We start from the raw sequence: 120,898 nt of genomic DNA on the forward strand, positions 1-120,898 counted from the left end.
TTTTTATTGCTGTATTATATTTTCTATGTTCTTATCTTATCTTACTTTTGTTACCTTCACTTTATACCTGACCGTAATATTCTGTGTTGTCATGTTGTTTACCCCCTTATTGTTGGATACCCTGCTGCTGTAACAACAGAATTTCCCTCTGTGGATTAATAAGGGCTGTCTAAGTTTAATTTTGTCATTTTGAAACTACAGACCAATTTATTTACCTACTACATATTTTTATATACGTATTGCCTACATTTATTAATTTTAGGACTAATTTCAAGGTAATATTTATTCATTTCACAGAAGTATTCGTGTATTTACGTATTAAATAAGGAATTAAGTTTCTCCACCACACTGGACTTTGTGAGTAGAGTTCAGCCATAGACTGTATGAGTTGCGCTTGATGACCTCTGGAGGGCAGCAGTCCATCTCTGCTGAGTGTTGTGTGCCTAAATCGTCCTCAGAAGAAGAAGCAAACGGAAGGTTCGCAATTTTCGCGCGAAATGTTGTGGCTGTGTCTCGATCTCTGACTGTTTGTGTCAACGTTCTTTCGAAGCTGATTGTCCGTTAAAGTAGATATAAGGCACAGGTCAACCCGGAATTGTGTTTTTGTTTATCGAGCTCGTAAAAGAGACAGGGAGATAAGATGAAATATTTTACCAGACCGAGAGTCAAACGAGAGTACCGGTGGCGTGGAAAGCCTCTCAGTTTCAATAGGAAGCTAAAAACCTACGATTATGGGTGAGTACCTTTGCTCCTCTCCAACGGGTGATATCAATGCTTCTTTTCGAGGTAAAATTGATGGGGGCTGTGTAGATAACAGATATAAATGTGTAGATAATGGACGGATGGAACTATTGTGAGAAGTAATTCTGTTGAGTTAGGTAAAGTTGGCAAGATATTCACAGATTCAGACTTCCGGCATCAATAACTCATGAGATATACGTTGTAATAATATAAACAATGCCTCTTCCCCATCGTTGTAAGCTAGACAATGTACTACAAGGCCAGTTTTATCAAAAGTCGCTGTCTTTCAAGCTGCAGAAATAACATTGATGTCTATGAGCAGCCGGCTGTGCAACGAGTGAACAGGGACCGTCTGCAAATAGCAAAACCGCTGCAACAGCGAAGAGAGACAAATATTCAATTACTTAACTTTTATACACTGTAGTGTCACCAAATTTACTGCAGCCATCAGTTGTCTCCTGCTGGTCATACTACAACTCTTGGTTTGATATTAAGTATAAAATTTGAATTTTAAATATTTTTTTCCTAATAAAATTCATTAAATTCACTTTTGTGTACTGTAGTGTCACCAAACTCGCTGATGCCATCAGTTGTCTCCTGACTGTCATAGTACAACCCTTGGTTTGATATTAAATACAAAATCTGAATTTTAAGGAATTTTTATTGCTAATAAAATTCAATAACTTCACTCTTATACATTGTAGTGTCACCAAAATCACTGGAGCCATCAATTGACTCCTACTGGTCATACTACAACTCTTGGTTTGATATAAAAAAAAAAAATTCATAATTTTAATGAACTTTATTATTTTATTATTATTTTATTAGTAATAGAATTCAATAACTTCACTCTTATGTACTGTAGTGTCATCAAATTTACTGGAGCCATCAGTTGGCTCCTGATTGTCATACTACAACCCTTGGTTTGATATTAAATAAAAAAATCTGAATTTTAAGGAATTTTTGTAGAAAATAAAATTCAATCACTTTACTCTTAAACACTGCAGAAAAAAATAAACCCCATCCAACCATCAAAAGGGTCCTACTGATCATACCTTCAGGTTTTTTCTTCCAAGTATTGTCCGTACAGTCCTTAACTTAGAAAATATTATTAGCAGTTTAACATTATGGTTTAATTGAATCAGTTAACGCTGCAGCCTTGTAAGAAGGCATCTTATTGTCTTTCTTCCCAATTGTCAGTACTTGAGGAGTCAGTCTAAACAGTTTAGTTTGGTATATTGGTGTTATCTGATCCTCTCTTTGGTGAGGATTCCAAGTTCCATTGCTATTCACTATCATGTATTTGGACAAACAGGTGCATTGTGGATCTAAAAATATAGCACCACATACATCAAGAAAAGAGCCTTCAAAGCTAATTTACTCATAATCCTTAAACTTCACACACAAGCATGCACACTAAATAGTGTGCACAACTTCACTTGGCAATAAACAACCCAAATAAAATAAAATTCAGTTACTTTTGGTTATTAATGTTGCACAATCTACCAAAAAAATGGATGAGCACTTTTATCTGTTATAACAAAAAATATTTGAGATATATAACAACAATTTCAATACTAATAAAAAAATCCTTAAAATCATGAAAAATAGTTAAATATCAAACCAAGAGTTGTAGTATGATCAACAGGAGCCAACTGATAGTTAGACAAAGTGTAATCTTTCTGCAGCACATAAGAGGGAAGATATTGAATTTTATTACTAATAAAATAATAAGAAAATAAGAAAAAAATCCTTAAAATTCAGATTTTGTATTTAGTATCAAACCAAGAGTTGTAGCATGACCAGCAGGAGCCAGTTGAAGGCTCCAATGATTGTGGTGATACTACAGTGCATAAGAGTGAAGTTATTGAATTTTATGACTAATAAAATAATAATAAAATAATAAAAATTCGTTAAAAAAAAAAGATTTTTTATGTAGTATCAAACCAAGACTTGTAGTATGACCAGCAGGAGCCAGTTGAAGGCTCCAATGATTGTGGTGACATTACAGTAAACAAGAGTGAAGTTATTGAATTTTATGACTAATAAAATAATAAAAATTCCTTAAAATTCAGATTTTACATTTAGTGTCAAACCAAGAGTTTTAGTATGACCAGCAGGAGGCAATTGAAGGCTCCAATGATTTTGGTGATACTACAGTACATAAGAGTGAAGTTATTGAATTTTATTGCTAATAAAATAATAATAAAGTAATAAAAAATTCCTTAAAATTCAGATTTTACATTTAGTGTCAAACCAAGAGTTGTAGTATGACCAGCAGGAGGGAATTAATGGCTGCAGTAAATTTGGTGACACTACAGTGTATAAATGTTAATTGAATATTTGTGTAGTGTGTCTCTTCGCTGTTGCAGCGGTTTTGCTATTTGCAGACGGTCCCTGTTCACTCGTTGCACAGCCAGCTGCTCATAGACAACAATGTTATTTCTGCAGCTTGAAAGACATGACTTTTGATAAAACTGGCCTTGTAGTACATTGTCTAGCTTACAACGATGGGGAAGAGGCATCGTTTATGTTATTACAATGTATATCTCATGAGTTATTGATGCCGGAAGTCTGAATCTGTGAATATCTTGCCAACTTTACCTAACTATTCTGTTGTCAGTTATCCAAATAACTGATTTACAGATGTTCATTGACAAATTGTAAACAAAAAAAAAGACAAAACGCTGAAAGAAAGAAAATACAATGATGAATGCCCGCTGAGCCTAGATTTACAGACACACCAAACATACTGTGGTTCGCTACAAGTCGAGCTGAAAAAACAAACTGCAGCTCAAGGCTGAAACAAGTATTGACTTAACGGCTTTTGTCACATCAAGCATTGTCTAGTAACACAGTCCACACAATAACTGAAGCAGTTATTTGGCAGATCAGTATACTGTATATACACATGGCTGCGCATTAACACTACCTTGGTGATTTGTCCTCAACCTGTAACTACAATTACAATCAAAAGTCCAAAGGGACAGATCCTTCACAGACAAAAGAAGACTGATGTCCACTTTCATGTGGTTCATTTTACTATACTAGCAGCAAGCAAACAAACAAAGGAATGATGGTGTCTGCCACCTGTCTAAACACTTACTGGTGCTTCATCCTATACCAGCCTTCCTGTATATGTAGATCCCCTGATTTGCCCACCCCCCTTCTTATTTGGCTATCAGCTATGCATCCTAGATTCCTTTCCTTTACTCCTCTCCTCAAGTGGTTGTCCTTACCAGAGATCAGAATCAGCTTTAATGGCCAAGTACACAACATACAAGGAATTTGGTTTTGGCTGTTGGTGTCACCCTAGGAATATGGAAGAGAATAACAAAAAAGAAAAAAAAGAAACTATAGAAAGAAGAACGGGGAAAAAAGACAGAGGTGCACAGGACAGATTGGAGCGATCAGAGATGCAAGCAGAGGAGGAGATAGAGGATTCAGGGCAGCAGACATTTAACAAAGTGAGACGTTGTTGCTTCAGAATAGAAGAGAATAGAATAACCACTTTATTGTCAACCAGAACATACACTAGCTGGTGCACATTATGACTGAAATTCCAATGCAACAAGCTCACCATCGGACTGATAAATACAAAAACAAACAAAAACATTTTTTTCTAAATAAAAAAACAATTCCAATATATACATGTAAACAACTATATAAATATATATATAAATACACACACATACATACATACATACATACATATGTGTGTGTGTGTGTATATATATGTATGTATATATATATACATATATAATATATATATACACACACACACACACACACACACACACACACACACACACACACACACACACACACACATCCACACATATTTCTTTTACAGTGAAGATGTAGCATCAATATTGCACGTGCATTGTAAAAAGTAGCAGCAGTTGTATTTCACAGTGACCATAGGTGCCTCTGCCCAGAAGGATTATTGTGAGTTCAAGAGTCTGATGGCTTGGGGGATGAAACTGTTACAGAACCTGGCTGTTCTCGTTCTGATGCTGCAGAAACTCCTCCCAGAGGGAAACAGGAGAACAGTCCATGATGGGGGTGTGTGGAGTCTATGATGATGTTGCAGGCTCTGCTGAGACATCACTTGTGCGCAACATCCTGGATGGATGGAAGAGAGGTCCCCATGATCTTCTCTGCCGTCCTCACCACCCTCTGCAGCGACCTCCTATCTGAGGGCCTGGAGCTGCCAAACCAGATGGAGATGCAGCTGGTCAGCAGCTCTCTATGGTGCTTCTGTAGAAGGTGGTCAGGATGGGAGGGGACAGCTGTGCTCTCTTCATCCGTCGCAGGAAGTGCAGACATTGCTGAGCCCGTTTGACCAGAGAAGATGTGTGTAATGACCAGTCCAGACTGTCTGTGATGTGCACCCCTAGAAATTTGGTGCTGCTGACCACCTCCACAGCTTTATTGTCAATGATGAGAGGTGAATGACTGGGCTGCTTCCTCCTGAAGTCGATGACTAACTCCTTGGTCTTCTCAACGTTCAGGAGCAGATTGTTCACGCTGCACCAGTCCATCTGCTGCTTCACCTCCTCTCTGTAGGTCAGATCATTGTTGTCCTGAATGAGACCCACTACTGTTGTGTCATCCACATACTTAATGATGTGGTTTTAAGGTGGATCCAGAGCAACATCATGTTTACATTTCATTCAGTTCTGCTTTTCTTAGTTCTTAGTTGTTACTCGACTCTAATTTTGCTTCCTTTGTTCTCTTTTTCCCTTTAATATCTTATTTTTCTAAGTGTTTATTTAATATCTACTGTTGCACGAAGAGAGAGTAACAGAATTTCGATTCTTGGTATGTCATGTACATATTGAAGAATTGACAATAAAGCTGACTTTGACTTTGAACAGTCATGCATCAGCAGCGTGAACAGTAGTGGGCTCAGAACACATCCCTGTGGGGATCCGATGGAGACAGAGATGGAGCTGGAGATGGTGTTTCTCACTCTCACTGACTGTGGTCTGTTGGTGAGGAAGTCTAGCAGCCAGTTGCACATGGGGGTGTTGATACCCAGTGGACTCAGTTTGCTTACCAGCTGCTGGGGGATGATTGTGTTAAATGCTGAACTGAAGTCAGCCAGCAGCATTCGCACGTAGGTGTTTTTGTCCTCCAGATGTGCCAGGCTCAGATGGAGAGCAGAGGAGATGGCATCCTCTGTGGAGTCGTTCGGCCGGTAAGCAAACTGATATGGGTCGAGTCCAGGGGGCAGTGTGGAGGTGATATGGTCCTTTACCAGCCTCTCCAAGCACTTCATCATTATGGGTGTAAGTGCCACAGGGCAGTAGTCATTGAGGCAGGTGATGGTGGATTTTTTGTGCACTGGTATGATGGTGGCGGATTTAAAACAGGATGGAACAACAGCCTGCTCCAGCGAGGTGTTAAAGATGTCCGTAAGGACTTGTGCCAGCTGGTCGGCACATTCCCTGAGTACTCGTCCTGGAATGTTGTTCAGAGCTGTTATTTCAGTGACTTCAATTAAATATGCTTCCTCTTGCTTCCACTTGTGTGTGTAACTGTTTTCTTCATAATGGGACACAACAACAACAACCTCGGTAACCTACCACACTGAAAAATGCTGAAGAGATTACAAATATGCCTGTTGTGACGTCTTTGCTCACCATGGTTTCATTGTCCAAGTCCAGTTTTTGCCTGCATGATTGACAGTGTTTGTTCATTGTGTGTCAGCTCCTTGGTCATCAGTGTGGAGGGTCTCCCAAGGCCTACCATCATTATTCCTGAGCAACACATTCTCATAGAGGGGGATGATGAAGACAACCCATATGTGGCTAAAGTCATCAGGCTGTTTGGTGACGGTGAGTTGTGATCAGTGATGGTGAATTCAGGAACTGACATGTTATTACCCCAAAATAAATACTTATTACCACTAAAATCCTGACAAGGATAACTAATATATGAATATTCTATTTATTTATTGGTAACACTAAAATGAGACTGCAGGGAGTTTTGCATGTGATTTTGTGGGGGTGTGGTGTATGGATGTTCACAACTCTATTCAATGTAGAGGTAAGTGTGTCTGTGTAAAAGAGAGAGAACATGTTTAAACTAATTAATTAAACGTAGAGCAATTAAATATACATATACATGGGTGACAAATCCAAAGACGTTAGTGGAAAAACAACAAGTACAAACAGTCCCACAGTGGTGCACTGCCTGATACATCTGACATCCAGTCAGGCTCAGGATCACTCGAGACATGTTTCAGATGACCTAAGATTTTTCAAACATCACATATGCCTTGTCTCCTGTTGTGTGTTTAGAGAGTGGGGAGCAGATGAAGGCAGTAGTTCAGTGGTTCGTCCGGGTGTCTGAAGTGCCTTTGAGCAAACTGAAGCTGCTGGGCAGGGAGCCGCATCCACAGGAGATCTTCCACTATCAAGGGCGCATCTGTGATGACGAGGTCAACGTTGAGTCGATCCTCAGACCTGTGCAGGTTACCGTCGCATGCGTACACCCCAAAGTTCTTGGACACAAAATGTGCACCAACATAACTACTGATGTTAAGAGTATAAAATTCAAAAATGTACATACCATAACCTTTTAAACTGACTTTTTATTCATTCTAGTGTGTGATGTAACGCAGAATCTGGGTGGGAAAGAAATAACTCTACACACAGAGATCGACCTTCTAAATGTCAGGCGTATCGGTGCAATCAATGAAAATGCTTAGTAACAGTTGACAGAAAAGACATTTTGATCAAAAGATCAACATGGTTGCATTCTGGAGCACTGATCTCATAATAACCTATGTAAGATGGAATTAGTTAATAAGATTAGAAGCAAAAGAAGACAGGCCCACAAAGAGGATGCCTACCTTCCTGTGAAATGTTTTTCGTTTTTTATCTGTTTTCTTTCAGTCAGAAAAAGTGATTGTCCAGCAGTCTCATCATTAAGCTGCCACTGGCAAACTTAATGATGAGACTGGAGCTGAATCTGTCATTGCAGTCGTGGATAAACAAAGTGAACAGCAAGGGGCTCAGAGTACAGCCCTGAGGTGAACCTGTGCTTGCTAAGATTGTTCTTGATGTATGGCTGCTGATCTTGACTGTCTGCCACCTCAGTGTTAGAAAGTTGAAGAGCTAGTTGCAGGTACCTGCATCCACATCCAGCCACTCCAGCATTCCACCAGCTGTTGTGACTTGCCAGTTATTCTTACATGTGCCTGATAAGGACCTCTTAAAAATAAAATTATTGAGTGAGATTGTTGGATTGAATCAAGTTTGAAAATCATTTTGGAAAAAACAAGATGCTTTAGAATGAATGACCCCCTGAGATTCCTCTCCTTTGCCCTCCCAGGTGAAACACCTGGATTCCGCTACTCCGTTCCCCAACTCCGATGACAAAGACACAATGTACGTCAAGCTGTCCTGGGACTCCAAGGCCTTCAGGGTGGTGGACTCTGCCCTGGTAGAGTCTGCTTGTGAACCTGCTTCGCCTTCCTCTCAGCTTCCCCATGCAGTCAGTGGTGTGGAGACAGAATCACTTCACTCGGCCACCAAACTGTCGGCTTCAAAATGCCTCAGTACCAAGAGGAGGAATTTGGCAACCAGGACACCTGGAGTCTGCAAGAAGCTGGAGCTCCACAGTAAGTGTTAGTGAAAGGCTTGTAAAACACAAAAAACGTTTTGTTTGTGTTCTTTGTATGGTTTGTTTTTGCATTTCTTACTATACATGTGTAAAAATGTTATTGTATACCAGTTGCTGAAATTGGAGAAAGGTGTTTCTGCTTATATACTGAATAAAAAAAAGCTGCTTTTTGTGTTTGCCAGCTCCAGAGAAAAAATCTATTATAGGGGAGGATGTCGTGAGCCAACTTCTGGACAAGGAGCTGGATTCAAAGGTGATGCTGGCTCACAGGCTGTCATCCTCTCCCCCTCAGCCTCACCCTGTCACCCACAGGCTCACCCCTATCAACAAGGCCCACAGAAGCCCTGTCACTCAGGGCACCATCCGCCTGAAGCCATCTACCATTGCCCTCAACAGACTGCCCCCCTCTAAGATGAACAGACCTCTGTTGTCTGCCAGGGAGAATTCCACCAGGTCAGTGCTCACACTCACCTCTTTTAAAACACTCGTAGCAGTCTATACAATACACCTCACTAAAGCACAGTCTCATCCAACATGTCCTCACAAGTCTAGAGATTCATTCAAAACAGCTTTCAAGATAAGATGCTCATTGACATCAACAGCCTCTTTTTTTTTTAACCTGTTTTAAACTTGAATTTGCTGTTTAATGTTTATGCAAGCTTTTCTTTTAACCAGGGTAAATACTGGTCAAATGGGCATTTAAAATGTTTCAATCTAAGATAAACTGATACATTTTGGTTACTAATGGCTTAATTCACAATTAAGGAGTAATTGTTTTCAGTAGGCTTCTACATTGTTTAAACCAAATATGAACCACTTTTGTTGATGGCTTCAGCTGTAAACAAAGATATTTAGAAAGGTTTTAAACTGGTTAAAACCAGAGCTTTAAGAAGTTGAAACCTGTGAAAAAATGTTTCAACTAGATACTAGGGCTGGACCTGAATATCCGAATATTCGGTCCTGACGGTGGTATCCAGATATTAATTCTGAGATCCGAATATCCCCCCCCCCCCTGTCGGACGTTACGAACCCAGCGGAAAATTCGGCTCCTTCCTCCGTTAGCTCACTGCCTGTGACCTTACAGACCGCACTGAATATTCGGAGAGGAGAAGAAACACCACTCAAAGGAGAAACTTTGCAACCATGAGTCAGACACTCAGTGCTTTGTTATGCTGTGTTTACATGGCCTGGTGAAACTGAGAAATGTTAGAGCTGTATTATAATCACTGGACAAATGAAGGAGTAGATTCTCAGGTTCATTACAGGAGCAGTGAATAAATGAATGTTTGGACCTTGAACAAGAATATAACACCTCATCCTCCATTTATATTCCACTCGCTACATTTTCCTGTTCAACTGCATTAAGACTACAGAAGTAAAGTTGTGTGTGTGTGTGTGTGTGTGTGTGTGTGTGTGTGTGTGTGTGTGTGTGTGTGTGTGTGTGTGTGTGTGTGTGTGTGTGTGTGTGTGTGTGTGTGTGTGTGTGTGTGTGTGTGTGTGTGTGTGTGTGTGTGTGTGTGTGTGTGTGTGTGTGTGTGTGTTTCCAGGGTTAATGTTGTTTGAGGTGTGAGGCTACAAAGCAGGGGGAAGCTTAGTGTTACAATTTTACCCCAGAAGTGAAAATATGCAGCCATACATCACAGATTACACTTTACGTGAGTTTTTTACATTTTGAAGGTGCACAAGGAAGTGAAACTGTAACAAATATGACATCTCACCCTGTATATCTCTAAACAGAGCTACCAACCCTTCCCAAAGAAAAGAACCACAGACCATAAAAGACGAGGACCCAGCCCTGGATGTGATGTGAGTACATACGCTCTTACATTTTCTGGGTTTCATTTCACTATCAGCACACTGAAAACCAAACTCATCAGTTTCAGTTCAAGGTCACTGAATTCAAACCTGTTTAGGCTGAGAGTTACTTCTTTCTTACTTCAAAGTAGTAACCATGATTTATTTTACATACAGTAAATCACAGCGGAGGTAGTGCTGGTAAAATGTTGTGTTGTTTTCAAACAGTTCAAAAGCCTATTCTCGTAAGCCAATTTGTGTTAAAACTGACTTACTGTACATAGGAGCATGATGGAGCTGGAATGTTTAGTTCAAAACAGCATATTCTTTGATATTGGAGGCTTTTGATGATGGCAGTTCTGGAGATGTAGATAAACCTTCATAAATCTGATCTTCTTAATGCAGAATAGGAGCAAAAAAAAGGACAAATGACAAGCATTATGTTCACTTAGCATATCAGGAGAAGTCAGGACTGAGGACAAATCTCAAATAGTTCCCTTTACTGCCTCAACCCTGCTGATGTACACAAGTAGTTTTCTAGGAAAAAATGTCCAGCTTGTCCTGGAAATCTTTAACCTTCATAGTAGGTTTGTGCAGGAAAAGAAGAAGGACTCACTAAACACTGCAGACGCCATATCTGTGTGCACCACAGTGGAGTGCTGCAGTAATCAGTAATCAAAGAACACAAACACCTGAAAGGGGCACTGAAAACTTGTGGCTATCCTGACTGGACCTTTGTGAAGGCTCACACAAGATCCAGAAAGGAGAACAACCCAGTGAGAACTGAAGAGAAGGAGAACAGGCGAAACAACATAGTGATCCTGTATGTGTCTGGACTGTCTGAAAAAAACTGAGGAGGATCTTCAACAAACACCAGATCCCTGTCTTTTTTAAGCCAAATAACACACTCAGACAAAGACTGGTCCACCCAAAAGACCCCACAACACACAGTCAGAAGAGCAACCTGGTGTATGCAGTTAAATGCAGCGAGGAATGCTCAGATCTCTACATAGGGGAAACCAAACAGCCACTTAACAAGCGAATGGCTCAACACAGAAGAGCCAGTTCCTCAGGACAGGATTCGGTGGTCTTCCTTCACCTCAAGGAAGAGGGACACTCATTTCAGGACACCAATGTTCAGATTTTGGACAGGGAGGACAGATGGTTTGAGAGAGGCGTGAAAGAAGCCATCCATGTCAAAGTGGAGAAGCCATCTCTGAACAGGGGGGGTGGTCTGCGACATCATCTTTCACCATTTTACAATCAGGTCCTTTCAAAACTCCCCAAAAGAACTACTCAGCAGAATGACTCAGGTGAGGTGGCTCATGCTAACGACCACCATTAGCATACGAGGGCTCGGTGAAACTCACATTTCAATGACCCCCTTTGTGTCACTCCCTGGCTCCCAACGACCATCGTTGAGGAGCCAGGTGGGCCTTGGCAATGGTTGTCGGAATGTGAATAACACTGACCACACCTCACAGGGGTTATAAGCCGAGGCAACATCAACCACCACCAGAACTGAAACGTCTTCAAGGAACTTTCTTGAAGTCCAGTTGGATTGATTTAAACGACTTTGGATAACCATGACCTGGATGAATGAGAAACTACACAGACATAATCACAAGCATGTGAATGTGATTAGTAATTACTGTGCTGACTGATACTAGGTGTCATTCTATGAGAAATTACAGCAGCTGTGTAAAAGGTAAGATAGCAGAAACATTCAATTTATCAGTCTAACTCAACTAATATTCATTGAGTTAGAACAAGCACATTTGTCTGACTTCAATAATTGACTAATGTTTCAAAAATAAAAATGGAATTCTGTCTGCTTTTCACTGTTAAACATGCAGTCTGACAAGCTTACAACAACATGATGCCGTATATAAAATATTGCAGGTTACTCCGTTAACACTTTTTACTCTTTGTATGTTTTGTGGGCAGAGCTGAGGAGGACAGTAAAAGTTCCCCAGTGTTGCTGGTGGCTGCCACACTGAGGAGCTCTCAGAGGAAATCGGCTCTGCTTGTGTCATCTCGCATCAGGAAGCAACTGTGAGTGCATCATGTCCTCTGACCACCTGCAGCAGTTTTAGTTTACGTGCTCTACCCATCATCTATGATTGGCTAGATTAGTGATCATTCTTGATGATGATACAGACTATTTACTCAGGTTCCTCCCAAAAATTTATTTATTGCACTAAAAATTAACTAGTTGACTTACAGTGAGTTATTTTAACAGCTGATTATTATTGATTGTCTTTTCTTATATTATTATTGTTGTAGTTCTATATTTCTAATTTTGGGCTGGTCAGGATTTACTACTTTTTCCAGTATTATATGAATGCAAATTGCAATTGTTTGGGTTTTAAACTGTTGAATGGACAAAAGAACCCTGATTTACGACTTTCTACTGTTTGCTTATTTATATTAGTATCCACCGATTAATCATTACTAAAAACAATCAACAGTTGCAGCTCTTGTGGAAAGGCATTTTCAGTTTGATAGCCTGTTAGTGTGCAGGTAAACGTGATGCACATAAATACTACTATAGACATTTTCTTACTTAGAAGTATTTAGTCCAGGGGATGTCAAGCAATGGTAATTATCAAAAGGTATAAGTAGCTTAGTTTTAACATTTTAAAATGTATCTAAACTACAACAATCATAAAACCAGACATTTTATGCCGCGTTTTGGTGGTTATTAGTGTTGAAGACAGAAAATGTGACATTTATATACTGAACTCTGCACATATTTTGAGCATCAAATGGAAGCAGAGAAAACGCAGCATCCACAAAATGTGTTCTTGTATTACACTAATTTAAATCTGTAGGTTGTAGTCATTTTGGCCCAGTACCAGAAAAAAAACACTGTCCATTGGGGGCCAATTGTCACCGATGTCAGAGTTCAACTAAACTTTGTCCTTTAGTAACTTAACAAGTGACATCTGGTATTTTTTGTTTTATTAATCTGCCATAAATTATCTCTCGGTTCTCCAGATGTATATAAGGATGCATAAACCGAAGCAAATCAAGTAAGGCCATGTAGAACCAGAAAATGTCTGAAGAAATTTTTAGTGTGCCCGTGCAGCTTCTGCCGGTTGATATGTCCTGCTATTATGCATTTTATTTGAACAGCCAACATATGCCACAAACCCTGATCCTTTCCCCCTAACATCTGAGATTTTACTTTCAAAGTGTAGCGTACTTAACAGAATTCTTGTGACTCATTTTAAACATCAATGTTTTTCTTGATGTTTACTATGTAATTGAGATTACAAATAATAAACAAAGAAAACTTTATCATCAAGGCGAGAATAAAGCTGCTCACTAGGCTCTGTAACTGGGTATGCACTCTTATTTTGAAAGTGAACCCAAACATACAGATGGCTTGTCCATCAATACGTGTGAGAAAGAGATAGAAAGAGGTATTTTTTGATGAGCTCCTTTGACATCAGGGAGATTTTGTTTTTTTCAGTCCATCACAAGAGGTAGCCATGAGGTGGTTTATTTATTTTGAAATGCTGTTAGCATTTTTTCAGCTAACTTGCTGCTTTTAATTTGAAATGCACACACAATTAAACTTAAAAAACCAACAACATGCAGCTGAGTAGATCCTCAAACCATTGTTAACTGGGAGAGACTCTTTTTTGTTTTTATTGAAAATTATGGCACATCAAAGACAGAATTGTCATTTCATAAAATGAAAAGTGGCAGATAAATGTCATAGTTGTTTTGTGCATCACACAAAAGAAATGAGAGTCATAGTTTTTTTTAACGTAGTTTATACAAGGTGAACAAACCTACATAAAAAAGAATACATAGAAAACAAATAAATGAATGAATAAAAGAAATATATTTAAAGAAAAAACACAAATATAAAATGAAAAAAAGGCGAGGGGGCAGGAGGGGGTGTCTATCAATCACATGAAATTTACTATAGAACTTAGAGGGGTCAGCTCTCAAAGAACATCTGATCTTTGCTGTTTTTAAGAAAGACGTAACATCCCTGAGCCATTGAGTACTGGAAGGAGCCTTTGTGGATTTCAAATGAAGGAGAAGGTGCCGTCTTGCCAATAATGAAGTGAAAACAACAACATCCAATTGGTTAGAACTGTATCTGTTGTAATCAAATAGGGCAATATGGGGAGAAGCATTTACAGTGACTGAAAGCACTTTGGAAATAATGTTGAAGTACTTCTGCCAAGATGAAAAGATCATTGGGCATGAATAGACCATGTGAATCAGGGTGCAGGGAGAAGTCTGACATTTATCACAGCTATCTTTCACGGTGGGATAGATTTGTATCAGGCGTGCCTTAGAAAAGTGAATTCTATACAACACCTTGAACTGAATAAGCATAAGACAAGCACAGATAGAGCTAATAGGAATTTTATTAAGGGTGACATCCCACCAATTGTCGTATAAAGTAAGCCCCAAGTCACCCATCCAGGCAGTCTTAACTTTAATGGTAGATGAGTTGTCACAAGACAAGAGTTTATTATAAATTTTTGAGATGAATGACTTTTTTAAGGGGTCAGAAGAGAGAAACTCATCCCATAATTGATCTGAACCAATAAATACTCTGTGGCTGATGGACATCGGTCTGGGACATGTTAGAACATATTAGAACATGTTAGAATATATTACAGCATGTTAGAACGTATTAGATCATATTAGAACATGTTGGAACATGTTGCAGCATGTTAGAACATATTACAACGTTTGAACATAATATAGCATGTTAGAACAGAGTAGAACATATTAAAACATATTAGAACATGTTAGAACACGTTAGAACACATATTGAAACTTTGTTCATATCATTAGCATCAGTTGCGTTGCTTGCCATAGAGTTGCTGTTGGTTATGTCCTGCTGAAAAGCACTCAATAATATTATACATTTGTGATGGAGGCAGTTATGGTTGTGTCAATCAACCAATCGCCTGTCAGTCAGTGGTTGCTATGGTGATTCCCACCTATTCAGTGGAGGAGGGCATGCAGAGCGAGGGGAAGACAGGGAGACTAAGGATTAGCCTCTTGAACAAACAGTCACAGCTCAAAAATTATAAGTAATAATGAAAAAATTCTTTCACTGTGTGAAGCACAATCTTGGTTTGAACAGGCTGATGTATTTTCATGTATGTACTGTGTATGATCCAGATTTGGTGGCAGGTTAGAGAGACTCACTATTTCTGATTCTCACTTAGCACTTAAGTGCTGAGCTGTTTTAGGAGTCATTGAGAGTTTTTGGTTGTTACACTCTGTGCATTGAAGTAAATAAGTCCTATCGGAACGAGAACACAATTAGGTAAAGAGGACAAAAATTCCTACATTTTGTGTATTAATTGTTCATTAAGGGTAAAAATTGTGAGACGAAAACAAAATTAACTGCACTTTTTATTTTTTAATTCTGAGAAGGAAAATTCAGAATTTTACAAAAATTCATAAAACTTAGACTGCCACTGTGTTAAAGCTGTAAAAGATATCAATACACAGATTTAGACAAGTAATATCCAAGACTTTGTGACCCTTTTAAACTTTGAATGATGTTTCTACTGTAAAGTATGCCAGAGCTACAGGATTGCAAAGATTGCTGGGTTTTGGCGGTTGGCTGGCAAACTCAACATTCATTTCAATGGGGATTTTTAATGCAATTTTTTACAAATTCTGAAAAGAAAGGAAAAAAAACCTAGGACTAAGTGCTACCAAAAGACATAGCACACCATTTCTGATCGAACCGCATGTTTTGATATATAATTTGTATAGGTTTTCTCAAAGCTGCAGTACGAGTCAGGTGCCGAAAATCGTGTCAGAAGAATCTATAATAACAACGAGCCCGAATAATAACAATGAGTGTGCTTCAATGCTGATAGAATAGAATAGAATAGAATAGAAATACTTTATTGATCCCCAGAGGAAATTCTCTTGTTCCAGTAGCAAGTGCAACATGTCAAGTAATGCAGCAAGGGAAAGAACAACAGATAACTGTAAAAACAAAGAAAGCAGAGAGAGCTGAGAGCCCTTTTATAGGGGCTTTTGACCGGGGTGGAGCCCGTTCGGAGTCGGAGCCGGTGCCCGACTTAGCGCCGGTTTTTTGTCTTTCCACCACCGGAGCTGCGGCTCCGGGCTCCAAAAACTGGGGCTTTTTCGGGCACCAACTCGTTGCTGGGCCAGACTTGGCCAGAGTTGAGAGCCGAGCATGTCACGGGCAGGGGGCAGGGTGACATCTAAAAACATCTAAAAAGATAAACATAGATATGATCATCAACTTATTGCGCGTGTTTAACCGCTAAGTAGTCAATGCAAGCATAGTCGAAGCTAAGTAGCTAAGCTAACGGTAGCACGTTTACTGTTAAGTATCCAAACGTCTTTGATAATTACCTTTCTTCTCAAACCTGATCGCCGGGCATTGGAACGGCGACGCCGATGGGTAACCCCTAACAGAAGGTTTTGCTGTTCAACGATGGCGAGACACACTAGCAAAGTCATGTACACCACTCCAATGAAGTCCTCCATTGTTGTTGTGTGGGTTTCCGTACGGCACAAACGCTGTTGAATGGCTACGTACGCAGGGACGTACACACGTTTTGTGGTGGCGCAATGACGCAGCTCAAACTTTGCTCCTTCCGAATGGAAACACAAACCGGTTCTGGGGCGGCACGAGATTTGAACCAAAAAAGCACTGGCTCTCAACTTTGAACCAACCTAGCACCTGGTGCTCTTTGGTCGAAAGCCCCTAATAGTGTCCTCACCTTGAAACCAGTGATTTCCTTCTTACCAGCCCACACCTCTTTTGAGTTGTTCTGCTGGAGCTTGGCCTCCAGCTTCTACTGTAGGAGTCCCTGCACTGCTTCAGCTTCACCTTAAGGTCGTGCAGTACCCTCTTCAACTCCTCTTTGTCTCCGACCCTGAGGGCTATCTTCTTGTGGGTCAGAAGTATCTTCAGTTCACTGCTAATCCAGGGTTTGTTGTACGGGAAGCAGCATATAGTCTGGGCTGGCAAGTTGGAGTGTTCACAGAATTTGATGTATTCTGTGACGCAGTCATTATTAGTTCTCCCGATGTTGTTGACAAATCACATCCCAGTCAGTAGAGTCAATGCAGCCCTGCAGTGCTACATCCACCCCCTCCTTCTGAGGGGATGGATGACATTGTATGCACTGACATTGTATGCATCGGTCTATTGTCTCTTGTGGGGCAGTCAACTTACTCGGGAAACTTTGGTAATGTTTTATCCAGCGTGACAAGATTGAAATCCCCAGTTATGAGTATTAAGGCATTTGACTGTTGATCCTGAAGTTTTGCCACAGTGGAGTGAATAGTGTCACATGCCACATCCACATCAGTTGATGGGGGAATGTATGCAGCAGCAGCAATAGCAGAGGTGAATAGCTTCTCCCTGAATTTCATGCCTTGGTGCCAGGTAGTGGCAGTGGTCATATCCCCAAGAGAACCAAAAGAAAACTTGTGTAAAACATAGTTGTTGTGACAGGGGTGACAAAAACGTAGAGACACAGCAAGTACAAGGATGTAAACAAAAATCGAAAAGACTGCACCTGGCTGTTGCTCAGCATGGCGCCTACCAACAACCAATGTTGTCGAATGAACTGAAGCACACTAATGATAAATCAAACTCGGAGGACATTTACTGGAAATTTGTGCTTTTACTGTGATTCTATGAATATATTTTATTAAATCTCTCTTTTTCATGTTTCTTTGAGTTGTTGTGTCTTGGCTTTGTTCGAATTAATCAAAAACATTAACTGTGAAAAATGACTCGTATATCGTCACAGTATTTCAGCTTTGCTGTCTGTTTGATCAGGAATCTTTTGGACAACCAGCAGGACTTGAACTCAGATGGAGAGGATGAGGATGAGTTTGTTCCATCCCAGAAAGAGCTAAACGGGTGCAGTGAGGAGGATGAAGATGATGGGGAAGAGGAGGCAGGGCTGGATAGTGAAGAAGAGATTTTAGTGAAAAAAGGCAGAGGCACTACAGCTGTGTTTCGCACTCCTCGTTCAAAACAGAAGACCCACTCTTTGACCAGAACGCCACGAAAGAATCCCAACAAAAAGGTTTGAATCCAAACAGAGATAGACAGCTGGATGTCTGGTCATCATTTACTCACCATGTTACTTCTGTTTCAGCAGATCATGCCTGGCACGCCACGAACCCCTCATCAAGCCACACCCAGCATCCCCTGCAGGTCACTACCGACTAGACAGCCTGCTAATATCCTGGAGGAGGCCAGAGCCAGGTGAGTCCATTTCGAACCCAACAGTCCCTGACCCCTTATTCTTATCTATGAAGGCCACATTAACATCAGAGCTGCTGAACTTACCACATGGTGCTGATGATGCTTTTAAATGAACTTGGCTATGTATGAAGTGTTTGCCACAATAACAGACTTAATTTGATTTCAGATATTTATGCATTTTCAAAGCTATTATCTCTTGTTGAAAATAAGTGGAAGACTAACACCAGTTTGTGGCCATATCATGCTTTCCAACAAGATAATTTGGCCCCCTGACCTAGGCCAAAATTTCGCATTCTTGTATATAAACAACTTGATTTTGGCTTTTTTATTAATGTCCTGTAGCATAAAATGTCAGTGCAAGGTGTGTGTTAAACCCAAACAACAAGACTTTGGTACAATTAATACTGCCTGCTCTCAGTGTTACAGAAAAACACAAAGAAATATTAGCATACTCTGCTCTAAATCTGTCAGCCTTACTTTCCACTGGTAAAGATTAGATTTGACATGTCATTTTACCATTAGCAAGTAAAGAAAAAACAAACAATGAGCAATGTGAAAAATAAAACATGCTAACAAATACTAAAAAAAAAACCAAAAAAACCCCACAATTTGTTGCTATTTTCTGGTTTGTGTCAGCTATCAGTTATTCAGTTTTAAATATTGCCAGATGAATTTTACCATTTAAAAAAATGTAACATTTTATAGTAAGCTTTTTTGAATTTGATACCAGCAACAATATACAAAAAAAACATTTAATCAATTGTCTAACTCTTCTTTGGGTTCAAAGAATAAAATGTATGAATGATGAATTTTGTGTGCTGTTAAAAAATAATAATGTGCCATTTATAATAGTTAAAAAAAATGTATCTAGCGCTTTTCTGAATAAAGTTATAAAGTACTTAATAGGAGGAACAAATAACTGAAAACGCCAATTAAAGACAAAATAAAAACATAGAGATCAAAAGACAGAGGTAGAAAAATACTGATATACCAAATAGAAACAATCAAAAGGGGATAACAAAGTACAACTTAGCCACTACCTTCGGAGTGTTGTGGGTCACTCTAGTTATGTTCCATTTGCATTCCAGTTTTCTGCACTCTTCTTTCAGTGATTGACTATTATCACTGTGTGTTGGAGCGTGGTAGACTTTAACTTTCTGATCTTCAGGAGGTGTCGTAATAGGAAAAGATCAACTAGGTAGCACACCACTGAATTTGGCTGGAGTCAGCAGTAAAACTGCCCTACCGTTTGATAGAATGGGTATTACAACGAAGAGGGAATAACTTTGCTGCCCAAAACGAAGACGCCCACCAACTCCTGGCAGACATGAGAAGCACGTACCAAATGAACATGACCTCTGAAAACTAACAAAGGACAATACATTTAACTTTGAACTTCTCAAGGTTTTATTGTGTTGTGCAGGTAGATAATCTGCAGAATTAACTGAACTTTAAACACTCATTAAAGTGCATATTTATCATTATGTTTTTCTTTAGGCTTCATGTGTCCTCGGTGCCAGAGTCTCTGCCATGCAGGGAGCAGGAATTTCAGGACATCTACAGCTTTGTGGAGAGCAAGATCATCGATGGCACAGGAGGGTGAGATTCAGATCAAAACTAAAGCTTTTAGCTGTCTACTGGCTCCCAACTGAATGGATAATTTAGGTTTCAGGTTCCATAGGTGTCAGGGCTCTAGGTTTTTAAAAATAGGTCTTGTTCAGGAGAAATGGTTTAGACCCGTGGTCCTCAACCACTGGGCCATGGACCGTTACTGGGCCATGGGTCATTTGGTACCAGGTCGCACAGAAAGAATATATATGTTGTATTTTTAAATTTTACTTCTAGGGCAGTCTGGAGGTCATTTTATTTTGAAAAATGACCTCCATCTGTGCTTGTTTTCCGCACTTGACTCTGTCAGCTCTCATGCCCTGCCGGTAAATGAAACAATCTAACCCCTGCCAGAATTAATAGAAAGCAAACATCTCTGGAGAGCTTCTTTTAATAGAGGGAGAGACTCAATGCTGAGAAAAAATAATCACACATTTAGCAATGAAAAGTAATTTTATTTGTTTAGGACACTTTTTTGGAACTAAAAATAAAAAAGATTATTATTTGTTATGTGCACGATGACTGGTCTGTAGAAAATTGTCTTCCTTGAAACCTGTCCATGGTGCAAAAAAAGTTGAAGACCACTAGTTTAGACCATCTTGTGTTTTATTGTTGTTGTGTTTCAGTTGCATGTATATCTCAGGTGTGCCTGGAACAGGAAAGACTGCCACAGTCCATGAGGTGATGCGCTGTCTGCAGCATGCAGCGGATGTGGATGAGATCCCAACTTTCCACTTCATTGAGATCAACGGGATGAAGATGACGGACCCTCACCAGGCCTACGTTCAGATCCTGCAGGTGGGAACAGTTCTTTAACAACTCAGCAGACGGTCAGTCAGAAATGTAATACAGAATCTGTTTTTTCACATTTTATTTTTAACACTCCACAGGAATCAAAATCTTTAGCTTTCAAGATATAGGAAATGACTGAGTTGGGTCTAGGGGGAGAACACAAAGGAAAACATTTACCCAGGCAGATAACTTGGATATGTATTTAAAAACAATCTCAGCTTGTTGCCTGAAAGTTATGACAGGAAACCTGCTTTACAAGTTTGGGTTGGGTGTTTAAGAGATGTAACTTTCTTAGGAGGCAGGATCTAATAAGCTGTACCTAGAAGTTCAACACTCATTTTCCTTCTATAACCTGTTGCCCCTTTTTTCAACGCATGTCTTTTATTTTGTGTAAGTACTTTGAGAGCAAGAAACAACTGAGTCAAATTTCTTGCATGTGTTCGCATACTGTGTCAATAACGCAGTTGCTGGAAGTCTTTCCAGTAGAATTAATGGAAATGTTGGAATCAGCGTGTTTGTGTTTGATCCACACCATGAATTAAACATCCAGATATTCTGCCACCTGCTCTATCTGTCCCTTGTGAGTCCACGGAATTAATAGAAATACAGTAGTAAAGTTTACCTTCTGTGGGATGTTGATTTTTTGTTTGTTTGATGGAGCTGCACTGCAGGGTTTTGTTTTGTTTTGTTTTTTGCTACGGTTTGCTGTACACATCCTGGAGGTGTGTCTGTGTAGTGGGCTCAGAGTCAACTGATGTCCATTTTCTCCTCTGACTTTAGAGAAAAAAACGCATCTGTAACTGTTTCTTTAAAATTACAGTAACGGATAATGTTCAAAGCTGTACTTGTTGGCAAGCAATTCTTTATTGTTGCATCCAACAATGCAATCGTTCATCTGAAGACGTTTTTATGAATCTTAGTCTGGTATTCTCTGTTTTTAAGCTGTTGTTTTTGTTCTCCACCTGCTTCTGATGGTCATATCTGCCGCTATTGCCACTAAATGTTCCACCGACTTCACAGCTGTGTCTTTCTTGTGTTTACTGGTGAGCAGGTATGTACAGTGGCTTTTTTGCTCTTTTCACTCAAAACAGCTGCTTACTGCAAATAAAAATGAGGCTAGGAGAGCACTGAGATGGAGTCAGATAGTGAGGTTATCGGTTGTAGCTGAACAGCAGTCCAAGTAGCTGAGAATCACTACAATTCTAGAATTTCAATTAGGAGACGCTTTTATCCAAAGCGTCGTACATCTGAGAGTAGATACAACACAAGCAAGGAAAGAAAACAACCTGGGTAAGTGCCATAAAACACGTTCAAGTGTGGCAATAGAACCATGGTGTCTACAGTATGTACAGACATGATAGGATTTTTTTTTTTTGCAATCTGTCAAGTGCAAAGGTGTTCAGTGAAGAGCTGAGTTTTTAGTCTTTTCTTAAAGACTGAGGGGTTCTGCAGCTCAAACAGAGTTTGGTAACTCGTTCCACCACAGAGGAGAAGAGTCCAACTATCAACCGCCCCTGTTGCGGTGGTTGTATCAGGCACCTTTTTTGGCTGAGTGTAGTGAGCAGGAGGAAGTGTAGACCTGAATGAGAGGGTTCAGATAGGGGGGAACTGTTTTCATTGTCATTTTGAATGCAAGCTTCAGAGTTTTGCATTTTATACAGGCAGCAACTGGAAGCCAATGAAGCAACTTGAACCAGTGGGGTGATGTGTTGATTTAGGCTGGTTGAAAACCAAACGTGCTGCTGCGTTCTGGATTACTTGCAGCGGTTAGACCGTACATGCGGAGAGGCCTGCCTGTAAGGAGTTGCAATAGTTGATCTTTGATATTATGAGAGCCTACACCAGGAGTTGTGCTGCATGTTCAGACAGGAAGGCTCTGACCTTCCTGATGTTGTAGAGGACGAATCGACATGGCCAAGCAACAGAGGCCACATGAGCCTTGAGGGTTATTTGCTCATCGATCATAACACCCAAGTGTGTGGCAGACTCTGTGGGTTTGACTTGATTCAAGCTGGATGTTGATTTGTTGTGGTATAGAGGGGCTGGCTGGGATTCAATTCAGTTTCATTTGTATAGCACCAATTACAATTCAAATCATTTCAAAGTGCTTTACAGAAACCATGTGCCTGAATCCCCAGAGCAAGCCCTAAAGCAACAGTGGCAAGAAAAAAATTCCCTTTTAACAGGAAGAAACCTTGAGCAGAACCCGACTCGTTGTATGGGGGGACCCATCTGCAGCTGGCCAGCAGGTTGAGAGGGACAGAAGAGGCTGAGGAGGGTGGGGGACAAGAAAACATAGAACACACACTGGGATACATGCATGATAAGAGTAACATTGATGATATATACAAAGTGCAAGCCATGACAAGGAGCTCAGTATTGGAGAGGTTGAGTTGAAGGTGTCATTTTTCATCCGTGACGAGATATCTGCAAGTCATGATGAGATCCAGACAGAGACAGTGTGGCTGTTTGGGGGGAACAACAGGAAGAGCTGGGTTTCATCAGCATTGCAATGGTATGAGAAGCCATGGGAGTGGATTATTGCACCAAGTGAGGTTGTGTATATTGAGAAGAGGAGGGGACTGAGCACCGAGGAACTTCTGCGGATATGCTGTGCAGTTCAGACACTTCTCCCCTCCAAATCATTCTGAGGTATCTCCCTGAGAGGTAGGACATGAACCAGTGGAGGGCTGATCAAGTTTGCTCAAGTATTTTAGACAGGAAGGACAGAAGTGAAACTGGTCTGTAGTTTTCAACCTGGGCTCACTATAAAGGTCAGTACAACCAGTCAGAGCTGCAGATTCAGCTTATCATTCCGCCACACTTTTTGCACAATGTCATTTCATACATTGTTAATTAAAAAAATGTATGAGTTACCCCCTTGTTCAATTGACATGTTAGCGGTTGCACTGACTGACTGCTCTCATCTTTGCAGAATCTGACAGGTCAGAAAGCCACTCCTGACCATGCAGCAGCACTGCTGGACAAAAGATTCAACAACCCAGCACCCAGGAAGCAGACCACTGTGCTGCTCGTGGACGAAGTGAGAGCTCCTATATATTTACCATAATGTCCTTTTATGGGAATTTACTAAAAACACTGAAATATTTCCCCTGACAGAAACAGAATGGGGGGAAAAAAGTATGTGTCTAGGAGTGATTGCATTCAACAGTTCACCAAACTGATCAGAAGGAAAGCGGCTGGCTAGCTAGCTGGCTGACTGGCTAGCTAGCGGGCTGGCTGACTGGCTAGCTAGCGGGCTGGCTGGCTGGCTAGCTGGCTGGCTGGCTGGCTGGCTGGCTGGCTGGCTGGCTGGCTGGCTGACTGGCTGGCTGACTGGCTGGCTGGCTGGCTGGCTGGCTGGCTGGCTGGCTGGCTGGCTGGCTGGCTGGCTGGCTGGCTGGCTGGCTAGCTGGCTGGCTGGCTGGCTGGCTGGCTAGCTGGCTGGCTGGCTGGCTGGCTGGCTAGCTAGCTGGCTGGCTGGCTGGCTGGCTAGCTGGCTGACCGACTGACACTTCACAGCCATGAACACACTGTAGTTTGTGGACTAGATCCCAAATACACCATCCAGAGCTCAAAACAAACATTAAAACAATTAAACTGAAAGTAAATGCGCTACTTCCTCCCCCTTTTTTTTTACATGTTCAAATAGATGGATGGCTAGCATTTTTCTCCCTGTGGATGAATAGAAAGCACAAGTAAAGGCTTAAAACGACTTATACAAGATACAGGGTTTACAGGGACCCTTTCAGGACTCAGGTGACAGACACAAAGGCATTGATTGACAGTTAACACACTGCTGGCTAGATTTCTTAGGACTTCAGAGGATGTTACTAACTTGTGCTTGGTATTGCTACTGGAACAGAGCTCTTGCTCCAAGTATTCCATTCTATGAAAGGCATTTATGATTAAAAAAAACTTTGAATGAGAACAGGTACTTACTTCTTTTAAATGATTCATCCAACTGTTGCCCTAAAATTGTTGGACCCTCAGGGGCCATTATTGGTTGCACAAACGTTTAACAGAAGTCCTACACTTATGATAATAGAATATGCGCTGCTGTCAGTTGTGGTTGTCACAGTGCACTGATAGTGGAGTCTGTCCCAACAATATGCAAAAAAACTGATGTAGCTAACCATTATGGATGCAGTATTCTGTAAATTTGTGATTTTCTTTTTTTTTTTTACAGTATTAAGCTTTTTTCTTTCATACTACACTTACTATGGCTAGTAGAGTCTTTTATGTCTGCGTATTTTGCAATCAGATAGACCTGACGCTAATCTTTCACTTTAAAACTGCAAAATATTTATTCATAAGCGTTTCTTTTAAATTTGTTATGTGGTGAGGGCCTGCATTGAAGAACGTTGGTGAAGTGATGTAAGGAGGTGAAAAAAAGCAGTAAGAGCTTTATAAATAAAGAAAACCCAGTGTCTGTTACACCTTACAGAGAGTGAGGGTTATCCAACTTGAACATACAGCTCACAGTCTTTATTAAGGCCTTTTGCAATTACGAGCCGTGACAGCACAGTAATGGCCCGGTTCTTTGTGTTTCTCATTCCTGCAGTTAGACCTGTTGTGGACGAGGAAGCAGAACGTGATGTACAACCTCTTTGACTGGCCAACACAGCGCCACGCTCGTCTGGTGGTACTGACTATTGCCAACACCATGGACCTGCCGGAGAGGATCATGATCAACAGAGTGGCTAGCAGACTGGTGAGAATTTTTATATCAACACTGTGTTCTGGCCCAGTAAAAAAAAAAAAAAAAAACATCTCAGTTTACGCTAACTGTTGTTCTGTCATTCATCCAAATCATTGTTTCTCACAGAGAAGTGCATGATTCATTCAGAAACTTCTTTTAATTATGGCACCATCCTGTAATGGTGCACACTTTTTTATGGATGGCTGTAGCTTGACTGATATCAAAACTCAAGGCCTGTAAAGAACAGAGTAATTGTAATTCTAAGTATCTGACTTAGAGTCTATAATGTCACTGCAGGCAGTTTTTAGTTGCTTTTTTTAAAGCTATGTGTTTGCTGTACACAGCTTTTGAAGAGTTTTTCTTTATTTTACACAGATTTAGATAGGTATTTTTTTAACCTTAATTCATAAATTACTTGAAAATCATCTATTTATGTGTACATAAATGTTACCCCTTTACATAGACCACCCTCCTCACCTCCCCAGCTCTTTCAGCTCTGTGCCAAAAATTCCTCTGTACCCAAAATGTGTGTACATATGCCAGCAAATAACTGAAAGTACATGAAAATGCATACTTATTTCAACCTGCTGTATTTCCTATTTGTATATATACAGTGTATTTGTGGTATTTTTTGGATAGTTGTGGTCACAGTTTTGCTTTGATATTAAATGAATTTCTTCCACGGAAGTGTAAACTCAATATGAGCCCGAGACGCATGAAAGACGCCTTAATGGGAAATACAATGAAAAAAAACTTGAATTAGTGCTTAGGGACCTATCACTCTGGCAAAGTATTAATTTCAGGTGTCTCGTATGTTTCATTTCCAGACCTCCAAAAGGTTTGTCAAGCCTGCTGTAGGGTTCAGTATTTGTTACAAAATGCTTGAGTGATATGAGCAAAAATTTCTGAGAATTTCCAAGTCAGTCCAGAAATACAATGTCACTGACAGTGATTATTTATCAGCTTGAGAAGCATAAGATTCAGACTTTACTAGAAGCTCTATTTTGTCAGCTTTGCCTTTTCTGTTGTCTGTCCTTACTGCTGCTAGAGACAGTGTAACTCTTTGAGCCTGTTTAGAGTAAGTCTCACTTTGCCAGTCCATTTTGTAGAACATAGTGTTCTGACTGTACCACAGTATGATTCTACTATAGGGGAAAATGGACACTTTGGCTTGCCTGTGTATCTTTAAACCAATCACAGCTGTTGTGGGTGGCTCTACTTGAAGGATACGGCTTTCATTCAAAATGGCAATGTGTGGAATTTTAGTGGTTTAACATCTGCATGCAGGGTGACATGTTGTTGTTTCCTGTGGCGAAACAACAACATGTCACCCATGTCATAACAAACATACAGTGGAAAAGGGGAGAACGGCGACTGAAATGATTGGCCAATGGCCGACTGATACCCACCACCTACATCCAATGAGTCAGGCTTGCAAAGGTGTGCATACTTTTACCCCTTTCAGACATACACTGTGTTCCATTATTCTGATGGCAACTAAACTGGTCAGCTGCATGTGTGAATGCGCACCCTAGTCGCTGATCTGTAGGTCAGACCTTGTAACATTTCCATGTCACTTACATTACGGCACGAGTGTGAACTGAGCCTTCACATTAATGGACAGATATGCACAAGCAGCAGTACTTTGAGATGTGTGACAGCGGCAGATGGGTCCCCCCCATATAAACAGCCAGGTTCTGCTCAAGATTTCTTCCCGTTAAAAGGACGTTTTTTTCTTGCCACTGTCACCCTACGGCTTCCTCTGGGGGTTCAGGCATATGGGTTCTGTAAAGTGTCTTGAGACAATTTGAATTATAATTGGCGCTATATAAATAAAATCAAATTGAACTGAAGTGATGTAGGGGAAGGTTTCTTCTACATTTCAGCATTAATATTCGTGCGAGAACATCACGGAAACAGTTAATACACAGTTTGTGTGTATCCGTCAGTGCGTCTCCAAAGAGAGCGGTTGCACACATTTGTACACTGAGCAGCGCCTGTAACTTAATTAAATTTGCATAGTTAGAAACTGTTGTTGAGCAGATTAGTCTAGACCAGGATTTAACAGCAGGTCTGCATGTCTTCACATCAGACAGGTCAGCTGTCTCAAACAGAATGACAGTTTAGCTTCCAGCTGTTTAGGACTATTTCTTCATAGTTTTTTACATTTGTACAGAATCAGTGTCAGAGCAACTGTAATAACTTAATGATTCAGGTTGAACTGTAAATGATCAATTCTGAGAAAGAGCCGCTGAGAATCTAACATCAGCTGTGAACTTTTATTCACCTCAAACAGGTGAACTGTCACACTGAGTTATAGTTTATCAGCTGCAGTTTAATATTTTGTCACATTGCTGCCATCCTCAGGTCGAACCCAGAACTTTCAGTTTCACTGTTTAAGAAGTCATAAATTAACTGGGCTGTTAATTATTTGAATGCCTTGATCAGCTGCTATTTGTTTAGTTTTGGTCTGTTATTGTGTTATTATGTTTCATACATCACTTGGTGTATTGACTAGTCTCATATGAATGACAAACATTGTGTATCCCGGCGCTCTCCAGCAATATGGGTCTTCTGTGTGAATGCAGCAGTGAGGAACACTAAAGGATAAGTGACCCATGTGTACAAGGGGCTGGAATAGGCGGATTGAATAATTCACCAGTGTTCTATCTTGCATGTCTGGAAGCTGCTGAAGTATGTGAGCTTGTATTTGTGAATTTAAGGCTACTGGGTTATTTCATGTCAGGGCCCTTGTGCTTGACCATCTCTGATTTGCATGAAACTTTTTTGACATATTAAAAACATTTCAGGATCTTTTTTTTTTTTTTTTTTTTTTAAACTGCCCACCAGCCCACTTTTGGCACATTTATTGCCTGCTGAAATTTGAGGTATTATTTGAATTACATTATCTTAGAAACTGTTAAAGATAAAAGCCTGAAATGTTCACTATACATTTTAATAATACAATTGATTTAGAATTTGTAATATTGGACAAGTAGATCAAATAGTCTCTGATTATGGGTGAGTTGAAGTACAGTGGTGGAAATAAGTTTTCGGACATCCTTAAAATTTTACACAATTTCAAATATTCATGAAATATTTGTGGAAAAATCTTTCAATTGCGAACATGAACATACATCACAGGTCCATCTTCTCTGGGATGTTTATGACTGTGCTGGAGGGCATAACTAACAAACAAACAAAAATAAAACATTACATCATCATATTAATATTTAGTAGTCCTGCCATTAGCACACAGTAGAGCCCTAACCCTAATCCTGGTTGGCATGTCCCCCATGAGCCTTTCACACTGTTGATGGGTAATCTTGTCCCATTCTTCTTGAATTACTGCTTTTAATTCTTCTAAATTCTCTGATTTACGCTTTGAAACAGACCTTTTGATAATCCACCGCAGATTTTCAATGGTTGGTATCCGGGGATTGAGCTGGCCACGTTAAGAGCTGGATACTGTGCTCCTGCTGCCAAGTTCTACTGGCCCTGGATGTCTGGCAAGGAGTATTATCTTGTTGAAGCATCCAGTTTGACCTTGATGGAACAGAACACATGCAGAAGGGAGCATGTGGGTTTGGAGAATGGCACAATAGTTGGCAGAGTTCAATGTGTCATCACAGACAGTGTGATGACCAACACCAGCAGCACTCATGCATCCCCAAACCATGATACTGCCTCCACCATGCTTGACAGTAGGTACTGTACATGCTGGAGATAAATGCTTCGTCTTCTTCTGCATACTCTAACATTAGCAGGAGGAAGATAAACTGGACTAATCAGACCACAGAATCTTCTTCCAATTCCTGCCTGTCCAGTTCTTGTGTGCTTGGGCCCAACAATGCCAGGCTAACCTCTGTCTCTCATTGATCAGGGGCTTCTTGACAGCCCTGTAGGACTTTAAGCCATGATCTAAAAATCGGCCACGTACAGTGCTGGTTGAACACTGGACACTAGTTTGGTTTGACTACTGCTGCCCTGTGATGTCATTCGGCAGTTTTCCCTGCACATGCAAATCAGGATGCGTTCATTCCTTGCTGTAGAAACCCTTGGACATTGAGATCTTGGTTTGTCTTCCAAGCTGTTGGTTGGTCTGTATTTCTGCAGAATGTATCCAACTGCTGATGGACTGCATCTGCACTTCCTGGCTATCTGGCTGCAGCTGAACCCTTCCTGGCTGAGAATCTGGCTCTCCAGGAGTGTTTGCTGCATTAGGTTCCTTGTTTTAGCCATTTTTGTCTCTTTCAAATGTGCTGGCTTCATATAGACATGAGGCATGGCAACAAAATTGTCTTTTAATAAAAAACACAACCTTCATTAGTGGATAAAATTGAGGTAGCTGGAATCGGTACAAGTTAGGGACCAAAATGTGAACAACAAAACAATTGAGGCACTGAACTTATTTTTATGTACATTTATTAAACTAATCTAAACAATAACAACAATAACACACATTAAGACAAACAACAAAAACACAAAACAAATAAGATTGTGAAATGTGAATGATGGGGAAAGGAAGGGAGAGAACACAATATTTTAACGTAACACTGGGATTATTATTACACTTGAAATATGGTGTTCTGAGGGAAAGGAATAAAGAGACCACACCTGAAAGCAGCTGTCAATTTGATAGTAGGCTTATTTGTTAGCCTGTAAATTTTAACTTTGAAAAGATCATTTGGGGAGGTTGCACCAAGTTCCAATGAATGAAAGGTACTTGCGTGCCGTGATGATGATGATGATACTGCTGCCTCGGTGGATGGTCCACCTTTGCTGATGTGGGTCAGAACAGCGGTGGACAGAGTGGAGCCTCGGAGTCGGGAGAACTCTGATGGTACAGGAGGCCTCTTGGGTAAAGGAGAGCTCAAAAAGGAGGACTCTTCTGGGAGGACTCTGATGGCAAAGGAGGAGTCTTGGGTTGGAAGCCTCTGATGGTACAGGAGGACTCAAAGTGCTGCTTTCAGATGTCGTCTTTTAAAGTGGACCTTTGCATATCATTAACTTAGTAGGGGTCTGGGTAGATCCTCCGTCAGGGAGGGCTGATGTCCAGATGTCCCTCACAGAGTTACGATTGCCACGTTTACATGAGACCTTTAATTCCTCTTTAATTTGGAATTAAAGTTAATTCCACTTTAAAATCTCCTTGTAAACACCTACTTCCGAATTAAAAAGTTAATTCCAAATAAACTTAATTCCGAATAAACTACCTGGTTTATTCCGATGTTAATTCCGAATAAACTAATTCCTGTGTACGTTCGATTCATGTATACATTTAATTCCGCTTTAGTTAATTCCAGTCATTCTGTGCATGCTTGGCTCCTCACATAGCGAGACGTAGCGACGTACACATTCTGCAACCTCCGGTATTCTATCTCTCTTCTCCTTCTCAAGTGACGCAACAGAAGTAGTACGCCATTGTCGCGTTGCTGTTTCAAAACAACAATAAAAAGCAAAGAGAAAAGTATGCTTATTAGTTGTTCCTCCATATTGTTGGGGAAAAGAAATGCTGCGGCAAATGGAGTTTGTTTTCTTCTGGTAAACAGGGATACGTCACGTCCATTCCCTGTCCAATCAGAATCCTTTCCAACACCCAAGCTTTAAAGCAGAATTAAGGAAGGGGATAAATGTGCGGTCCATGTAAACCTTAACTCGGAAATAATATTTCCATGTAAATGCGAAGCACAAAACTTTGATTCCAAATCAGTTAATTCCGAATTAATAATTCTGAATTAAAAAACTTCATGTAAACGTGCCTATTTTCAGGTAATTTTTGTGGTGTCTGTAACTCCAAAAATATTGTAATTTGGTGAACAGGATGTACCTAGGTGCATTACTGACAGAAGATCAAAATGATACCAAATATGATCATGTGAATGATAGACATGTTACGAATTATCATATTGATACTAATCAGGAGGAATAAAATAATAAAGGCAAGGCAAATGTGGATTAATCATGAAGTTATTGAAAAGTTCAATTGTTCTGTTAAATGGATGTACATAAGAAGGAGTTTACTCCAGAATTGTGGGATGATTGTATTTGTTGGTTCTGACGTGAGTCCAGAGTTCCTTTGTCAGTGAGTGGAATGTCTTTGAAGTTGTCATGCAGGTTCCTGAACCCCCCTTCAATGACTCAGGAATCAGTCTGAATGTGTGTTGGTGGCCATTTGGTCCCTTGTGGCTAGGGGTTTAAACCAGTCTCTTGGCTGAGACCGGCCTAATTTACATCCTGGAGGTCTGTGTAGGGGAATCCTTTAAAGTCTGGTCTCATGCTTTCCTGCTGATTCGTCACTTTGCACCCTCGTACCAGATCTGGAAAGCGTCTTGTTTGCAATGTCTATGTATCTGGCTCCACTGGACAAAGCAAGCCCCGTCTCCAATCTGTGGCTGTGAAGGTGTTAAACCCAGGGCAGGAAATGACAGACAAAATCTGTTCTTGTCCTGTTCCACTGTGTAATAATGGCTGGTGGATCCTACAAAGAGAACAAGAAAATGCATAGTTCAAAGAAAACTTTGGTGGAGACCACCTACATCTTTATTCAGACGGCATTGAGGTGTCTTGATCATCATCCCAGATGCTCTCTTTGTGGTTAACTTCTTATTTTCAGTTGCCCCTGACAAATAAATTAAACCCTTAAGTGAGGTTGTTAACCTCATGACTGTAAGCACCGGAGTGTAGGGCAGCAGGAAACTTCTTGAGGATTCTTCAAATATGTTTTTGTCAGCTGTTTTTGACAACAAACCTGAGGCACAACTGTGCCACAAGTGGTTTTCTCTACTAATTGTAAAGCTGGCAGTTCAACCATGTGCTGAAATGTCCTTGGATAAGACATTGAACCCCAAATTGCTAGTTGCTTCTTACAATAAAATAAAACTATTCTGAGCTGTGATGGTGCTCAGGTCTCAACTCAGACATGACTACTGGTAACTAATGTTTTAACTACAGTTTCTAAAATGTGAAGCTGTGTGACCGCTCGGTCTGATGTGAAGAAAAGTAAGAAACGGTGTGATTTATCATATTCTGATCAATCCTTTCTTCATGTCAGGGATAATTTATAATTCTAAGTAAGTTAATAAGTTACTTCTGTTGTGTGTAAATGTGCACAACTCTCCCGCATTGGAGACACTCACCTGGGTCCTGCAGCTGTCTGATGCTGCAGATATTTAATAAACTCAAAGGAAAAACCCCTACAAACAGGAAGCACTAAACTGAACTTCAACTCCTGTTAATGGTTTGTCAAAGAATACAAAAAAACTTTTAAATTCATTATTGATGAGTCCCATGAATTGGATCTGTTATAGTCTATGTCTTCTTCTGTGATGAAGTCAGACTGTCTTTTACCATTTGAAATTGTATGGCAAAGTGAATGAGAAGGGTTGCCTTGACCTCTGCCCAAGCATGCATCCGATGTGTTACTTTTCTTTAGAAGCTGCTTTGTTGTTGGCTAGTCCAACAAATTAGCCTGTTGGGTGGAGACTTGGTAATAAGCAAATGTGCTGAGTCCTGAAATGTGGGTGAGCTGGTTGGAGGCAGACTCCCATCTTTCTGTGGCAGCGACAGACAAGGGATGTGAGTTTCACTGCTGCCCATGTCATTTTCAAGGGTGATGGTGACGGTGATGATGACTAAGGTCAGCTAACACATAGCTGCTGTTGTCTGACTATAAGTAGGAAGAATCCATCTTCATTGCTAGCAGTCACAATTCAGTTTTATTATATAGTGCCAATTACAGGTCAAATTGTCTCAAGATGCTTTACAGAACCCATATGCCTGAACCCCCAGAGCAAGCCCTAAGGTGACAGTGGCAAGGAAAACACCCTTTTAACAGGAAGAAACCTTGAGCAGAATCTGGCTCTTTATGTGGGGGGACCCATCTGCCTGGTGGCCGGCAGGTTGAGAAGGACAGAAGAGGTAGAGGGGGAGGCATGAGAGAAGAGGAGGGTGGGGAACAAGGAACATATAACACACAGTTCAATACATGCATGATAAGCTAGATGATACATACAAAGTACAAGCTAACATTGAAATTGATTCATAAGTTTACTGTTATGGTGTAAGGCTCTGACATTAAATATACTACATATATAGCTGGTAGTAAAATTCAAACAGTATGTAGATGAAAATATCAAGTATAGTGAAGGCTGCAGCATCTTCCCCTCTAGATATTGACATGCAAAACATGCTGCTAAGCTCGACATCCTATTACCTGTCATTCAAGCAGAAGTTGCAAAATCTTGATTTGATGGCAAAAATCCACCAGTGTTGAAAAAGATGGTAAAGCAGATGTTGCCAGTCTTCCTGGAGCTGCCCAATGAGATAGCAGTGATGTGGAGAGTCAAGACATACAGCAAGGAACTCCCCATTTTGGGAGACTCCCTTTTGGATTATGAAGGGATGGAGGCTTATGGTGTCTGCCACATACCACCCATAAAGTGACTGGTCGCTACCTTCCTTAACCCAAGCTCCTTTCTGTCTTGTGCAGCTTTGTTTTGCTGTGGTGGGGTGTTTATTAGTACTCCGGTATACGGTGGGCTTACCAACACAGAGCATGAGTCTGTGAAGGTAAGCAACCCAGAACATTTACAGAGTAAAACATTTTATACAGTTGGTCAGACAGTTGGGAGGGGACGGTATGTAAATACAGAAAACAAAAGTGGTCAGTTTCTATATGGTTGCTAATTAATGACAAATGATGCTGGAGTCAAGAGATCTGGTAGACAACAAAAGGTAAGTGATGAGGAGTCTGACAGGCAGTTGCAAACAACAAAAAGTAAGATAATTATGAATAACAGTGGGTAATGAAATTAAGGCAGTGTTTCCTCTAGGATTTTTTTTCAGTAGTGGCGGCAGGCTCCCCAGGAGCTGTGGCGACGTACACAAATGACACTTGACTGCAGATTTTCCTTGTACAGCCTATTTATTGAATGGCCAGTTGAAAGTGTCTTTTTAAAGGCTGAATGTTAAAATTTAAAAAAATATTTGAACAAGCTCATCTGAAAATGCAACCAGCAGTTGCATCACATGGTGTGTAGATATTAGCTTAATGCTATCAATAGTTTACTCATGTTGGCGACACTGAGTTGGCGCCAGGCCCAATTAACTGAAGCTACCAATATGTTACGCAACGTTAGCTGGACATCAATATTTTGCGAATGTCTGTTTAACTTGTAAAATCTATTATGAGTTATCTTAAGCTAATAACTTTTCTCCGGTAAGTCGCTGCCCTATTTTCAAGATGACACTCCTCTGACTGTGACCTGCTGCCTTGATGCTGGACATAGTCACTTTCAAGGCCGCGCTCTCCCGAGTAATTAGCGTCGTATTAACCTGACGTATCAAAGAGTAGATACTGAGCAAGATAGTTATCTGTAGTTTACCTGGGTACTCGTGAGTACCTGACACAGTGCAGGACTCTGCTGTGAAGGTGGAGACATGCAGCGGTGGTGTATTTGCGACGATTGAAGAAAAAAAAAGAAATTTGAAGGAGCGGCTGCTGAATGAATGTAGAGAAAACTCTGGAAGGGGTCACACTAGAAGGTATCTGTAGCAAAAAATGTGCTATTTTCTTCATCAAGTAGCCTAGAGCTGCTGGCTGTTGACCTCACTCTGAAACATTTCCTTACATTGGCAAAGACGCCAACATGTTTTCACCTGCAGCCTTTGAGAAAATTCAAAGCGACCCATTGTATACAGATTGAAGACCCTGACCCTGGTAAAGCAGATTGAGTAATGGTTCGGTCAAGCAATCATGGACATTTATGCATCAGTGAAGAATGTTCAGTACCCTCTGCTCTTGTCCCTGCACAATCAGAGAGCCCCATTGTTGTTGCACTGGCAAACAAGTGGGCCAGGACCCCTCATACTACTTCAAAACACTGCTGTTCAGCTTTTCATCAGCTCAAAGGTAAAAGGTCACATCAATGTTCTGGCCTGTCTTCACTGGTTACCAGTGAGGTTTCGGGTTGCTTGGCTCTTACTAAAACCAGTCTTTTCATGTTTTATTTTATTTTGGTTCCGCTTTCATGTCCTAGCTGCCTTTTGTACCAACTTTTCATATTAATTTTATTGTTTTAATTTTGTCCATCTTATTTCTCACCATTTGCAGACTGACAAAACAGTTTTAATGGTGGTGAAGTTGGCTTAAAATTTTGTTCTCCTTTTTGGTAGTTTGATTATTTTTCTGCATAAACAAAAGCCCTGATGGTTGAAATGCTGCTACATCGTGCTCAGTTGTTCTATCAACATCTCTAGGGCTTGACCAGGATGTCATTCCAGCCATACAGTTTCAAGCAGCTGCAGCAGATCATCATGTCCAGGCTGAACAAGGTGAAAGCCTTCGAGGAGGACGCTCTGCAGCTGGTGTCCAGAAAGGTAGATAAACTGGACATCTTTCACAGTAACTTACCTGTTATGAGCTCACACACATGCCTGCCCACTCTTAGGTCAGACATTTCTGTGTCCCTCTTCTCTGGCAGGTGGCTGCTCTATCGGGTGATGCTCGGAGATGTTTGGACATCTGTCGCCGGGCAACGGAGATCTGCGAGCACTCAACCACCAACCCTTCAGCCACAGGATTGGTAGGAATGAGTCATGTGATGGAAGCACTGAATGAGATGTTTTCCTCTGCCTACATCACTGCCATCAAGTGAGAGTCTTGCTTTGGTTGCATTCATGAAACACTGGTTAATTTGTAGTGGTTTGCATTAGTAACTGTAAGGACATGAAATGGCATGTTTTTTTTTTTCTTAATTCTTTATTTTACCAGGTAAGATCAGTTGAAAACAATTTCTCATTTACATTGATGGTGTGTTTTAGGTGTGCATCGATGCAGGAGCAGCTTTTCCTCAGGGCTGTCATTGCAGAGTTTCGACGACTGGGATTGGAGGAGGCCACTTTTCAACAGGTGAAGGTCTAATAAACATATGAAGAAAATTAAAAATGGACTCTTCAAACCAAATAAAAACGCCTAATTTACTACAAATACTAATGATCAAGTGATCTCAAAAGTCCTTTGAAGCTGTACTAACAAATTTGTCAAGTGACGTATTATGAAATAGCTACAATTCCGCTATAGAACAACTCTAGCTATAACTCCTGGCACCAACACCTGAACTTTCTCTGGAAATGGAGATCTTGACACAGGATTGTCATCTAAACACTGTTTCAGTGGAAGGATACAAGTCAAGGCTACCTGGCCTGGCAAAGGAGTTAACATGATCAATGGCACTAATGACATAGTTTTGCTTGATGACTGAGATATGGAGCATAATCAGAAATATTTCGTCTTTACTTAGCACGTCAGAACCTCTGATGTATTAAAATATTTCTAAATCTTCAAACTTTCAGATAATTTCAGGTTTACATGAAAAGATGACTTATTTTAATTTTTGTTATTTGTATTTACTCAGCATTTTTTTCTGTCTGCAGCATGCTGCCACTGCAGCTGATTGTCTTTCAGTTTATTTGTGGTGTGGACATCTTCAAATTTTCAATGTTGTGTGACTAAATGTCCAAGACCTAGAGAAAGAATGTATCAGTTGAGCTCTAATCGAACAATTGGTTCATTTTTCAAGTTCTTGTATTTTGTGTGTTTGGTCTGTCAGGTTTTCGTGCAGCACCAGGCTCTGTGTCGGTTGGAGGGTCTGCAGCCCATCAGTGTGTCAGAGGGCCTGGCAGTGTGTCAGCGTCTAGGAGCCTGCAGGTTACTGCTGCTGGAGCCCAGCCGCCTGGGAGTCCTGCAGCGCGTCCGCCTCAATGTCAGCCAAGACGATGTCCTCTACGCCCTGAAGGCCGACTAAAGGAGGAACTAAATCATATGAGAGAATCTGTGTACAAAACCACAGCTTTGTGTTGCAGTGAAGGTGGGAGTTGCTGGTTTGGCAGCCAGATCCTGATCTGTGGTATAGACTAAAATCAAACACGATGGAGCTTTGAATTCTTAAATAACTTCATGTGTTGACAACTTCAACTGCTGAGACAGAAATCACTCTGTAACGTCCCCAATTTTATTTGTAATGTGAGGTTTTGCTCCTCTTTGAGGGGTTATTTTAATTTTGTCTGATTCTAATGTTACAGAACTTGAATATGCAATAAAAGTAATCTCTAATATTAATCGACATGTTTTTTTTCCCCTTTTGGACCATTTAGCAAGGGTCCAATTCTTTCTCTGCTTAGCCCAGGTAAGATGCTTCTGGCATTGTTGGGTTTTCAGGACTGGCTTGTATTCCATCCTTTTAATCGCATTTGCCATAATTATATCTTTTATTTTCAGCATATCGTACCCAAAAATATTACACTACAGTGTAAACCATTGGTGAGCCTCACAAACAGGAAGGCCAGATTAGAGTTTTTAAAAAAAAAAAAAAAAAAACATCTGAAAGCCTGTGCAGTTCTGGAACAGCATCCTATGGTAAGATGAGACAAAGATCAATTTGTACCAAAATGATGGGAAGAGAAGAGTCTGGAGAAGAGAACGAACTGCTCAAGATCCAAAGCATACCACCTCATCACTGAAGCATGGTGGTGGTAGTATCATGTCATGAGCATGTATGGCTGCCAATGGAACTGGTTCTCTTATATTTACTGATGATGTGGCCACTGACAAAAGCAGTGGCCACGTGAATTCTGAAGTGTTTCAGGCAATATTATCTGCTCAGATTCAGCCAAATGCTTCAGAACTCACTGGACGGAGCTTCATGGTGCAGATGGACAATGACCCAAAGCATACTGTGAAAGTGACCAAAGAGTTTTTAAGGCAAAGAAGTGGAATGTTCTGCAATGACCAAGTCAGTCACCTGACCTGAATCCAAATGAGCTGCATTTCACTTGCTGAAGACAAAACTGAAGGGAAAATGCCCCAAGAACAAGCAAGACGTGAAGACAGCAGCAATAGAGGCCTGGCAGAGCATCACCTGGGACCAAACCCAGCGTCTGGTCATGTCTATGGGTCATGTATCTTTACATGTATTGCAGGTTCGTTTTTTTGTTTTTTATTTTTTGTTTTTTTTTGTCACATTACAGATACAATATTTTAGAATCAGTTTGTTTATGCACAGGTGATTAAGGAAGTGAAGGGAAGAGACAGACCACAGCCTGCTTTGGGCTCAAGAGGCCTTGAGGCCAGTCTTTGATGGTATTTTATTTCCATAAAATATAGATATAGTTTCCATAATGTCAACTGAAGATCCATAAGTGAGAGAAATCATACTTAAGTCCAGGTCTTTGGTTCCAAGTCTCAAGTCAAACAAAGAAAATGTATTTGTGTCAAAGGGAAGAAGTGTTCATTTACCAAAAACTTTAAATATTGTTTTCTCAAGTCCAAATAATGTGTTGTAGATATCCAGTAAATATGTCTGAAAACCTGTCATTCCAAGTGCTACTCTGTTACCAACTTATTACACACATAACAAAGTTTTTTTAAATAACTTTTGCAAAAATATCTAAGTAAGGAAATAAATAATGATGAAATAATGACATAATACATGTACATGCTTTGATGACTGTTTTCAGCCATGAGAGGAAAGAAAGCAATTTTTGGTGTAGTACGCTGACAGGTTTGCTTTATGGTGTGTGCATTTGTCTGTTTACATAAAATAAGTAAAGCTCAAATAAAACCAAAACAAACAAACAAAAAACCTAGTGGTTAGGGAAACAAGGGAAAGTAAAGTGTGGAAAAACAAATTTAGAAAAAATACAGTTTAGGGAGAATACTCAGTTTGACAGTTTGTGACATCTTAACATTTCAGTAACTAGTCTTCTTGTTGGTTGATGTCAGATAGCTTCAAAATGCTGAGTGCAGAGCAGTGGTTACCAACTCCTCTGATAACAAAATTCTCTTTTTCAGACATTTGTATTAATGAAACACACTCCAAAGGATAAGTACTGTTTTGCCTCAGTCTGGGCCAGTTTCCCTGAAAGAAGAACGTTGAGAAATTGCCCCAGAACCATGGTAAGTAACAAAGTACAACTTTCAGATTTTTTTCTTCATGTTTGTGATTTTTAAGGACAATTTTAATTTTTTTTAAACAATGTTTCGAAGTTCTGTTTTCAATGACAGGTTCCTGACTCTCTTTTGGCTTGAGGGGAAGGAGTCTGAGGGGAAGGGCAAGGAGCGCATTTCATTCTATTTTGTATGGTATGTTACACTCTACTGTGATGACTTTTTTTAACCAATTGTCTTCTAATAAACTATTTTCTCAATATTTGCATTGGAAAATATTAACATTATTCACAAATATTTTGTAATTTATTTTTTCTACTTAAAACTCAGCTGACTCCTTAATGCACTGTTGGAGAACATTACACAGAAGCCAGGATTGCGATAGCTGTAATAGGTTTCCCTCATACCAGAATGAAGATATTGCTGCGGTTGCAATAATGGAAATGAGGTCCAGCAGTGTGTTCTTCTTCTCTGTGGTTCTAACATTAATGTCCTGTGCAAAAAACATGGACTGAAACGACTCCACGACTGGCTTAATTGCACTGGATACAACATTCTCATTGAAATTGCCACTGATAGTCATGGGATAATGACTCTATAAAGTTTACCAGGTGTGTTGGGACTGGTGTGGAGTTCTGTACACACCTTCTCAATGAGATTTGTGTTAAAATGGAAAAAGATGAGTCTAGTATTACCAGATTTTACCGTTGCTCACAAGAAAATTATCTTGAGCAGCAATGCTCTGGTGAACATGAGGGCATGTAGCTGAGTCAGCATTCATACAACAATAACATGCTAATGAGGTTGTTTCCTTTTTCATCTGCAGGTGCTGGAAGGGTTTTAATGCAGTTTGAATTATGACCCTGAGCGTGTGGGTCGCAAACGTAAATACTGACCTGTCTTCTATTTATATTATTAGGCGTCCTTCATACACACAAATGGGTTGTAAAGTGTCTGATTTTTAAGCTACCAGCTGACAGTTGTTTAGTAACTTTACAGTACTCTATGTCAACTTACATAAAATCGGCGAAAAACAAAGTTTAACATCGCTGTGCTGGTCCAGAAAAACTAAACACACAACTATACCAGGACGAACGCTAACCGTCCTGCTCTGCCACACAACCCTACACCAAACCTGGGCTGCGTTTCGCTTTACGTCCGCTTTCCTAAGAGTCTGGAAATGTTCAGGGGAGCCACGATGTAGCTGCAGATTTTTATACATGATATCTATTTGCTACTCGGAAGGATTAGAACTCTGGACTCAGGCATGTTGATTTGCACGTTTGTGTGTATTCTAAAACGAACATTGTATTGTGTCCCGTCTTGTACTTTATTTTGTGTGTGTGGTAAATGCATAGTTGACCAAAGACGGTAAAGTAAACAAACTAAAGGTCTCAGCAAGATGCGTCGCTCCGCGCACGCAGGTTTCCATGGAGACGCGGAGGTGGGTGATACACCCACCGGAAACGGTCTCTGCAGAGCCAGCAGATAATGAAAGGAAGAAGATGTAATATCAGTTTTATTGGGTTTATTTTTTATATATCATCCTGCACGTATTTGAGTTCAAAGTCATAATCGTGCGGATCATTGTGGAGATACCCGGTGGAATGACTGGACTCCTGTGCGTGGGGCTTGATGAAGTAGTGCGCCGACTGTGCAGGAAACATTTCACCGGCCCGGAGTAGGCTGTGGTGGACAAGGCAGAGCGGTCCTGCCCCCTTCAATGACCAACCTTGAGTGCCAGCGACAGTCTCTGCTGGCGACACTGTAACCATGGAAGACAACCATGATATCCTTAAGTAATATTACCGCTGAGCCCGTAGTGTGACGGTTTCAAGATGCTCGACCGGCAGTGCTCCTTGAGGCTGCCAGTTGCCTGATAGTAACGTTTCAGGCCTGCTTTTTCCATCTGGAAATTTCTTGGCAGGGGAAAGCAGGCCAGCTAGCACCGCTAGCGTTAGCCTTTTTAGCGCTGCATCTCTGGGCTTCGATGCTGTAGCTTTTTCCATGACCACGCCATTGACATCGATGTCTATCAATTCGAGGACCTTATAACTTCAAAAAGTGTTTTATGGGATTCATTTCGGCGAAAGAGAAGTGGGCCTAAGCCAAAATGGTGAACTGGAGGCGGCTGCTGCGAATGTCCAACCGATCGTTTCTGGCCTTCATATTCTTCTTCTCTATGTCCACCACATGTCTCTACTTTATTTATGTGGCTCCTGGAATAGGTTAGTCAACGTCAGTTTACACTAATCACTTTACAGGCTAACAGTTAATGTGATTGTGTCTGGATTATCCTCTTCACTCCATCAAGCATTACCTGCTGTCACAGGTCATGCTAACGCTCAACTAGTTAGCTAATGGGCTAACAAGCACGCAGGTTAAGTTTCACCCTAGGCCACAGTGTCTAGCCACCCTTGTTTATTCTGGGATAATAACGAGCCTTGACTGTCTTGCATTGGCTTGTTGGTTTCAGTATTACTTTAATATTGGCGTCTTGGCCTGAGGTGATGGTATGATATGCACTTTTGCTAGCGATGCACTGTTGGTTTATGAATGAATGAATACGGTTCATGCTTTAGAGCGCACAGCAATTTCTGCCGACCAAACCAGGTGACCTGAACCTTCACATCTACAGAGGAAGGGGTCAGCCTGCTTATGATTAGGATTTAGACATCTACTTTTCCTGGCAAATGTGCCGAAATGTTGCATTATTCACCATCTCTAAATGTGCCCAGATTCTTAGAATTTCTACTTAAAATTTTATCAGTGTACCATAGAGTTTTGGCTTGTTGGTAAGGATAATAAAAAGTCTGGCAAATAGCATGTTAATGCATGCTGAACATAGCTCATACGGTCTCACTGTGTATTGTCTATGCAGATTGTAAGTACACACGAGAATGTGATTATGTATGCGTTGGCTAGACTCCATTCCTTATGTGCAGTACAGTATAGCCTTAATGTTTGAGCAGATGTAACTGCTGTTTGCAACTGCAGACACCACGGAAATATTGAGGTGGTACTTTCTGTGAGTATGGTAGTTACCTTCACTTTTAATGTATATTGATGATGAAATGATGCGTGGCAGGCTGGGCAAGTTTGTGAGGTAGTTCTGGAAAAACTCACAGAACACATCTGTTAGCCTATAGCATAGCAGCTTGATAGATGTGAGGAAATAAGGTGGCCAAGACAGCAATGTTTGGAGTTCCAAGTCTGGACTGTGTTACTTAGTGTTTTTGGTATTGTGCTTTTGCTTTTAGTATTGTGCAGCAGTAAGTTGTAAATTAAAATTAATAAAAGCAAAGTGATATGTTTTGGTCCTGTAAGTGTAAGCAAGATTTACCCAGTACTGTACTGTAATCTACTGCCACAGGTGGAAGTAACAAAACACTTTTACCTTTAAAAAGTGCAGAAGTATTTCATTAGAGGACTAGTTACTTTAGCACTTAGAGCAGTATGGCAAAATAACTTCAAACTCATGATCATAGATAATACCCTATATGCTTGTACACTCACCACTAAGTACATTTAATCAGTACAGTCTTCACCATGTCACTGAAGTATTGCTCTTGCAAAGATACAATTACCAAATATTTTTTGTGTGAACAGTGTTGCATCAACGCTCATAGTAAGGTTAATTGGGGTCTTAATGAATCTGCATTTAGCAGTGGCTTTTTCTTTCAAGACCACAGGCCTAATTTTTTGCCAAAGTTATAAAGGAAACGCATCTACTAGTCAGATATGCACAATGCTTTGTATCTATTTTATATGTCAGCCATTATCCATAGATTTTAGAGCAATGTCCACTTTTTAGTGGAATAGTGTACTGAAGTTTCTGTGGTATGAGAACAGATGCATGACTCGTCAGATATGCATTGACAGCATTTGTACTGTTGTGTAATGGAGAAACATAGGGATGAGTGACAAAGATGAAAAAAGGAGTGGAGAAGCATAACAAGTGCAGATTTTTCTGTGTAGAACATGAGGACTCACCAAATTGTCAGACAGACTTTGATCAATTGCTAAACAGTACCTGAAAACACTAAATGATGGCACATGCCTGGGAGGAATGCTAATTCATCCTCCAGAAGACTTTAACACATGATAAATCTCTGACAATGAGTGTTGAAGCTGCTAAGCCGAGGCTTGTGAGGGCACAGCTCCTTTGTAATTTTTTTATGCTGTTTTTTGTCACCCCTCAGTACATTGCACATGATCTGAACTGCAGCAAAATAATGTGTGCAAAGCGTATCGTCAAGAGAAGCTAACCATCTTCTTAGGATCAAGCTAGGATTGTGAAATTTCTGAATGCCGGATTTCTTAGCCGGTGTTACATCTAGTGCCCAGCTGAGAAATTGATTTCAGAACTCAGGCCTAGGGGTGGAAATGTTTGCAAAGTTTGACAAACTACTAAATGTAGGCTTTGTGGATGTGTAGAAAAGTATGGATTTTTTTTCCCCCGATATATAGCAGTGGCTTGAATGTTAAATCTGTTTGAAGACATTTTATAACTAAACCCAAAAACCATGAAAATTAGGTTCTCAAACCAAAGTCCTGACTCCATGGTGAGTTGAGCATGAAATAGAAGGATTCCCATGATTCACAGGCAATGCAGAACTATATGCCATGCTGTCCACGTCAGATGGGGGTGTGTGAAGCAAACCGATAGATCACCTAGAGTTCAGCTGAGCTGACCTGTGTACTCTGGACAAAAGCAGACTGATGCCATCTGATTACATACTTTGAAGATGCTCTATCTGGCTGCTAAAGTCTTCTTGCCATAGGCCATCCCCTGTGGAGGACGATACATATTATATAATTACCGTAAAAGGAACAGACCATTATTGCAGACACTGTTTTTGAATGGAGACTTATTTCTTATTTTTAGCTGTAATGTTGGAAGGTTAGCAAGTGTTTTTGGTTTATTTGTTTTATTTATAGCAAGTCTTAAGCACCGTCTTTAAGAAAATTTCAGACTTTAGCTTTAATAGTTCCTGAGATATTGTCATTCAAGCAAATTTCAACGCACGAAATAATGTGCCCAGGATGACGGGCAATTTTAAACAAAATTTTATCCTGAAAAGTACTTAATATATCAGTGTAAAATTCACATACTTATTCATACATATCTATAATGATAAATTCAGGCATGTAAGAGATGGTTGAACAGGAATTGTTGTAAAAACCTTGTCATTTGAGATGGAATGACCCACGGGGAAACTTTCTACTTTTCTGGTGGAAAATCAGACTTAATATTTAGCGTTCGTGAATCCAGTGAATGGAATTGTTTGGTTTAGATGGCATATCAAACTGCAGGTCCTGAACAGTTTATACATGCAATATTAGCATTGCTAATTACATGGGCTGGGCTCCTACTAATGTTATGAGTAGGTAAAATGGGCTTCCATGCGTCCACTCTACTGTCAAGCTATGAAGGTAGCTCACAGTTACATGGTTTGTAAGCTGTGTAACATCGTAAGTGAAACAGTTGTTAACAGATGAAAGGATGAAGACATTTTTTTTTTTTTTACTTTCCAGCATTGCATCTCACCAGCTAAGTGCCACCATAAGATAAAATCAAAACTCAGCAGGCTAGCTGCACAATTAGAGACAGAAAATGCTCAGATGCGAACATTTCAGTCTACTGAGTTACTGGCTATACTGAAATACTGTGTGGCTGAGAGTACTGCAGACAGTGGAGTTGGAGCACACTCTACTTGATAAACTATGTGATGACACCAAGCCTATTTGTCTGCATTATGTTCTTTTAAAGTAAGCTTTAGTGGTGGACAACGTATATGTTGACACAAATAAATATGCGATAGGTGGGTCGGTAAATTGGTCGAGCTGTACTTAGACTGAATTAATCAGTACTATAAGTGTTTGAGTAGCCCAGTTTAACCTGCAGGAGCCTGTGAAATCTGTTGTAATGGCTTAGGCTATAGTGGAGGACATAAGTTAATGACAAGCAGCTTTTTTCTACGCTATGTCTTTTAAGAGTTGTAGATTATTGTGCTATTCAAGCAGCAAAGATCAACCCTCACACACTTTCATGACCAACCCTCACCTCACAGCAGGAACAAATCCGTTTCCTGGCTGGGCTTTGTGGTGGTTGACATGTAATGCATGTATCACTTCTTTTGAGTTGCATAAAAAATATACTTTCACCACTTCTGACATGTTTCACGGGTTTTGTGCATTTTTAAAATCTGAATAACATCTTCATGTTGCATTAGAAACCGTGTTACATTAAAACTGAGCTGCTTTTCTAAAATTCACTGGCTTGATAATACAGTATCATGAAGGTGTTAACCCTTTTCTGACCAAAATTGAAGAGGATCTGGTTAAACTGTTAAGCAAACTTACTTTTGCCAGCAGGTGGTGCTAGCTTCTTCATGGCAACAGCATTAAATGTAAAGTCAAAATTCTGATAATTTTATGTCACAAAAGTCCTGAAATGACACAGACCAAATATGATGTTGCTTTTCTGGGAGCAGTTTGTTGGAGTTTTTGTGCTGGAAATAGCAAAACTTTCCCAACATGGCTAACTTCAAAATAGCTTATACATCAGGACACAATACCTGTGCCTATAAAATTTCTATATGTAGGTTAGGTGCAATATGGAGGCTGTAACCTTAAGTATAGGAGCATTATTTAGCATTTTTCCCATGGCCAAGCCGAAGTACTAGAATGAAAAAAAAATCTCTATATATATATTTTTTTCTTCTCTTTCTCTCCAGCACCTTTACCCACTAAGAAATTGGATTCATTTGATATAATAATTATAATGATGATAATGCAAATACTTGCAAATGCAAACTGCAAATAATTTAAAGTACTTTGTGATAGTTACATAATTTATATATTTATCTGCCTAACTCCATAGGGTTGGACTGCACCTGCCAACAGAACCTGAATAACTGAGCATGGTAATCTTTTTTTAAATTTTATTTTTGCTCTGTAGCTTCTGCAACCTTAGTTTAACAGCACATGACATACTTCTTCACCAGATGTAAGTTACTTGAAGTAGTCTCACTTTGCCAGTCCATTCTGTAGTACGTAATGGTCTGGCTGCACCCCAGTATCATTCTGGTGTAGACGGGAAAAAACACTCTGGCTTGTTTGTACTTCTTTAAACCAGTTAGTTGTCATAGGCAGTGCAAAGCGAAGAACGCCGGCTTCGGTGTTTACTCAAAATATTGACTTGTAGAATTGTTGTGGTGGAACAGTTACGTGCAGGGTGATGAACGCTGTCATTAAAATCCAATGCAAAAAAATAGCAGGACTGCCCTACTGCATGATCCAAATCTTCAGCAAAACTTGAATTTTTTTGTGTAGTAGGCTGCTGCTTGGAGATTGTTGTTGTTTCCCATAATACCGAGAACGATAACAACACATATAGCAGATAAAGCGGACTAACATGAGTGGTTGCTTATACCTGCATCCCATATCCAATGAGTCAAACTATGGTTGAAGCAGCCATCCACCTCGCAGCAGATCTTAAGAAGGACAAAACAAGGACCGCTGATAAGCCCATGCAATGCAATGCCAGAGAACATCTCTGTTTCTAAGCAGAGCATATATGTTTTTCTCTAGACAGATACGTGGGGGAAAATTGCCTGCTAGTTTCTTTTTTTTTCTTTTTTCTTCTGCATTTATTCTCATTGTTTAACTCCACAAAAGAGGTGTCAACATTATATGAAATTGCCTACTAGTTAAGTGAGCATGGATGGCGTTGTTCTCCTGGAGTGGATTGAGAAGTGCAAATGGATCACATAATATACTTTAGCTGCCATTAATGTATGAGGTTACTTCAAAAAGTTCACGGCCCTCCTTTAATGTCAGTGCACATAGTCCACCAATGTTCAAGCTTCTCTGTTTCTTCATGGAAGAAGGTCACATCTTAAGCCTCCAAATACTCCTCAGCAGGATGAATGTCATCATCATCACTCTGAAAATTGTGACCGCCTAAGTGGGATTTCAGTTTGGGAAACCAAAGTCCAATGGTGTCAGGTCTGGTCAGTAAGGTGCATGGAGCAACAGTTCAAAGTCACATTTGGCTGCTTCTGCCCCCTGTGCTGTGTGGATGAGTGCATTGTCTGGAGCAACAGCACACCAACTTGAAGCCGTCTTCTCTTTTTTTCATTGATTGCATCAAACATTTGAGTTTTTATGGACAGTGATTTAAATGTAGTATGGTATACAGGTATACCCCAAAATGGGAGGTACACCTCTTGTTTCCGGGTGAGACAGAAGTTCTTGACATACTCTTGTACCTGGGCAGCTCGCCTCAGAAAAGTCTACACGTAGGACACATGATCATAAATTCTTGAGCCAGTGCAGTTACTCCTTTCAGTGCAAGAAGTAGGCAAAATGAATTGTTGCTTCATTGTGAGCATATTGCCAGCTAAACATCTAGCTAAGTAGTATATAGTTGTAAATGATACCATGGATGTAGTAGATTGTAATTATTGTGCCAATAGAGGCAAATGATCACAAGTAGTTTGTGTTTTGAATGATTTTATTTACTCACTTGTACCAAGAAAATGAAGCTCAATTTGAAACATCCACTGTGAGGAAAAGTTGCAGTGCAGCACAGGATAGTCTCATCTAACAGGCTCAGCTTTGAAAACATAGCTTGTTAGCAAGTTTACCAGACTTCTTTGTAATGTTTCTTTGCATGTGCATTACAAATAAAGGCCCATCAGAACAGTGGAAAACAGTAAAGCAGTAAAGAAGAATTCACCGTGCAGTGTTTCCTCTAGGATTTGCCGCTGCAGGAGACTCCAATGCATCAGTTGTAGTTGTGACATTGAGAATCAATCACCTTACATGCTAATACATCTTTGAACATCTGTTGTTATTGACTGTCTTGAATGGCACACTTTAATGATAAATGCATCTTCATGTGTTTAAAAAAAATATATGAATTTCCAATGATAGAAATTAACTAAGTATATTTACTCAAGTACTGCACTCAAGTAGCCTTCAGTTTTGAGGTACTTGTGCTTCACTTTATTAATTCTATTTTATGTTACTTCAGTTCCACTACATTTCAGACAGAAGTAATTCTGTTCCACTTGTACTTATGTCATAGCTTTAGTTTGTAGTTACTTTGAAGTTGAACATTTTACACATGAACATAAGCTTTTTGAATACAACAGACAAAAGATTAATTTGTTTTCCAACCTTTTGGCTTCCAGCCAGCCGCATATATTCAAGCTCACCTATCAAATGTCTACAAGTTATAAACAGTTCCACCAATAGTGGTTTGTCCCACTAAGCTTATCACATGGTTTCATTTCAGCAAATGTTGCTATGAATCCATTGCTTGCCAAAAATTAAAGATTAGAGAAAACATACAAAACCCTAAACAGAGTTGTGATCAGAACTTTGTCAAAAAAACCCCAAACAATTATGGATTTTGGTTCTTCCCTAGATGATGTGATATGAAAAAATCTGCTGGGTCAAAATTATACATACAACTTGCATTATCAGTTTTGGTGATGTAGAAAGTTATGTTATTCAAATTTTCTTAGTAGCATGGCCTCTGAACTTCTTATGAGTGATTATGATTGACTACAGTTGCTGTCACTGCTGAACCTCTCAGGCTCAGCCTCAAACGCTACAGTGTGAAAGTCTGAGGAGATCAGCAAAGATCTGAAAAAGCAAATCATTGACCTGAACAAGGAACAGGAAAATCACTTGGAGCCATTTCAGAGCAACTTAAAATCCCAAAAATCATCTGTGCATGGTTCAGTTGTATCACTGCCCCAATCAGGTGGAAAACACAAGCTATCACCTGCTGAATAAAAGCAGATCTGCAACTAAGTAGAAGCTGCTGGAACACAGGTGTCTGTCATTGGTCTCACCAGTTGCTCCGGCTTCCTCCCACAGTTGAAAGACATGCTGCGGTTAATCATTAGTAACTCTAAATTGTCTGTACGTGTGAATGTGATTGTTTGTCTCTATGTGGCCCTGTGATAGACTGGTGACCTGTCCAGGTGTCCCCTGCCTTCACCCTAAGTCAGCTGGGATAGACTCCAGCCTCCATGTGACCCCACAGAGGATAAAGTGGTGTATAGATAGTGGACAGATGTATAGATGCAGAACTGACCAGAATGTAATGGCATGTTACACTCAGTCCTGAGCTTTACTTTCAGAAATCAGACAGTGTTAGTTTATTCATTTCATTTAGATTTTAGTCTGCCAATGTGGTACTTTTTACTGTACATCATGTGATGTCCTGTCAAACCTCAAGTGAATGACAAATAGCACAGATTGATGAGACCATCAGTGTTCCATATCCCATGTCTGAAAATGGCTTTATAGAGAGCAACCCAGCAATTCCTCCTTGAGCAAGCACTTGACTCAAGCAGTGGGAGAAAAAAACTTCTGTTTAATAGGAAGGAACCTCTGAATAACCAGACTTGGAGTGAGCGGAGTGACAGTTGAGCAGAGAAAGAAAAGATGTGCTCTGAGAAACATCAAACACTGAATGGTTGTTAAGATCAGCAACTGATCACAAACATGCAGCTCCAGAGCTAAATACAGAAAGGGACAGGGAAACACAAGACAGATGGCAAAGGGCACAAATGTGGTGATGAAACTGAAGCACCTTCTTGTTAAATTGTGTTTAACAGAAGGTGAGAGCATGCAATAATTTTTGCAGTGCTACAGTAAAACAAATATGAGTATTGTCAAAGTCAGACTAAAGTTACTTTTCCTCTTTTTTTTCCGTCAGCCAACACATACTTCTTCATGGTGCAGGCTCAAGGCATCATGTTGAGGGACAATGTGAGGACCATTGGCCAGATGATCAGATTGTACACCAACAAAAACAGTACACTCAATGGGACAGGTAAGCAATACATACACTTTTCACTGTATGGGCAATCATACATCATATGTACTCCTAGTTATAGTTCTTGACACACTGAGCCACATTGTACATTTCTAGTAATTTTCTGTACAGCACTGGATTCTCTGTAGGGTTTTTTAATGCTCACATTTAATTTTCCTCATAAAATCAGCTTGGCTATATTTTGAATTTGATGAACGAATAAGATATTCACTGGTTACTGAATTGTAAATTTAGTAACAAAGAATATTGTCATCATTTAAAATTATTATTTCGCCATTGGCCCTGCAAAATCCAAAGTGTGAAACACGGTGAACAAGCTGCAGTCTTCCACAGTAAATAACCTGTAACAATAATAACCTCTTCACAACAGTTTGATATAATAAAAATAATCCTCATAACCGCTGTACATGATGGAGTGACTTGTTCGCTGTAGTCAACACTGGCACAGCTGCTGGAAACAGTCGCTTATCTGAAACATATGTCCACAAATACTGATGCAGCAACTTTATCAGTCCAGGAAACCTGTCAGTACTTACTGCCACTCTAAAATGCACTCAAACCCCGAGCAGAGAGTTGCAAATACCCTCCATCACTTTTTATTTGTATTTTGTTGGAAATGTGAAAGTGGAGTCCTACTTCTTTTGAACGTTAGCAGCTACAGTTGCTCTCTGCTGACAGATACTCAACTCCTGGTCTGTGTTAGCATTTGAAAATCCTAGTTTAGCATTAGCATGATTCTCAGGCATGTAGCTAACCTGAAAAGCAGTCATACACCTTTTTAGAACCTTTGCATGGTTAGTTCAAAAGACTGTCACAGTTAGCAGTTATTGACCTTATTTAATACAATCCTTGTGGGTGGTCAGCAAAAATACATCTAACTCTTATCAGATTAATCAGTAAGAGGCTTCATCTAATGGTCACGAACATCTCCCTATCCTCTTCTTTACTACAGCTAATCTACAATACATTTGCATGTTGCATATGCATTCATGTCCTTCGTTTTCTGCCTTATCAGTAATGTGTATTTTAATCAATTTAATTATTAAGACCACTAACTCCATATCAGTCTAATAATCACTGTAGATAGACAGATTCTTCATTGTCATTGGACATTTGTTTGATAGTTCTCTTTGTCACAGCAGCATATACAATAGTGTAAACAATGCAGGGTGTAAAGAGCAAGTCCAGCTCAGGCTTACAACATGGCTTTTATAGCCCTGGGGAGTCAAAAAGACACTGTCTGGTGTGCGTGTTGTCCGACCTCATCTTCTTGGCTCCGTTTCTCTGTTTTCTCAGCCAGGCAGAGTAACATCTCTAGTGGGTATGACCACCAGAAATTCTGAACTGCAGTGATCACATAAGCTCAGAAAACAGCTTTAATTCAAGATCAGGAAGCGACAACATTTGTACTATGCCAAGATAAAGTACCCCAAATCACAAACATGAAAAATGCATCTGTAATTTGAAGGCATTAAAGTCACAGCGATGTTTTCTAAGTATAAAAACACATCCAGTTTGCATTGTTTTCCAAGTATGCAATTATTTAGTAATCAATGTTCAGTTATGCCTGATCATGGTTGTTTTTGCTGCAGACTATCCTGATGGCAGTAACTCTAGTGAATACCTGGCCCAACCAACCACGTACCTCCCTGAAAACTTCACCTATGCCCAGAACCTCCCCTGTCCAGAACGATTACCTTCTATGAGTGAGTAGAGTGATACTTAAGACCAGAAAAGTTTTCTCAGGGGGCCAGTGACATCAGTAAATCATTCAAGGCTTTTGTTTCTCTCTGTACTTCTGTAAAATGATACATTGAGTTGCTGTTTAATATTGATGCTGATGTGCTGGTGGGATACCTACTCAGTTATAAAACTTTCCACAGAGGGCCTTATGGAAGTTAACATGACAGAGATCCCTATGGAGGAGATAGAAATGAAGTTCTCCAAGCTTTTTGACATTGAGTTTGGGGGCCATTGGAAACCAAAGGACTGCAGACCTCGTTGGAAGGTGGGTTTTTACATTTTCATATCCAAGTAATAATATATCTAGCAATGACACACAAATATAATGTCATTATACAGATAAATGCCTTCAAAAGGGGGGTGGCTAGCTGCTTGACCAGCTGGGGTTAGAGGAGGGCAGAGAGAAAAGATGAGAACAGGGCAAAAGCAAACAAACATTGAGCAGCTTCGTGGAGTCAGTAAATACAGATCAGAAGTATGTGTTCATTCTTATTTTACTATCTATAGGTGGCTATCCTAATACCATTTAGAAACCGTCACGAACATCTCCCTATCCTCTTCCAACACCTCATCCCCATGCTACAGAGACAGCGGCTGCAGTTTGCCTTCTACGTCATTGAGCAGGTACAGTCTGTTGGTTGTATGATTTCTTTATTTCTATATGCGCAGTCATCAAAAACCTGAAAAAGGTGGAGTTTTAGAAATTGCTTTCCAGGTCTTGAAAAGCACTTCCTTGTCTCTTGCTTAACCTGGAAACTTTACATATTTGAGAGTGAGTCTCTCCATGATGTAACTTAGTAACGCACCAGGAAGAATGTAATTGATAGAATAAATGATAAAAAATGATTTTATATAAAACTTCTGTCTTTGTCTTTACAGTTACGTGAAGTGTGTATAGGATCACTTTGAAATTACTTCAAATAAGGTGCAGAGGCTGATGACCTATTCAATATGTGAAACTCAACTAGATAGAGTCATTTATACTTATTTTCATGCGAACTGTACACCATATGAGCCAGATCACTAAAAATATAAGCACATGCAAGCCTTGAGTGAGACTTCCCAAACTGACAGGCTGTGAAGACTCTGGTAGCTATCATTAAAGTGCGACTCATTTGTTCAGTGACCGTGCTACTGTGGTGGTGGTGATACATTGTGTGATCAAGAAGTTCTCATCAACTTGAGTTGCTGCCACGAGACAAAAAGTTTTTGGAATTTGGATTAAACTATGACAGAGAACCATAACTTGTGAGTCTGGGGCTTCCATTGAGAGAAGAAGCAGTGGAAGAGCTGAAATCTCCAAGATCAGACAAGGTGCATCAGGACAGGAGTGCACCAGGAATATGCTTGCTATTTTCCTCCACATTCACTGTATTGTGTACTCCCCCAGAGTCAAACTGTCAAGGTAAGGTTCTGCTGTAATGTCCTGAGGTGTCTGACAGACAACCTTCTGCACAAACAACCTGAAATGTGGCACTATGGCATGTGGGTACTCCAATCACACAGTACTGTGTGCCCTGTTACAGCACAGTGACCACACATAGGTATTTTTTATTTTGTTTTGTTTGCAGCAACACAGTCATCACTTCCCACCATCCTACTTGCTAAATTTGGCTCTCTGTGACGTGTTCCTCTTCCCTATAAACAGTTGAAGTTGAAAGGTTACCATTTTGACACAGTTTAAGGGATTCGGGGACCATTATAAATGGTGTTTGACATGTTTCTACCTTGTATAAAACATCTTCAGACCCACACTTAACATATCCAGCTGATCTTCTGCACTGCACCTCTATTCTGCCACTTTAGAAATGCCTATTTCAGATACGAAATTCATGATCTAATTTGGAACAGTGCAGTTTTAATGTACGGTTTTCAATTTTTTGGTTTGTGCGCAATTTTTTTAATCAAACAATTTTCCCCATTTATTTGTAATATACAGTATTTATATAGGACTGTTTTATATGGCTGAGAACAATATCACAGTATTAATAACAATAATTTTCCAATATCAATATTTTTGACATTGTCACAACATGCAAATTCATGTGAAATATTGGATTTTAATTATTGTTGTTAATTTAGGAAATAGACTTAGTAACCATAGATAACCATACATTTGGTCATGAGAAATGTTTAAAGTTATGGGAATATTGTACATTGGGCAAAATACCTACAAACTCTGGTAATGGCAACACCAGGATCACTGAACATGTATCTATGTTTAGAGTGGAAGCCAGCCCTTCAACAGAGCCATGCTGTTCAATGTCGGATTCCTGGAGGCCATGAAGGACTTAGACTGGGACTGCTTTGTTTTCCATGACGTTGACCATATTCCTGAGAATGACCGAAACTACTACGGCTGTGGTCAAATGCCTCGCCACTTTGCTGCCAAGTTGGACAAATACATGTACATGTGAGTGTGTGATTGAAATGTATAAATGGGTCAAGAAAAAATTACTGTAGATATAATATTGAAACAAGATTTTAAGCTCATTGCAACAGATAATTTGTCCCATGGCACATGCGGAAACAACAAACAGACTTGAGAGTAGACGTATATGCTGTTTATATTTGAACATGCCCTGACTGATTTGAACTGTGCTGAGCTTGATTTAACTTGTGTTTTTCGTAATTTCCAGTCTTCCGTACAGTGAGTTCTTTGGTGGTGTGAGTGGACTTACTGTGGAGCAGTTTCGCAAGATCAATGGCTTTCCCAATGCCTTCTGGGGGTGGGGAGGGGAGGATGATGACTTGTGGAACAGGTGAGTATATCATGTTTGGAAATTCAGATCACTTTATTTATTTACTCTGTTGGATGTGCCTTTTAAGGGTAGCTGCTGAGGAAGGGACTGATTGTATTGAACCACAGCAGGGTTTAGCTGAGTTTAACTGCATCTATCTGGATGCTTTTCTTTTTTTAATCATCCCTTGTGAATCACACAATGTTACATGTGTAAATTTGTGAAGAGCTGTTTTAACAGTGAAAAGAAAGGAACTGTCAGTGAATATTGATTACTTCTCTTCCATGCAGACACACATACCCAAAGAAATAATGTTACACTTATTGTCAAGCGCATTGAAAAAACTGTGTAACATTGAACCAAACTCTGCTAAACTCTCATGTCTGTGAACCTTAGATGATCACAGTAATTAATAAAAAAATTGTTTAGCCAAATCGATTCTTATTTGGCAGTTTGATGTTCTCATAATACATGGATAAATAAGGTTGACAGGAGAGGTGATGACTGAAGATTCACCTATTTTGACAAGGCTTGTAAATGTCTACGGTGTGCTGATTGAGGCTGAAGTCATTGTCCAGGGTAATGCCAAGGCATCTGGATGTCTCCACCACTTCTACCTTGTCTTTTTTGACCATGAGGCTGGGGCTGATTTTTAAAAGCAAACCCAAACAGGGAGCTGGTTCCACAGAAGAGGAACCTGATAGCTGAATGCTCTGTCTCCCATTCTGATTCAAGACTAAAGAAATGTGTGCTGTGTTTCCTATTCATATTGCCTCTGTAAAGAATGTATCACATTAAAAGTAATAGTTCTAGCATAGAACCTTTTTAAGCTCCATGAAAAACATTTTTGTGTGAGAGAGTCATCAGTGACATGAAGCAGCTGGAATCTATATAGACTGGTTCCATTTTCTAGAAAGTAGACATCCCAAGGCATTTCTCGTCAGCTTATGGTATGTTGCGTTTTTTGGACGTTTATGGTATGCTAAACTGATTTCCTGAATATGCCAAGCTAAATTTTCCCTAAGTTGCCCTTGGCAACGAATGTGAAAACATGACCGACACATCAAATGCAACTTTAGCACCCGACGGTATTACGACATATAATAATTTTTTTTCTGTGTAGAAGTCTAAAATTGTAAAATTATCATTTAAAAATATGTATCCATGCAACAGCAGTAATAGGAAAAGATCCAAGGGAGCTCTGGTGGGAAATTGGTGCGGTCATACAAGAATTGTTGAAAATTCATTGTGAGCAATTAACATTCTGAGACCCGCGGTTGCAAAATTGCAACATTTATTTAAAGATGTTTAGTGATAGACATCTCAGATTATTTTTTTAAAAGTATAATACATGTGATTTTTAGGGATTTCTTTCAATGTTGCAGAAATGCAACACTGGGCTTTAATGGGTGCTACTTATTTACACAGAAGGCCCCATCACTAAGTCATGAGTAAATTCATCAATTGTGCCATCTATGGCCATATACAGTGTCTATACTGTATATATATAGGTATGGGGTTAAGGTTAAAGGTTAAGTCCATTAATTTTGTATAGGATTAACAGTACATTAACAGGTGCACTACCAGTCAGAAGTTTGGACATACCTTCAACGCTTATGGGTCAATCCCACATGACCTTATCCAAGAAGGACTTGACCACTATTACATCCCAGTAGCGATCTGAGACATGATCACCAGCTATCTTGCTATCTTCAAACTCAGATTTACATCAGTCCTTTTCACCACCAGTTAGCTGGACCTCCAAAAGGGGATTCCAACAGGGTGTACCATCTTCCCCATCTGGTTCATTATGGGAATGAACCTACAGATATCTGCCACAGAGGGCATAACCCGGGGCCCTAAATCAGAGTTGAGCATTGTCCAGCCAGCGCTGCGAGCATTCATGGACGATATCGTGAGCAGGGATGCTGTTCAAAGAAAGGAAATCCAGGCGCTTGATTATTAAGAAGGGCGGAATTACCAGCAAGTTTAGTCTCCAAGTTCAGGGCAAGGTCATTCCATCCATCGAAGACAATCCAATGAAGTGCCTGGGGAAGTGGTTCAACTCGTCGCTGACAGATGGTGCCAGTGTTGCTCAGGCAATGAAGCAGACTGAGGAGTGACTGAAGAGGATCGATAAATCTTTACTTCCGGCCAAGTTTAAGATGGTTGTACATGGTTGTATCAACATGGTCTCTTCCCCTGTCTCCTTTGGTTCTTTACTGTCTATGAGTTCCCTGTGACAGTCGTAGAGGTCATTGAGAGGAAGACCAACAAGCATCTACGAAGATGATTGGGCATTCCCCCAAGTTTCCCCTCAGTGGGTCTTTACATCCGGTCTGGGCAGCTGCAACTTCCCCTGTCATTGGTTGTGGAGGAGTACAAGGTGGCAAAGTGCAGAGTCATGTTAAGCCTGAGAGATTCCAGTGATGACCTGGTAAAACAAGCAGGTGTCACAATCAGGTCCGGGCGCAAGTGGGCTGCTAACACAGCTGTGGAGCAGGCAGTGAGGTCTCTGAAGCTGCGAGACATCGTCAGCAACCAATGCGTCCATCAGCAAGGCCTTGGCTCCACTCATTTCCAATCTTGGGGACATGCAAATGCAAGGTCCAGACGAAACATGGTGCAGGTCACGTGGCCAGAGCTGTGGCGACTGAAGCCTGACCGTATCTCCTTCCTCTTGAGGTCTGTATATGACACCCTTCCTTCGCCATCACATCTACACACACGGGGGCTGAGAGAGGATTCACTCTGCAAGCTCTGCAGCCAGAAGGGGACTCTGGCACACATACTGTCTGGGTGCAAAACAGCTTTAACCCAAGGGCGATATAGATGGTGCCACGACAAAGTTCTTCTCTCACTTGCTGATACTATAGAGCTTGAGAGAGGCAAGAAGAGGTCAGCTGGCACAGTCATAAGGAGAGCGATCTCTTTCTTTAAGGAAGGAGCTAGGCCTATTAAGACCACAAGAACAAAGACCAACATCCTTCAAACTGCAAGCTCTTGGGAGATGAGTGTTGATATAGGAAGGAGGTTGCAGTTCCAGGAGGTGGTTCAAACAACTCTGCAGCCAGACATTGTGCTGTGGTCAACCAAAGAAAAATTATTAATAAAGTTATATATAAAGTTATAATTGTGGTCAAACTGACAGTGCCATGGGAGAAAGGCTGCGAAGAGGCCCACGAGAGGAAGGCCCCAAAGTACCAGCCTCTTATCCAAGAGTGCAGAGACAAGGGCTGGCAGGCGTAGTTGTTCCAAGTGGAGATTGGGTGCCGGGGCTTCCCAGCCAAGTCGGCATGGCAGAAGCAAGCTGCTCGTAGGATGGGGAAGGAGGCAGAATGCGCCTTGTGTTGGATTTGGAGTAAGCGAGAGGAGGAAAGCTGGCCCACCAACTGGAGAGTGTTGTGGTTGAGGGCCGAAACACTCAGTGATGGTTGTGCACCACCTGACGACATCTGCTTCTGGCCAAAGGCTACAGCTACCTGCTAAGGTAGCTGAGGAAGGCACTCACAAGTGTATGCAACAAGTCATTTTATGGTTTTCCTGTATTTTCATGACTATTTACATTGTAGATTCTCACAGAAGGCATCAAAACTATGAATGAACACATATGGACTACCTCATGAAGCTCATCCAGAGAATGCCGAGAGTGTGCAAAGCAGAAATCAAAGCAAAGAATCTAAAATATAAAACATGTTTTGACTTTTTTCACACTTTTTTGTTTACTCTATAATTACATATGCGTTTATTCATAGTTTTGATGCCTTCAGTGAGAATCTACAATGGAAATAGTCATGAAAATAAAGAAAAACTATTAAATGAGAAGGTGTGTCCAAACTTTTGACTGGTACTATACATCAAGTGTGATGCTCGTTTGTGCTTCACAGATCAAAAAAACTGCCTCCTTCAGTTTCACATATTAGGAGACGCAAAGGAGAATGCCATCCACCAATTAAGAGTCCTCAGACACCAGAAAGCACTATGATGTTCAAGCAAAGTCCAACATGTAAACATGAACAAGTTAGAGAGGACTGATGTAATAAAATTCCACTTTTGCAAGTAAAAAAAATAAGAACCCTAACGTAATTTTCTTACAGTTTCTTATTGTGTGGAAGTGCATTCCAGCATGGATTGCAATTAGAGTTTTGATTTGTTAAATTAATTTGCATTTTATTGTGCTGTGTTCAACAATTTCATATCAATAAAGTTCATTTTAAGATAAGATAATATTTTAATATTATAGAATAATCAATGCCTAATCATCTGTGGACTTTGTTAAAAAATAAAATGGTATTATTTGTTTACACGAAGACCCGCAGTTTTGTAACATTTTCACAAAATCCTGAAAAATCCCAAAAATGAAAAAGTCAAATTATTTTCTTGAAATACGTGTGTTTTTGTTTGGATGTGAATAATTTTACTCAAAATTGTTGAATTAATGGGTGGTTCTTGGATCATTATCATTGTAGTAAAGCCTTATTGTTATCACAGCCGCCATTTTGAATATTTAATTATAACTCACAACACAAGAAATCATCCTGCATATTCCAAAAATGGATTCTGCATACCCAAATCCTTCAGGAACAGTCATTGGAACATTGCTGAAAAGAAGTGCTTCACACTTTTAAAGTAAGCCCTTTTCTGGGAAGTTGAACCAGTCTAATATGAAAATATGATCTTAAACGATCAAGTGTAGTTTCTTTAATCTCTGTGACATGCCTTAGTCTATGCATGCTGTGATCAGTAGGATCCAATGCAACACTAACATTTGCCAATACAGGGGAGGTTGGATATACAGTTGTGAACTGTAGTTTACATACACTTGTAAAGACCATGTATATCATGGCAGTCTTGAGTTTCCAATAACTCCTACCTCCTAGTTCTTAACTTTCTTTGATGGAATGATTGAAACACATACACTCCCCTCCAAGAGAATTGGAACAGTGAAGACAATTTCTTTATTTTTGCTGTAGAATGAAAGCATTTGGGTTTGACATCAAATGATGAATATGAGACAAGAGATCAACATTTCAGCTTTTATTTCCAGGTATTTACATCTGGATCTGATACACAGCTTAGAAGATGGCATTATTTGTAACAGAACACCAAATTTTTAGGTGAGCAAAAATATCGGAACAGACAGACTTAAAATAGATTAAAGTGTGTAAGACTTCATATTTAGTTGCAAATCCTTTGCTTGCAATAACTGCATCCACTGACATCACCAAACTTTTGCATTCTTCTTTTGTGATGCCTTTCCAGGCTTTCACTGCAGTTTGTTTTGGAAGGTTACTCCCTTCAGTGTCTTCTGTAGCAGGTAAAATACAGCTCTATAGGGTTGAAGTCTGAAGGTTGACTTGGCCAGTCTGAAACCTTCCACTTCTGGCCCCTGATCAACTCCTTTGTTGTTTTGGCAGTGTGTTTTGGGTCATTATCTTGCTACACGATGAAGGATCTCCCAATCAGTTTGGTTGCATCTTTCTTTAAACTGACAGAGAAAATGTTTCCGTCGACTTCTGAGATCATTTTGCTGCTGCCAGCATGTGTTCCATCATCAATAAAGCCCATCCAAGAAGAAGCTGTGCAAGCCCAAGCCATGACAATACCTCCACTGTGTTTCACAGATGAGCTTGTACGTTTGCGGTCATGAGCAGATCCTTTCTTTCTCCAAACTTTAGCCTTTCCATCATTTTGGTCAAGGTTCATCTTTGTCTTTTTAGTCCATAAAACTTTGTCCCAGAATTTCTGAGGCTCATCTCTGTGCTTTTTTTTTGGCAAATTCCATCCTGGCCTTCCTATTCTTCTTGCTAATGAGTGGTTTGCATCTTCTGGTGTCTCCTCCGTAGTTTAGTCCCTGACATGGCAGTCCAAATGATTGTACTGGAAATGGCCAATGTTTGTGCAATAACTGATCAATTTTCCATCTTCTTTCAGCTTCACAATTGCTTGTTTTTCACCCATAGACAACTCTCTGGTTTTCATGGTGGTTATCCCTTTAAGTATAGATGCAGTCTGCACAGGCAAAACCCAAATCTGAAACTGAATGCAGACATTGAGCGCTATTTATTGTTCGAATAATCAATGTAATAGGACAGGTTAAATGTCCCTTGGCCATTTTCACCTCAACTAAGTGCTGAGGGTCTCCATCCACAAGCGTCTGGTTGCATCTTTAAATGGTGCTCTTTCAAGAATTGGTAGAGTTCAACTGAACTTATTGGCTTTCACAAGACACACTTTTGTTTCCTCAGTTCACAGGTTGTTGGAGAGGTTGAAGTCAGGACTTTGTGGAGTGCAGTCTAAAATAAGTCTAATTGTAGCCTGATTTAGCCATTTCTTTACCACTTTTTGTCTCTGTTTGCGGTCATTGTGTTGTTGGAACACCCAACTGTGTCCAAGATTCAACAGATGGTTTTAGGTTTTTCTGAAGAATGAGGAGATAATCCTCCTTTGTTCTTTGATTTATTTTGTGTAAAGCTTCACTGTCAGCAAAACGGCCCGTGAGCATAATGCTACCACCACCGTGCTTGATTGTAGATTTGGCTTCCTTGGGGTTAAAGGCCTCACCTTCTCTCCTCCAAACATATTTTTAATCATTGTGGCTCAATTCTTGTTTCATCTGACCTCCAGAAGAAATTTTCTTTGTCCGTATAGTCAAAATGGATAATTGTTTTTGTGAATAAGACATGTGTTTCAATGATTCAATCATATAAAATATTATTAGATTTGTAAGAATTATTGTAAACTCAAGACTGCCACGATACACATTGTCACTACAAGTGTATGTAAGCTGTTGTTCATGACTGTACATTAATATTTTCTTAGCAGACATACATCTTACATCTATTCCCCTTTAGTTTACAACAGTACATCTGTAATTGACTAAAACACTTGGCTCATGAGTAGACGCTTTAAGTAGACTTGAATACATCAGTCTACAAAGGCTATGGTGTGTGCCTTGTTAAGGATGTATTAGATTTATCAGATTGAAAGAGAAAATGTGTTTGTGGTTTTGAGAATTGTTTAAAGTCAGCTGAGAGAGATCCACAGGAAAGGAGTTGTCTGAATATATACATCAGATCTTACAGATATTCCTAAAGCTTCTTTTACTTGATCTGGTGATTTTTTTTTTCTTTAACAGTTTCATTTTATTTGTAAAGAGGCTTATAAAGGAATGCATTGCTCAGCAGAGCTGTGATTGTCAGCCTGGCTACAGTGCTGAAAAGAAACTTAGGGTTGTTCTTTCTTTCTCCTGATAATGAATAAGATGCAGTCTTGGCATTAATTCAATTTTCAATTCAATTCAATTTTATTTATATAGCGCCAATTACAGTCAAATTGTCTCGAGACGCTTTACAGAACCCATATGCCTGACCCCCAGAGCAAGCCAAAAGGCGACAGTGGCAAGGAAAACACCCTTTTAACAGGGAAAAAAACCTCGAGCAGAACCCGGCTCTAATGTGGGGGGACCCATCTGCCTGCTGGCCGGGCGGGTTGAGAGGGACAGAAGAGGTAGAGAGGTAGAGATAGAGGGGTAGAGGTAGAGATAGAGGGATACAGATAGAGGGGTAGAGATAGAGAGGTGGGGGGGTGGGACACAAGGACCATAAAACACAGCCACACATCTGAAGCATCCAGCATCCAGCTCTGGGACCAGGGACACTCGGAGAAAGGACACAGAAAGAAACAGAGTGAATGTAATGCAATAATGGTATATATAGTAAATACATAGGTAGTTACAGAAGGGCTCAGTGCATCAAGAGAGGTTCCCCAGCAGCCTAGGCCTATAGCAGCATAACTAGGGGCAAACTAAAGGGACGTCAAGAGGGGAAGTCAGTTGTGCAAATGAAAACACCAGCTCACCCCGTCAGGGTCACCCAGTCAGCCCTAACTATAAGCTTTGTCGAAAAGGAAGGTTTTAAGCCTGGTCTTAAAAATAGAGAGGGTGTCCGCCTCCCGAACCCAAACTGGGAGCTGGTTCCACAGGAGAGGTGCCTGATAACTGAAGGCTCTGCCTCCCATTCTACTTTTAGAGATTCTAGGAACAACAAGTAAGCCTGCAGTCTGAGAGCGAAGAGTTCTGCTAGGGTAATATGGTACTATCAGGTCTTTAAGATATGATGGAGATTGGTTGTTAAGAGCTTTATATGTCAGAAGAAGGATTTTGAATTCTATTCTAGATTTAACAGGGAGCCAATGAAGAGAAACCAATATAGGAGAAATATGATCTCTCTTGCTAACTCCCGTCAGTACTCTGGCTGCAGCGTTTTGGATCAGCTGTAGATGTTTCAGAGAGCTATTGGGACAACCTGATAATAAGGAATTACAGTAGTCAAGCCTAGAAGTAACAAATGCATGGACTAGTTTTTCTGCATCACTCTGAGACAGGATGTTCCTGATTTTCACAATATTTCTCAGGTGGAAAAAGGAAGTCCTACAGATTTGTTTTATGTGCGAGTTAAAGGACATGTCCTGGTCAAAGATAACACCGAGGTTCCTCACAGTAGTACTGGAGGCCAATATAATGCCATCCAGAGTAACTATATGCTTTGAAAGCAATTCTCTAAGATGTTTGGGGCCAAATACAATGACTTCAGTCTTGTCTGAATTTAGTAGTAAGAAATTATAGGTCATCCAGGTCTTTATGTCCTTAAGACAATCTTGCAGTCTAGCTAGCTGATTAGTTTCATTTGGCTTCATTAGTGGAATGCCACTTCCATTTCAGCCCTTGTAATGTCTCCTTTGAGGTGAACAGTTGTGAAGTGTACCAAAGTGCTAGCCTGTTTTTCACTGCTTTCTTTAGTCAGAGGTACAACAGAGATTTAATAGGGGCACTGCCTTGATTGGTGACTAGAACTGTTATTCACAGGAAATAATATTTTGTACAGTTTATTGTTCAGGTCAAATGTAGAACAAGTACATCTCTACATAGATTTTTGTTAGTCAAATGTTGAAACAAAAGGGTTGATATGCTCATGTCTGGTTTAATGCTGTAAATAATAATGCAGCCAAATTTCTTCTCAGGGTTCACTATGCTGACCTGAATGTCACACGACCAGAGGGAGAAATTGGCAAGTACAAGTCAATTCCTCACCACCACAGAGGAGAAGTGCAGTTTCTTGGGAGGTAAAGCCGATTTTTGTCTTAAATTTACAAAAAGGTCCCACTCCTTTAAAAGTGGCAATTGCAAAACGAATGGTAAATGGTCTGCACTTATATGTGCTTTTCTACCTTAGCGGTACTCAAATCCCTTTGCAATGCGTTTCTCATTCACATTCACACACATCAGTGGCGACAGAGCTGCTATGCAAGGTGCTTGCCTGCCACCGTTAGCAATTTTGGGTTTCTGTGTCTTGCCGAGGGACATGTTTTTTGTTTTTTTTTTTCTGCAGTGACCCGCATCCACAAGATACTGGCTCCAATATTGTACACAAACAGAATTTAACTTCTTGAAACTCGAAGGGCAATCAGAGAGTGCAGTCCTCAGCCAAGGCTAATGCCCTATCTTACATTCTTACATTTTTTTAAAAAAATAATACAGGTCAGCACCAAAATTATTTTTTTCTATGCCAGTGCTCCAGGTCTCTACCAAGTTTATCAACAGTGTTTTGCCATGGTTCTTGCAGCAAAGTAAAAACTACGAACTGATTTGCTTGAACTCACCGATTCAAAATCTGCAATATTGGACGAGTAGATTAAACAGTCTCTGATTATGGATGAGTTGAAATATGAAAAAATAATGAAGCCATCATGAGAACTCCTATTTTGAAGCAAATATTAACAAAACAAATATTGTAGAAATCAACTAATGATATTTTCTGAACCATATGTAGTTTCATGTCACAATAATGCAAAACTAAACATTGAATATTTTTTAAAATAAGAAATACTTGATCACAGAAATTAAGAGAAAGTTATATTTTTATTCACTTTATAACTGACTGAGCAGGTATGACAACTTGTACCATAAAAACTAAAATATTGATAGATAGTCCAATCCAAGTAGAACAGAGTTCTGAAGTTCCAAAGTGTTTTGGAACTCCAGAACTTAATCTTAATATCTTAATAATATTATAATAAGATTTTTTTTATGGGCATATGCACATAGAGTGAACTGTTACTTATTACTCTTACCAAGTTAATATACTTATTCGAAGGAAAACTCTTAAGCAGTTACAAAAAATACACCTGTACTCACACTTTAACTTTCTGCACATAGTTCAGTGACTGCGACTAATGACATTGGTCTTGACGGCCAAGTTTATTCCCAATGTAACACAAACCAAGACAATCCAGTTTCAGCAATGATCCTGAGATTAAATTTATCACTAAAGTTTAGCTCACATAAGTGTATCAAGACTACCATTAAATATAGACTGCATAGCCAAAAAAAAAAAAAAAGTTGCCGCCTGGATTTAACTAAGCAAATAGGTAAAAATCTTCCACTGGATAATTACTGCAGTGATGAATATGTTTCAGATGGCAACAACTTATTTAACCCCAGCTGATGCAGTGAGGAGCGTCTCATTTCTTAAACAACAATGCTGGAAGGCATATCCTGTGGTCATGGAAAGGATCTTAATCTGTCTCAGAAGGGTCGAATTGTTGGCCTACATCAAGCAAAGAAAGCAACTAAGTAGATTTCTGAAACTACTAAAATCAGGTTAAGAACCGTCCAACGCATTATTAAACTCTGAAGGATAGTGGTGAAAAATCAGCTTCGAGGAACAAATGTGGTTGGTCATGTGGTCTGATGAGTCCAGATTGACCCTGTTCCAAAGTAATGGGGGCATCAGGGTAAGAAGAGAGGCAGATGAAGTGATGCACTCATCATGGCTAGTACCTACCAGCCTGTGGGGGTTAGAGTTATGATCTGGGGTTGGTCAGGTTCAGCAACATTATGTTCTCAAAGAATGAGGTTAGCTGACTACCTGAATATACTGAATGACCAGCTCTTTCCACCAATGGAGTTTTTCTTCCCTGATAGCATGAACATATTCCGAGATGACGATGCCAGGATTCATGGGGCTCACATTGTGAATGAGTGGTTCAGGGAGCTTCAGACATCATTTTCACACATGGATTGTCCTCCACAGAGTCCAGACCTCAACCCCACTGAGAATCTTTGAGATGTGCTGGAGAAGACTTTGCGTAGCGGTCTGACTCTCCCATCATCAATATAAGATCTGGTGAAAAATTAATGCAACTCTGGACAGAAATAAATGCTGTGACATTGTAGAAGCTTATCCAAACGATGCCATGGCAAACGTGTCGTTCTCAAAGCTGAAGGTGGTTCAACGAAATATTGAATGTGTGACTTTTTTTTTGGTCAGGCAGTGTATGTCAAGGTTTGAAAATGTCCCACAAAAACAGATCTGTGCATTTGCTCATGGTTATACTACTGTGGCATGAAAAAGTATCTGAACCCTTTGGAATTTCTCACATTTCTGCATAAAATCACCACTGAATGTGATCTGATCTTTGTTAAAATCACACAGATGAAAAAACAGTATCTGCTTTAACTAAAACCACCCAAACATTTATAGGTTTTCATAATTTTAATGAGGATAACATGCAAACAATGACAGAAGGGGGAGGAATAAGTAACTGAACCTTCTGCCTAAGGAGACTTTGAGAGCAATTAATACCAATTTTTACCAAATAATTTAAGTGAGGGGTGTGTCCAATCACTGAGGAGAGGCTTAAAGCTGCCCTGCCCACTATAAAACACACACCTGGTAAGAATTGTGTCTTGATGAGAAGCATTGTCTGATGTGCACCATGGCTCTCTCAAAAGAGCTCTCTGAAGACCTGCGATCAAGAATTGTTGATTTGTATAAAGCTGGGAAAGGTTACAAAACCATCTCTAAAAGTCTGGATGTTTGTCAATCCACAGTTAGAGAAATTGTCTACAAATGGAGAGAGTTTGGCACTGTTGCTTCTCTCCCAAGGAGTGGCCGTCCACCAAAAATGACAACAAGAGTTCAGCGCAGATTGCTCAGAGAGGTAAAAAAGAACCCTAGAGTGTCTGCTAAAGACTTACAGAAATCACTGGTACAGTCCAATATCTCTGTGCATACATCGACAATATGTAAAACACTGGCCAAGAATGGTGTCCATGGGAGGACTCCACGGAGGAAACCACTGCTGTCTAAAAAAAAACATTGCTGCATGTTTAATGTTCGCAAAAAGGCACTTGGACACTCCACAGAACTTCTGGCAAAATATTTTGTGGACTGATGAAACGAAAGTTGAATTGTTTGGGAGGAACAGACAACATCATGTATGGAGGAAAAATGGAACAGCTCACCAACATCAACACCTCATCCCCACCGTGAAGCATGGTGGAGGGAGCATCATGGTTTGGGGCTGTTTTGCTGCCTCAGGGCCTGGACAACTTGCAGTCATTAATGGAAAAATGAATTCAAAAGTTTATCAGGATGTTTTGCAGGAAAAGCTGAGGCCGTCTGTCAGACAGTTGAAGCTAAAAAGAGGATGGATGCTGCAACAGGACAATGACCCAAAACACAGAAGTAAATCAACTTCAGAATGGTTTCAGAAGAACAAAATACACGTTCTGGAGTGGCCAAGTCAAAGTCCTGACTTGAACCCCATTGAGATGCTGTGGCATGACCTTAAGAGAGCGATTCATGCCAGACATCCCAGGAATCTGACCGAACTGCAGCAGTTTTGTAAAGAGGAATGGTCCAAGATTGATCCTGATTGATGTGCCAGACTGATCTGCAACTACAGGAAACGTCTGGTTGAAGTTATTGCTGCCAAAGGGGGGGCAACCAGATATTAAATGTGAAGGTTCAGTTGCTTATTCCTCCCCCTTCTGTCATTGTTTGCATGTTATCCTCATTAAAAATATGAAAACCTATAAATGCTTGGGTGGTTTTAGTTAAAGCAGTTTTTTTTCATTTGTGTGATTTTGACAAAGATCAGATCACATTTGATGGTGATTTTATGCAGAAATGTGAGAAATTCCAAAGGGTTCAGATACTTTTTCATGCCACTGTATGCTAATGTCATCCTAAGGGCCTAATGCAGTGATGATTCCAAAATAAAAAACAACACTACATGAAAAGTATCCTCCAAACCAATGCTTCTGTCTACAAAGTGGGGCCTAAAAATGAAAAACATGCCCATGTTTAAAATAATATATAGATTTTTAAAGGTATATTTTGATAACCACTTTAAAACTCCAGAACTGTATTCTACATGGATTAAGCTATCTACCAATATTTTTGTGGTAAAACTTCTCAAACCTGCTTAATCAATTATGAAAGCTGAACTAAAAAAAACAACTGCTTTATTTCAAATTTATGACCAAATATTTTCTATTATACAGTGTTCGATATGTTCTGTTGTGTGTTACTGTGACATGCAAATACCTATGTTTCAGAAAATATCACTAGTTGACCTATGCATCATCAATGTTTTTGTTAAAATGTTTTCAAAGATTGGATTTTTTATGATGACTATTTCATGTATGTTTTAACTTATGCATGATGAGAAATAACTGTGAAAATGTCAGACTTTTAACCTTTAACTTGTTCCTCATGTCCATAAAGAACACCTCCATTTTTACCTACACTTTGAAGTTTAGATTATTAATTTTAAGCACACTATTTCCCCATGTGATGAATGTAAGCAAAGATGATGCTGCACACTCTCAGGGTCTAATCACATTGACTGAGGTATTGAATATACTAATACACTGATCTGAGCCTTGCAGCAATACCCTTCCCAATTTGATTCAAATTAGACCGGACTCACACTATGTGAGTTTTAATTCTAACAGATTTTGAAATTGGGTTGCATCTCACACACAAGGAAGAACTTGGCATCGGTCCCAATAATCCACTATCGCTAAAGCTCTAGTTTATGTTGACTTAATCATACATACACCATTCTTCTGCAATACTGACCACAGTGGTAAATGTGGATTAATCCACTGCTAAATATAGTCCCAGGGAAATGCTCTGTTGTTCTCTTGGAATAATGTCATAAAGGTAAAACTACAGTAATGAACAGTTTCATAAAATTATTGAGTCTTTGCAAAAAATCAACTATATATATTTCCAGGTATTTTTTGTAATAATTAACAAAGTATTGGTAGACAGTAGTATTGAACCACAGCTCAACCTTGCTGAAACACCACCATTATGTATTAGAGCCAAGTGGTAACAGTCTAGAGAAAAGTGTATTTGTTTCACTAAAGTGGCGGCAGGACAGATGGAGTGCATAAATACTGACATTACCCCTGTGTTTGTAGGTATAAACTGTTGAGGTATTCCAAAGAGCGACAACACTTGGATGGCCTCAACAACATCCATTACAGCCCCCACATCTCCCTCAGCAGCCTCTACAAGAACATCTCGGTGGACCTGTACCCTGAGCTTGCCCCTATTACAGACTACTGAACTGATCCAACCAATCCTCCTACACTCCCCCAGCTGACCCAGCACCCCTCCGGCCGGGCCTCCCGGCACCCCCTTCAGCCGTTCAGAGGTAGAGCTGTGGCGAAGAGGAGGGAGGAACAGGCTGGGAGGGATGAAGAGGTGCACTGTATACTGCTGCCAAGAAATCTTACTGTGGATAATAAAGAAAATCCAACTTGAAAAAAATATTTAAAAAAAAAAAAAGGAAGAGGCCTTGGCAAGTCTCTTAAAGTGAACTATGTGTGTGAGTGTGCGAGTGTGTAAGTGAGAGCGTTGAATGCATTGCTGCATGTCTTTTTGTTCGTGCCAGCTTAAGTACTACAAGTTGACAAGAGTGTTGATTTCAGCTGGGGGTGGGGGGGCAGCAGCATCTTGACTGATGTTTACTGCAAAGCCTTAATGTGGCAGAACCACAGCTCCCTCTGCTCAGCTCCGCACTGCTTCACTTCTGATGTATCACCATCACCTTACAAGCCAACAGACAAGTTCCTCTCAATTTGCATTAACATTTGTGTTACACATGTCATTTTGTTAGGTCACAGTATTCCTTTAAAAGGAGGGACACAAACTCAACATTATTGTTTGTGATGTACTTTAAAAAAAAAAATTTGATACATGGTATTTATTTTTCTTTGATTCTGGATGTTTGAAAAAGCAGTCCTGTCTGTATCACTGTGTTTGCTGTTTGTTTTGCTGCACTGCTGCTGAATCCGCATGAACATGTATGTAAATATCAGCCTCTTAATGCCCGAGCACAGAACACAAATATGTAAATATGGGCCTTTAAAACCTTGGACATATTACAGTGATATTCCAGTTGGTTTGATTTTTATTTTGGCAGCTACCTTTGTTTTGAGGATTTAATAAGAGTGGTTTCTTCCTAACAGGAAGCTCTTCTAAAGATATAAGATGTTTGGCTCAGAAAAGTATCCAAATCTCAAGATTTGACATTATCTTTTGCATGCCTTAATTTATTTTGTTTTCTACATGTTGCTTTTTTAAAGATTTTTTTCATCAGGTTGAGATGTGCATATTTTTAATTTTGCCTTTTGTTGTGCTTTTCTTTTTTTGAGGTGTTTTGTGTGAAAAGTATAGAGCTGCTCCTCAATAGGAGGTGAAGAGTGAATGAGTCTCTCCGCCATGACTTGGATGAAGGAACAGGGTTGACAATTAGGAGTGTGTCCACACAACATGCTTTGGTGCAGGTTTTATGGTCTCATGTAAGTGTATATTTTTGTCTCAAATGTGTCTTTTAATTTTTTTAAATGATTTTTATTCTAGTAATTTTAAGTTCTGGACCACGTGATGAAGCTCTTCATTGTACTGTACCATGCACTGAAGCATGGCGATTTGGGCTGGATGCTGTGTGTTTGGACTGTAGTGTCATTGTTTTTTCAAAGTCTACACAGCAGTGAGAAGAGCCAGAATGAGAGAACATTAGTGTCAGCTCCTCATAGTTGATGTTACTGCTGTTCTTGAATGGCACATGCTGTGAATACTTTAATTTCCTATGGCTTTCAGCAGTAGATGAGCATAGAAAGATGGAGACCAACATGTAGACATGTGGATCAAATGCGCAATGTTGTGATTCTCCTCTGTGTCTCTAGGTTTTGCATTTGACCATGAATTGTATGTTTGGACATATTCTTTGTATGTCCTGAAATGTTACATTAAAACTGTGGCCATTTTTGACCTGGACCTTAACTACTTACTATTTAATATTTGTTAATGGCTTCATGAGGAATGCCTAAGAATTCTCTACACACTGTGTGACTTTGGTCTTTAATTGTCGTCCAAATTGTGGTCCTACTGTTTAGAGATTAGAGCTTTGGTGACCAAAGACATGAGATACCACCAAATCCTCTCTATAGTAGTACTGTTATTACCTACATCTACAAACCAGTGAGTCTGAATAAGACATGAGACACACACTTCCAACCCAACAGATATGCTCAAATTGGTACCGCATTAGCTGTGTATTTTATTACTGTGTCATTGTTAATGTGACGAAATGTTTTGGGGAAAAAGCTCACCACCAGGCCCTTTATATATGTTCTGGTAAACCCCAGCAGATGGAGTTTGCCTGTCATGAAACTGTAAATGTATAGATAGTTGCAGATGGACAACTGTCTGCTTTGCAAATTCATGCAAAAATGATGGAAGACTCTACAATGGCTCCAAAGGGAATGTTGTGGTGAGATGAGCTGCAAATAAATCAACTTAAACCTAGAAGTAAAAAAAAAACAATATACAGTTTTAAAACATGAGTGGCATCAGATGTATGATAATGTGCTGACATGTTATTGCTTGCATATTTATGTTTTTATTTTCAAAGATGAAACTTAGTCAGTACGCTGACAGAAGGTTAATCTGGAGTTATTTTAATCATTGAACAGTTCTTTAAAGTAAGTGAAAGCATGATGCCAAAATTTAGTCCATCCACCTTTTCAAATTGCAACATATTTTTTGGTATGTTTAAAAACAGAAGTAATTCAGATACATTACATTTGCAGCCCTCATTTTACTTTCTGTGTATGTTTTAGTGTAGTGATTGATCAAGCATTGTGACTTCCTCAGCAGTAATCTGACATGAGCTCAGTAACGGTGACCCAGGATGTTTTCCATCCGTCTCTTGTGTCACAGAGTGAACCTGTAAGATAGCTGCTGTCACACAGTGTGTAGGGTTTGCAATCATGCCAGTATTGTTCTCGTGACTCTCCTGTTAGTATAAGCAGGCCAATAAAAGCATGTCTTATATCAGAATGGTGACACAAAATTTTTTTATGTCCGTTAATCCAAGGCCTCTTAACCAAGTATTTATTTGCGCCACTTTTCAAAAAGGGGGGTTGGTTTTTGGTGTTTAAAGAAACATTTGCTAAACTTTCATTATTTGTATGTGGTAAATATTTGGAGTAGCAAACACTTAAAGGCCTGGCATAGGCAGATATTTTGTGAAGCAGTTGATCAGACCATTTATGGATAGATTAGACAAAGAAAAATACTGTTCAGATATGAAATGGCCAGTGACATTTATCTTTTTGTTCTGTACTTTAAGAACATTACATATCAGTCAGTGTACCTGAGGTACCTTCACACAAATGCTGCAAGGACTGCATGGAAAGCCTGTCACCACCAGTAACCTCCCTCAAAGTCTTTGGCATTGTTGAACCCAATGCTACAATCCAGGCTACTTGTGTACAGCCTCGGACCTTTAACACTTGTTATGTGGATCAGATTGGCACTATGAGCAGAATCACCAAGCAGTCTAACATTGTGCAGAGCAAGACTGATTTCTGAATCTCTATCGCTCAGTTTAATTTCACATACCAAGTATCTCAGAATAAGTACTCAAGTTTTTGTCTGTGAATATATTCACATATTGACATAGTTTAGCAAGGGATTCCACGAAATCCTCTGTACTTGCAACCTTTTTTGGTCGTGCCCCAAAAAACAGATAATACTCTTAGAAAGATGAACTCTTGTACCTTTCATGAAATATATTTTCTTATTGTTGTCTACAACAGCCCAAGTTAAGACATTACCTGTACCAGTATTTACAGTGTGGTTTTATGGCAACTGCTTTTCTTGGACATTGAAAAATGCGCTCTGGGAGATGCAAGGCATTTAAAGGGAATTCTTTAAAACTAATAACAAACTTCCCTGGAAAACGTAAAGGAGAGAAATAAATAAATACATGTAATCCAGAATTGTGTTTACACTGGACAGAACGGCAGCAAAACTGATTCATTTTGTACCGAATGTATTCAGACACAGCACTGAGTGCAGGTCACTCACATTCTGGCTTTGCATAGAGCCCAATGCTTCCAATCAGCCAGCAATCTATTACTCTTATAAATTTGCATTGTGTGTAGTTTGCTGGGCCAAAGCTGATCCAGATACCAAGTGCTAAACTGGGAAATAATTAGTGTGCGATCAGCTTGCCTCTTGTTTTTCCCCCCCTTTTTTTGGCCTTGACTCAAATTCAGGTCAGTGGGACCATGGATCAGCTGAGACATACTTTAGCGCTTTTCATCTCTTGACTATCAGAACTTTAAAGTATATTCGACAGTTCAGATAATGTGTTCAACATCGGACAGCTATATTTCATTTTGCAGTGTTTGTGACTTGATTTCTTTCTTTTTACGTTCACTTCACCTGCAAGTGAAGATGTTGATATTTTTATTAATCATATCAAGAGAGACTAAGGGTGGAATATATTATTTATGTTCATGATTTGCTCATCATCTAAATTATCTGGTGGAACACTTTGCTTCATCTGTCCACTCCAGTTTTTACAGTCATGGTGGATCATGTAACAATCCATTATGACTTCCTGTGCATCATGTTAAAAGTCTTGGTAACATGCACAAAGACTGAGCTGCGAGGGCAGTGCACACTTTAAACATGCCAGTTTAGCAGAGGTTTCATTCCATTTGCTAAGAAATCCATATATACCAAACTCCACATCCCTCCAAAAGAGTGAATACAATCAGATATCCTATCAGCAGCCATTTCAAGCACAAATTACTGCAGCTGTGAGGCTGATTCACAAACAGTAGCTGCAACCTAAAACCTCTTTTATAGTCTTTGTTCTGCATGGCCTAGCATAAAATTGCATATGTGGACAAAATAATGTACTTTCCACCCAGTTTTCATGTGCATGATCATAATAGCAGGTACACAGAGGCTTTTCTTTTGTAAACAGCACCAGAGCTAGGAGTGGTTCCTGAACAGCACGATGTTGTGATGTTTTCATGTTGGCAGTCTTAAAAATAGTCTGGGCCCTGAAGTTTTTGGTCATTCCATTTCAATCTGCAGCCTGAAAGTTTGTAGCAATGCTGCAGTCTGTATTATTCCATGTTGCCCAAGTACGTATGACATTGTATGAAAATGTCTCTTTCTTTGACTCTCCTACATGTTAAGAATTACAACCTGACTGATGAAGGATTGTATCAGCAATTTATCACAGATAGATCCTAACCCATGTTCTTGCTGGCAGTTTCACAAAGGCCAAAGATATGTTACAAGTAATTTAGAAATGTTGATGTCATATAGTTTGTCTACCAGAGTGTGCTGAAACCTTTCTTGATAGACTCCAAATTGTCTTGCTTGATAGATAGCTGGGACACAATTCAGCCATTCTTCCAATATCCGATAAACTGAATTAGCCAATACATTTTTTTATTGCAAGTTACACTGGAAGAGTTTCAGCCGTTGTTGTGGCCTTCATCTGCAGATGAACCATGTAGCATAATGATTAATGGATAAATGAGTAGATATTAGTGTATTGCAGATACATTAATAATGCAGTCTTAAGAAAATGCCAAAATATACTCCAAAAGAACAAATTTAAGATATTTGTCTCTTCCTTAAATGTTTGTGTATTCAGAATGAGTATTGCTCAATTTGCTGTTTGTATTGTGAATTGTGTTGCATAACCATCCGGTGTTATTGTCAGCTAGTATTTTTTGGGGGTCAAACATCAGTACCAAATCATCTCCACTTCTGCTGTACAAACTCCATTTGCTGATGAAGGCTGAGAGATGTGGCCAAAAAACTCCAGAAGATTCTCAGTAAGTTGACTTTTTACTGAGATTTTGTCAAACTAGTCAATCATAAACACTTTTACTTATTTATATTGTTAAAGATCTGCAAATATATAGTTCTTTCTCGATAAAAGATTTGATTATGTTTAAGTATCTCTATGGCCACACTGGCTGATAAGTTGTGGCTGAATGAGAGTGGAGACATTTTCTCAATATCACGAGTGCTTTCTGGCTGGAAAAGGACTGAAATGGAACATGTTTCCCCCTGCCCTGCTGAATTCAGTGTGGGTGCTTTAACTGCATCACTTCCATCACAGCGTCATGTAGGAAGCGTAATATTTCTTTTTCTTTGTTTCTCTGCATCTTCTGAGTGACTAATCACAACTTTTTCATGTTCACAAGTCCATGTTGAAGATTGATTTCCACACTGAGCCAGGCCTCTAAACATGTTATGTAGCAGCAACTCTGCACATGCTCAGTTCCTTCAGTTCTCTGGCTCAGAAGCAGGTGCTAGAGCGCCCCCCTCCCCCCAAACCTTCCAGCCCATTGTCAGACTTCTGCGATGTTCTAACAGACCAAATCAACCAGCTTACGTCAGATGTTTTAGCATCACTTTAGAAAGTTTTTTTTCTTGGTCAAGTTAAGAAAAAATAAACACATCATTGCCATATTCTTGAAAACCTGCCTGACCTGTCTCATTTATTTTCCACGATACATCACATGACATCACACAAATTTTAATACACACACAAACACTTTCAGTTGTTGTGATGCATATCAATGTTGTGCGTCGGAGACTACAGCTGTGGTGGTGTAGGAGTACGGACTAAGCAGCAAGGCCAGGGTGTAGTGACGATGACCTTCAGAATGGGCCTCAAACACCACCTGCACACACAGGGTCATTGACAGACACATTTATTGCTATACTCTCAAATGCACATCATTTTGTTTCACAAAACCAAAACATGCGCTGGGAGTTACACAACTTGTTTTGTGCATTTGATATAAACCACGAATTGCCCTTTTTTCTAATAGCAGTTGCCACACAATCCACGCGTATCAACCACAAACATTGCAGTTCTTTTAGTCAATAAACAGCTACATTTCATATTTCTCCTTCATCCCTGATATGTTGAGTTTTCTCAAAATCTTGTGGGAATCTGCATTCATCAAAGCGTCAGTCAGGTTGCTGTTTATAAATTGATGTCTGCACCATTTGAGCTTCTTTGTCATTGGGCAAACGTCAGCATTAGAAACTTCAATACTCAAAAGAGAAAACAGAGAACTTGTCCCTCTGGAATAGTCTCTCGCTATCACCTCTGCTTTACTGCACACTTGTTTACATTGATTGTTCAGAATTTAAAAGTCACTGTTTGCTGACTGACTTTAAGAGCAGTGGTGTGATTGGTCATTAAATCACAAGGATTTTTTGTTCATACAGTAATGGCGTCAAATCGTCACCAGACTTCTGTTCAACAATTTGTGATTTACTTGAAATGTGTATCCTAAACTATGGATATTGAAATAATATCTGTGATATAGCATATCTAAGTTTATTCCCAATAGAACACAAAGCAAGAGAATCCAGTTTCCACAATGATCCTGAGACTAAATTTACCACTCAATTATTATTTGTTTGAAAATGTTATTTTCATTGAACTTCTATAACTGATTCAGCAGGTATAACAAGCTAATGCAATCAGAATGACATTATCCAGCAATAATTCCCCCCAAAATTTAACAGAAGTACAAGACAAGGCTCATCCAAAGGTTTATACTGACAAAGTGGGCCGAAGAATATGCCCAAATTAAATAATATATTTTCTCTGTTATATTTTGGTCTGTACAGTGACTCAGTGGTTGTCCCTGTTGCCTTGCAGCTAGAAGATCCTGGGCCTGGGATCTTTCAGCATGGAGTTTACATGTTCTCCCTGTGCATGCATGGGTTCTCACAGGGCACTCCAGCTTCCTAACACAGTTCAAAAACATGCTGAGGTTAATAATTGGTGATTGTAACTGTCTGTTGGTGTGAATGTGAGGGTGCTTGGTTGTCTGTCTCTATGTGTAGCAGCTGGTGACCTGTCCAGGTGTCCCCTGCCTTCACCCTAAGTCAGCTGGGATAGACTCCAGCTCACCGCGACCCTAATGAGGGTTAAGCAGTGGATAGATAATGGATGGATGGGTGGATGTTATATCTCACAATATTTTTGTTTTTGTGGTACAATGTCATATCTACTTAATTGGTTGTTGAAATTCAATGAAAATAACTTTTTTTTAAAAAATGTGACTAAGTATTTCATGTTTAAATAGTTTTCATACTACTTTCTCATAATCAGAGATTATTTGATATACTTATCTAGTATTGCAGATTCTGAATCAATGATACAATGAAATAAAATTAATATTTCCTAAATATTCTGTTTTTGTGGATTTCCAACTACTACATAAATGACGAATGCGTAAATTAAGGGTCAAAATATATTTGAGGGACTTTTGAAGTCCATGGGATATATCCTGCATACATTTTTACTAAAAGTTAAAAAAAATATGTTTTTTATGTTCATTATGATCATGTCTTTACAAATTCCATAATTAATTATTATGGAAAAAATCATTTATTAATAAAAATGACTGAATATCACTAAAATGTCGACTAAATAACCGTCCAAATTTAATAACAACCACCTTCTAATTAGCTAAAAAAATAATAAAATGAGCTTCTTAAAAAGTATTTTTGATTGTGTTCTTTTTATTAAGTTGAGATAATCATCACAGATATTTTGTTTGGCAATCTATCAAATTTTTTTAATGGAAAATAGCAAATTGTATCTGTGTCCAAGAAATCACGTTCAACTTAGTTACCCATTACAAAAACACCTCTCCAGGAAGTGTGTTAATTCCAGATCACATGACCTGCTCCACATGATGTCATTTCCTCCTGAAGAAAAGACTGGCAAGACTCCAAGTCTTTCTGAGTTATTTAATATAAAGTAATGTGTGAGTCAAGTTTCAATAGGTTTACTACAATGTCTTTATAAATAACTTTCAATTTTACTCAATTGTATATATAATATTTAGAAGAATCTCTCTGTAAAAATGCTATGTGGTGTTTGGTTATAGGCGGCAATGTTGATTTTAGGCCTGAAAACAGCAAAAATGTCAACAATGGTGCCTGTCAACTATGTTACAAAAAGTCTTGCAATTATATATTGACCCTCAAGATCTGAACTCACATCACCAGTTTTGCACTGTATTGTTTTTGTACCAGTGGAAGTTGGTGCACAGAACTTTAAAAACATAAATTTATTTTGTGGTGCACAAATATTCAGACAAAAGAGTATCTGTTCCACTTTGTGAGCCCTTTTTTCACAATTGTAAATCTTATAAAACACGGGTACATAATATATGCAGAATTTTCACTTCAGACATTGTAACTAAAACAGACATCATTTATTAATTCACACTGTGGACAAACAGAAGAATAATATAATGAAGATAATTATCCAACTTTTTGAACCCCAGTCAAAAAGCAGTTTGAAAACAATTGCTTTGGTTTGTATCTGTTAACCTCCGTAGCTCTATGGTGTATCTGTTGTTCGCTCTGCTGCAGGGCCGTGCAGAGACCTTTGGAGGGGCAGGTGCTCAAAGTTAAAAGGAGGCACATAGAGCATGAATATGAAACACCATATAAAAACATACCTTACAACATAACTGACTGAATTGTAGGAACCCATGGTCAGGAAGAAAGTCACATGGAAGCAGTGGTGCAATGGTTAAGTCTCTGGACTACTGATCAGAAGATCAGTGGTTCAAACCCTGATGTGGTCACCATTGGACTCTTCAAACCATTATTATTTTGCAGTTGAATTTAGATCACCATTAGACACTGGACTGTTTAACTGTGGCTACTCTTCCTGGAGTCCTTGCTTTTAAATTTCATACCTTTTTAAGACATATACTGTGTAGTCATGGATTTGCTCCATGGTGCTGATTCATAATCTGCCCTTTATTATCCGTAGTGCTAATAATAAAGTAACAAAAAAACAAAAAACTAAATGATACAGAAATCATGTATTTAAATGTATTTGTGCTTTTATTCAGTTTGACTATCCACTTTACGCAAGACAGCAAGGTTATAAAAGTTATATATTTTATATTTATGCATATTATATTTCATTTGTCTATATATACAAATGTTATAAACAAGTACTGATATCTTTAAATGAGAGGCTGAGAAAATCACAATTCAAATTCTTCTAATTATTATTGTTATTGAATTTATACTGCAATTGTCCAAAATTATGTGAATATGCATGTAGGCTACATAGTTTCAGTGAAATAACATAACCTCTGCCTCATTGCCTCTAGAAACAGGAAACACTGCAACTCAGTGACAGTAAAATAATACATCTCTCTGATGCACTTTGTCCTTGACAAAAGAAACATACAGAAACAAAAAGAAGCCTGGCAGACTTTATCCTCTGAGCACACTGTGGTTAACTAGCGGCTAGAACTGATGAGAGGTGTGTTAGAGTCAGACACACACACAGGATGCTCACTTCACTTCGTCAGTCATCTAGAATACACTGCTGCAAAACCTCCTCACCATCAGGACCATCAGTTGTTGAAGTCCTCCCTCGAGTCTCCGGTTTCTGGACTAGCAGCGCTAAAGCTGAGCTACAGGGAACATCATCTGGACATGTCAGAGCAGTGAGGGACGTCTACGTAGATCACGTGACCGACCGAGGGTCGATCTGAATTACTATTTTTTTAAATTTTTGTTTTATTTATTATTTTGGGCCTCAAATACTTTTACACACACACACTTAGAAAAAACAAAATTAAATAAAATTAAATAAATTAAAAAAAAAAAAACAACTTTGACAAAAGGGCACTTTGGGCATCAAGGACAAAAGGGGCAGATGCTAGAGCCCCCTCCACCCCCACTTCTGCATGTGCCTGCTCTGCTGTTCTGGCTTTGTTGATCTATGTCTGTTTGTGTATTCAGCCTTTGGCCTTTATGCCCAGGGCAGTATTTTGGTTCGTTGCATAGTGGTATTCCATGAATTCTTCATGTACAGCAATAGTGGCAATAGTGGCATGAAGTTGTGATGCATTAGTTTATACTCACATCAGCTACTTCATGAAATGGTGTGCTCCCCACATTCTTCCAGTAAGCTTTGGTATCAAACTCAACACGATACACTCCTGCCAGGAACTGCTGCTCTGTGATTAGATTGTCAATCTCTCCAGCGGCATCCGTCACTCTGTAGTGGGGAGCAGTAAAATCTGTCTGCATGCTTTATACACATTACATAGATAATCTGTATTTATGTCCTTTTCATTTTAGAAAGTACATACCCATTTGCAATCTGAGTCCATCCTCCATCAGCAGCTTTCTGAGACACCTTGAGTGTCACTGATCCAGCTGGAGTCCCTTTCACTGCGTCCAGGATTTTCACCATCAGAGGACACTTGGTGTCGGAACCTCCATGTTTCTCCTGCAGCACAGATAGGACTTCTCACTTTAACAAATTTCCTTCTAAACATTGGCATCTGTAGTTGCTAGTGTTTTACTGTTGTTTTTGTTTGTTTTTTATTTATGAAACAATTAATTATTGTATAGTTGATTATAGTGCTCTACTATAAAGTATGAGGTTTACTGTTTTATACTATTACTTTACTGTTTTATACTATCATTTTCCAGAACCCACGCCTCTGAAAGTGACTGCAAAGTTTGGTGTCTCATAACTGTTTTAAATTTTTGCTGTATTGTTTCATATTTTGTTGTGTTTTGTCGGCTGCTGATGGAGGTTTCTGCTGGGAGAAGAGTTTATTCAAGAGAGGAGCTTTTTTCATTGAGACAGAACAAATCTGGACAGCAACACCTAATTCCAGTGGACATCTTGAGGTGTTTTCGTGGTTGCCCTGCTGGTGCAAAGGTGAAGGCTAGGAAATGGAGATATAAGCCCTTTCTTTCATCACTCATCATGGGAAACGTCAACTCTCTGCCAAACAAAAGTGGTGAGCTGGAGACATTGGTGAAGACTTACAAAACATACCGTGAATGCAGTCTCCTGTGTTTTACTGAAACCTGGCTGAATCAAAACAACTCAGACTCAACTGTGGATCTACCTGGCTTCACCCTCATAAGGTCAGACAGAGATGCTAAAGCTAGTGGCAAGAACAAAGGAGGGGGTCTGGCTTTATTTGTTAACCAGAGATGGTGTAACTCCTCACATATAACTGTTAAGGAGAAATTGTGTTGTCCAGACACTGAACTGTTGGCAGCTGCCCTTCGGCCATATTATGTTCCAAGGGAGTTTGGTCATATCATAACCATACTTGTATACATCCCACCCAAGGCAACTGACTTGGTTCTGTGTGATGTTTTGCATGATACTGTTGCTAGGATACAGACCCAACATCCTGAGGCACACAATAATATCAAGAGATTCCAATCATGTCAACCTCTCCTCTCACCTGACCAGATTTACACAGTTAACTGCCCTACCAGAGAAAATAAAACCCTAGACCTGCTGTATGCCAATGTCAAAGAAGCTTACAGAGCTACTGCCTTACCACCACTGGGCAGGTCAGATCATAACTTGGTTTATCTACAGACCTGTTACAAACCTTGTATGCTGAGACAGCCTGCAACTAAAGTCAAAATCAGAAGGTGGACTCCTCAAGCTAGTGAAGCTCTAAAGGACTGCTTTGAATCAACAGACTGGAATGTGCTTCTGGAAACAGATGAAGACAGTATGAACATTGACAGACAGGTTGATTGTTTTACTGTTGTTTTACATCAACGTCTGTAGAGACACAGTCATACCTGCAAAGACTGTTCGCTGTTTCCCCAATAACAAAGCCTGGATCACAAGCGACATAAAGGCAATCCTCAACCAGAAAAAACAAGCTTTTAGAGATGGTGACAAAGAATGACTCAAAGAAGTACAACATGAGTTGAAGAAGAGACTGAAGATGGCAAAGCTTGAATACAAAAAGAAGATAGAGAGGAATTTTCAACACAGCAACATTTGTGATGTGTGGAGAGGAATCAGTACCATCTCTGGACATAACAAGATAAAGAAAAGGGAGCCAATAGTGGGTGATGTGGAAAGAGCTGATGAACTCAACCTGTTCTTCAACAGATATGACACTGTGGACACACCTACTTCCACTGCTGCTCCTCCTGCTTCTCCTCAACATACAGAAATCCCCACTATAGCTCCTTCTTCTCTTTCTCCGTCTCCTACACATGTCTCCACAGCTGCAACCACTTCCCTTCTAGCACCCGTACCCTTCTCTGTCACAGAGACAGGGCTGATGTTGGAGCTTGGGAGACTTTGCTTTGGGAAGGCAGCTGGCCCAGATAGTGTGTGTCCAAGACTGCTTAAAGACTGTGCTGCACAACTGTGTCAACCTCTCCACAGGATCTTCAACCTGAGTCTACAGCTGGGGTGGGTGCCTGCTCGATGGAAAACATCCTGTATTGTACCGGTACCAAAAATCAAATGTCCAGCTGAACTAAATGACTACAGACCTATTGCCCTTACCTTACACATCATGAAAACTCTGAAGCGGCTGATTCTACACCTACTGAGGCTTGAGGTCAAAGACAAACTCTATTCCCTGCAGTTTGCATACAAAGAACACATTAGAGTGGATGATGCCATCCTCTTCATGCTTCACCGTGCCCTGTCTCATCTGAAGGAAACTGGAGTTTATGTGAGAATCATGTTCTTTGATTTTTCAAACGCATTCAACTCCATCCAACCCACCATACTTAGAGACAAGCTCACAGAAATGGGAGTGGATCCTTCCTGTGTTTCTTGGATCATAGATTACCTGACAGGAAGGCCACAGTTTGTCAGGCTGGGGAACTGTGTTTCTGGGACATTAATGAGCAGTACTGGGGCTCCACAAGGAACAGTCCTGGCTCCATTCCTGTTCACACTGTATACATCAGACTTCAAATACAGCACTGAGTCCTGCCACATTAAGAAATACTGGTGACACTGCTATCATGGCATGTATCAGAAATGGACATGAAGCTGAATCCAGGGATCTGATAAGTGCCTTCAGTGACTGGAGTCACAAAAACTGCCTGCTACTCAACGCCTCAAAGACAAAGGAAATGATCATCGATTTCTGCAGATCCAAACCCCCTTTTCAGCCAGTGAACATTTGTGGCGTAGACATCAAGGTGGTGACCTCGTATAAATATTTAGGTGTCCACCTTGATAATAAGTTGGACTGGTCTAAAAGCATAGACTTCATCTACAAAAAGGGCCAGAGCTGACTTTTTGGCCTCAGAAGACTTCGATCATTAGACATCTGCAGTAAGATGCTGCAGATGTTTTATCAGTCTGTAGTAGCAAGCGTCCTGTTTTATGCTGCAGTCTGCTGGGGAGGCAGTATAAAAAACAAGGATGCAAGGCGTCTGAACAAAGTGGTTAAAAAAGCTGGCTCTGTGGTTGGAATCAGATTGAACTCATTGGAGGATGAGGTGGAGAGACAGGCACTTAGAAAGATGGAGGCCATTCTGACAAACATGGATCATCCACTTCATATCTGCCTCAATGAACAACAAAACATTGGTGGACGGTTCCTATCCCTGCACTGCAGGACTGAAAGATTCAGAAAATCTTACCATCAGCAATTAGACTATTTAATTCTAAAGTGAACAGTTGAGAACCCAGACAATTGAATTTCCCTTCGGGGATTAATAAAGTTATTGTATTGTATTGTATTGTATTGTATTACTAGACTTTCTGTATTTATATAATGTTGCCACTATAACCAGTATTAACTGTAACTGTAGTTACCTGTGAATTACAACATTTTTTTTCTTTTAAAATTTCTAAACTATGAATTACAGACATATACCATAAATAACAATGTGCCTTCAATCATTATTATTTAGAATTAAGATCTAAGATCTACCAATTCAGTTTGATGCCTTAAAATGCATATGGCATTAAAATACCTAAAACAACAAAAACAAAACATTGTCAAATTACATTTCTATCAACTGGGAAAATTTATTCAAAGGCATCAGTGTATGGCAAATTTTAGTCTATTAAATATATCATAGAAACTAAAAATAACTTATTTAACTTGACGTAAAAATAAAAAATGTAAATCTGAAAATGGCCTACCTCGGGTTATCACATTAAAGTTATAAAATATGTTCTTATCTGTCTAAACCAAGTCTATTCTTTTGTTAGTTTTTACAGTAGCTTGCTTATAATTCCTTCTCTTGTCTCTGGCTAAAAACATAATTTGGCTGTATTTTGCAGTAATTGATCACAGTGACTTCATCCTCCACTGCTCACTGTTATACCAAACACCCTCAAGCATTATGTGTTACCAGAGTTATCCACTGTTCAATGCACTGTTTTATTTACAAGACCATGGTGTAAGCAATATCTTTCATAAAATGTGCATCTAATGGTTTCTCAATATTGTCAAATAAGAGCTTAAAAGTTAATTATATGTTGTTTTTTTTTTTTACAACACAGTGCTTTTAAATAGTATAAAAAGTAACGCTCAATTAAGTAATATGACAAAGCAACATACAAGGCATTTCACTGAATTAAGCAGTTAACTACAGTTAAGATCATCCAGGCTTTATCTGGTTTTCATTATTGACTCAGTCTTTTTCACTAAATTAATTCATAGTAAAATATTGAGCTGACAAAAATAAAAGCCAGCAGTTTTATTTCTTTAGGTCAGGAATTTAACAAGCTGCAACACCCAAGTAAGCACAAAAAAACCTTTTGTTTCATTTATTACAGTCAAATTAAAGCTAAGCAGATTCCGTTCTATGTTCTAAACAGACACGTATGAGCAGTCCTTAAAGATGTACTGAAGAATTTTCCATTTTAGCTGTGTACAAGAAAACAGTATCACAGGAAATGAATGAAAAGGTTAAATACCCACTTTGCATTTCAGTTTGACCAGTGTTTTGGTTACACAGCAGAGGCTAGTTTTAAACCAGGGAAGAATAATAATCTAAACCAATCTGACAAAGCAAACAGTCATAAGAAGTATTACATTCAAGTCACCACAACCAAGAACATGAATGAGATTCTTAGTTTGAGGATTTTCAAAATTACATAGAATACAATGCTTTTACATCCATAGATATACCGTAATTACATTAATCAGAAAGCATTTGAACTAAGGAGTGTAAAAGAGACACTTGTGGTGTGAGCTTTGCAAACATGATCTGTGCTGTTGCTCTGTTCACAGAGCCATTATCTCTTGTGCTTACAGCAGAAGATGAGCTGAGCACCATGTACATAATGACAGTGGACCAGGGAAGACAGGTCACTGACAACTGACAACTCATGAGATGATTTTAAACTAAATAATCAACTGAAGTGCAGTTAAGTCACATTTTTAAGGGAGCAGGTAAATACGGTATATGTTTCTAAGATGAATGAACTTAAACTTATTTACAGCACATGCTGTATTCAGGTACATTAACTTTACCTGAATGTTTACCTCCTGCACTGTAATCTGAGTGGAAACTTAATCAAACCTCAACTTAGTAGTAATAATATGTGATGTAAATTTCATATTTAATTGAGCTCATCTGGAGCTAATTTTGTATTACGTCCATTCACTGTTGTTTTTTTTTTAATGGAATCTCACAATCTACTAAGTCTATAGACACAAGTAAAGAACATAATCATAATTCAATAATATTTATTATAGTTTATGAACATATTCATATGGCTTATTATTATACAAAGACAAAAAGACACTGACCGTGGGTGCAGCGTTGCAGAGCAGCACAGCAGAAGCTAGAAGCAGATAGTGCACTGGTTGAAGCATGGCTGGATGATGGACAGAAACACTGACAGAAGTCACTGGTGTTCTAGCACATGGCCTCCACACACTCAGGCGTCTTATAACAGCAACTGCCTCTCACCCACTGCTCTCTCACCATCCCAGTCACCCATTCCGCTGCCAGCTCTGAGGACATCAATACCTGGACAATAAATAACTCAGACTAAATGAGCTTTGTACCAAACCAAAGAAGACTGCTGTTGCACTCTTGAAACAACAGGACCCTGTCTACTGCATAGAGGCTTGGTGGTTAGTACTTTTACCTTGCAGAATGGTAGTGGCTGGTTCACTGTGCCTTCAATTTTGAATAAATCCCCAAGAGTGCCACCGGCAAAGCATCCCCATACAATCACCCTCCTCCTCCATGCTTCATGGTAGGAATCTGTTATAAAAATGTACTGTATTCTTTTTAGGATTTCATGAACCATTCTCTGTATTATGTTGAACTTGTGGAAAACTACTGAGAACTCCAAGGCCGTGTGAACTGATAAGACTCACCAACTGTTTGTGTGACTACAAGAACTCACTCTCACTGAGTTTGATCACACCACAAGTTCTTCTTTATTCTAAATATTAATGTTTGTATGTTTGATGGCGATTGTGCAACAGCTCATGCAAATGCCTGCCTATGTAGCTTCTGCGTAACCTACAGTCCTTGATCAGTTGCTCAGAGACTCTGTCCTGTGCATATTGATTCACTTGCTGCAAGTCAAGAATTTGATTTGAACGAGACGATTCTTAGTGTTATTAGGAGCAGTTAGGACTCCACTAAGGAAGAAATTTCCAAACATTTTCTTGGTCCTCCAAGCTGGATCCCAATATCTCTCCTCTGGACAGGCTTGGGGCTGAAATAATGCATGGGGGACTCCTGGACTCCTGAAACAAAGACCTCCATCTTAATTTAGACGCTCAAAAGAGGCCTCCTGTCCACAGGAGGGTGACGAGATCTTAAAGAAATAAAGCAGAGTCGTTGCAAGTCAAAAGGTAGTCCTATTTTTGTTGTCTACTCTCTACAATGTAGGGAATCAGTAAGTTACAGATTGTTTGTAGAAGTGATGAAAATAGAAAGAAGAAAGAGGGTTATGAGGCAGCAGATAAATGGCTGAGTCAAGCAGTGAAACATAGAGAAGCCAAAGAGAAAAGGGAGGAGAAGAAGAAAACAAAGGAAGCAGTTAAAAAGTGGCAGGAACAACAAGCATTAAAACAGCAACAGCAGCAAATGCTACTAGAAGACAAGGAAGATGTAAATGCTGTCAGCCGAGTGAGGGGACGCCCATGCCCAGCTACCACGCCACCACAACCAGAGCAGGCAGCGCTACAAAATGAACAACAGGAGGGAGCAGCAGGCAGAGTAACTGATGTGCAAATACATCATCCCCCTCCCACTCTGCCTGTTCCAAAAAATGTGTCCTGAATTACAAAAACAATCAAATGCTTCATTGACAAATTTGTTTAAAGACATCAGCCCATTCACCTCACCAGTGTCAGCCCACACAAGAGCTAATAAGGGCAAAATCACTAACCCATTTCTACAAGGCCTGAGACCTATTGGGCTCAAAATCCAGAACAAACAGAAATACTGCAGTGTACAATGATAGAGGTTCCAAACCCAATTCAAGGAACAACAGAGAACCCTTAAGCACCCATCATGTGCGTATTCAGCCCATGGACCCAAGAAGACATGAGAAAAGCTGCTGAAGGTGTTACACCTTGCAAAGTAAATATAAACGAATGGGAGACGGGTGTGAGGACTAACACAGACTTGCCAACTGAATGGAGCAGAAGTACAAAAGCTGTTCATGCTCCTCCTTGGACACAATTGGTACAGAGTCCTAGGAACATACACAGGAAATAATAGTTACACTAACAAAGAAAATATAATTCATTTATTCCACTTTGCATGTGGTCCCAACAAGAATTGCCTAGGCTATTGATTTATTTTTTTTTTTTTTTTAAACAACATCTGTTTAAACATGTGCCTCATATACAGTCATGGACATAAGTATTGGCACCCCTGGAATTTTTCCAGAAAATACACCATTTTCCCCATAAATTGTTGCAATTACAAATGTTTTTGCTATATGCATGTTTATTTCCTTGATGTGCATTGGTAAAACACAAAAAAGCAGAAGAAAAAAAGTCAAAATTGACATAATTTTACACAAAACTCAAAAAATGGGCTGGACAAAATTGTAGGCACCCTTTTAAAACTGTGGGTAAATCATTTTATTTCAAGCATGGGATGCTTGTTTAAACTCACCTGTGGTAAGTAACAGGTGCTGGCAATATAGAAATCACACCTGAAGCAAATTAGAATGTATAAAGGTTGACTCAACCTTTGTGATGTGTGCAACACCAAACATGGAGAAGAGAAAGAAGAGTCGAGAAGTGTTTGAGGACTTAAGAAGCAAAGTTGTGGAAAAATATGAACAATCTCACGGTTAAAAGATCATCTCCAGAGATCTTGAAGTTCCTTTGTCCACTGTGTGCAATATAACCAAGAAGTTTACAACCCATGGAACTGTGGCTAATCTCCCTGGATGGGGACGGAAGAGAAAAATTTATGAAAGAATGCAACGCAGGATAATTCGACTGGTAGATAAACATCCTCAGTCAACTTCCACAGAAAGTCAGGCTGTCCTGCAGACTCAAGGTGCAAAAGCGTCAGCTTGGACCATACGTTGTCATCTGAATGAGAAGAAGCACTATGGCAGGAGACCGAGGAAAACCCCACTGCTGACAAAGAGACATAAAAAAGTCATACTGTAGTTTGCAAAAATGTACCTGAGTAAGCCTCAATCCTTCTGGGAGAACGATTTGTGGACAGATGAGACTAAGGTAGAGCTTTTTAGAAAAGTACGTCATTCTACTGTTTACAGAAAATGGAATGAGGCCTACAAAGAAAAGAGCACAGTATCTACAGTCAAGCATGGTAGAGGTTCTCAAGATGTTTTGGGGCTGTTTTGCTGCCTCTGGCACTGGGTGCCTTCACAGTGTGCAAGGAATCATGAAATCTGGAGACTATGAAAATATTTTGGGCTGCAATGTAGGGCCAGAAAGCAGGCTCTGTGTCAGAGGTCATGGGTGTTCCAGCAGGACAATGACCCGAAACATATCTCAAGTAGCATAAAATTATGTCAATTTTGGATTTTTCTTCTGCTTTTTTGTTTTTTCAATGCACATCAAGGAAATAAACACATGTATACCAAAACATTTGTAATTGTAACAATTCCTAGGAGAAATGGTGTATTTTCTGGAAAAATTCCAGGGGTCCCAATAATTTCGTCCATAACTGTATAGAGGCATAAGAGATATTTTTCCAGTAACCCTTGTTTTCTTTGAAATTCAAGAATATTTGTCTATTTTTTAAAAATCTTTTTCGACAGTACTAGTAACAAGATACCGAATGTCAACATACTTCAAGTGTTTTTAGCTAAAATATACAGATGCCTTCAACATTTCTGAATGTTTGTATAGATTATGGCCAGAATATGTGTCCATGTTTTTATGTTAGAATTTGCTTGGGTAACTGTATGCTGTACCCAGTGGATTGCAGCACAGAATACATCTGTGAGGCACTGCAAAATGAAACATTACAAGAATGAAACACTGGAAAGAGGAGCCAGAATTAAAGTTATGCTAAACCTTTTTTCCAAATGGTACACTGCAAAACTGGACATATGACATCTGTATTATTGCAACCTTACGGAGACAAGATGAAACCAGTAACTTATTACTCATCCAAATTACATTGTGTTTCTAGAGCATCAACACCGTGTTTACAAGCAGTAATTGCTGTAAAAATGGCAATAAAACCATCAGCATCTATTGTTTTGTTCCATAATCTTGCTGTAAAAGTGCCGCATGCTGTTTCAGTCCTGTTACAAAAATAGCTACTCCATCACCTGCACGCCATCGTTCATGCATGGCTACCATACTCTCAACCCCACATATTATGATGTGTAGGGTTTAACCCAGCAACACTGTTGCCCACTACGGAAGATGATGAGCCTCATGACTTTCCAGAAGAGGTAGAAGCAGCTGTGTTACCAAGACCTGATCTCACTGATGTGCCACTGCATCAACCAAATTTAGAATTTTTTGTAAATGGCTTGTGCACTAAACAAAGAGATGGCACTAATACCACAGATTATGCAGTAGTTACACATACTAAAGTGGTTGAAGCCAGACCACTTCCATGTCACCTATCTGCACAGGCAGCAGAACTAATAGCATTGACAGCTGCATGCAAGCTTGCAAAAGGTAAAACAGTTATTATCTAAACAGATAGCCAATATGCTTTCTCCACCATCACCACTTTTGCAGCACAATGGAATAGGCAAGAAATGGTTAACTCTACAGGTAAATCCATCAGTCACCAGCAACTAATCAAAGATCTTATAGCAGCAGTTCAACTTCCAAAGAAAATAGCCATATGCAAATACACAGCACACACATCTGATGAAGACCCAATCTCTAGAGGAAATGTCAAAGCAGATCACACTGCTAAAAATGCAGCTAAGCAACCCTATCTAGAACAACCCCTATTAACACCATAATCTCTAGACACTGACTACTGAGAAACATGCAACAAAATGGTCCAAAGAATGAAAAACACAAGTGGTATAACCACCACTGCAAACCTGACCAAACAAATCTTTTCAGATGACCAGAAGACAAAATTGTTCTCCCATCCTCTTTTTACAAATATGCAGCAATTGTGAGCCCTGGCAGAGCCATGTCTCAACAGGAGGGATGGTGAGGATGGTAGAACAACGGTTTAAGAGGTTTGGGTATTGAAATGACTCAAAAAATTTTTGTGATAAATGCTTGATCTGTGCTAAAAAAAAAAATAGCAGTCAAGGAGCCATGTGACCTAAAAGAGGACAATTGCTGAAACCACAACATCCATTTCAACTCCTATGCATGGATTTTATAAAACTGAATAAAAGTGAAGGTAAAAAAAATGGTGTCTTGTAATTATAGATCCATACTCAAAATATGTTGAAACAGATGCTATAACAGTAACAAAAGTTCTAGTAAGAGAAATAATCCCCAGGTTTGGCATTCCAGAGAAATTATACAGTAACAATGGAACACATTTTGTAAATGAAGTCATCACCAAACTAGGCCTAAACTTACACATTGACCAAAAAAACCATTGTGCATATCATCCACAATCAGCAGGACTAGTTGAAAGAAACAATGACCCATTAAAGTCCAAACAGAGGAAATATATGGAAGAAACAGAGAAGAGTTGGATTTGTTGTTGACCACTAGCTCTACAAAGCATGAGAATCTTACCAACAGCAGAAGGCCTTAGCCTGTGAAATAGTATTTGGATGACCATACAAATGATCCCAATTTAAATTGACCAATGGCATAGGAAAAGATGAAGACATGATTTTAGTTGATTATATGAAAACCAAACCAACGAAAACAGAAGTTGTCACCTCTGTTTCTCGTCCCACAGAAACATCAAATGGTCCTACAGGCCCGGAAGAGAAACCAGGTGATTGGCTCTTCCTAAAAGTCATTCCCACCCGATCAGGCAAAACCTGATCGGGTGGGAAGGACCCTATCAGGTTTTGCTGACCACCCTAACTGCTGGATTGCTGAAAAAACCATCTTGGGTGTATTTGTCACACTGTAACAAAGCACACGTTAATTTCACAGATTCATAGAGTCAAGTTCTGGGCTACATAGTCAACTGAAAACAACAGGTGCAGTTGCAACAAACCCAATGAAGATCCTGCAGCTCTTGAATCACTAGGAAAGAAACTGTGCTTATAACAGCTTGACAATGCCGCTACCTGCTGTTGAAGGGCGACAACGGCGCAGGAAAATACAACAGTGGGATAAGTGTGAATGGCTCTGTTGTTTGCTTATTACATTCATATTCCTGCTAGGATTAGCAGAATGGTTTCTCAACATAAGATAAGATAAAAGATAAAGTTCTTTATTTCTCCCCACTCCAGGGGAAATTTACATTGTTACAGCAGTTTTATTTACAATATATACAAGGGTGGCAAAATTTTTAACAGAAAAAATAAAAATAAAGTTTAAAAGTGCAAAGATGTGCAGTGCAAGAATGTCTGTGCAAATTTTATGGTTTGGGGTGGTAATGATATAGTTCAGTTTATGTTAACATCAGCCAGTGATGCTGATGTTGTAAAGTCTTATAGCAGATGGGATGAAGGACCTGCGATAGCGCTCTTTCTTGCAGGGTGGATGTCTCAGTCTGCTGCTGAAGGAGCTGCTTAAAGACCCCACAGTGTCATGCAGTGGGTGAGAGGGATTGTCCATGATGGATGTGAGCTTTGACAACATCCTCCTCTCACCCACCTCCTCTATGGAGTCCAGGGAACAGTCCAGGACAGAACCAGCCCTCCTGACCAGTCTGTTTAGTCTCTTTCTGTCCCTTTCAGTGCTCCCTGCTCCCCAGCAGACCACTGCATAGAAAATAGCAGACGCTACCACAGAGTCATAAAATGTCCTGAGCAGAGTCCTGCACACTCCAAAGGACCTCAGTCTCCTCAGCAGGTGGAGACGACTTTGGCCCTTCTTGTACAGGACCTCTGTATTGTGTGTCCAGTCCAGTTTGTTGTTGAGGTGAACACCCAGGTATTTGTATGTGTCCACCATGTCAATGTCCAAACCCTGGATGTTCACCGGTGCAGTCCGGGGTGTCCTCCTCCTGCGGAAGTCCACGATCATCTCCTTCGTCTTACTGGCGTTGAGCGGCAGATGGTTTCGCTCACACCAGTCCACAAAGTCAGAGATGACCATCCTGTACTCCCGCTCGTCCCCTTCAGATACGCACCCAACAATGGCTGTATCATCGGAGAACTTCTGGAGGTGACAGCTCCCAGAGTTGTAGTGGAAGTCCGATGTGTACAGGGTGAAGAGAAAGGGGGAGAGCACTGTCCCCTGTGGGGCCCCCATGCTGCTGACTACCACATCAGACACACAGTCCTGAAGCCTCACGTACTGTGGTCTGTTGGTGAGGTAGTCGATGGTCCAAGCAGCCAGGTGACAGTCTACTCCCGCTCCTTCAAGCTTCACCCTAAGCAGAGAAGGCTGGATGGTGTTGAAAGCACTGGAGAAGTCAAAGAACATGACCCTCACAGTGCTGCTGGGTTTCTCCAGGTGAGTCAGTGATCTGTGCAGCAGGTAGACCACTGCATCATCCACTCCAATGTTCGGTTGGTAGGCGAACTGCAGTGGATCCAGATACTGGCTCACCTGGGGACGGAGGTTCTTGAGGACGATCCTCTCCATGGTCTTCATCAGGTGAGAAGTGAGGGCCACAGGTCTGAAGTGGTTAGGCTCCCTGGGGTTCCTGGTCTTAGAGACAGGAACCAGGCAGGAAGTCTTCCATAACAGAGGAACCCTCTCCAGACTCAGGCTCACTCATTACTAGGGACAAAAGACATGAAATAGACCACAAAGATGAACATGACAATGTTTGGTACCAAACGTGCAAAGTACTACCTAGAAGACACACAAATCAGAGCTGTTCTGTGTGCTCTAAGTTGTTACAGTCCATTCCAACCAGCCCCATACTGATGCCAGTGCCAGTATCTGTCAACGTTACGATGACAGTATTAATGGCAGAAACCCTGCAACACTTTAATGTGACAAAAGCATACAATTTGACCATGCTGCAGGGATTGTTCAGTTGAGGGAGCATACAAGAGAAATGCCAGTACATTTTCCTCTACAACCAATAGGTCAGTGGCAAATATGACCAGCCAGTTTCTGATAGGATGACAAGGCCGCTGTTGGCAGGAAACAATTAATTTGACAGCGTTGGAGCTGGGAATAGGCAATAAAACTAAGGTCATCACCGATTTCCCGTCGGTCAACAGTTTCGGCTGTCCCACAAATATGGTTTGGGTATGTGGTATGCACAGTTACCTCTACCTGCCTAAAAGTTGGTGTGGATGCTGTCACCTAGCCTACCTGACAATCCAAATTTACAATAATACGTCATACCATTCTGGTCCCTGGCATATTAAAAGAGGCACTAAACGCATCTGTGATGTGAAAGTTGTCTTAGGAACGCTTTTACCGTGGTACGGTGCCATCAACAGTGCACACAGAATAAATGAAATAGCTTTGGAAAACACTGACTACCTTGAAAGGTTCCAAATCTCTAACTCCTGAATTAAAAGCCCTCAGACTTATGACTCTACAAAATAGGATGGCACTTGGCTTGTTAGCTGAACAGGGAGACAAATGTGCAGTGATTGGGGAACGCAAAATCTGACTTTTCTCCATGATCACTTACAAGAATTAATGGAGAAAATGGAGGCCAGAGATTCTAAAACAGGCAGTTGGGATCCATGGGGATGGTTGACCACTTGACCGTGGCACTATGTACTCATGAAATTCTTAGTACCGCTATTTGTGATCTTGACGTTGTTTTGCCTATTCACCACCTATGTAATCCCATGTTTGAAAGCAATGATTATAGATCTCCGAAAACAATTACAGACTCAGAAATAGTTTCTGTGCAAATGCCATTTCTGCACTAAACTCAGGACACATTAAATAATTCTAGTGTTTAATGGGTTTTATTGCATGGTTTTATGGATGTTTTTTATGAATGTTTTTTATAGTGATGATCTTACGTTTTTTTATTTTATTTTGTTTGTTTTTTATGTTATTTTATTTATTGTGCACTTTAAGGACTGCACTTTCAATTTTGTTGTTTTAATACAATGACAATAAAGACATTCTGATTCTGATTCTAGAACCATCCACTCCACTGTGGATCAGAATGTCCAGCTATGCCAGAATCAAGAACCTGCTGGCTCATCTGATAACGATCAGAGAATTGAGGACGAAGACACTGTGTAAATACAATGTGAAGTGGCAGCAGGATAATGTGGATGCTTTCCCCTAGCCCCCCCCAAAGTTGCTGCCACAGGGGTTTTCCGTCCACATGAAAAAGCATCGGGAAACAGATTGTACATAAAATCATAAACAGGAGGTGAAATGTTATAAAAATGTACTGTATTCTTATTGTGATTTCATGTACCATTCTCTGTATTATATTGAACTTATGGAAAACTACTGAGAACTCCAAGGCCGTGTGAACTGATGAGGCTCACCAACTGTGTGTGTGGCTACAGAAACTCACTTCCATACCACAAGTTCTTCTTTGTTCTAAATAATCATGTGTGTTCGTTTCAAATCAAAGATTTTATAGTCATTTTTACTGTACATTTTCATACACAAGAGAAGGAAATTTCGTTTCTCGATCAGTGACTGCAGTGCAATAGAAACATCAATAAACAGTATACATCATAATAAATACAAACATCATAATAAAATAATAGATAGCAATAAAATCAGATAAAAAACAATCCAATCTCTCAAAGTGCAATAGGTCTCGTGACTAGCTGTCAAGGGTGAGTGTGGGTGTGTATGTGGGGATGAGGGATGATGGCGATTGTGCAACAGCTCATGCAAATGCCTGCCTATGAAGCTTGTGTATAACCTACAGTCCTTAATCATTTGCTCAGAGACTCTGTCCTGTGCATATTGATTCACTTGCTGCACGTAAAGAATTTGACTTGAACGAGACGACTCAGAGTGTTATTAGGAGCAGTTAGGACTCCACTAAGGAAGAAATTTCCTAACACAACCACACATACAGAAACCATCTGCTCAATTTCTCTGCATCACACAAACACACAGCCACTCTGGGTTGTCATGCTTTAGGAGTTTCAATAAAATCAGTCATATTTGTAGAGATGAGAGCTGCACCAGCCAAAATGTGATGGATGCCGTCTCTCCTAATCCGACCAGGTTTTCCCCATAAAGAGCTCCAACTGTCCATAAAGCCCATGTCATTTGCCAGACACCACCTCGACAACCAGCAGTGAAACAACAACATGCGGCTAAACATATCGTCGCTGGTCAGATCAGGCAAGGGTCCAGAGAAAACTATGGAGTCCGACATGGTTTTGGCAAAGTGACACATCGATGGCACACTTTCTTTGGTGAGCTCCAATTGGCGTAACTGAGTGTTATTACTGCTGTCGTCAATTATAATCTTACAACATTTACATTTATCCTTAGCCAGCAGTTTCAAATTTGATTCTATGTCACCCGCTCTGGCCTCTGGGAGGCATCTGACTGTGGATGCTGGTGCCGCTAACTTCACGTTTCTGACTATGGCACTGTCAATGATCAGCTCTGGGTTCTAATCTGAGGTGCTGTTAACTTGCAATTTTTGAGACTGGTGACTGATGAACTTATCCTCAGCAGCAGAAGTGACTCATTCTTCTTATCCTGGGACGGTCCTTATGTGAGCTAGTTTCATTGTAGTACTTGATGGTTTTTGTGACTGCACTTGAGGATACACTCAAAGTTCTTGAAATTTTTTCTATCGACTCACCTCTATGTCTAAAAGTAATGATGGACTGTCATTTCTCTTTACTGACTTGAGTGGTTCTTGCCATAATATGGATTACAACAGTTGTCAGATCCTCCTGAGAACCAAGGGAAAAAAGTGTCTTACAATTTCTCTTTTTGTGTGATGTCCTATCCATTTGGGCCTAAAAAAACACTTTACAATTTTCATTTTTAAAAAAATATTTTTTATTTTAATTTCACAGCATGTCCATTGTAGAGGACAGCAGGACGATATCGGCCTGAAAATAGAACTGAATGTAGAAAATGAGAAAAAAAGGAGCATATTATATCTTTACAATGATATTCACCCAAGAACACATTCAATTTGAACAAAAACAATAAAATTTTGTCTCACTCTTCTATGACTTGTTGCTTGCAAGGACAAAATGTATGTAATAATACATTACAACGTAATGTAAAACATGTATTATGTTCAACAGTGAACTACGAGACATAGAACATAAGTAGTTCTGCTTTTTTTCTTTCTCTGGAAATTTTAACTGTGATAATCCTGGAAGCAAGTTTTCTTTTTGGTTATGCAGAGGAGCATCTTGCATTTGGTGCACCTGATGTATGTCTTGCCATTGCAGCCCTTGTTCCTGCATCTTTCTGCATGTTTGATATCCATCATCTCTGGCATGTCCCTGGCTCCTAGCTTGCGTACAGATGGCTCTGGTTGTGGGATCCTCATTTTGGTTGGTGGCTGATACTCTTCCTCACTGTCTTCACTGCTGTCATCAAATGAAAGACTATCCAGTAGCTCTTCAGCCAGGTGCAATTTGAAGTCCAGGTACTGCTTTGTGTTCTTAGCTGGTCGATTCAGCGTTTTGCTGTCAGACTTGTACTGGATCCAAGCACTTGTGATGGCAACATCAAAAAAATGTGTCATCACACGTGATGTCCACTTCTTGGTCCTGGTTGACATGTGGTAAAAGCTTAGCATTCGGTCACAGAGGTCTACGCCACCCATGTCGTCATTATATTCCCTGATTACTGCTGGCCGTCTCACCTGGACATGACTTTTGTCTTTGTTGGACCATCTGCTATAGATATCATCTGGATCTTTCCCAAAGACAGTGGATGCCATGAGAAGTGGTTTATTGTCAAACCATTTAGTCACTGCCAGTTCAGGTCCCCTCCGGACCAACGTCACCGAAGCCCCTCTCCCTTCTTTTCTCAGCTGCTTATCTCCTGGCAGCTGGCATTGCTTTGGAACCCTGTTCTTCATAATGGTTCCAGTTGCTGGAAGACCCTTTGATAGCAAAGCGTCCATGAGACTGATCGTTGTAAAATATCGATCAAAGAACACATAAGTTCCTGTAGGAACTGACTCGACCATTCGCAAGACTGCTGCAGCTCCAACTCCCAGTCTTTGGCCCCTGAATGTGTTCTTGCCCCGATAGACTTCGAAATCCAGGACCAGACCGTTAGGAGAGGCAAGCACAAAAACCTTTAGGCCAGTCGGGTTTGGCTTTTCTGGGACATATTGCCTGACTGGGCAGCGGCCTGTGAACGGGATGATTTGCTCGTCAACGCACACCTTGTCACTCCTTGGAAGGCTGAGACAACCTTGCCTCACACAGTCAAGCAATGGTCTTACTCTCCAAAGAATGTCTGACTCTTTTGCCTCTTCAGTTACATCCAGGTCATTGACAATCTTGAGTGAGCTCCTCAGCTTGTAGAACCTATCCCTTGTCATTCTCCTGCTAATAACTGGCACTTTAGTCTTTTTAGCCCAGAACATTTTGACTCTGGGATAGCCAAGACAGGCCATGTGTACTGTTATGCCAAAGAAAACCTTGACTTCTTGGGCAGTAGTATTCAGTAACACTCCTGTAGTTTGCAGCTGTCTTTGATTTGTAAAAGCTGCCAGATCCTCAAAGATTTTGTCATCAATGTACTGTGAAAAGTATTGGATTGGACTCCAGTATTCACGAATTTTAGGGTCATCTTGACAGCCAGGAAGCACAGGTAGCACAGGTGTGAATCTATTATGATGGATGATCAAGAAAAAACACACAAAAAAATTCAAGTTAATAAAAAGAGTAACAGTGAAATTTTTTTCTCAGCTCAAGCATGTTAGAAGGCAAATAATTCCACAAAATGACTCTTGACAAGGCTCACCTGTTAATTCAAAACCATTCCAGGAGACAACTTCATGAAGCTGACTGTGAGAATGCCAAGAGTGTGCAAAACTGTCATCAAAGCAAAAGGGGGCTACGTTAAAGATCTAAAATATAAAACATATTCTAATGTGTTTAACATTTTTTTCTTTACAATATAATTCCATGTGTTCTTTCATAGTTTTGATGCTTTCAGTATTAATCTACAATGTAGAAAATAATTTAAATTAAAAAAGCGGTTGAATGAGAAGGTATGTCTAAATTTTTGACTGATACTATAGATGTATATTTGTTTTTTCTACTGGTGGATTTGCTGCTATAACACTGCACATGTATCTACTGTGATTATCTTGTTTGTTGGTATAATTTGAGCTCCTCTTCAGTGGCTGCTAGTTCTCTTTGTAAATAGCTTATCATTTAGTCAGCAGTCTCTATTAGCACTGGCTAATAAATATTTGAAATGACAATCTTAAAATATATGTACCTTTTCAAATAAATTTGTATATATTGTAGACCTTCACTGTGAGCAAGTGTTAAGCCCGCAAAATTAACATTTAGACACAGCTCTTTTTCAAAGATGTGTGAAGTTAGGGTTGCAAGCCAAATTTTTGAAAGACAATTTTTACAGTGAATTTACACCTGAAATTTCTTCCAGACCAGGACAACAAAGCCTCTGTTTCCATATTGTGCTTTCTGTTATTTAAACTAAAGGTCAGTAATGTGATGCCAGCAACAGCACTTCACATTAATCAATTATAAATCCAGAGGCTAAGATGTAACAACGAGGGGAGTGAGGAATTACAGAAAGACAAGCTCAAGTATGTTCAATGGAAATACGGCAATGGGAACCGGTTACCTGAGAATAGAGATAAATTGACCCAAAAGACATTGCTATGATTGAACTCTTTACCCCATGTTTCCTGTCTCTCTCTCCACTGTGCACTATACTAAATTCCAAAAAAAACCTCAATAAATATAGACATTCAATTGATTCCTAAGATAACCATCGCCAACCAAGCTAATCATTACAATTCAGTGCAGACTGTAAACATCACCTCCTTAACCTGTAAATAGCTATCTATGTGACTTTCATTGTCTGTAGGCAGCAAATTAATACAATTAAGCTAATAAAAATATTTTATTAAAGTATTTTGCTATTCACAAAGGTGAAATTCACATGCCACTTTATCATAAATCAAAATAAACCTACAAGCAGTTAAAATGAGTTTCCTCCATAGGGTGGCTGGACTTAGTGATAGGGTGAGGAACTTAAACTAGAGTTGCTGCTCCTTTGCATCAAAGGGAATCAGTTTGGTTGGATCCAGCATCTAATTAGGATGCCTCCTGGGTGACTCCCTTTGAAGGATTGTAAACTGAGAGGAGACCCTGAGGTACAACTGAAACTTGCCAGAGGGACTGTATATTTTATCTGGCCTGGATACTGGGAAAAGGAAGCTCTGGAATGATGTGCTTAGCCTGCTGCTGTTACAAACTGACTCTGGATGGATGGAATGTACAAAAACAGAGGCAGATAAAATAAATGAATAAATAATTGTTCTTTTGTTTCTTATTTTGTGACTGAGAGCTGAAATCACAGCTTAGTGTTTAATAAGCAATTGAAATGAACATTTTTTGTTTTTCTGTTTGACAATTTTTTAAATAGATGAGGTTACCACTGACTTGACATGAAATGCTTCAGCTGAAATAAATATAATAAATAAATAGCCAATAAATAAATAAGTGAAGTTGATTAGATTTCCTTGCAACATTTTGTGGAGGTAAATTCAGTGTGGTGAAGCTTCATTTAGCTGAGACACAGTTGTTGTACTTTATCCACCCACCACAAGCTAGGAAGTGAATGCACTGATTGCTGCATCACCATGAAGTTTGACCTTGTGGAATATTTATGTAAGATAGGAAGAATCGATTTGTTGATTCAGTTCTTTTTCATTTATTCAGAAATGTTTGTTCTGGCTCTGCCTGTGTCGTACTATGCTGTGACAACAAAGCTGGTAGAACACGTGTAGCACTACACTACCTTTGCTGCACATAGGGGTGTATCTGCCACATTAAATCTCAGCATTCAAAGTGAACTCCATGGCTACTGCCATTTTCTGGTGTGGGTGTAACGACGGACTGCCGATACCAAAGATCAGTTAAATAGTAAACTGAAATGAAACCAATACACCCTTTAATTTCTAAAAGCATTTATTGAGGTATTGTAGTATCTGACCTGAGACGTGTTGCTTATCAGAATGGGATGGAATGTGTTTTTTCTGTTGAAGGAATTCAATGCCGTGTTTAGATAGGGGTCCCAATGTCCAGGAAGTTGATCGATGGGGCTCTTTGGGTGCCACAAAGTCAAGGGGGTTGATTGAAGGGGCCCTTTGTTTTTATTGTGGTCCTTTAACAGGAACCATATGTTATGACTTCATATGTGACCAACGCTATATAAGCGGGTGGATACTGTTGTTCTGGGAGGTTCATATTGGCTTTGAATTCTCCATCGGGCAGAGCATGGTGCCTGATCAGATGTTGTGTTCTTTGCAATAAAATTATTATTAAGCAAGTCAGTGTCAACGGATGTTTTCTTCAACATATGCACATCCTCGATGTCTGAGAAATTACAGTATATGTTGTGATGTGTTTGTTTCTTTGTTTGTTGGAGCACATGGTTTGCAGCTGTGGTGCCAGGCAGTTCCATCTGGGTCTTCACCTGTAAACATAAGTAGCAGGTGATTCTTGGCAGTAGATGTTGTAGTAGAAAGAAGCTGTGTGACCAAGTGTCACACTAGCTAAGATTAAAAGTACACCAGCAATAAGTTTTTACCCACTGTTAAAAAGAATGGAATGCAGTTTTAATTTGATTTAGAATTGTTTCACGGAAAATGAAAAAACTAAAATATAAAAATAAAAATAAAACAGAAGTCCCAGAGTTAAAAGATATGCTTAAAGTCCCAATAATGAAGAAAAACGAAGTCACTCTAAGGTCCTTGGGCAAAGTCGTGCTTAATCCCCTACAGAGCCTCTTCGGGCCTCCATACAGTAGTCCCTACCACAGCTTCCATTCCTCTACCATTGCTGCTGCTCAGTCCCTCATGTCCCACTCCCATGTCATCCCAGTCCACTTGGTGCTACAGCTTGCCCCGTCCTCCTCACACCTGTAAAGTTAAAGAGCGGGGAAGGCACCAGCTTCAGGAACAAAATCACACACACAAGTAAAACCACACACACACACACACTGGCTGCGCTCAGGTTCAATATCTTTCCTTCACTTACCTGTTTGTGGGCGTTGTATCAAGCCTCTGTGGTCCTGTCAGCCAGAACCGGGCCCAGAAGAACCCCTTTGGTCGAGATGACAGCTTCTCTGGATGCAGTAAATCAAATGGCTGTGAAAGGGGTGATCAAGCTCAGGTTAGACCTCATTCTGGGGCCAGATATTTCTCTCCTAGTAAACCAAACACCAGCGGGAAGTTATTTTCTAGTTCTAGGCAGGACACATGTTGCTATCAGTGTAATGAGATAAGTCACACACAATACTCATGCCCTGCCACTAGGCAGAGTAAGCCCTTTCTTTTGTGCTCAGTTCCTGGATATAATTATCCAGCCCCAGTTCAAGAAGAAGCACTCACTTCGCCATCATTAGTGAATGGTCAGTGTGAGAAGGCCCTTCAAGACTCTGGTCGTTTTCAGTCTGCTGTTCTGCCAAGGTTAGAGCCCAGAGAACTGTGGAGTGAGGTTACTTCCAACATCAGATGTGTTCATGGTGATGGCATACCATACCATACCATACCACACAGCTGAGGTTTCTCTTACGGGTGGTGGTCAAACTTACCTCCTGTCAATAGCCTTAGTGCCCATGTTGCCATATGCAGTTTTTCTTGGTCACAATGTCCCCACACTGCTTGACTTGATAGAACAGGCAAGATGAGACAGGAAGCACATCAGGCATCAATTGAGCAGCCTAAACAACAAGATCAGCCAAGTCTTCAAACAGCAGTAACAGCATGTGATATTGCTATGACAAAAGGTCAGAAAGCAAAGAATACCCTTGAGGAGTTACCTTTGTTTCATGCCAAACTTGAGTCAGGACCAATCAAACTGCCAAAGCCCCGTGCACAGTGAAGAAGGGAAAAGCGGTTGGCTACGGACAGGGATCAATGTGAAGAATCAGCAGAGCCCAGCCAGCCTTTAGATTTCTACATTCCCTCTGACATAGCAGCACTGCACAGCAAACTGACCCCACATTAAAGCCATAGTTTGACAGGGTCTCAGAGGTTGAGGGTGTGAGTCAGAGCAAGGCAGACCGCTTAGCTGAGGCTATGCATGTTGTTCAAAATGGCATTCTGTACCAGCATAAGGACAAGGTTGAGGTCTTGGATTTGCTACTGAGCCTCACACAGAAAGTGATAGAGCTAGGTCATTCTATTCCTTGGGTAGGCCACCTAGCATTCCAAAAATCACTCAATAGGATTGACAGTAGGTTTGTCTGGCCAGGCATGTACACCAATGTCAAAGACTTTTGGGCTTCATGTGAGACATGTCACCTAACATCACCCAGGGGGAGTGGTCCATGCTCAGCTTCAGCCATTAGCTGTCATAGACACACCATTTGACAGAATAGGCATGGATGTAGAGGAGCCCCAAGAAAGAAGTGCAGGTGGCTCTGAGTACATCTTAGTAAGCTGTGACCATGCTACTCGTTACCCTGAGGCCTTTCCCTTCAAGTCTGTTAAGGCCAGACAACCAGACAAGTAGCTAACTGTCTTTTCCAGCTATTCTTAAGGGTAGGCATATCTTGAGAGCTTCTCACAGAATGTGGCACAAACTTTCTTTCCAAACTTTTGAAGCAGGTGTATCAATTGCTAGGAGTGAAGGACAGTAAGAACCCCCCCATGTATATATATATATATATATATATATATATATATATATATATATATATATATATATATATATATATATATATATATATATTTATATAAAAACTGTTTTTACATTGTGAATATGCAGGGCTGTGTTATTTTGTCTGATTCCATTTTGTTGTTTTTCACAGTAAAGATCAGGGGTGTCAAACTCATTTTAGTCCAGGGGAAACATAAAGCTCAATATGATTTCAAGTGGGTCCCAGTAAAATCACAGCATAATAACCTAAATCACCACAACTCAACTTTTTCGCTTTGTTTTAGTTTGAAAAAGTGCATTCTGAAAATGTTCACAATGTTTTACAAAACATTATGATCACCCTGAAATTTCTTAAGAAAAGCAAGTTCAATTTCAGCAGTATTATGCCTCAGTTGATCATTTACACATGTGCATTGCAACTGACAGATCACAGTTTATCTACAAAGGCACAAAACATTCAGTCACAGCTGTATGGAACTGAACAATCGAGTATTTTACTTTATGATCAAAACAACTTGTCAAGGTCTAGAAATTATTTAAAATTTACAGTTGTACAAATTTACAATTTACAATTAGTTCTCTTCTTCTCTGTCATTTTTACACTTTGCAAAGTAGTCCCACACGCCGAAATGGACCATCTGGCCAGCTGGTTTTGGACTGTGGGCCGTATGTTTCACACCCCTGGTAAAAATAATCAGAGTACAGTGTTTCTGTCGTAGTTTCTCTTTAGACCTCAAGGATGTGCAGATGTTGAAGAAAACGTCCGCTGACACTGTTGCTTTTGCATAATATGATTTTATTATATAATAAAGACAGCATCTGAACAGGCCCCATGGAGACTTCAGAGCCAATGTGAAAATCCCACTTGAACAAAGGTCTGGTGGTCATTTTATACCCTTTGGTGACGTATGAGGCCACAACATCTAGTCTCTGTTAGAAAACTTGGTAAAAACAGGATACATGTGGGCTAGTGAAATGGGAAATAACACCAGACACAAACTAAATTTTGGGTTTTTTTATTCCTCGACTGCTCCAGAAGAAGAGAGAAGCGTTAACATATATTTGGAGTGATTTTTGGTCTATTCTCATAAATGCAGGAAATTCATTTATCCGATAACTTCAGTGCATAAACACTTCAATGCATAAACCTCTCAATTTTAAGTGCACAAATTCTCTAAGGCACAACCTTTTAGTACATAAACCATCTAGTGCAGAACTCAATGCATAAATCTTCTAGGGCATAACCCTTTAGTACAAAAAGGTATCAGTCTAAGTGCATAAACAACTGCAGTGGTTGTCCCTAATGAAATAAAATAAAACAAACAAAATACACACAACCACACAATTAACAAACCACTGGTTATCAGTAACAGCAACAGGTAATAAAATAAGTTAGTATACAGTTTGCATATACTCACAGAAATCTTTGAGCTAGCTGAGCTAGTTCACATACACACATCGCGGCAGGACATAAAACACCGTTTCCCCCAGTCTTTGTCAGTCAAGCATCACCACATCGGTACTCCGGGAAAAGTCCACCATGCGTCGGTCTCTTTTTCTTCCTGCTTTCTCTGTATCGCTTCATGTCTGGCTTCCCGCGGTTGATTCTACAACCCGCACAGGGCACAGCGCCTCCTCGTGGCCAAAATTGCGAGTTGCCAGTATTCCACTTGGCTACATACAGGATACAGGATACCCCCTTAGACCAGACCCCTCAATTCTATAGGGCCCATCCGTCACGTTGCACAATCCCCAGGCACAAAAGCCTCTTCAACATAAATGTTCCCAAAACCAAAACAGAAAGACATATATCTAATGTCAGAGACTACCTTTTTACGTAGGGAAAGAGGAAACGTATTGTAGCAACCCTGCAGTTATGTTTCATCACTCTTAGGCAGGATGTTCAGTAGGCTGTTACTGTGTGTGTGTGTGTGTGTGTGCATGGATGTGAATGTGACAGGTGGAGGGCGGAGCGAGCGTGTGGCCGAGGTAAGCGAGCGTGTGCCTGGGAGCGTGTGTTCGTGAGCGCGCATGAAGCTGAGATTAGGAACGAGCCTAGCCTGTGGTTGTCGGTTTTGTTCTTTTGTTTTGGCGTGGTTACGGCCGACAGTAACCGTGTTCTGTGTTCGGTGGGCTATTAAAGCGTCGGAACGTTGACAACGTCTCCTGCCTCCTTCTTCCGTCCAGCCGGACGCTACAGTATGTTTTCCCACAAATTGGTGGATCACTCAGTCCATACATTACACTAGATTTCATCTTTTAATGTGTCCCACCGGATATACCACATCACATTAGTTCCTATCCACATGCCCTCAGTACATCTCTCCCCTTTTTTGCTTTGTGTACACATTTCTCCTTTTTCCTTACTATCAAACTGTTCTTGCTTCTGCATTAACAAATACTAAACATATTGAACTTCAGAGCCCATAAACATTCAAGCGCTTTTATAATGTTAACAAATAGTATTCAACTTCTTTTTCCTTCTCTCTCGCTTGTGGTTACATGGTCAAAATCATAGTCTCTTGCAAAGGCTGCAAACTTGGCTGCTGAAAACTGGGGGCTATTATCTGTGACAAGGGTTTCAGGGACCACATGCCATGCAAAAATATCCTTCTTTTTGTTGATCACTGGGACTGCAGTTGTAGAGGCAAGGTTTGCAACTTCAGTATCGGGAAAAGTAGTCGATCACCAACAGGTACATGGCACGATTCCACTGGAAGAGATCTGCTGCTGCCATGGCCTATTAGGGAGTTGTGTCGTCATGAAACAACATTTGCATGCCGCAAACGCCGGCTGTCAAAATCTGTCGGCTGACACATCACACACTGTCAGTGAGACGCTTCTGATGAAGGCGAGAGCTTTCGCCGAAACGGTCAAGAAGGTAATCAACATCTATCTAATCATTTTATGTCTGAACAAAATAACTCAAACTACACTACCGAGTGTTGTACACAGTGAGGCTGCAGCATTATCAGCAAAATAATCCACTTCTGTGGGAGTAAAGTTATAATAACTGACCTCCATTTTATCAGTAAATAGTTACTATACATGACTGCTATACAATCCATTGTTGTGAATTGAAATGTTATCAAAAAATGGCCAGACAGAAAAGGGCCCTGGGGAAATACTGTTAGCTGTTCACGTTCTATGCCACAAGTCAGGACAAGGTCAAGGATGTGATTAAAATTGTGAGTCAGTTTATTTACGCATTGAGAAAAGCCAATTGAGTCCAATAATGAATTAAATGCAGTCGTAAGGCTGTCACTATCAACGTCAACATGAATGTTGAAGTCACCCACAATAATGGCTTTATCTGAACAGGGCATTAAGTCTAAAGTCTGACAATTCTGATAAGAACTCAGAGTAAGGAGCAGGTGGACGATATACAACAACAAATCGAACTGGTTTATGAACTTCCCAGTCTGGCTGTGAGAGACCAACAGTTTGACTTTCAAATGAGCTGTAATCAGGTTTAGGTGTCTGCTTCATTATTAAGCTAGAGTGGATGATTGCTGCCACTCCTCCTAAGTAGAAGCTAAGTAGATTAGTTTGTTACCACTACTTCTCTTGTAGTGTTTTAGCGTAGCGATTAGTGCTGGGCAACGATTTAAATTTTTAATCGCAATTAATCGCATTTTGTTATACAATTAATCGCATCTCATACATAAAATTAAACAATGAATTTAAAGGTGGTGTATTCTGCATTTTTATTTTAAAAGCACTGCTGTATGAACAAAAATACAGTAACATTTGGTCTGCAAACACTTCAAACAAATAAAATGCTTTTTAACAGCAGTTTCCCCTTTACCAGTAGCAGTTAAAATATTTCTTGTGAATCTCAACCTAAACATTAATATAATCACATCAAATCAAACCAAAGCTATTTTCCACTGCAAGGGCATTAACATTTTATCTGGTTTGTTATAGAAAAACAAGTTATCCTCAGAGTCCAGTGCCACAATCATATAACAGGAACCTTCCCAGCAACAGCAAGTTACCATTTATACATCTGTATTCTTATTTTTCTCTGAACAGGTACCAGCAGAAACATGTTTCTATTATCAGGGAGCAGCAGAAACAGTCTCTGCATTGGGGCCTATGCGTCGCCTGCTAGTGATGCGGGTTGAGGCTCATACGTGCCGTCATTCGTTGGATCCTTAGAACATTCTGCAGACCAACATCTTCCACAGAACTAATCAGAATACAGTCTATAGCTAAGTACTTTGCTGCAGCATTTGCTAGTTTGTCTTGTTTTAGTTTATCTCTATTTCCCCTACACACTGCATCCAACCAGTCTGCAGAAGCCTCCCTCCACCGTTAGCTTGGGTGAGACGTGATGACGCCCATCAACTGATCAACATCCAGCTCTCCTGTGAGCCATGGTTAGTCTGCATGTGTATTCAGAACCAGTGAGCAACGGACTTTCACAATAATAGCATTTTTTAAAAATAATTGGCAGCGTTTATTAATTAATACGTTAACAACGCGTTAACATGCCCAGCCCTAGTAGTGATCATTTCCTGAGTATTTGTTTCGTGCTTTGTGCTATGTGATCTAGTGTAACATGGCGTCATGCTGCACCTTCTGTTCTAGTTATCTCACCTTGTGCTTGTGTGTACAAGTTCTGTGTAGATATAGGGTTGCACCATATTGTGCAATCTGTTTCCGACAATCAGCTAATGCAATTTGTTTGTTGATCTTTGTTGCTGTACCATGCCTTGTGTTATTTTTTTGTGGTCAGTAACTCCTCTTGCTGAGTGTATATGCATACTGAAGATTTAGTCATCTGCAATGTACCACGGGCGACTGCTTGAGCAGCCTTCACTCTGTTAGCTCCCCTTTGCATTAGCACTTCCAGGTTGAGTTTCTTCTCCTTCCTTAAGGTTATTTTTTTTGTGACAAAACACATGGGTTTCAATGATCCCATCACAAAAAAATAAAAGTTGTTGGAGTTACTGGAAGCTCAAGTCTGCCATGTGGAAACTTTTGTTCACAACTGTGGGAAACCATCCAGTCGTCACTTGGTGGTGAAAGTGAGCCTTGTCCATTCTGTCTTATTCAACAGCAAGAAAGTGAGTATAAGGGTTCATAGTGCACAGCAGTGGACATTGCACCCACAGGTGTGATTAATAATACTGTCTCAATCATGGCTACATTGTTAAAGGTTCACTTTTACTCATAGAAACAGATGTAGCATTTGTAAAAATTCATCCATTCCATCTGTCTTGACTTTTCATTAGTATTTTTAAAAAAAATCAATGTTGGATCATTGGAACAGTTAATTATAGCAGTGATTGCATTTACAGGAGAATTATCTATTAAGTTAAAATTTCTTGTGACAAAAATATTCAAAACTACTGTTTTTCTCTTTAAGAAGGCACTTTATTTTTTATCTTATTGTATGTCTTTGTTTTGCCCTTTTTATTGTAAAAATTAAATAATAAAATCCCAGTGTGAGTTTGCATGTTCTCCCTGTACATTCATGGGTTTTCTCTGGGTATTCTGTCTTCCTCCCACAGTTCAAAAACATGCTGAGGTCAATTGATGATTCTAAATTGTCCATCGGTTTGAATGTGACTTCTGCTTGCTTGTCTCTCTGTGTAACCATGTGATAGACTGGCAACCTGTCCAGGTTGTCCCCAGCCTTCACTCTGTCAGCTGGAATAGACTCCAGTCCCCTGCAACCCTAATGAGGATTAAGGGGTGTATAGATGATGGATGGATGGAAATCCTAATGTGTAAAGTCAGTAAATGTACTGCAGTAAACTCAACTCAACTCAACTCAACTTTATTTATAAAGCGCTTTAAACAGCAGCCGCTGAAACAAAGTGCTGTACAATAAACAATAAATTAAAACATTAAAACAATAAATAAAACATGCACATATTAAGACAGCAGCACAATAAAACAGAAGTAGAGTCTCATGCTGTGTTAAAAGCCAGTGAATAAAAATAAGTTTTAAGTTTTGATTTAAAAACCGCCAGTGATGGAGCCTCTCTGATGTGCATGGGGAGATTATTCCACAATCTGGGAGCAGCAACAGAGAAGGCTCTATCTCCTCTGAGCTTACGCCTGGACCTCGGAACCTCCAGAAGCAGCTGACCAGCTGATCTGAGGGTTCGTGAGGGGGCATGAGGATGGAGCAGCTCAGAGAGATAGGGAGGGGCCAGACCATTTAAGGCTTTAAAAACAAATAAAAGAACCTTAAAATCAACCCTAAAGCGCACGGGGAGCCAATGGAGGGAAGCTAAAACAGGTGTAATGTGCTCATATTTTCGAGTGGTGGTTAAAAGACGGGCAGCAGCATTTTGAGGCAACTGGAGACGCGCTAGGGCAGACTGGCTAGCTCCAAGGTATAGTGCATTACAATAGTCCAACCTGGTTGTGATAAAAGCATGGATCACCATTTCAAAGTGCTCTGGTGTTAGAAAAGGCTTCACCTTGGCTAACTGTCACAGGTGAAAGAAGCTCGCCTTCACCACGGCACTGATTTGATGGTCAAGTTTAAAATCACAGTCCATTTTAAAACCCAGGTTGGAAACCACTGGCTTAACATAGTGAGCCAGGGGGCCCAAGTCAACAGGGGGAGACTCACAAGGGCCGCTGGGACCGAACACCATTACCTCAGTTTTCTTTTCATTAAAACATAAAAAATTTAAAGCCATCCAGGCTTTAATGTCATCAAGGCAGGACAGGAGCGGTGTGACCGATTGAGAGTCTTTCTTTTTCAACGGCACATAAATTTGTGTGTCATCCGCATAAAAATGGAAGGCGATGCCATGCTTCCTAAAGATGGGTCCCATAGGAAGTAGGTATAAGGAAAAAAGAAGAGGCCCTAAAATTGAACCCTGCGGGACCCCAAAAGACAACAGAGCAGGGGGGGATTCAAAGATGTCGAGACTCTCACTCATAGTTCTGCCAGTTAAATAGGACCTAAACCACTGCAGTGCACTACCACTAATGCCCACCAAGTACTGCAAACGAGATATTAAAATGTTGTGGTCCACTGTGTCAAATGCAGCAGTTAAATCCAGAAGAACAAGAACCACATAATCCCCAGAGTCGTTTGCCAGGAGAACATCATTAAAAACCCGTAACAGTGCTGACTCCATGCTATGCAGAGTCTTAAAACCAGACTGAAAAACCTCCAGTACATTGTGCTCATCTAAAAAGGACTTCAGCTGGGCATGAACAACTTTCTCTAAAATTTTGGAAAGAAAAGGCAGCTTGGAGATCGGTCTAAAGTTAGATAAAACCATGGTGTCAAGGCCAGGTTTCTTAAGCAGTGGTTGGACTAGAGCGTGTTTAAAACTGGTGGGTACCACGCCAGTGGACAGACAACTATTAATGACGGTTAAAACTGACTGCCCAATACATGGAAAAACCTCTTTTAAAAAATGAGGTGGGATGGAGTCATGAGGGGACCCTGGTGGCTTTATGTGGCTGACAATGTCTATCAAAAACGACAGAGTAACAGGCTCAAATTTATGGAGCCCAGCCGGGCAGCAGACAGAGGCAGAGGGGTCAACGGCAGGAGCTGAGATCAGTGCCCTTGTGCTAACAACTTTATCAATAAAAAATTCCTGAAAGTTGATGCACAGTTCAATGGATGCTTCCTGGCAAACCGGTTTGGGAGCATTTAAAACAGAGTCAATAGTATTAAATAAAACTCGAGGGTTGTGGCGGTTTGACTCAATGACTCCAGCTAAGTGAGCCCTTTTGGCTTCCTTAACCACAGTCTGATAGTCTCTCCAGCAGTCTTTTAAAATTAAAAACGACACTCGCAGCTTGTCCTTCTTCCACCTGCGCTCAGCTCTACGACACTCCCTCCTGACTGCTCTAGTTGTGTCGTTGAACCAGGGCTCCAATTTTGCTCTACGATGTGCAGTCTTTAAAGGAGCCACGGAGTTTAAAATACCCTGACTTATCTGCTAACTCAACAACTATTATCGGTGGTGACTTCAACATAGTTTTAAACCCTTCAGTAGATCGATCTAATAGTCCAATACATGTAAAACAATCACAATCAGTTAAAGTTATACACGATTATATGAAAGATTTTGGACTAGATGACGTCTGGAGACTCAAAAACCCAACAAAGAGGGACTATACATTTTTCTCTGCGGTACACAACACATTTTCAAGAATTGACTTTTTCCTCTTAAATAACTCTATCGCACATAAAGTTACTACTAAAATCCACCCAATCATTATCAGCGACCACGCACCAATATCTCTCAGCCTGCAAACAGATTCCATCCCTAAACCTCCTCAGACTTGGCGCCTCAACATCTCTCTACTCAAAGACCCAGAATTTGATCGAGTAATAAGGAGTGAGTGGGCAGACTTTCTAAAAAACAATGACTCTATTGACTTATCTCCATCTTTGCTTTGGGAAACTGGAAAGGCCATAATCAGAGGTAAAATAATATCGTACTCCTCATACAAGAAAAAAAAAGATCTACAAACAGAGAAAGAAATTGAAGAAAAAATTAAACAACTTACAGAGAATTATGCAATAAACCCAAGTGATCAATTATGGTCCGAACTACAAAATGCAAAACTAAACCTCGATAATATCCTATCCAAGAAAACAGAGTTTTTATTACAACAACTAAGATATAATGATTTCGAACACAATAATAAATCAGGAAAATTTCTGGCGAACCAACTCCAGCGCAATAAAGAAAAATCCTTCATAACAGCAATTCAGGATCCCTCAGGAAAATATACTCAGTCACCTCAGGAAATTAACCAGATCTTCTATAATTATTACCAGAGTTTATACTCAGCAGCAGCTAACCCAAACATAGAAGATATTCATAATTTTCTCAACAATCTAAACATGCCCAAACTAACGTCAAATTACAGAGACATATTAGATGCTCCATTGACTATGAAAGAATTACAATGTGCATTAGACAGTATATGCCAGCAGGCAAGGCACCTGGTCCTGATGGTTTCCCTGCTGAATTTCTTAAACATTTCTGGTCAATGTTAGCACCCCTTTTCTTCAGGACAGTGACAGAGATTAAAAATAATGGTTATATCAGTCCGCACATGAATACAGCTGCAATTAAATTATTATTGAAACCAGACAAAGATCCTACGCTTCCCTCTAGCTATCGACCTCTGTCACTAATCAACACCGACATCAAAATTATCTCAAAAGCTCTCGCCTCTAGGCTGGAGAAAATCATCCCGTCAATAATCCACAGCGATCAAACAGGATTTATAAATGGCCGACACTCCACCAACAATATCAGAAGACTTCTAAATCTAATCTCTTTGACGCAACGCCACAACAAAGAAGCTATTGTTATGTCACTGGACGCAGAAAAAGCCTTTGACAAAGTCAATTGGTCCTTTCTCTTTGCTGTGCTCCACAAATTTGGCTTCGGAGAATCGTTTATCCAGTGGGTATCAACTCTGTACAACTCACCCAAGGCTACAGTCACCACTAATGGGATCACCTCACAAAACTTCAGTCTGCAAAGGGGAACGAGACAGGGATGCCCACTCTCTCCCTTATTGTTTGCGATCTTTATCGAACCATTAGCAACAGCTGTACGTCAGAACACCGATATCAAAGGTATCTGTGCTCTGGAGTCTGAACATAAAATTAACCTATACGCAGATGACATTTTACTTTATCTACAAGAACCTAAAACTTCAGTAAAGGAAGTATTTAACCTCATCACAACCTTCTCGCGTCTTTCAGACTACTCCGTCAACTGGTCAAAATCAATTATATTACCTTTAACAGAAAACTCGTGGAATCCCGCAGCCCAAAACTCGCATTATTCTTTTCCTACTGGCAACATCAGATATCTGGGCATAAATATTTCCTCCAAACTCTCAGAATTAGTTCACCTGAACTTCACTCCACTTTTGGACAAAGTCTGTGATGAACTGAGGCGTTGGAACAACCTCCCCATCTCCCTTTTGGGACGAATAGCTACAGTCAAAATGAAAATATTACCTAAAATCAACTATCTCTTCTCCATGATTCCATTTAAACCCACATCAAAGTGGTTCCAATCGTTAGACTCCGCTATTGGTAAATTCTACTCAAAGAATAAAAAGGCTAAAATCAGTTTGACTACCCTCCAGAAGAATAAATCCGAAGGGGGACTGGAGGCTCCCAACTTCATATATTATTATTTATCCAACCAAATACAGTATCTCACCAAATGGATACATCCACATGAAGAATATAACTCCTGGCTAGAACTAGAACAGTTAGATTGTAACCAGATCAAAATCTCTGACCTTCCCTGTATCACTTCTGCCCTTAAACATCATTCCTGCTTCAAGAACCCTATGATCGCTTCCACCTTGTCTGCTTGGTGGAAAGCACTGGAAATCACAGGCTCCCAATTAAAACCCAGTATACTCTCCCCAATCTGGCACAACCCTGATTTTGCAAACAACAAAACAGCTCTTTATTTAAGCACGTGGGCAGAGAGAGGAGTCACCCACCTCCATCACCTTCTTGATGACAACACATTTCGGACATATATAAACTTATTCCAAACATTTGAAATAAGAAATGGAAATTTTCTTCAGTACCTACAGGTAAAGAAGATGATTACAAGTAGAATTCCATCGCTTCAGACTACTTTACAGCCAACGGATTTACAGCCACCCGAATTTGTCGAATACATTGTGAAACTGTCTCCAAGAAATAAAAAGAATCTCTCAAAAATTTATAGTTTACTCTCAAAGACACACTCTATACACCTACCAACTCAAAAATGGGAAAAAGACGTATCCAAAACTTTTGACTCTGATTTTTGGACCCAGATCTGTGAAAACACATTTAAAATGACTAAAAACACCAACTTACAATTGATCCAATTTAAGGTGCTTCACAGAACGCATATAACGCAATATAAACTGTATAAAATGGGCTTCTCACGCTCAGACACATGTACGCAATGCACCCAAAACATGACTGACACTTACTTTCACGCTCTGTGGCTTTGTACACCCGTCTATCAATTCTGGGTAACGATCACACAGAAACTCTCCAATATTTTGGACTGCGGGATTCCACATTCCCCGAACGTTTGCCTAATTGGTGATCTAACGCAAACAGCCCTGCCAGATATTCATATCCAACCCACACTTGCAGCTATCGCCATCGCCAAAAAAACTATCTTAGTTAACTGGAAAGATAAGAAAGCCCTCAACATCATCCATTGGCTGAACCTCTTCACAGAACACATCTCACTAGAGAGAATATCTGCTATCAGAAAAAACCAATTGGACTCCTTCAAAGAAAAATGGTCTCCATTTATTAAATCAATAAATATTAAACTATAGCCTCCGCTTGTGTGTGGGCGTATGCCATTTCCCTCATAAAATTGTAATTATTATTCTGTCTGTGTGTATGGTCTGACTTCTCTCTGCTTTATTTCAGTTTATTAACCCTCTACCTTTTTAAGTAGGATGGCACCATGGACTTCAAGGCTGTGTGCATGCACGAATGGTGTCCTTTTCCTATTGCTCTTGGGGTCGCTCTCTGGCTCTGCGGGGCCGGCGTGGCTCGGGCCCCTCTGCCTGGGGGTGGGTGTCCCCGGTGTCTCTTCCTTTGAGCCCTGGGTCTGCTGGGCCTGTGCGCTCTCCTGGGGCCTTGGGGGTGGCGGCGGCTGGTCTCTTCTGGGGCGCCCTGGGGTTTGGGGTGGGTCGGCTGTCTGGTCGCTCCCCTGTCTCTTCCTGCTCTGCTTCCCTCCTCCTCCCTCCTCTCCTACCCGGCCGCTCGTCCTCGTCCCTCTCCCTCCCCTGGGGGGGCTGGGGGCCCTCCGCTGCCTGGGGGTACTGGCATGGGGGCCGGGTGGTCTCTCTGGGGGGGTGGCTCTGGCTCATCCGGGCACAGGCCTTGGTACTTGCCTGTGTGCCGCCACTGGAGATTAGTTTCTGCTGGCTGGGGGCTTCTGTCCGGGCCTGGTGCTGTCCTGGGGAGTAGTGGGGTGGGTGGGGTCTCGGTGGTGCTGCGGGGTGGGCGCCCTGCATCCCGGACATGCCGGCTCCGGGGTGGGCGTGGGGGCTCGTGGCCCTCGCTCCCTGGTGGTGCGGCCTGGTCCTCCCTCCGGGGCAGGGTGCTGCATGCGGCTGGCCCGTGGTGGGGCTACGGCGTCTGCCGGGGCGCTGGTCTAGCGCTCCGACTTCTGGGGGTTTTGGTGCTGGCTGGACCGGTCGGGTTCGGGTGGGCCCACCTCGGCCTCTTGCCTCTGGGCTCTGGGGGCCCTCTGCACCAGTACCAGTGGTCTTACTACCTGTCTCCCCCGCTGCTCTGTCCACATGGGCCGGATCCACACCAGACTGCCTCTTACTGTGCACTTCACATACTTCACACATCACTGTATATAGTTACTCTTAGGCACATATAGGGACACAACAGTTAGGGCCCTGAGAGCAGGTGGGGGCAGGAACGATGGGCTCTGTGGTGGGGTGGATGGCAGGGCTCTACGGCCTTGTCTCTTCCCCATCACCCTCTTGCTTGCCTCCCCTGCTCTCTAATTTCTTTTTAATGCACCACACACACTCACAGCTTGGGGGTAGGTCTGGGATGGCTCGGGGAACTTGGGTCAGGGTAGGCTGCAGAGTAGCCATCCTCTGTGGTCCTCTGGCCTGCCCCCTGGACGCCTCGCCCAGCCTCCCCACTTTTAATGCACCACATGACACTCAGGGTTACACTATCACGGTGCAGGGATAATGTCTCAAGTCTGGGATCAGGAGACATGTTAATAGGGAGTAATGGGGGGGATTTCACCAATATGGCCTCACTGGTGGGACCCGGCCCCCTTATGGCTATGGGGTGGCGGGGGTGGACCATCATCTGTGTTGCTGTGGCCGGGGGGTCCCCGGGACCTGGGGGCTGTGGTCGGGGGGGGTTCTCCTGCGTGCCCGACGGGTCCAGGCTGGTGCGATGGCTCTTGGTGGGCTGCGGGGGCTGGATTGGCCGTCCTGGTGGGCGCTGTGGCTGTACTGCGGGCTGGCGGCATGTGGTGGCTCTGTCCTGGTGGGTTGTCAGGGCGCATTGCGGGGAGTGGGGGCCCTGGGTGTACTGCGCTCACCTGGGGCCTGGTGCGGGGGGCCTCCCTGTTGGCGTCGCCGGGCCCCACCACACTATCCATTTTTACCCTCTGGACTCACATCGGGTCCCGGCTCCGATTTCCTCTGACCGGCTCCCGGTGGCGGCCTGCCTTGTGATGGGCTGGTTGCCGCCCCTTCGGTGGGCCGCTCGGCCCCTGTGTCTGGCTTTCTGGCTGTGTGGGGCCGTTGGCCCCCTCGGGGGAGGGAGAGGGGGTGGGGTTGGGTGGGTCGGGTGGTGGGGTGGGGGGTTTGGTGGGGGCTGGGGTGGGCGGGGTTGGGGTTTGGGTGGCGGGTGGGTCCTCGTGCCCCGGGCCGCCTGGGTCGGTCTGGGCGCGCTGGGGGTGTCGGTAGCTGCTCCCTCTTGTTCTCCGGGTCCGCGTCGTTCACGGTGGCCCCGGAGGCTCTCTGGGGGCGCCACCCTGTGGCTCCTACGGCCCGGGGGGAGGGGTGCCCTGTTGGCTTGGCCCTGCCTTGCCGTGATTGCTGTTCTGGGCTTCCGGGTCCTTCACACTTGCATGTTTGATCAGGTCTCGCCAGCTACTGCCGAGTCCCATTTCAGTGAATGATGGGACCCGCCAGAATGTGCTGAGAATCTCTCCAGAGTCTCTACCCTAAACTCATTCTCTCTTGCACTAGTATCCTCTTCTGGCCTGTTCTATTCTATTCTACACTATCAAGACATCCACAATGATGGTGCTGAGTACCGTTTGTTTAATTATTTATTTATTGTATCTCTTTTTCTTTTCTGCTGGTTTGGATTTCTTTTCTTTTTTCAATTTTTTTGTATTTTTTTATTTTTTTTTAAATTGATTGATAGTTAGTAGTTGGGAATAACACACCACCTTACTATCTTTAATTGCAATAGCACCGCCTGTTAATTTCTATCCCTGTTCATTCTGTTCGTCCTGTTCATCCTGTCCAGTCTTTGTTTCCCCCACACATCACTGAGGTGTAGCACTGCCCTCCCTGGCTTATAATAGGGAATTCTAATAAAGAAGGTCTGCTTAGCTTTCAGGGAGGGCCGGCGATGGTCACACACATGCACTAAATATTAAAATATTTGGCTGCAAGACTAAAATATGCATCGATCCTATACAATGTTGACTCCCCTCTTGTGGAGTTAAACAATGAGAACAAATGCAGACAAAAAAAATAAATAAAATATAATAAAATAAAATAAAATAAAATAAAATAAAATACCCTGACAGGTAGAATGGAACCATGAGCTGAGTTCCTCTGTATCCATAGAGGATAAATTAGCAGGGATGCAAAGTTGATTAAAAGCAGCGGAGAACCGACCGGCAGAGAGAGAGTTCAAAACCCGACAGTATCGAGCAGGAGCGCTAGATTTAAGAACAGCACATGAAAAGCCAACATTAAAAATCACAGGCTTATGATCAGAGAATACGTTATCACCGATCTCAATATTCGACACAGACAATCCGTAAGACAGAACTAAGTCTAACGTGTGTCCATGTTCATGTGTGGGACCCGACACACACTGAACCACATTAAAAGAGTCAATAAGACTTAAAAAGTCCTTCACCAGTGGCTTATCAGGACAGCACACATGAATATTAAAATCACCAACAATTAGGACACGATCATAGTTGGGGATGATACCAGCCAGAAAATCAGAGAAGTCCTTTAAAAAGACCTTATTGTACTTGGGAGGTCGATAGATGAAGGCGCACAGCACCGGGTCCGACCGGCCAATCTCAAATAGCAACACCTCAAAGCTGGAGAAAGACGAAGGAACGGCACGCTGCTTGCATCTAAAGTCATTATTAAAAACAGTGGCCGTTCCTCCTCCACGGCCCGACGTCCGTGGGGAGTTGAAGAAAGAGCAGCCATCCGGGATTAAATCAACGAGGGCGCTGCACTCACCATCGCTGATCCATGTCTCTGTCACACAGAGGAAGTCCAGGCTCCGGGAGCAGAAAAAGTCCCTCAAAATAAAAGCTTTGTTTGCCAGTGATCTGGCATTCACCAGGCCAATCCTGGCGGGGGGAACGACGGGTGGATCGGGGATTCGGGCGCCCCCGCTGCAGTGTCGCCAGGTTCCGGAGGTTTAATCCGCGCTGGCGAAGCCGAGGAGAGCAGGGGCGACGCGGCAGGGATCTCTCATCCAGGCAGGTGACGGGCACCAGGCAGGAGGCGACAGGGTCCAGGAAGCGCTGGGGCACGCTGAAGGAAAACAACATGCCTCGTCTTCTCCAGGAAGCGAACGACGCTGAGGACGTGGTCGCCAGGTAGGCCTTGAGCCTCACCCGCAGGCCGCTGCGTTTACCGCGCCGGCGGGGACGCTTCCGTGGGGGAGGTAGGCTCGGTGTCCCGAGCAGGTAAGCCGGGATTCCCCGTAAAGGCGGGGGCAAAGTTTTGTGGCCACCATTATTAAAATCAATCACAAATCCGACTTCATGTCGCAGTTCCAGCAAAGTTTGTCGATTATATGTCAGCAGAAACTCAACCCGTCGAGTGCCAAGGACCACAAACAAAACTAACACCAACCAAACGGAGAGCGACAGACGAGCGGCCAAACACACCGGCGCCATCTTGGAATCCACACGTACAAGTAACCAGTAAAGATCGCAATATGATCTTCCAAAAACATAAATGCAATGCATTGAAATACTCCAACAACAAAAAAATCCCTCAGAATTGTAACGTTTATTAAATGTGCTAAGTTACTTACCACAACTACTGCAAAAAAAAAATGTAAAAAATAAAAAAATGACAGTTTGGAAGAGCGTTGACTCATCATTGGCCTCTAGATTATAATGTACTTTAATCAGTCCACCATAAGGTGGAGTCATAGAGCCAGGAATGGAATGTACTGACTTCTACACTACAAACACAAAGTTTGACTTGGTGGAGTATTTGTATAAGAAAGGAAGAATCGATTTGTTGTGTTGCTCTGGCTCTGTGTGTCCCACGATGCACTGTGACTTCAAAACAACAGTATGCAAGTATGCACTGTAGAACATCCTGCTGTGTACTGTGTAACACTATGTTATGTTTTCTTGCAACAGAGAACAGTGTGCCTGCCACATTGTATCTCAGAATTCAAAATGAACTCCATGGTCACTACCATTTTCAATCCCAATTTTCTAAATTTCGTGACCTTTGGCATCTTGATACATTGTGTGATTAGTATTTGTATGAGTGGTGATGCTTCGTATTTTCTCTCAGGTTTTAATGATGACATCACATTTGAAAGACATGGAATCAGGGAGTGTGTTCAGTCCAAGCAAGGACTGCATTGCTGTAAGCAATGTGAGGCATGAGTAGTCTGTTTTAATGACTCTTTTCTGTTATTTAAAGTAATGTAGTGTGACAGGTTTATCAGAGGCGTCTTCCTCTTAATCATAGATCAAACACTCAATCGACCATTGATGGTGACAGATGGGGATTTTTTTCAAAATTTTGAGCTGTTTTTGGAATCCATGCCAATGAATGTAGTTTTAATCACCTAAACAAATGCAAATGCAGCTTTTAGTGTGACAGTGCAGCCGTTTGTGTCACGCTATGTGATGAATGTGATCTGTTTTGCCCTTTAGGCAAAACAGATCACATTCATCATTACCTGATTCCAGGTGACATGAGAACAAGACACCTCAGACATTCTCACCTTTTAATTCAAACAAAAACAGATACAAAGACACACAGCTGTTGCTGTCACGAAGAATAAAATACTCATTTATTAGGTTTGTATGTTTTATTGTATTTTTTATGCATGGTATATTTACTTTTTAAACTATTATTATTATTATTATTATTATTATTATTATTATTATTATTATTATTATTATTATTATTAGTAGTAGTAGTAGTTGTAGTAGTAGTAGTAGTTGTTGTAGTAGTAGTAGTAGTTTTTGTAGTAGCAGTAGTAGTTGTTGTAGTAGTAGTAGTAGTTTGCAAGAAAGATGTTGACAGGTTGTACGGATAGAGGTATCATTACCTTGGAATTACAAAGTTATGTCTATGACTTAAGTGGCTTGAAACATTGAGACATTCAAAGTTTTTACATTCTGCCTTCTGCTCAGTACAGATGATACAGAATCATCAGATTTGTTGGACTCTAAAAAGCGTTTTTAAAGGAGGAAGCCCTTTACTACACTGAACTCATTTCTCCTTTGGGACTGTATTTCTTAATGTTGCTTTTAACGCCGAAATAAATGTATACACAGCAATCAATCAGTGTTTTATATTTATAGATTTAAGTTATATCAAAGATTCTAACCAACAAATTTGAGTACATAAAACATATAGCTGCAACAAATTCAAAGAATGCTTCTGTTCTAACATTTACAGGTGTTTTCTCACAGTCCATTTCTGTTTGCTGCTCTGACCACTTATTCTGTCATTCTCTCATCTATTTTTTGCCCCCAAAGTCCAGTTTTTAGTTTGGTCAAATAGAAGCACTGTTTTAGGTCTGCATTTAGTGAGTTATCATTTTGTGTCTACACTAAGAAGGGCAAAAGTGCTAACTGGAACCAAAAGTGGTTCTTTTCTTTCAGTTGCACAAAGAACTCACATTTTTTAAAGAAATGTTTCTGCAAGCAAAAATAGATTCTTTCAGGAACCATTCTCAGCATAGTTCTTTGTGCTGCCACTTCAAATCATTCTTTAGTAATTTTCAAAATAAATGGTTCCTTGA

The 120,898-nt window shown here is 40.5% G+C and overlaps 4 protein-coding genes across 10 annotated transcripts; 2 read left to right on the forward strand and 2 right to left on the reverse strand.

Annotated features, from left to right (window-relative positions):
• The first annotated feature begins 472 nt into the window (after positions 1-472).
• On the forward strand, positions 473-37,653 carry orc1 (origin recognition complex, subunit 1). 5 transcript variants are annotated; one of them, XM_055005385.1, is made up of 17 exons: positions 473-735; positions 6,457-6,584; positions 7,050-7,222; positions 8,086-8,374; positions 8,559-8,829; positions 10,114-10,182; positions 12,118-12,225; positions 17,996-18,248; positions 18,321-18,430; positions 19,928-20,029; positions 20,665-20,836; positions 23,766-23,873; positions 25,395-25,544; positions 35,793-35,912; positions 36,017-36,186; positions 36,357-36,444; positions 37,145-37,653. In XM_055005385.1, the coding sequence occupies exons 1-17, from the start codon at positions 641-643 to the stop codon at positions 37,337-37,339; spliced, it is 2,601 nt and encodes an 866-aa protein (XP_054861360.1). In that variant the 5' UTR covers positions 473-640; the 3' UTR covers positions 37,340-37,653. The 5 variants fall into 5 exon arrangements, with proteins under 5 accessions (XP_054861360.1, XP_054861363.1, XP_054861364.1 ...); XM_055005388.1 differs by having other exon boundaries at positions 18,324-18,430; XM_055005389.1 differs by having other exon boundaries at positions 7,050-7,189.
• Positions 37,654-40,931: 3,278 nt separating this feature from the next.
• On the forward strand, positions 40,932-70,970 carry b4galt6 (UDP-Gal:betaGlcNAc beta 1,4- galactosyltransferase, polypeptide 6). 2 transcript variants are annotated; one of them, XM_055014023.1, is made up of 10 exons: positions 41,617-41,708; positions 46,367-46,409; positions 50,225-50,341; positions 51,937-52,050; positions 52,228-52,352; positions 52,595-52,711; positions 54,313-54,500; positions 54,727-54,849; positions 63,850-63,951; positions 69,107-70,970. In XM_055014023.1, exons 3-10 carry the CDS (start codon positions 50,242-50,244, stop codon positions 69,252-69,254), a joined length of 1,017 nt encoding a protein of 338 aa, XP_054869998.1. In that variant the 5' UTR covers positions 41,617-41,708; positions 46,367-46,409; positions 50,225-50,241; the 3' UTR covers positions 69,255-70,970. The 2 variants fall into 2 exon arrangements, with proteins under 2 accessions (XP_023127645.2, XP_054869998.1); XM_023271877.3 differs by lacking the exon at positions 46,367-46,409 and having other exon boundaries at positions 40,932-41,708.
• A 4,518-nt stretch (positions 70,971-75,488) lies between these two features.
• Positions 75,489-85,793, reverse strand: ttr (transthyretin (prealbumin, amyloidosis type I)). Of its 2 annotated transcripts, none has more exons than XM_023271878.3 (4): positions 85,601-85,781; positions 80,180-80,319; positions 79,950-80,085; positions 75,489-75,703 (listed from the first exon to the last, which is right to left on the reverse strand). In XM_023271878.3, exons 1-4 carry the CDS (start codon positions 85,664-85,666, stop codon positions 75,596-75,598), a joined length of 450 nt encoding a protein of 149 aa, XP_023127646.1. In that variant the 5' UTR covers positions 85,667-85,781; the 3' UTR covers positions 75,489-75,595. The 2 variants fall into 2 exon arrangements, with proteins under 2 accessions (XP_023127646.1, XP_054870007.1); XM_055014032.1 differs by lacking the exon at positions 75,489-75,703 and adding an exon at positions 75,721-78,442 and having other exon boundaries at positions 85,601-85,793.
• Positions 85,794-96,355: 10,562 nt separating this feature from the next.
• On the reverse strand, positions 96,356-103,068 carry LOC129350173 (piggyBac transposable element-derived protein 3-like). The gene is made up of 2 exons (XM_055015821.1): positions 101,512-103,068; positions 96,356-101,393 (listed from the first exon to the last, which is right to left on the reverse strand). Exon 2 carries the CDS (start codon positions 97,881-97,883, stop codon positions 96,606-96,608), a length of 1,278 nt encoding a protein of 425 aa, XP_054871796.1. The 5' UTR covers positions 97,884-101,393; positions 101,512-103,068; the 3' UTR covers positions 96,356-96,605.
• Positions 103,069-120,898: the final 17,830 nt, after the last annotated feature.

The sequence above is a fragment of the Amphiprion ocellaris genome, chromosome 2 (assembly GCF_022539595.1).
Source record: "Amphiprion ocellaris isolate individual 3 ecotype Okinawa chromosome 2, ASM2253959v1, whole genome shotgun sequence".
NCBI lineage: Eukaryota > Metazoa > Chordata > Actinopteri > Pomacentridae > Amphiprion > Amphiprion ocellaris.

Coding starts and splice junctions, on each gene's coding strand:
- orc1 (XM_055005385.1), top strand. CDS start 641: ATGAAATATTTTACCAGACCGAGAGTCAAACGAGAGTACCGGTGGCGT. Junction 25,545..35,792: donor ACAGAGTGGCTAGCAGACTG/GTGAGAATTTTT, acceptor CAACATCTCTAG/GGCTTGACCAGGATGTCATT. Junction 35,913..36,016: donor TGCAGCTGGTGTCCAGAAAG/GTAGATAAACTG, acceptor CTTCTCTGGCAG/GTGGCTGCTCTATCGGGTGA.
- b4galt6 (XM_023271877.3), top strand. CDS start 41,594: ATGGTGAACTGGAGGCGGCTGCTGCGAATGTCCAACCGATCGTTTCTG. Junction 52,051..52,227: donor AGAACGATTACCTTCTATGA/GTGAGTAGAGTG, acceptor AACTTTCCACAG/AGGGCCTTATGGAAGTTAAC. Junction 52,353..52,594: donor ACTGCAGACCTCGTTGGAAG/GTGGGTTTTTAC, acceptor TACTATCTATAG/GTGGCTATCCTAATACCATT.
- ttr (XM_023271878.3), bottom strand. CDS start 85,666: ATGCTTCAACCAGTGCACTATCTGCTTCTAGCTTCTGCTGTGCTGCTC. Junction 80,320..85,600: donor TCTGCAACGCTGCACCCACG/GTCAGTGTCTTT, acceptor TCTGTGCTGCAG/GAGAAACATGGAGGTTCCGA. Junction 75,704..79,949: donor CATTTCATGAAGTAGCTGAT/GTGAGTATAAAC, acceptor CTGTGTGTGCAG/GTGGTGTTTGAGGCCCATTC.
- LOC129350173 (XM_055015821.1), bottom strand. CDS start 97,883: ATGGCCTGTCTTGGCTATCCCAGAGTCAAAATGTTCTGGGCTAAAAAG.